The sequence below is a fragment of the Cherax quadricarinatus genome, chromosome 55, assembly GCF_038502225.1.
Source record: "Cherax quadricarinatus isolate ZL_2023a chromosome 55, ASM3850222v1, whole genome shotgun sequence".
Classification (NCBI taxonomy): domain Eukaryota; kingdom Metazoa; phylum Arthropoda; class Malacostraca; order Decapoda; family Parastacidae; genus Cherax; species Cherax quadricarinatus.
The window spans coordinates 26026088-26141087 of record NC_091346.1 but is presented as its reverse complement, the minus strand read 5'-3'; the positions used below and the strand labels follow the sequence as shown (position 1 = coordinate 26141087).

Below are 115000 nucleotides of genomic sequence, written 5' to 3'. Positions count from 1 at the left end.
GGGAGAGATTAGATTTTGTCGCCGAAGTGGCTAGTTTATTGTGCATCTCATATCCATCCTGTGGAGGGTAGCACAAGAGCATATGGATACACAAAAAACCTAGGAACTGGGTCCCAAAAGGATTAACAGGAGTACATCTGGATTTATATCTACAGTTTACTTATCTGTTACAAGCAAATTTAAGAAATGTATTAAGCAAATTTAAGAAATTTGCTTAATACAAATGGTTAGGGAAAGGGGAGAAGGGGAAGGGAGGAATGGTCTTAGGAAAGAAGAGGGGAGGAAGGAAAAATAGATAACCTGGGTAACTGGGTAAAGAGGGAGATGAACAGGGCAAGAGTACCGAGTACCTTCATCATGTTCCTCAATCTCACCCTGCGAGTTGTAGTTGAAAAGTTGAAGACACACGTTATGGGTTGATGAGCTGTGATTCTAGTATAGGGGGCGCAGGAAGAATTATTTTGAGCTTGGGGGGACCAGGAATTATGTTTTAAACATAGGGGTGCAGGAATAATATTTAAGCATGGGAGTGCAGAAACTGTTTTGAGTTTATGGAACAGGAACTGTCACGAGCAGGGGGGTGGGGGTGGGGGGGTTGCAACCATATTTTTAGCATGAGGATGGGGGAGGGGGTCGTTGGAACCATGTTTTGAACATTGGAACGCGCAAAAGTAGTTGTTCAAACGAGCAAAACAAAATAATAATAATTTGAATAAATGGTTTAGAAAAAAACTCATCATCATCATCTTCTGTTTATCTATACTGGACTGAAGAAACCACTGGCGGGCGAAACGTTTCCAGAACAAAGATTCACAGGTGTTGCACGAGTGTCTTATACATCATCACAATTACCATGCATCTGGGTGTTGACACGAGAGTCTTGACAAAGGTTGTGTGGTTGTGTCCACACAACCAGTACACCCAACCATCTCAACCTCATTAATCCACCACAACAGATTTTTGTTATGTATTCAACACAGAGTTGAGAGTTGACTGGGCAGTACCAGTCTTTGTGCACTTACAAGAAGGGTGTTTTGATCCTAGCAACTGGCGCTCCCTTTCTCTCCCTCCTTCTTCGCATTAATTAAAACCGTCTGCCTTCTATTCCCCATTCGTTGTATGATTCTCGAGTATTTATTGCTTCCCCGTGAGCAAAACAACAACAACAACAACAACAACAATAATAATAATAATAATAATAATAATAATAATAATAATAATAATAATAATAATAATAATAATAATAATAATTCACTCTGAGTAAAAATATTGACATACAGCTTCAGCCTTAATACCTGATAAGCCTTTATCTGTTGCAACATTCAGGTGTACCTGATGCGTTCTTATCTGTTGCAACATTCAGGTGTACCTGATGCGTTCTTATCTGTTGCAACATTCAGGTGTACCTGATGCGTTCTTATCTGTTGCAACATTCACGTGTATCTGATGCGTTCTTATCTGTTGCAACATTCAGGTGTACCTGATGCGTTCTTATCTGTTGCATCATTCACGTGTACCTGATGCGTTCTTATCTATTGCAACATTCAGGGGTACCTGATGCGTTCTTATGTGTTGCAACATTCAGGGTTGTTGTAACGCATTCACATTGTTCATTATTGATCCTTTACATTTATATAAAATGTTACTAATGAAAGCTATAATGTACATGAGCGTTCATTATTGGTGTTATTTGTACACCAGAACTCCAAATACCTTCATTGTTTTAGTGTGGAAAACTGTGCGAACGATTTATATATTACATTATAAAATTGCTTCAGATCTCTTACAACTTGAAAACGTGATTTATTTTGAGTTTCCCACGACTTATACTGCTGATATTCTCAACATCCCACGACACTAGGCTAATAACAGGACAAGAACACCTACAAGAAGTGACTCTTCGATATTTCTTGATTTTTCTCGATCTCAGGAAAAAATGTACAGTATATATATATTCAAATACATTAATGATTCTCCCTCTCCCCTCAGAAAATTAAATTGGTCACAGTTTTGATTTTTTAGTGCATGTCTTGTCTTCTAAATTTATTATATCCTATTACTAAGTGGTAAACAAATGATAAATGAATGTTGATTCAAGTAGCATTTGAAGAATTTAATCTTGTTAATCCACACTATTGTTATAACAAAAGCATTCTGTATGAAGCAAGTGGAGCTTCCGATCTTACCGAGCATGCCAGCCCATTTGTTCCTTTATAGAGTTTATGCGAAAGGATCGGCGCAGTGAGAGCTCAGTAGCTAGTTGGAACACCACACAACGGTAAGCAAGTGACTGCAGCAGAAGCTCAGCGTGACCCAAGTCTCGAGAGAAGACCAATAAAGTAATCATAAGAGCTTCATAACAGTGGCCAGCAACAGGTTCTCTCCCCAGTGTGAGTCCCGGCCCCGGGCAGACGCAGCGCCCCTTCCTCCTCGCCGCGAGTGTTCGCTGTGTTCCAGCGAGAGTGTGAGCATGAGGCTCCTCCCTGCACTCTCTGTGTGTCTGGCCGCAGTCTTAGGCAGGTGAGAAACTATGTGTTTATCAGCTGGTCAAGACGTGGGCGGCCTGAGTGGTGTAGTGGTTGGGGGCCTCCAGGGGTCTATATATTGCCATATAGGCTCCAACCCCTTGAGTTTGTTTTCGTTGCACGCGTTTTCTATCATATTGCATTTCAACACTGTGCAAGAGTTGAGTGTATATATGTTTGATTTTTGCAAACGGGGGGGGGGGGGGGACTGCTGTGGGGCTAGCGCAGTGTGAAAGGTGGGGCGCAGTCATAGGGTTGTGTGGACATGTGTGGCCGGTGTGGAGGGGCCGGTTGCAGGGCAGGCTGACACACACACACACACACAAGGCCACAACTGTGCCTGACTGCTGTGAGATACGCAGTGCCACTCGGTGGATCCCTTCCCCCCCACCCCTAATCCCTCCCACGCCAAGAGGTTGCCAACTACACTTACAAGTGCCAGCAAACATAACACGATTCCAGCAAACGTATTTCTCTTCAATTAACGTGTAAGATCTTCCAGCGTAACAACGAAAATTTTGCTAAAAAACAAAGATAAAAAGTGAAATACCCAGAAAATGCAATATTTCTTAACACTACTCTAATAAACTGATAGACATTTAAACATGTAATCAATTTTATTATGATCTGAAAGCCAGAAAAAAAAATGCAGGATATTAGACTGTCAAGGAAGACTAATAAATTTGTGAGGGCAGCTTGGTGGCAGTGGCACTGAGACTGCCAGAGGCTCCAATATCCTTCCTCAGGTCGAGCTTAATGTTTGTTTGTTCTTTGCTTCTTACAAGCCAAACAAACAGCCGAAAACTAGGATACAGACACTGGAAAATGAGACATCAGCTTAAGCTAGCAGGAACAGAGCTACTTCCAGCAATATCTTGGTGCTAGTCCGTCGTGGCTCTGCGAATTAACTAGTCTCCATTGGCTATTTCCGTTTTGTTGCTAAAGTGAAATTACCTAATTCTAGTCAAGAGGGTATGCAGACCCCACGGATTTCACACACACGTCAACACTCAAAATTAACGCCGACGTATACAAAACAATTTTTTTTTTACTAAGAAACGTGGTGGGTGGTAGTGGTGTTTGACGCAAGGTTCTCAAGAACGTCAAGCCTGGGCACTTCAGCCAATAAAACTCGGGTACAACTACTGCACACAGGCCAGCTCAAATAGTCCCTCACTAATGCACTTGGGATGGTTGTTCAGATGCGGGCGGGTTCTGTCTTCTCAAACGACGTGTTCAGGTGACGGTTCTGATATTCCTTCCTCTCATCCAAGACCTGTCTGATAATAAAAAAAATTTGGTTAGACCCGAGAGTCGACTTGATTAAGCAGCGGCATTCACCTTGGGAGAGAACTTTCAGAAATGAAGATAGTACATTAAGTTGAAATAGTTCACTGCAATTTATTTTTATTTATAGGTTAGTACAATTGCATGCCGTTGGCGATATCAGCTGCATCCTTGGTTGCTGCAGCAGTCAGGTATCACTGCATTTACAAATTGCTTTTTCTTAAAGTTGCAGCAAATCTTGCGCGTTCATTTGATTTCAATCAGGGGGAAAGTGACGGCAGTAGAGCGCCTGGGAAATGGGAGGCATTCGGTTTGACCCTCAAAGACCCCATCACCAGCATCAAGGGGTCATCATCAAGGGGGTCCATCAAGAGGTCTCCCTTGAGGGGTCTTCCTTGAGAAGTATTGAGTTATTCACATTCGTATAATACTACGAGTCTTAGTTACAACGTGCTCATAGTTTCCATAAATATTAATAGTAATAAATACACATATATCTCTACACATTCACACATTCCACCTTTCTCATCATTCACTTTTCATCTAACACAAATCCCCTGTATTGTTGTACAGAGTCGACGACCTTCCTGACGTGTATCTCTCCCTGAGCTAACCATCCGGATTTTTAAGTTGTATTTTCTTGGAAATTTCTTGAAATGTTTTGCGTTTAAATCTATTTTCCGTGTTTCGATGTTAGTATCAGATGGTGTCCATTACATTTTTACTGATATTATACTTCAAGTATTTTTTTTTTTTACGTTCTCTGCAGTACTGCCAGAGATAAACGGATTTAAGACAAATAATGCGAAAGATGACTATGAGAATACAACTAAGGCAAGTACTTTTTTTTTTTTTTTTTTTTACAAAATCAGTAGCTAATTTAAGTGCAGCAAGTCAGGTCCGGATGGACGATGCCAAATCCTACACTTTTTTTTCTAGACATTCCAGGTTGTCTTATAAACTTTTAGTTACGCATTACACTTAACGCTGATTCAATAGCCTCATCCTCAGAATCTCATTTTTCATTATCGTGTCCATGGAAGAATGCTAAACTCTTCGTAAGGGTTACACAGAAATTTCCAATGATGAATATCTGGCGGAGATCTCCAGGTTCCTGGAGGAGATACTGTCCAGGCGTTCACCTGCTTTCATATGCTGCTATGTATGATAATCTATGTAACTGTATTTGTGTATACCTAAATAAACTTACTTACCTGACTAGAACTCCTGTTGGGTTTATGGCCTCTACCACCTCTCCCCGTCTCCCACTGAGAGCTTCTCGTGTGTAGCAAAGTTCGCTGTGCAGTTCGTAATGACTTACGCCTTTAGCAGTTATATTTTTACAATTTCATCCTTGATACTAAAGATTTTTGCCTGGTACTCATTAACAATTTAACAGCAAAAAAAAATAAAGAAAAATGGTGTTTTATTGTTGTACTGTGTCATGAAGGATGGTAAACTCAGCCTCAGAATGATACTTGAGTTACAAATTATGACAGTTCGAGGGACGCTCAGATTTTTCCTCTCCTTGATTTTTGAACCTGCCCAAGTCTTGAATTTTGATTTATCAAAATTTTAGAGTATATTCCCAGAATATACTTAAATATTCGCAGAATATACTCACCTTGACATGGAGTATATTCGTGGAATATATTAGAAACATTCTCAGAATATAGTGAAAATATTCGGAGAATATACTCACTTTGATTTAGAGTATATTCACAGAATATATAACAAAGCTATTAATTTTTCACTTCCTGTACCATGACTTATTTTCTTCGTTTCCTCTTAACTGATTTCCTTTCTTATATAGATCCTTAGTTACTCATGGTATAGTTAAGGACTGGCCATTATATTTCAACTTTCTCTCTACTCCTTTTAACATATGATATACTCTGTACACCTGACTATAATAGTTTCTCTCTTGCTTATATATTGTGCTACGACCAGGTAGGATATATCAGATTGTAATAATGTTGGTAGAATTACCCACAATATGTTAGGTAAAGGGACACAAGTGCAACTAATGTGACATTTTATTGTGGCAACGTTTCGCTCTCCAGGAGCTTTGTCAAGCTGTTACAAACAATACAGGGACACAGAGGGTATATATAGGTATAGAGTGAGGTGTAAAGCTTGCTGCACAGGCGAAACGTTGCCTGAGTAAAGTTCCCAACTGATTCTTCTGTCTTTATCTTTTATAACATGTAATGTTGTCTTCGTTTTCACTACTGATATATAATTTCCGCTTTAATTTAATTTACATCAAGATATTTTAGAGCTTCCTCTAAATTTTTATACACATTACCTCAGGTGGAGGCTCCTTGTTGAAGCTGTGATGGATCTGATATACATCGTAGATAAGATTATGAATGATTTATTTTAGGTTGAGGAACCATGTTGCCGATCTTAGTTTAATCTACTCAGAGCGTGTACATTATCAAGGCTAATATGCGCTTCCAGTTACATTCTTCGTATTAGGCCAACCACTAGGTTCTACTTCGTTTATAACGGTTTTCTTTAACGACACCTGCTTTCCCTATTCACCTAGCAGTAAATAGGTACCTGGGTGTTAGCCGACGGTGTCGGCTAGTGTGACTAGCGGTGCCTCACCAAGTTCCTTTCTGAGACTGGTATTGTTTACCTTCTGTGAAAAAATGTGTTTACATGCTTTTTCGCGGTCGGTGTAGAGCTAACGACAACAAAAAATGCAGGAAAGAAAGGGAAACATTACACGAAGACTTAGATAAATTAAACAAACGTAGGTATTGGACTTCAAACCCAGCAAGTGAAAAGTTATGAAAATCAGGGAATAATAATAACAATAATAATAATAATAATAACAATAATAATAATAATAATAATAATAATAATAATAATAATAATAATAATAATAATAATAATAATAATCTTTATTTGTAAAAGTACATGTACAACGTATACAGACTTATCAGACTTCAATGTATACAGACCTACCTGATATCAATGTATTTACTCTCATTCCAGTCAGTGTATATTTTGTCTCCGCGAATTGATAAAGTTCCTGGTGGACTAAACGTCTTTTTCACAGAAACGTAATAATAAGAGAGGTCGTTAATTTGGTCATGGACTGAAGATAATATAATAATAATATCTTTATTTCTACATGTATACAGTCCTAGCTGACATCAATGACATTCTACTATTATAGAAAGCCGTTTCTTATGCAGAGCATTTCGGGCAAATTAGGTCAGTTTTGCCCCAGGATGCGACCCACACCAGTCCAGTAACACCCAGGATGCCACCCAGACCAGTCCAGTAACACCCAGGTACCCATTTTACTGATGGGTGAACATGGACAACCGGTGTAAGGAAACACGCCCAATGTTTACTAGTTAATATTTCTTTGCTCTTCGAGTATTTCATCCACATTCCTCTAATTATTTTTTTCTTTAAGTACACAAAAAGAACGCTTATCTCCGAAATTATTATTTTTATCATCATGGGGGAACGCTAAACCCGTATAGGTTACACTGTTCCTGCGAGAAGGAGGGGTGGGGGGGAATGGGAAATTGTAGCACAGATCCAGTTCCCTAGATCAAGAGCCCCTCACCAGCATCAAGGAACCTTCCTTGAGGGTCGTCACCGAGAGTCAGCATTTCTTTCGAATATTGGCACCTGTTGTGCCATTTTTTTAAAAAAATCGTCTGCCTTTATTTTTTCTTGTAGTGAAAGCCCAAAGATTTTTAAGAGAGTATAAAGTAGTTTTTAAATTTTAGTGGTGTGTGGTTGATTTAAATCCGAGAAAACCTAGTATTCCCGCTTTTGTAAACGTTTTGAAATTTCATATTTAGCATCTCACGTTTTTTGCTTCAATTTTTGTGATTTTTTTTCGTTTATCTTCGCCCTTCAATCTTTGTCTGGGGTCTTTCACAGTTTAATTTTTCACAAACCTGAGCAAGAGATTTGGTTCTGCCTTTTGCTCTATTTTCAGTTTCTTTCGTTCTGTCGTCTTACTTTCGTAAATTCGTTCTGGCTTTATTAAATCTCTGATAACTCTCTGGGTATGGACGTTCCATATGCTGGCTCTCAAACTTTTTTTTTTATTTGTCGTGCCGTTCCAAAACTTTTTGGTAAATATTAATTATACTACTACTACTACTACTACTGCAACAACTACTACTGTGGAAAATTTTGGATTTTCGTAAATTCAACATGTGTAATTTTGAATAATACAATAATTTCATAATAAAGTGTGATGTTAATTTGACTCTTTCGAGAAATTTCGAGTGAGAGGGGAGGTAGAACAGCTGCTGAGTGACACGGAGGGGAAGACGCCATAATGAATTTAATATGTGGACACTGGACTGAAATGTTGAATGTAATCAGGCGTTCTCTAATACCATTTGGTGTATATTGGCCAGAATCGTAATTTAGAAATTTCTGACACGTTCCTGCTGAAGAATTGGGATAAATAGTGTGAAAAACACTTACAATTCAGCGACAAGGATGGAAAAATGGAGGACTCCAATCCTTCCTAGGAGCACACCTTAGCTAGGTAAGGCTTACCCATAATGTACAGTAGTTTTGCATTGGCCATGGTAAATTCTAAATGTAGTGGTAGTGTTAGGGTGTGTTTCCAAAAAATAATAATTGTAATCCAGTAATTAAATGGTAAGTGATAATACTAATTTCCTTTCTAATAACACTATTATAGTTTACGTGCAATAATTATACTCTGTGCGCCCAGCAAGCCTAATCATATACAGTCCACATAACTTTAATTTACTAGAGTAGATGGTTTCAATATTGTAATTATTAATTTAATGTTAGGTCTAGCTTTTTGTGAGAGTAGTAGGGAATGACAATTTGGCGACCTGCTGTGACTAAGTCCCACTGATCTCACCCAAATTACTTGAACGTAATAATTCAGGTAATACCCTGGAAACCTTGTGCAGGTAATTGCTCACATAATAATAATTTAAAACTGCTGCTGCTACTACTACTACTACTACTACTACTACTACTACTACTACTACTACTACTACTACTACTACTACTACTACTACTACTAATTGAAAAACAATAAAGTATACTTCAGGGAAGTGAGGATTCGGTTTAATTCCCTGGTTGTGTGCTTGATCAGTTTCTCGGCGAACATTGCTCGTAGTTCCTCGTCTATCCTGCCAATTTATTTAACTTTCCCAAGTTCTGTTATTTTATGCCTTCATAAGTCTTTTATCTTTATTTTGGACTTCTGCCACTTTAATTTTATTACATGCGCTTTAAATTTGTAATTTTGTAGATGGAAGTACTTTTTGGCCAAAATTATTAGGCCTCTATTTTTTTTTTTTACTTTCTCTTCGCCACACTGAGCAGTTTCCCATAAAAGCTGCAACATTATGACTGTGATATGTTTTGAATCTGGTTTCATATATGGATAATTACATATATTGTAATTTTTATTTCTATTATATCACTATGTATATGTGTTTACCTGGAGAGAGTTCACCTGGAGAGAGTTTCGGGGGTCAACGCCCCCGCGGCCCGGTCTGTGACCAGGCCTCCTGGTGGATCAGCGCCTGATCAACCAGGCTGTTGCTGCTGGCTGCACGCAAACCAACGTACGAGCCACAGCCCGGCTGATCAGGAACTGACTTTAGGTGCTTGTCCAGTGCCAGCTTGAAGACTGCCAGGGGTCTGTTGGTAATCCCCCTTATGTGTGCTGGGAGGCAGTTGAACAGTCTCGGGCCCCTGACACTTATTGTATGGTCTCTTAACGTGCTAGTGACACCCCTGCTTTTCATTGGGGGGATGGTGCATCGTCTGCCAAGTCTTTTGCTTTCGTAGTGAGTGATTTTCGTGTGCAAGTTCGGTACTAGTCCCTCTAGGATTTTCCAGGTGTATATAATCATGTATCTCTCCCTCCTGCGTTCCAGGGAATACAGGTTTAGAAACCTCAAGCGCTCCCAGTAATTGAGGTGTTTTATCTCCGTTATGCGCGCCGTGAAAGTTCTCTGTACATTTTCTAGGTCGGCAATTTCACCTGCCTTGAAAGGTGCTGTTAGAGTGCAGCAATATTCCAGCCAGTACGACATATATATGTCGTACCGAATAGGTAAAACTTGCGAATTTGGCTTAAATAGCAATGCTCTTCTTGCCGAATAAGGCAAGCGAAAATTTGTGTACGAAATAATTTCGCAAAAATCATTTGAACCTAAATGAGATTAGTGTTTGTGATTATTTCGCCTGTTCTACGAATTCTCAACATTGTAAAAGCTCTCGTCGATCGCTGCATCCAGGGGATGAGATGAAAAGCTTAAAGCCACCTGCCTGAAGGCTGGCTGGCTGCCTTAGACCAAAACGTCTAGCGATAGCTAGGCGCCAAAGTGTTAGACCAGTGTGGTACGGTGGTAGAGCACTGCGTACCTTGTTCCAAGGCTGGTAGGGTCGAGTCGTCTTCGACCAGATTTTAGCGTTTGTGAATATTTTGCCTGTTCTGCGAATTTTAAACACACACACACACACACACACACACACACACACACACACACACACACACACACACACACACACACACACACACACACATATATATATATATATATATATATATATATATATATATATATATATATATATATATATATATGAGAATGTATAGTGAATGTATAGGAGCCTTTGAACCAAGTGAGAGAGTAATTGTGGTAGGGGATCTGAATGCTAAAGCAGGAGAAACTTTTAGAGAGGGTGTGGTAGGTAAGTTTGGGGTGCCAGGTGTAAATGATAATGGGAGCCCTTTGATTGAACTTTGTATAGAAAGGGGTTTAGTTATAGGTAATACATATTTTAAGAAAAAGAGGATAAATAAGTATACAAGATATTATGTAGGGCGAAATGACAGTAGTTTGTTGGATTATGTATTGGTAGATAAAAGACTGTTGAGTAGACTTCAGGATGTACATGTTTATAGAGGGGCCACAGATATGTCAGATCACTTTCTAGTTGTAGCTACACTGAGAGTAAAAGGTAGATGGGATACAAGGAGAAAAAAAGCATCAGGGAAGAGAGAGGTGAAGGTTTATAAACTAAAAGAGGAGGCACTTAGGGTAAGATATAAACAGCTATTGGAGGATAGATGGGCTAATGAGAGCATAGGCAATGGGGTCGAAGAGGTATGGGGTAGGTTTAAAAATGTAGTGTTAGTGTTCAGCAGAAGTTTGTGGTTACAGGAAAGTGGGTGCGAGAGGGAAGAGGAGCGATTGGTGGAATGATGATGTAAAGAGAGTAGTAAGGGAGAAAAAGTTAGCATATGAGAAATTTTTACAAAGTAGAAGTGATGCAAGGAGGGAAGAGTATATGGAGAAAGAGAGAGGTTAAGAGAGTGGTGAAGCAATGTAAAAAGAGAGCAAATGAGAGAGTGGGTGAGATGTTATCAACAAATTTTGTTGAAAATAAGAAAAAGTTTTGGAATGAGATTAACAAGTTAAGGAAGCCTAGAGAACAAATGGATTTGTCAGTTAAAAATAGGAGAGGAGAGTTATTAAATGGAGAGTTAGAGGTATTGGGAAGATGGAGGGAATATTTTGAGGAATTGTTAAATGTTGATGAAGATAGGGAAGCTGTGATTTCGTGTATAGGGCAAGGAGGAATAACATCTTGTAGGAGTGAGGAAGAGCCAGTTGTGAGTGTGGGGGAAGTTCGTGAGGCAGTAGGTAAAATGAAAGGGGGTAAGGCAGCCGGGATTGATGGGATAAAGATAGAAATGTTAAAAGCAGGTGGGGATATAGTTTTGGAGTGGTTGGTGCAATTATTTAATAAATGTATGGAAGAGGGTAAGGTGCCTAGGGATTGGCAGAGAGCATGCATAGTTCCTTTGTATAAAGGCAAAGGGGACAAAAGAGAGTGCAAAAATTATAGGGGGATAAGTCTGTTGAGTATACCTGGTAAAGTGTATGGTAGAGTTATTATTGAAAGAATTAAGAGTAAGACGGAGAATAGGATAGCAGATGAACAAGGAGGCTTTAGGAAAGGTAGGGGGTGTGTGGACCAGGTGTTTCCAGTGAAACATATAAGTGAACAGTAGTATTTAGATAAGGCTAAAGAGGTCTTTGTGGCATTTATGGATTTGGAAAAGGCGTATGACAGGGTGGATAGGGGGGCAATGTGGCAGAGGTTGCAGGTGTATGGTGTAGGAGGTAGGTTACTGAAAGCAGTGAAGAGTTGTTACGAGGATAGTGAGGCTCAAGTTAGAGTATGTAGGAAAGAGGGAAATTATTTCCCAGTAAAAGTAGGCCTTAAACAAGGATGTGTGATGTCACCGTGGTTGTTTAATATATTTATAGATGGGGTTGTAAGGGAAGTAAATGCGAGGGTCTTGGCAAGAGGCATGGAGTTAAAAGATAAAGAATCAAACTTAAAGTGGGAGTTGTCACAGTTGCTTTTTGCTGATGACACTGTGCTCTTGGGAGATTCTGAAGAGAAGTTGCAGAGATTGGTGGATGAATTTGGTAGGGTGTGCAAGAGAAGAAAATTAAAAGTGAATACAGGAAAGAGTAAGGTTATGAGGATATCAAAAAGATTAGGTGATGAAAGATTGGATATCAGATTGGAGGGAGAGAGTATGGAGGAGGTGAATGTATTCAGATATTTGGGAGTGGACGTGTCAGCGGATGGGTCTATGAAAGATGAGGTGAATCATAGAATTGATGAGGGGAAAAGGGTGAGTGGTGCACTTAGGAGTCTGTGGAGACAAAGAACTTTGTCCTTGGAGGCAAAGAGGGGAATGTATGAGAGTACAGTTTTACCAACGCTCTTATATGGGTGTGAAGCATGGGTGATGAATGTTGCAGCGAGAAGAAGGCTGGAGGCAGTGGAGATGTCATGTCTGAGGGCAATGTGTGGTGTGAATATAATGCAGAGAATTCGTAGTTTGGAAGTTAGGAGGAGGTGCGGGATTACCAAAACTGTTGTCCAGAGGGGTGAGGAAGGGTTGTTGAGGTGGTTCGGACATGTAGAGAGAATGGAGCGAAACAGAGTGACTTCAAGAGTGTATCAGTCTGTAGTGGAAGGAAGGCGGGGTAGGGGTCAGCCTAGGAAAGGTTGGAGGGGGGTAAAGGAGGTTTTGTGTGCGAAGGGCTTGGACTTCCAGCAGGCATGCGTGAGAGTGTTTGATAGGAGTGAATGGAGACAAATGGTTTTTAATACTTGACGTGCTGTTGGAGTGTGAGCAGAGTAACATTTATGAAGGGGTTCAGGGAAACCGGCAGGCCAGACTTGAGTCCTGGAGATGGGAAGTACAGTGCCTGCACTCTGAAGGAGGGGTGTTAATGTTGCAGTTTAAAAACTGTAGTGTAAAGCACCCTTCTGGCAAGACAGTGATGGAGTGAATGATGGTGAAAGTTTTTCTTTTTCGGGCCACCCTGCCTTGGTGGGAATCGGCCAGTGTGATAATAAAAAAAAATATATATAACAACACTGCAACTAGTATAATGAGATTATTTGGTGAGCTGGTAGCGGGGTTGAATGATATGTCTTCGGAGGCCTCTTACTTTATTTGCAAAGTCGTGGTGGGTACACAGGCTAGTGTGTTTGTCCCCATGGCCCGGGAGGGCCATGCCCACGAGGGAGAGAGGGAGTAGACTTGTTGACTGCTTCTAGGCTGCTGTGTGAGTGAGCGTGAATGGGACCAGCGTCCCACTGACCTCGGCAGGCCTAGAGGGCAGCACCTGAGTGCTGCAAAATATGAACTAAGCTGGCAGACAGCATAGACTGTCTGTGCAGACAGTACAGGCTGTCTACATTTGCTCAGCCACCTACCTCGCGTCGCAATACTGGTAATAAAAAAAACTCGGTCTCTCTCTCGTAGGAACAGGGCATCGAACACATAATAAAAAACACGTATATACATATGGACATGGAAAAAACTTCCTACAGGGAGGGAAGAAAAAAAAATGTGGGGTGTGCTAAACAACGTGGTCAAAGGCAGTGAGCGTCGAAGGGCATCACTGCACGCCTTCCTGTGTCTGGACAGATACTGCAACACAGGAGACATTGCTGTGGCTGAGCTGTGACGTAACGGGGTACGGTCTCCTCTAGAATGGTGAAGCAGTCATTGTAGGAGTCACTGCAGGTTTCACTCAACCTGGGGCACGACATGCTGGTGCCCTCGAGTGAGGCGTCGCCAAAACTCGGCAACTGGGCAGCAGGACTTCTGGCAAGCAACTCAGGAGGATACTTCTCGACTGGTACTGTCGCTGAGCTGTCACTGCTGGCGAGCATGGAGTAAGTCATGGAGCGAGTCGTGGCAAAGTGACATCATCTTTGTGCAGGAGCTCACTGAAGCTTGTGACATGAGGATGACACAGCGCTTTCCGGCTGGGCTAACTGTGGCTTGATGAGTGTCATTCTCTCAGCAGTTGGAGTTATAGCAGAGGTTAGTCTAAACATCCCCAGACTTGTTTCTGTACATATAACTGCACTCTGAAGGTCTGGAGGTGAAGTGAAACAAATCTTGATGGGAATTGTAGCAGGTATGATTCTACAGGGCATCTATGAGCGACGAGCATAAGAGCTTTCTGTACAAGGGGCTCATATGCTCAGGGCTGACTAATATCAGCTTTCAAACTCCTTGGTCACACCGGGTGACTAAGTAACACAGTGGTGCTACTCTGGGGTCTGGGCTCAAGACCACACAGGACACATGGAAAGCTTTACACACACCCACGGTACATGCAGTACAACATGACTTAAACTAGCAAATGATGCTTTTCTGTGCACAAAATTGACACTAAGCTATACATGAACATGTGAGAACACTGGCTGAGAGGAATTAATTAATGCACAACATATATCTTCTCTCAATCTTCTCGACAATACTGACATGATTAATGAAACACTCGATGTGACATCATGTGATGTCAGGCATGACGTCGCAAGGTGACGTCAGCAGCACTGATGGCAGCAGACATCTCGAAGCGACGTCAGGTAGACATCGTGACGTCATGAAGTCGGGCAGCAGCAGACCACAGCATGTGACCTGGGACGTCTGGCTAGGTAACTCACGTGGCTCGTAGATCTGCGTGGCGTCGTCCACACCCCACGTGGCATCAGGATCCACGTGGCGTCGTGATCTACATGGCATGCTGATCCACGTAGCTTCAAGTGGCCTCGGGCACTCGGATACACAGCTCTGGCAATGAATTCACATGGAAAACAGCAGCCAACACAGCAGAGCGAGTGAGCACATAGTGGTGGAATGTGGGTGAGGTGTGAGTGAGACAAGAACCCAGCCACTTCCTCCTTTTCTCCCACAAACACATGGAGAAACTCACTCTGGAAGCAGAAATCACCACAAAACTCACCTCTGGCTTGCTGAAATAGCTGTGCTGAGCTGAAAAACAACAGCAACATACAAGTGATGCTGAGCACGTGACTTGAAAACAGCATGGGACGCTGTGGCATGGAGTCACGGGGATGCCACTTACAATACTCGAAGAAATTCGGCAAATTTCAGCTAGATCCTGCTTGTACCTGTGTCTGGATGCTGAAACATGCAGACACGACATCAAGATAATTCGTTGAGAAACGGATGTTTCTAGTGTAGGGTGATGAAGTGAACACAACTTCATTCTATTTCCTTCCTCTCTCCGGGCAAACACAACTTGCTGCGACCACCGCTTCCCACCATTTATAACGAGATTATTTGGTGAGCTGGTAGCGGGTGAGTGAATGATACATCTTCGGAGGCTTCTTACTTTATTTGCAAAGTCGTGGTGGGTACACAGGCTTGTGTGTTTGTACCCATGGCCCAGGAGGGCCATGCCCACGAGGGACAGAGGGAGTAGGCTTGTTGTCTGAGTCTAGGCCGCTGAGTAAGTGCGAGTGGGACCAGCGTCCCACTGCCCTGGGCAGGCCTAGAGGGCAGCACCTGAGTGCCGCAAAATATGAACTAAGCTGGCAGACAGCATAGGCTGTCTGTGCAGACAGTACAGGCTGTCTACGCTAGCCAACGACCCGAACCCATGTCAGTTTGCCCCGCCTCATGGGGAGCGAAAATCACGTGATGCTCTAACCCACAGGACCACCAAATCCTACATAAATTAGGCACCTAGAAGAGTTAGGTGTTTTACCTTGATCTGAGGACATACGGTGGTGTGGACGCCTCTGAGCTAATTTCATTCTACTCCCTGTTTGGTGTACTACCCTCCACAAGCAGTATTTTATATTATTGTAACCACGAACAAGTGGTATTTAATCAATAACAACACTGCAACTAGCCAAGGACTCGAACCCATGTCGTTTTGGCCCGCCTTATCGTAGGATTTAGTGGACCTGTGGGTTAGAGCATCATGTGATTTTTGCTCACCATGAGGCGGGCCAAAAAGACACAGGCTGGAGTCCTTGGCTAGTCGCAGTGTTGTTATTGATTAAATACCACTTGTTCGTGGTTACAATAATATAAAATACTGCTTGTGGAGGGTAGTACACCAAACAGGGAGTAGAATGAAATTAGCTCAGAGGCGTCCACACCACTCGTTCACGTATTTAATCAATAAACTACTGTCATTACGCCCCATATCATATCTTGTATACTCATTTATCCTCTTTTTTCTTAAAACTATTTATTACCTATAACCAAACCACTTTCTGTACAAAGTTCAGTCAAAGGCTCCTCATTATCATTTACACCTGGCACCCCAAACTTACCTACCACACCCTCTATAACCCAAAATCTCTCTCTTTCTTCTACACTTCTCTCTTCTCCAGGTGCATACACACTTATTATGTCCAGCTTCTCGCATCCTACCCTTATTTTACTCCACATAATCCTTGAATTTATACATTTATATTCCCCCTTCTCCTTCCATGACTTATCCTTCAACATTATTGCTACCCCTTCCTAAGCTCTAATTCTCTCAGATACTCCTGACTTAATCCCATTTATTTCTGTCCACTGAAACTCTCCTACCCCCTTTAGCTTTGTTTCGCTTATAGCTAGGACATCCAACTTCTTTTCATTCATAACATTAGCAATCATTTCTTTCTCATCATCTGCACCACATTCATGCACATTCAAACATCCCAGTTTTATAAAGCTTTTCTTCTTCTCGTTTTTAATAATTTATACAGGAGAAGGGGTTACTAGCCCACTGCTCCCAGCATTTTAGTCGCCTCCTATGACACCCATGGCTTACAGAGGAAAGATTCTTTTCCACTTCCCCATGGAGAATAAGGAAAATAGAGAAGAACAAGAACTATAAGAAAGAAGAAAAACCTAGATATGTGTATGTATAAATATGTATGTGCATGCCTGTGTAGTGTGACCTAAATGTAAGTAGAAGTAGCAAGATATACCTGTTATCCAGCGTGTTTATGAGACAGAAAAAGGAAACCAGCAATCCTACCATCATGTAAAACAGTTACAGGTTTCTGTTTCACACTCACTTTGCAGGACAGTAGTATCTCGCGAACCTACGAACCTTGGAACAAGGTACGCAGTGCTTTACCATTCTCACCACACTGGACCAATACCTTGGCGTCCAGCTTGCGCTAGACGTTGATCCAAGGCAGCCAGCTTTCAGGGAGAAGGCTTACAGCTTTTCATTCTCATCCCCTGCATGCATCAGCCTTACTAGAGATTTTAACAATGCATGGAATTCGCAAGAACAGGCGAAATGTACAGGGGATGAGATGAAAAGCTGTAAGCCTTCTCCCTGAAAGCTGGCTGCCTTGGATCAACGTCTAGCGTGAGCTAGGCGCCAAGGTATTGTCCAATGTGGTGAGAATGGTAAAGCACTGCGTACCTTGTTCCAAGGTTCGTAGGTTCGAGTCTCCTTCGGCCAGAGATCAGTGTTTGTGTATATTTTGCCTGCTCTTGCGAATTCCTTGCATTGTTAAAATCTCTAGTTGGTCGATGCATGCAGGGGATGAGATGAAAAGCTGAAAGCTGGCTGCCTTGGATCAACGTCTAGCGTGAGCTTGGCGCCAAGGTATTGGTCCAGTGTGGTGAGAATGGTAAAGCACTGCGTACCTTGTTCCAAGGTTCGTAGGTTCGAGCCTCCTTCGGCCAGAGATCAGTGTTTTATATATATATATATATATATATATATATATATATATATATATATATATATATATATATATATATATATATATATGTCGTGCCGAATAGGCAGAACTTGCCATCTTGGCTTAAATAGCAACGTTTATCTTGCCATATAGGACCAGCGAAAATTTGTGTATGGAATAATTTCGCCAAAATCATTCTGAACCTAACGAAAAAATCTATTTCACTGTGTTTGTTTAGTAATAAATTATTGTAAACAAATCTAATATATATTTAGTTGGGTTAGGCTAAAATAAATTGTTCTTGTTATAATAAGGTTAGGTAAGTTTTCTAAGATTCTTTTGGTGCAAAATTAAAATTTTTTACATTAATATTAATGAAAGAAATATATCGTTAAACGTATAAGAAATTTTTTTAGAAAGGACTTAATTTTAAATGAGTTCTTGCTAATTGACCAGTTTTACATACATATTCGGCACGACACACACACACACATATATATATATATATATATATATATATATATATATATATATATATATATATATATATATATATATATATATATATATATATATATGTCGTGCCGAATATGTAAAACTGGTCAATTAGCAAGAACTCACTTAGAATTACGTCCTCTCTAAAATTTTCTCTTACACGTTTAAAGATATATTTTTTTCATTAATGTTAATGTAAAAATTTTTAATTTTGCACCAAAAGAATCTTAGAAAACTTACCTAACCTTATTATAACAAGAACAATATATTTTAGCCTAACCTAACTAAATATATTTTAGATTTGTTTACAATAATTTAATACTAAATAAACACAGTGAAATATATTTTTTTCGTTAGGTTCAGAATGATTTTGGCGAAATTATTGCATACACAAATTTTCACTTGTCCTATATGGCAAGATGAACGTTGCTATTTAAGCCAAGATCGCAAGTTCTGCCTATTCGGCACGACATATATATATATATATATATATATATATATATATATATATATATATATATATATATATATATATATATATATATATATATATATATATATATATATATATATATATAATGTCATTATCATTATTTACAGTGTGAGTTGCCTCTCCTGCCTGCCTTGCCGTGAGGTCACTTGTGAGATGCCAGCAGTGGTCAACCAGTGCTCCTGGGGCCTCGTCCTGGACATGTGTGGCTGCTGCTACGTCTGCGGAAAGGTGTGTGAATGTCAACATTCATACTGTAAAAAAAAAAAGGTTATGACAAAAAACAAGAAGTTTAGGAACCAGTAAGAGGTATTTCACAGGTATAAGAAGGTACTTGATTTATAAGTTACTGGGTACGCAAGAAGAGTGCAGCTGTTTACAGAGTTTACAGTATAAATGTTGACATAAGAAGTTACTGGTAGACAAGATGGGCCATTGTGCACATAAATTATCTTGTAATATCTGTTTTATATTCTCTGATTCTGAGTATTGGCAAAGAATAATTGTTTTCATTAAAGTAAAACTTTTGGTTAGATTTTTCGGTTGAAGAAACTGATATTTTGGTATCCCCAAAAAGGGATACCTAATATATTGTTGCTTGAGAGAGCTTTCTCTTACTCGAAGGGTTCTAGGCCGTAACTTGAGAAAGCTTCCTCTAGTTACCTGGTACTGCTCGTCAGACTGGTATTCCAAACGGGAGCAGAATGAAACTGGTTCCAATAGTTATCCACAGCTATAAATGTGCTTGTGTCAGAAGTGGCATGCCCTGTGTATTTAATGGACACCTGAAGGTTTGTAGCATGGTGGACTAGGGTGTTGCTAAATTCACCTAGCGTCCCGGGAGGCTGGTTTAATATCTCGGGTTCGATCTCCGGCTAGTCTCAGTATTGTTATTTGCTTTAGAACCTCTTGTTTCGGGGATGGATTAATATACATACATACATATATGTATATATATATATATATATATATATATATATATATATATATATATATATTTCAATAACAACACTGCGCTAGCCAAGGATTCGAACCCATGTTGTACTGGCCTGCCTCATGGTAAGCGAGAACCACAGGACCACCCAACCCTACAAGAATGGCGCAGCCAGCACACAGCTAAGTGTTGGGCCTCCATCCGAGGGCATACGGAGGTATGGGAGCTTCTAAGCTAATTTCATTCTCATCCCTGTTTGGGGTACTAGCCTCACGAGCAGCATTTATATATTATTGTAACCACGAACGAGTGGTATTGATCAATAACAACACTGCGGTAGCCAAGGATTCGAACCCATGTTGTACTGGCCTGCTTCATGGTAAGCGAGAACCACATAACTCTTAAACCACAGGACCACCCAACTACTAATGAGGCTAGTACAACAAACAGGGATGAGAATGAAATTAACTTAGAAGCTCCCACACCTCCGTATGCCCTCGGATGGCGGCCCAACAGCTAGCATTGCTGGCTGTGCCATTCTTGTAGGGTTGGGTGGTCCTGTGGTTTAATTAAAGCATCACGTGGTTCTCGCTTACCACGACACAACACTTTGACATTCCGGACAACACCTTGTGCATCTGGGTACAATGTCAATACTTTGCCCAGAGGCCACAATGTTCGATGCTGTTCAGTATCAATTAACACAATGTCACCTGGTTGAATGCTCTGCCGATTTTCTGCCTCTGTCGCACCATAAAAGTGTTCACGTAATGTATGAAGATATTCTTTACGCCACACATTGGACCAATGATCAATTACTTTATTTAACATCTTAAATTTATCACACAACACTGCCGCATCATTGTAATCTTCATCACTTTCTTCAGGATTATTTCTATAGACAGGGGCAGCTTCCAGTTTCCTTCCACATATTAGGTGAGAAGGTGTTAATACATCTGCATCAGGTGTATCACTCATGTACTTTACGGAGACACCTCTTCACTGTGCTTATCAGTCTTTCGTACAGCCCTTCCCTGCCAAGGGGCTCTAGGAGTAATAAATTTCCAGGTACACCCTCGTTGGGTTAACGGAGATTGAACATCATTACTCTTATATAATTCTATCAAGTGTTGAGCACCCGCTACAAAATTTGTGGCATTATCCGAAATCATCAATCTCGGACAGGATCTCCTAGCTGCAAACTTTCGAAACAGCTGTATAAACTGTTCTGCAGACAAGTCATAAGCCACTTCTAAATGAACTGCCCTAGTAGCAGTACGAGTGAACAAGCATACAAACACTTTCAGTGGAACACCATCTGAAGAACCTGTTAAAATGATTGGACCACTATAGTCTACACCTGTTACATCAAATGGTTTCACTATTTGTACACGCTCCTTTGGCAATGGTGGAGGACCTGGGTACATATAGGATCTGGCATCCACACGGCGACATATTACACAAGATTTAATAACTCTTTTTACACTTTGCCATCCTTGTGGAATCCAGAAAGTTTCTCTAATACAATTTAAGGTATCTTGTACCCCACCAAACATTACATTTTTATGGGTATATAAAACAATCAGAATTGTTAGATGATGAGTTTTGGTCAGTGAGATAGGGTATTTAGCATTATCACCCAATTCAGCATTTTGTAACCTACCTCTGCACCTAATTATAGTATTCTCTAAATACAGTCTCAATTTCTCTATTATGGAACCTTTCACAATTTTTCTTCCCATCATTAATTTAATCTTATCTTCATGCATTGTCTGCATCGCTCTTGGGCTGTGTAGACCCCCTTGCCTGACGCTCCTCAGTAACCTGACAGCAGTGGTACGAGGAGGTGGTGTTGTGTCTCTGTTGACACCGCTGGGAAATTACTGGTGTTGAGATGGCGGTTTGTTATCGCAGACGCGTTAACACTATTGGTATTGAACTGCTTCGAGGTGCGATTACACCTAGTTCAGCTCAAATACTCTTACCCAAGATAATCAGGGAGACATACGGCATACAAGATAGTGAATTGTATGGGGTAGCGCTGAACGGAGCGCATAGAGTATTTGTGAAACTGCTTGCTGCGACAGTTTATGAATCGGTGGTTACGCGCTTTCAAGATGTGTGTTTTGACGTTACTCCTGCTGTGCGTGTGAGACTGGTGGACGTGTCTCGATATTATACCTGGATAAAATTGAGGAATGTCCCCTTCGAGGCAAACGAAGCTGACATCAGAAACGTATTTGAGAAATATGGAACTGTGCATTCTGCCCAGCAGGGTAAGTGGATAATGGGTGCCTACACAGGTATGCCGGAAGGTACATTCAGCCTTAAGATGACGTTGCGCCAACCCATACCGTCATATGTGTATCTTCAAGATTTTAGGACACAGGTAATGGTTTTATATCCTGGACAGCGGCGTACGTGTCGCATTTGTGGAGAGTATGACCACATAGCGGCGGCATGTGAAAAGAACAGACGCGTGACCAAACCTGTGCAAGAAGACGTAGCCCCAGTCACACCTGATGAAGGTGAGCATCGTTCGTCAGAGGAAGGGCGTGGTCGTTTGTGGAGTGAGATGGTGGAACAGGTTTTTCGAAATGAGAGTGAGTCCTTCCCTCCGCTGCCTGCACCTGAGTCGTTGCCGATACCATCTACTGGATTGGTACCCCGGCATGACGTGTTGAGTATTGGTCGAGAGACGAATGTCGGTGAGGATTTAGACGAAGTCTTAAGGACCTTGTCACCGCAAGTGGTGGAAGCTCCGTCTTCGGAAGACGTAGCTGGAGACTTTCTGAGTCCGGATTGTCAACAATACGAGACTCCGCAGAAGGACGACGAGACTGGGACATCGGGAGACTTCATACCTCATTGTGAGGTGGATGTTGAGGTACACCGTGAGGCTTCCTCTGATCTTGACATGGAGGATGAGAACGTTACCAGGAAACGGGCAGCTACGTCAGATTCGGATGACGTACTGACGCCAGCACAGAGGACTGGGAAAAAAACTGAGAGGATGGGTGAGGGGAGGGGTGGGGAGGGGGGGGGTCATGAGGGACGCCATCGCAAGAAGGGAGGCGAATGGGAAGGTACTGTAAAGAAGACACATAGACGTAACAAATCAAGTGGTGAACCACGGGAGGAGAAGAGGAAAGGGTGGAAAATATAACAGGCCTTAGGTGTATGACTGCTAATGTTAACGGTTTGTGTACTAGATTAAAGAGAGATTGGTTGAGTAGTTTTCTTAGCAAACATAGAATTGATGTTCTCTTCCTTCAAGAACACAATTTCAAAGAAGGAGAAGTGTTGCAGGTTGCAGGTTATACAGTACTGACCCTGCCAACTAGTCGTTTGAAAGGTGGTGTGGGTCTTTTAATAAAAGAGACGAGCCCGTTTGTGTTGCAGAGATGTGAGGGGGGTGGGGGGAGGGTGTTGCGAGTGGATGGAACTTGGATGGGAAAGCGTGTATCCTTGGTAAGTGTCTATGCCCCTGCGGAGAATGACACGAAGGTTCGAACGGATTTTGTGTGTGAGGACCTTGTTTATTTTTTGCGTGGTCTTCCGGAAGTAGCGATAGTGGGGGGTGACTGGAACTGTGTCATAAGGGCGGCTGACGTCGAACCCAAAGGGGCTGGGCATGTGTCTGCACCTCTCAGAGATTTGTTGAGGGATGTTAAGTTAAGAGATGTGTTTGGGGGAGGGGTGTGGGAAACAGAACATACTTTTATCAGAAGGGGATATGCTGCAAGGTTAGACAGAGTGTATATTTCGCAGGGAGTAGTTGTAAAGTCTTTTAATACGGTGGAGACGGTCTTGTCAGATCATAGGGCAGTTGTAGTGGAGGTAGGGTGGGAGGAAATGGCCGAAATTTATAGGAATTATTGGAAATTAAATATTAGTGTGTTAAGTGATGAGGAAGGGTTGGAGGGTTTTTCTATGCTGTGGAATGAGCTTTCAAGGGAAGCTCAGGAGGTGGAAGACATTGTAACGTGGTGGGACTCGGTGGCAAAGGAAAGGATAAAGTCCTTTTATGTGAGGGAGGGTAGGCGTATAAACACTTTAAAATATGGGCTAGCGAATTATTTAGAGGATCGATTACGAAGTTGTTATGGGCAGGGATCGGTTAGTGGTGTTTACCCCATGGACGAGATTGTAGACATAAAAGAGAGCTTGCGAACGTTGCATAATGAGCGGTTTCAAGCGGTGCGGGTGCAAGCAGGATTAGAAGAAGTTTTGTGGGGAGATAGGCCATCCGCGTGTGTGTTGAGACAACAAAAGCAAAAGCAGGCGCTCACGGCAATCCCGAGCTTGGAGGTAAACGAGACGATGGGAATCCATAGAGCAGGTCAAGTGATACGAAACACAAAAGCTATGAGTGCATATGCGGATACATGGTATAAAAAACACTGGACTAGTAGTGGCGTGGATGAAGTGGAATTAAGTAAGGTGTGCACGTATGCTGAGTGCATTTTGGGTCACAGTGATAGGAAGGCATTGGGTGGGGTTATTACTGAGGAGGAAATTGAAATTGCTTTACACGGAATGAGGAAGGGTAAGTCCCCGGGTATTGATGGTTTACCGGTGGAATTTTATTTGCAGCATTGGGAGTTGATTGGGAAGTTCATGGTAAGATTATTAAATTGTATGAAGGAGAAGGGTACGTTAGGGGATAAGCAGAATACGGCAGTTGTGGTGTTGGTCCCGAAAGGCAAAGGGCAGCCAAACCTTGGGAAGTATAGGGCGATATCGTTGCTCTGTGCAGACTATAAGGTTTTCGCAAAAATTTTGGGTAATAGGGTAAAATGCGTGGTGGGGAGGGTCGTTTCGCCATCGCAGTATGGGTTGCCGGGCAGGTCGATGTTAGAAGGTCACGGGCTTATAAGAAGTTTTGTGGAGTCAAAGGGGGGAGGGGAGGGGGCGGCTTTACTGGCCTTGGACTGGCGAGCCGCCTATGATAGAGTGGAAAGAGGTGCACTGCAGAGTATTCTTCGGAGACAGGGTTATGGAGAAGAAATAGTTGGGTGGGTAAACACTCTGTATAAGGGGGCAAGGATGAGGGTACAAATAAATGGGTGTATGGGGACGGACTTTGAGATGGGTAGAGGTTTAAGACAAGGGTGCCCTATGTCACAGATCTTATTTGCATGTTTTCAGGATCCCTTTTACAGGATGGTTGAGAGCACAGTTAGTTCCCGGGGTGGGGGTGGGGTAGGGGAAGGGGTTTGTTGGCCGGCATTAATAGGTTATGTGGATGATACGACTGTTTTGGTGTGTGAACGAATGTCTATGAAAGGGTTGGAAGATGTTGTGCGTGTGTTTGAACGTGCCACGGGTATGAAGGTAAATAGTGAAAAGTCGATGATCATGGGGTTGGGTACCTGGAAAGGGGGTGGAATGGAGAGCTGTAACGTGGTTAACACAACTGCGATGTCATTAAAGATTTGCGGTATTATTTATAGAGACGATTTGGATGTGGCGCGGGAGGAAAATTCAGTAAGGACGTTGGAAAAGGTCATTGGTCGTCTGGGTGTTTTGAGGCCCCAACATCTCTCTCTGGCCCAACGTGTGATTGTTGTTAACGTTTTATTGTATAGTAAGGTGTGGCACGTTGCGGCTGTATTCCCAATTACAGGAACAGCGATCAATGGAATATTGAGAAGAGTATTTACCTTTCTGTGGGGATCGAGGTGTGATTGGTTAAAACGTGAGGTTGTTATGTTACCTGTACGTCGAGGAGGTTTAGGATTGTTGGACTTAAAGCGTAGGGTGAAATGTGTTTTTCTAAAGTGGGAGGTTTGGCGTGTGGGTGTGATGGCGGGAAATATAGACCAAGTATATACGAGGGTGAAAAAGTGGTATAGGGGAATGGAGTTAAGGGAATGTGAGATTGTACTACGAGCTTTGTTGATGGTAAAGGAACGGAGGAACATTCGCATAAGGGTTTTAAGTAGGTTACTAGGGGGCACGTGCGCAGCTCCAGTAGAAGGTTTGTTCCCCATGTACTCGTGGGAAAATATATGGCTCCGATTTAGCAAGTTGAAATTACGGCCTAGGGTGCGTGAAGTCATGTTTCGTTTTTTACATGGTATATTGCCGTCAGGGGCAATACTACGATCCAGAAGAGTCGTGGTGGGAGGCGGGTGTGGGTTTTGTGGTGGGGAAGACACGGCTTTTCACGTTGTCTATTTTTGCGAAGGTTTAGAAGATGTCAGGAGTTGGTTGGGTAGGGTGGTACAGAGGGTGGGAGGCAGAGGAGTGCAGGTCCTGCGTGCGTTAAGTCTCGACATCGGTGGATTAGACCAGGACGTTGAACGGGCTTTAGATTATATTATCGTGGATTACATTTATATTTCGTGGGTAATGCGGGGAAAAGGGGTCAGTGAGGTAAGAAGGCGTGTCCTTGCAATAACGTTTTATCGTACAATGTGTAGGAATAGGGAATTGTATGGGAGGAGGTGGGATAAGGGTTTTTCGGACGGTTATAAAAGGCTCACTCTTGAAACCCTTGTGAATCTGTGATAAATATACGGGGATGCCGAATAAGTTGTCGTGTAGGTCAGTGGGCAATAGCTGGCTCGTCTCTTGGGGGGAAGGATGTGAGTTGCGTGAATATGAGTTGGGGCATGAATGTTTTTTAGTTGTTATGGATGTGTGGTTGTAGATTCAGGGATTAGGGTTACTTATTGTACCTTTTGTGTACAAAATGACTGGGGTGCCTTTATATATTTGTTATATTTTTGATGCTTCCTTTGTGTAAAGACTCGTTGTATTCTTGAGTCACTAGTTTTCTTATTTTGTTTTTGACTGTGTTATGGAGGTTCAGATATTTGGGCATATGAACGTGCATATATATGTGTATATGTATATGTGTGTATGTGTATGTGTGTGTATGTGTATGTATATGTATGTGTATGTGTGTATGTATATATATATATATATATATATATATATATATATATATATATGTATATATATATATGTGTATATATGCATATGTATGTATATGTGTGTGTATATATGCATGTTTTATCCCTTCCCTGTTACTGTTCAATTAGTCTGTGAGTCACCAAAGTATTAAAGGGATATAATACGTGTACATTACCCTGAGTTATAAAAAAAAAAAAAAAAAAAAAAAAAAAAAAAATCTTATCTTCATAGATTTCCTCCTGTACCCTCTGTATACAATATTCAAGAGGATGTGAAAAATTATATGAGATATTCATTTTGTTTAGAAATTTAAACACCAACTTAGTTACATTGATTAGTTTGGGTAAAGAAGAATACCTATTTACATCAATGGCTAAGGAAGGACAAACTATTGGAGCGGTGGTCAGTAATTTCAACAGGAGCAATATACGCCTTTTGTACAGGCTAATTAGCTTTATTTACCAACCAGCTCAGTCCTTTAAGCCATGATACAGCATTTACAAATTTAGCATAAGGTAAACGTCGAGACAAGAAATCAGCTGGATTCTCCTCACCAGGTATATGATTAAATGTTAACCATTGCTGACCCAAACTATTATATTTCTCTTGCATCTGATTAATTTCAGCGACTCTGTTTTGTACGTACACAATTTTACTGTTTCCATTGTGAATCCATTGTAAGGATACCTCATTATCAGACCAAATTACAGTGTCACTAATATTTATCTCCTGCAACCTATTTCTTATATAATTAGCTAATTTGACACCTACATAAATGGCTGTTAATTCCAACTGAGGTAAGGTACGTGATTTAATTGGAGACACTTTAGCCTTAGACATAACAAGAGAAATAACACTATTACATTGAAGATAAGCAACTGCTCCATATGCCAATTTTGAAGCATCACAAAAAGTGTGGAGTATATTTTTCCCATTTGGATTGGCCACCTGGCGTGGGAACTCCAACACTGGATTTTTTTCATAATCACCAATTAATTCATCCCACCTGTTAATGAATTCCTCAGGTAGAGTTTCATCCCAAGCACATTTAAGCTTCCATGCTTCTTGTATTAACAATTTCCCTCTTATAGTAAGGGGTGACACTAAGCCTAGTGGATCAAAACATTTGGAAACTTCAGCAACCAAGACTCTCTTGGTTAATTTATTGGGCATACTGTAATTATTAGGTTTTAACAATAACAAATCTCTCTAAGTATCCCAAGTTAATCCCAGTACATTACTACATTTTGGCACTTCATCTCCAGGGTAATATTTACTTATTTTGTCGTTTAATTTGGACGAATTACTATTCCATTCCCTCAGAGGCATATTTGCACTTTGCATTATTTTATTAGCCTCTCCATAAGCCATGAACAGTTCCTCTTCAGTTGACGTCACACCCAGGAAATTGTCCACATAAAATTGCTTGCTCATTACTTTACTCAATGGACTTCCCATACGTTTAAGGTGTGCATTTATCGTCGCTTGAAGTAGGAACGGACTGGATGTAGCACCAAATAATACACTCCTAAAGCGAAAGGTTTTCAGAGGGCTAAGTGGGTCAATAGGATTCTCAGGCCATAAGAAGCGGGTACAATCCCGGTCAGCCTCTTGTAAACCCACTCTTAGAAAAGCTTTACTTATGTCAGTCGTAAAGGCATAATTCTTCACCCTGAAATTTAATAAGATATCTCCTAGTTTTTCCGTCAACGACGGACCTGTCATCAGACAGTCATTTAAACTTGCTCATGAGGTACCTCCTCTTTAAATTTATTATTTAATTGTTCAGTAATTATATCATTATAGGCAGTCAACAATTCTGGTGTCTTACTCAGTTCGCCTTTAATTGTCCATATGCCATCCTGTAATTAATGGGCAATTCTGGATGGTTCAGTCTCCATGGAAGTCGTACCCAGTATTGTCTAGATTCAAATTTTACATCTCTCAGGTATTGTTCCTGAGTAAAAGAATCGTCTGGACTTTCTTCATTTACATGTATTCCAATGCTGTCTAATTCCCACAATTTACGCACTGGCTCAACACCATCCTCTATGGAAGAATTATACTGGGGCACGATTTCATGAGTAAGACACAGTGATGGTACTTTTAGTTTCCTCTAGTCATGCATTATTAGTACGAGGATGCCTACCATACATTACATGACCTCCTGCAGTCTTCAAAAGGGTGACACCACATTTCTTTACCATACCCTTTACAAAGGAGGCATAATAATCACTACCTATCAGAATATTTATTGGGCTACAGGATCATCATTTACACCAGAAGGTGCTAAATTTACATTATGTGAGAGCCTTTCAGTAGCTTGACTAAGCCCTATTGCAGATATTTTCTCTGGGAGCCTATCTACAATTACTGCATTAATACGTGTTTTCTCATTGCCCAAACTGACAGTTACATAAACAGTGTCATACAATTGAGCCCTTTTATCTGAGAGAAAACCAGATAATTTTAAAGTTGTAGGATCTACCATTTTTACCTTCATTCCATTAAGACATTTACGTTTTATGAAAGTACGCTGTGATCCCTGGTCTAATAATGCAGTTACATTTTTTGATTTATGCCTTTTATCATCAATTTTTACTTCTAACACAGGTAAGGCTACTTCAGCGAAACCGTCATTATTAACATTACCAGCAATCTCTACATTAGCTACTGTTGTATCAGGGTTGTCAACATTATCATTATTGTCAACATTATCATATAGACTCTTACACATGACTATATGGTGCCTTCCTTTGTGACATTGATAACAGTTGTTTATTAATTTGGCATGACAGTCCTTTACATTGTGATTACCTAGACATCTGATACATCTGTCAAATTCATCCAATCTCTCAACTTTATCATCCCATGAATTGTATGCATTGCAATTCTTAGAAAAATGAGTACCCTTGTAGAAGAGACAATCTCTCTTTTCTTTGACTGGTTTCTTATTAATTGGGCTACTCTTAGGAGTGTACTTATTCTTCTTACTTTGATGTGGAGAGTCACTATTTCTGATTCCTGCTACTTGATATGTGCCTATGCAACTCTTTTTAGGAGATGAATTTTGATTATTACTATTGGGATAATTTTTCCCTTTGTGAAACTTGACAGATACCTCAGAGTTATTATGTGTTGTATTTTTAAAATGATTTAGTTGTCTGGTCTGCAACTGAACAGTTAATTCTTGTAGACCTAGTCTTATTTCCTCTAGACAAAAATAACTGTTTTACAGTTTAATTTATTCTGTACAATGGCACTCAATAAGCAGTCTGATTCATTCAAATTATATTTATTACTTAAAGTTTTGAGAGAACTCTCCAGTTTAACTCTAAACTGGTGTAAACCTTTGTAAGTGTGATCTGGAGTTTTTAAATTAACAATTGTAGCCACTAGATCCAACTTACCTTGTTCTATATTGCTATAAGTGACCTTCAACAAGTCAACTGCTTTCTTGTAAGAATCATCTACATTGGGAAAGGCTTGTATGAGCATGTGAGCATCTGTTCTTATCTGCCCTTTGAGGTAAAATAATTTAGTAAGATGCTATATCATTCCTAACATGCACAGCTGCTTTAAAAATTGACCAAAACTCCTCCCAATTTTCTCCAGGATTAAATACAGGTAAACATAATTCAGAGAGTTTTGGCGGACACCTTATTTACTTGAATAGGTTGACTAACTGCCTGGTTTACATCTTTTAATTAATTCAAAGCCTGGCTTTTACAAGAAAGAATTTTCTCTTATAATTCATAATACTGGTTAATCATAAGATCCATTTCTGTCTCATCTACACAATTTACTAACAAATCTCCTTCATATTTTTTTTGTAATATGATTTGTATGAATCATATCTATTCCCTGAAGCACCTAAATACAATTTTAAATCATCAGTATTCACAGTTTCCTAATTCATTAATTCTAAAAATTTATTGTAAGCCTTTGTTACATGGCCCTTTCTAGCCTGTAATGATGCTTTCTTGGCTCTAAATTCCATGGGCTTGTCATCTACATTAATTTCCTCATTTTCACCCATGGTGCAATATATTAAATTCAACTTTATTAATTACACTGATTATGTACTTAATTATGCACTCTATACAGGTAAATATTACAACTTACTTTTGAATAAATCCTAGCTAGACTTGGCTTAGCAAAATTAATATTGTACACACTAATATAAATCCTAGCCAGACTTAGCTAAGCAAAATTAATATTGTATACACTAATATAAATCTTAGCCAGGCTTGGCTTAGCAAAATTAATATTGTACACACTAATACAAACAAATACACTAATGTAGATCCTAGCCAAACTTGGCTTAGCAAAATTAATATTGTACATACTAATATAAATCCTAATCAGACTTGGTTTAGCAAAATTAATATTGTACACACTAATATAAACAAATACACTAATATAAATCCTAGCCAGACTTGGCTTAGCAAAATCAATATTGTAGTAATTGTAATCCACCACACGTTAAGTAAATTTGTGGACCTAACATCCACCTCCTTCTGTCATGTCACTTATAATTATTAAGTAATTAATTCACTAATTAATGACATCACTAATTACATCCAGTTCGAAGGGCCAGCGGGCAACTGTGGAAAATTAAAGTTACCTGGATGAACCTCATAAGATACATATCAGTAATTGGTAATAAGATAATTATTTCTTGTCAGTTGATAAATTTGTAGATGAATAGTTCAGAGAACCGACATGTTGATAAATTAAATTTATCAACATGTCGGTTCTCTGAACCATTCATCTACATTCTTGTCAGTTGCAGAGACATGTAGGAATTTTAGGACATCCTAGGTCGCAGAAAATGTCCCCCTTAGAATACCTACTACTCTCATATTTCCACAAGTCACTCTGGACCTATATTAATTCCAAATGAAATACGTCACCAGTAATTCTGGTAAGCTATTAATATAAATTATATGGACTGTGTGTTAAATTGAGTTAATGAATACATATACATTTATATATCAGAAGGAGAATTTATATTAATAACACTCACCAATTTGTCTGGAGATTACTTGGTGTGTCATACGCAACCCCCTGCCTAAAATATGAAGAAACTACTGGCCAGAAATTTTAACATATAAAGACATTACTTATCTGGGGGATGGTGTTTTTATTATCTCTTCCCATCTAATTTCGGAGTCCTGTCCAATTGTTGGTTTCTCACATTCTGCAGGACTGTACCTACAACAATTTCTGCTCCTATTTGAGAGGTTTCAAACACAATTTAACCTCCAAAGCAACGAAAATTCTTCCGATTTTCACTAACGTCTTGCCCAGTTCAAAACATGGCGTCTCTCCCAAGCGACGTTACACTATCGCTGGTTCTTTTTTTATTTACAAATTAATTTTTATTAACTACAATGTATTTCAAAATACACTGTATTTTTGGAAAATATACAATATTTTCCACAATATATATATATGTCATGCCAAACAGATGAAACTGGTCAATTAGCATGAACTTCAATTCAATTCAATTCAAATTCAAAGTTTATTCTCTATAAGGATTACAATGCTGAGTTTACAGAAATTTGGTTATTGTGTGGTTTACATGTAGTAAAATTGTGATTACAGAGTGTACCACTAGAATGCTTAGCATGGCTAGGCATTTCGGGCAGACTTAGTTTTATTCTTAATTGTAAAATATTACAAATTATGAGGTAAGTTGGTATTATGGCTAAGTGACTAAATACTAGTTTGTGAGTTTAGCAATGTGAATGCTTCTGTTTTGGCACAGTACATAGTTTCAGTATTGGAGTATAACAGGATTCATTATTTTAAGATTGAGGTTAATATTTCTGTTTATGGTCAAATGAGTGAGTGAGTGTAAGTGTGAACCACCAGGTGGTATTCGTGTAGTTAGTTGATGGGGTGTATCAGGGAGATAAGATGTTTTCTAATGGTAGTTTTGAAACTGATGAATGTGTCTGCAGTTCTAGAGCTCTCAGGTAGGGTATTCCAGATTTTAGGGCCTTTGACATACATTGAATTTTTGTAGAGGTTTAGTCGGACATGGGGAATGTCGTAGAGATGTTTGTGTCTGGTGTTATGCCTGTGGGTTCTGTCACAACTATCAAGAAAGCATTTTAGGTCAAGGTTGATATTAGAGTTTAAGGCCCTGTAGATGTAGATTGCACAGTAGTAAGTGTGGATGGACTGAACTGGGAGTAAGTTTAGGTCTATGAAGAGTGGGGGGGTGTGTTGCCAGGGAAGGGATTTAGTGATTATTCTTACTGCAGCTTTTTGTTGGGTTATTATTGGCTTTAGGTGTGTTGCTGCAGTTGATCCCCAAGCACAAATAGCATAGGTGAGGTATGGATAAATAAGTGAGTGGTATAGTGTGAGAAGGGCATTTTGCGGCACGTAGTATCGTATCTTGGAGAGGATCCCAACCGTTTTGGATACTTGTTTGGTTATATGCTGGATATGGGTGCTGAAATTCAGGTTGTTGTCAAGGTATAAGCCTAGGAATTTGCCCCCATTATTTCTGGTAATTAGAGTGTTGTCAATCTTAATGTTAATTTGTGCATCTCCTGCTCTGCTACCAAACATAATATAGTAGGTTTTGTCAGTGTTAAGCGTAAGATTATTGGCTGTCATCCAAGTCGATATTTTAATCAGCTCCTCATTCACAATGGTGTTGAGGGTGGCAAGATTAGGGTGAGAGATGACATAAGTCGTGTCGTCAGCAAAGAGAATGGGTTTCAGGTGTTGGGATACGTTTGGAAGGTCATTGATGTATATGAGGAAGAGCAGGGGACCAAGGACACTTCCCTGCGGAACTCCAGTATCAAGTGGCCATGTTGCTGATGCTGTGTCTTTAATGGTGACGTACTGATACCTATTAGTAATGTAAGATTTGAAATAAGCAAGCGCATGGCCTCTTATACCGTAATGATCAAGTTTGTGGAGTAGGATGTCGTGGTCTACTGTGTCAAAAGCTTTTCTTAGGTCAATAAAAATTCCTAGTGGATATTCCTTATTTTCCAATGCTGTGTAAAGCAGATCTAGCATTTTTATGATTGCATCATTAGTGCTTTTATTTTTCCTGAATCCAAATTGGCAGGGGTTGAGTATGTTTTGAGCCGTTATAAATGAATACAGTCTCCTGTGCACGAGTTTCTCAAAGATTTTGGATAGCAATGGTAAGTTAGATATTGGCCTATAGTTGTTTAAGTCTGTAGGGTCACCACCTTTATGTATTGGTGTAACCCTTGCCATCTTGAGTAGTTTCGGGAAGGTGCTAGTCTCTAGTGACTTGTTAAAAAGTAATGAAATAGCATGCGAAAGGACATGGGCTGCTCGCTTGTACAGTAGTGGTGGGACATGAGACAGATCCCCCGAGTTATTTTTAAGTGACTTTGTAATCTCAGTGACTTCCGTGGGCTCAGTTGGTGCAAGATAGAAGGAATTAGGGAAATTCCCATCTAGGTAGTCCCAGGCATGGGCATTGGTATGTGGGATTTTACTGGCGAGATTAGATCCTATGGTTGAGAAGAAGTCGTTTATCTTGTTAGCTGTGTCAGTGGGATGTAGTGGTGTTTCATTAGGTTTAGTTAGGACAATATTCTTGGTTTTTCTCAGTTTGTGGGTCCTTAGAATCTAAGAGAGTGTTTTCCAGGTCTTTTTTATATCTCCTCTAGTGTCTGTGAATCTGCTGGAGTAGTTTAGTTGTTTGGCTTTCTTTATTACTTTGGTGAGAGCTGATGAATAGTGTTTAAGAATATCTTTGTGTATTAAGCCCTGTCTATATTGCTTTTCATATTGGTGTTTCTTGTCAATGGATTTCAGAATGGTGCTGGTTAGCCATGGGCAACCAAGCCGTTTGTTTGTGATCTGTTTTGTTTTTATAGGACAATGTTTGTTGTATAGTCTAAGTAATTTGTTAAGAAAAATGTCTGTCCAGTCATCAATACCATTGGCCTTGGAGAATTCTGTAGGCCAATCAACAGTCTCTAGGTCAGCTGTGAACTTCCTTACTGAGGCCTCGTCATGGAGTCTAAATGAGACTTTGTTGTATTCGAGTGGTGGTTTACTAATGTTTGTCAGGAGGAAGGTAGGGTAGTGGTCTGTAGTGCTATCTGTGATTATCCCTGATTTAAGGGGGGCTAGTATATTGGTCCATATGTGGTCTATTATGGTTGCACTTGTCTCAGTGAGCCTGGTTGGTTTAGTTATTGTTGGTATGAGAAGTGTGTTGTTCATATTGTTGATGAAATCAGTTACAGACTGATCATCTAGTAAGCCAAGGTTGATGTTGAAGTCTCCAGCTAAGAGAAGGTGGTGCTTATTCATTTGTCTGTTTGTTATTAGTGACTTTAATTTCTCACTGAAATTTGGGATGTTTGTGTGAGGTATCAGGTAAATGGCACCGATTGTTATAGGCGTCTTAAGGTTTTTTACAGTAAAATTAGCAAAAATGTATTCCCCATATTCATCACTAAAGCAAGTGGTGCTAAGACAAGATAATTGGTTAGAGTAATAGATTGCAATACCACCCCCAACTTGGTTTGTTCTGCAGTTGTGAATTGCTGTGTATCCTGGTAGAGGGTAGATATCTATTATGTCCTGCTTAAGCCAGGTCTCAGTAAGAATAATGCAGGATAAGGGTGTCTTTAGTGATTCAAGGAGTGCTAGGAGGTCATCATAGTGTTTGCTTAAGGACCTGATGTTGTAGTTAAGTACTGATAGACTTTTAGCATTGTTTAGGATAGTGGTGGCTTGTGATGCTGTGTAATAAAGGCAGTTACTTTCCAATAGGTTTTGATTGGGTGTCAGATTATGGAGGTTTAGATCAGGGTCAACGTGATCAATCATCTTCTAGGTTTAAATTATGGTTATTTATATCCTGAGTTGTGTGTTGAGTTCTAGTACTGATATCTGTAGTGGTAGGAAGTTTGGACAAGTATATAGCTAGAGTATTTTGGTCATGTAGGGTATAGTCACTACTACACATAATGAAGTTGATGTTGTCTATGTGTTGTGCTGGAATGAACTAAAGTACAACTAGGTATAAACTAGTAATATAAAAATACAAATTAAAAATAGAGCAAGACTCTCACTTGTAATTGCACTAAGGTCTAATAATGACTTTTGTGGAGTCTATGTTTTGAGCTAGAATGAGCTATAGTACAATAGGTTTAATCTAATAATATAAAAATACAAATTAAAAATAGCACTAGTCTCTCACTAGTAATTGCACTATGGTCTAATATAGTGAATTTGGTATTGACTATGTATTGAGCTAGAAAGAGCTATAGTACAACTAGGTTTAGTCTAATAATATAAAAATACAAATTACAAATAGCACCAGTCTCTCACTAGTAATTGCACTATGGTCTAGTATAGTGAATTTGGTATTGACTATGTATTGAGCTAGAATGAGCTAGAGTAAAACTTAAGTCCTTAAGTCCTTTCTAAAATTTTCTCTTATATGTTTAAAAATATAATTGTTTTCATTTATGTTAATGTAAAAATTAATAATTTTGTACCAAAAGAACCTCAGAAAACTTGCCTAACCTTATTAAAACATGCGCAATTTAATTTAGCCTAAATTACTGTAATCTTATCTAATATTTATTTAGATGTATTAGGCTAAATTAAATTGTGCTTGCTATAATGAGGTTAGGTAATTTTTCTAATTTTTTTTGGTACAAAATTATTAATTTTTACATTAACATAAATGAAAAAAATGTATCTTTAAACGTATAAAATAAAATTTTAGAAAGGATTTAATTTTCAATAAGTTCTTGCTAACTGACCAATTTTCCCTATTCGGCATGTTATATATATATATATATATATATATATATATATATATATATATATATATATATATATATATATATATATATATATATATATATAAATATATATATACATATATCAACACTGCACTAGCAAAGGACTCGAGCCCATGCTGTTTTGGCCCGCTTTATGGTGAGAGAAAACGTATGATGCTTTAGACCACTAGACCACACAAGCCTTAACAATGGTGCATCCAGCCAAGCTAGATGTTGTACTTGCCATCGAAGGACATACGGTAGTGTGGACGCCTCTGAGCTAATTTCATTCTACTCCCTGTTTATGTACTGGCTCAATAAGCAGTATAATATATTATTGTACCCACGGAACAAGTGGTATTAAGGCGTCCACACCACCATATGTCCTTCCATGGTGAGTACAACATATAGCTGGGCTGGACGCACCATTGTTAAGGATTGTGTGGTCTAGTGATGTAAAGCGTCATGCGTTTTCTCTCACCATCAGGTGGGCCAAAACAGCATGGATTCGACTCCTTGGCTAGTGCAGTGTTGTTATTGATATATATATATATATATATATATATATATATATATATATATATATATATATATATATATATATATTATTTTATTTTATTATCACACTGGCCGATTCCCACCAAGGCAGGGTGGCCCGAAAAAGAAAAACTTTCATCATCATTCACTCCATCACTGTCTTGCCAAAAGGGTGCTTTACACTACAGTTTTGAAACTGCAACATTAACACCCCTCCTTCAGAGTGCAGGCACTGTACTTCCCATCTCCAGGACTCAAGTCCGGCCTGCCGGTTTCCCTGAATCCCTTCATAAATGTTACTTTGCTCACACTCCAACAGCACGTCAAGTATTAAAAACCATTTGTCTCCATTCACTCCTATCAAACACGCTCACGCATGCCTGCTGGAAGTCCAAGCCCCTCGCACACAAAACCTCCTTTACCCCCTCCCTCCAACCCTTCCTAGGCCGACCTCTACCCCGCCTTCCTTCCACTACAGACTGATACACTCTTGAAGTCATTCTGTTTCGCTCCATTCTCTCTACATGTCCGAACCACCTCAACAACCCTTCCTCAGCCCTCTGGACAACAGTTTTGGTAATCCCGCACCTCCTCCTAACTTCCAAACTACGAATTCTCTGCATTATATTCACACCACACATTGCCCTCAGACATGACATCTCCACTGCCTCCAGCCTTCTCCTCGCTGCAACATTCATCACCCACGCTTCACACCCATATAAGAGCGTTGGTAAAACTATACTCTCATACATTCCCCTCTTTGCCTCCAAGGACAAAGTTCTTTGTCTCCACAGACTCCTAAGTGCACCACTCACTCTTTTTCCCTCATCAATTCTATGATTCACCTCATCTTTCATAGACCCATCCGCTGACATGTCCACTCCCAAATATCTGAATACATTCACCTCCTCCATACTCTCTCCCTCCAATCTGATATTCAATCTTTCATCACCTAATCTTTTTGTTATCCTCATAACCTTACTCTTTCCTGTATTCACCTTTAATTTTCTTCTTTTGCACACCCTACCAAATTCATCCACCAATCTCTGCAGCTTCTCTTCAGAATCTCCCAAGAGCACAGTGTCATCAGCAAAGAGCAGCTGTGACAACTCCCACTTTGTGTGTGATTCTTTATCTTTTAACTCCACGCCTCTTGCCAAGACCCTCGCATTTACTTCTCTTACAACCCCATCTATAAATATATTAAACAACCACGGTGACATCACACATCCTTGTCTAAGGCCTACTTTTACTGGGAAAAAATTTCCCTCTTTCCTACATACTCTAACTTGAGCCTCACTATCCTCGTAAAAACTCTTCACTGCTTTCAGTAACCTACCTCCTACACCATACACTTGCAACATCTGCCACATTGCCCCCCTATCCACCCTGTCATACGCCTTTTCCAAATCCATAAATGCCACAAAGACCTCTTTAGCCTTATCTAAATACTGTTCACTTATATGTTTCACTGTAAACACCTGGTCCACACACCCCCTACCTTTCCTAAAGCCTCCTTGTTCATCTGCTATCCTATTCTCCGTCTTACTCTTAATTCTTTCAATTATAACTCTACCATACACTTTACCAGGTACACTCAACAGACTTATCCCCCTATAATTTTTGCACTCTCTTTTGTCCCCTTTGCCTTTATACAAAGGAACTATGCATGCTCTATGCCAATCCCTAGGTACCTTACCCTCTTCCATACATTTATTAAATAATAGCACCAACCACTCCAAAACTATATCCCCACCTGCTTTTAACATTTCTATCTTTATCCCATCAATCCCAGCTGCCTTACCCCCTTTCATTTTACCTACTGCCTCACGAACTTCCTCCAAACTCACAACTGGCTCTTCCTCACTCCTACAAGATGTTATTCCTCCTTGCCCTATACACGAAATCACAGCTTCCCTATCTTCATCAACATTTAACAATTCCTCAAAATATTCCCTCCATCTTCCCAATACCTCTAACTCTCCATTTAATAACTCTCCTCTCCTATTTTTAACTGACAAATCCATTTGTTCTCTAGGTTTCCTTAACTTGTTAATCTCACTCCAAAACTTTTTCTTATTTTCAACAAAATTTGTTGATAACATCTCACCCACTCTCTCATTTGCTCTCTTTTTACATTGCTTCACCACTCTCTTAACCTCTTTCTTTTTCTCCATATACTCTTCCCTCCTTGCATCACTTCTACTTTGTAAAAACCTCTCATATGCTAACTTTTTCTCCCTTACTACTCTCTTTACATCATCATTCCACCAATCGCTCCTCTTCCCTCCCGCACCCACTTTCCTGTAACCACAAACTTCTGCTGAACACACTAACACTACATTTTTAAACCTACCCCATACCTCTTCGACCCCATTGCCTATTCTCTCATTAGCCCATCTATCCTCCAATAGCTGTTTATATCTTACCCTAAGTGCCTCCTCTTTTAGCTTATAAACCTTCACCTGTCTCTTCCCTGATGCTTCTATTCTCCTTGTATCCCATCTACCTTTTACTCTCAGTGTAGCTACAACTAAAAAGTGATCTGATATATCTGTGGCCCCTCTATAAACATGTACATCCTGAAGTCTACTCAACAGTCTTTTATCTACTAATACATAATCCAACAAACTACTGTCATTTCGCCCTACATCATATCTTGTATACTTATTTATCCTCTTTTTCTTAAAATATGTATTACCTATAACTAAACCCCTTTCTATACAAAGTTCAATCAAAGGGCTCCCATTATCATTTACACCTGGCACCCCAAACTTACCTACCACACCCTCTCTAAAAGTTTCTCCTACTTTAGCATTAAGATCCCCTACCACAATTACCCTCTCACTTGGTTCAAAGGCTCCTATACATTCACTTAACATCTCCCAAAATCTCTCTCTCTCTCCTCTACATTCCTCTCCTCCAGGTGCATACACGCTTATTATGACGCACTTTTATCATCCAACCTTTACTTTAATCCACATAATCCTTGAATTTACACATTCATATTCTCTTTTCTCCTTCCATAACTGATCCTTCAACATTACTGCTACCCCTTCCTTAGCTCTAACTCTTTCAGACTCTCCAGATTTAATCCCATTTATTTCCCTCCACCAAAACTCTCCTACCCCCTTCAGCTTTGTTTCGCTTAGGGCCAGGACATCCAACTTCTTTTCATTCATAACATCAGCAATCATCTGTTTCTTGTCATCCGCACTACATCCTCGCACATTCAAGCATCCCAGTTTTAAAAATTTTTTTTTCTTGTCTTTTTTAGTAAATGTTTACAGGAGAAGGGGTTACTAGCCCATTGCTCCCGGCATTTTAGTCGCCTCATACGACACGCATGGCTTACGGAGGAAAGATTCTTTTCCACTTCCCCATGGACAATAGAAGAAATAAAAAAGAACAAGAGCTATTTAGAAAAAGGACAAAAACCTAGATGTATGTATATATATATATGCATGTGCGTGTCTGTGAAGTGTGACCAAAGTGTAAGTAGTAGTAGCAAGATATCCCTATTATCTAGCGTGTTTATGAGACAGAAAAAGACACCAGCAATATATATATATATATATATATATATATATATATATATATATATATATATATATATATATATATATATATATATATATATATATATATATGTAACAAATTGTGGCTAGCCAGGGGATCGAACCCATGTTGTTTTAACCTGTCTCGTGGGAAGAGAGCAAAAATTCACGGCGGCCTAAACCAGTGAACCATACAATCGTACAAATGACATGAGCCTAGCGAACTAGGCTTGTTTCATGTTGCGATGACATACGATGGAGTGGTTGCCTCAGAGTTCAATGCTTTAGAGCGTCGTGAATTTTCGCTCTATTCCCACGAGGCAGACTAAAATACATGGGTTCGATCCCCTGGCTAGCCGCAGTTTCTTATTGATTAAATACCGCTCGTTCGTGGTTATAATAATATATACACTGCTTGTGGAGGCTAGAACATCAAATGGGGATTAGAATGAAATTACCTCTGAGGCACCCACATCACTGTATGTCCTCGGACCACGGTAAAACACCTAGCTCTGCTGGGTGTGTGATTCCTGTAGGACTGAATGGGCCTGTGGATTAGAGCGTCATGTGATTTTCGGGCCAAAACGACATAGGCTCGAGTCCTCGGATAGTCGCAGTGTTGTTATTGATTTAATATCACTCGTTCGTGGTTATAATAATATATATATATATATATATATATATATATATATATATATATATATATATATATATATATATATATATTGTGCAAAACAACCACTGTGAAAGAATAGAGAAATTCCAAGCGCTTTCGTGACTACTCACATTATCAAGGAACAATGTTCCTTGATAATGAGTAGTCACGAAAGCACTTGGAATTTCTCTACTCTTTCACAGTGGTTGTTTTGCATATTCTGAAATCACCTGTTTACTGTGATCTTATTGCATGCATATATATATATATATATATATATATATATATATATATATATATATATATATATATATATATATATATATATATATATATATATATATATATATATATATATATATATATATATATATATATATATATATATATATATATATATATATATATATATATATATATATATATATATATATATATATATATATATATATATGTATATATATATAGCAATGAAATCACGAAACAAGTGATTTTAAATCATTTACCAAATTGCGGCATGCCAAGACTCGACCCTGCGAACCTTGTACCGCGTCCAGAGACAGCACAATGCACGCATCACGGATCAGTGGCGTAGTGGTAAGGTGATTTGCATATTGTGCTGTCTCTGGAGGCGGTACAAGGTTCGCAGGGTCGAGTCTTGGCCTGCCGCAGTTTGGTAAATGATTCAAAATCACGGGTGTCGTGATTTCATTGATATATATATATATATATATATATATATATATATATATATATATATATATATATATATATATATATATAAGTAGTGCTGAAAGCGGCTGAGTGACTCCTGCGGCTGAGTGCCGTATGCGGCTGAGCGCCGTATGCGGCTGAGCGCCGTATGCGGCTGAGCGCCGTATGCGGTTGAGCGCTGTATTCCTGAGCTCTGTATTCCTGAATGGCTTCTCGCCGCGCCTGCGCGCCCGCCCGAGCGCCAGCCCGTCCGCGCCGACCCGTGACCTTGACCTCACCCTCGACCACCTCACCCTCGACCACCTCACCCTCGAGCACCTCACCCTAAACACCCCACCCACGCCCCCCACTCACGCCCCCCACCCACGCCCCCCACCCTCACCCAGCGTGCCCGCCCGCCCACGCTGACCCGCGCCCGCCCTTGCGCCCGCCCGCGCCTTCTGCAGCGCCTTCTGCAGCGTCGTCCGGATCGCCCCCGCTCCCCGAATTTTTTCCGATTTTTTTCAATTTTTTTTTTAATTTCTTGTGCTCTTCATCTCCTCGGATCAAGTTTTGAGGTTCCCCCTCCCACTTTCACCCCATCCCAAATTTTTTCGATTTTTTTTTTAATTTCATTTTCTTATGATCTCCTCGGATCAACACCCTTCCCCCACACCACCCCCATCCCAAAATTTCTGCTCCAACTCCTTGGATCAAGTTTTTCTCGATATCAATAATACAAAGACTCCATCTCCTTGGATCAAGTTTTTTGGGTTCCCCCCTATGGGGGTATGCATTCAAAATAGACTCCCACTTGCATCCCAAATTCTCTGCTCCAGTTCCTCGGATCAACACCCTCCCCCACACCTCCCACCATCTACTTCTACCCTCTATGTCCAAGTATTTCTACTCCATCTCCTTGGATCAAGTTTTTCTCGATATCAACAATACCAAGACTCCATCTCCTTGGATCAAGTTTTTTTGGATTCCCCCTCTGGAGGTAAGCATTCAAATGAACTCCCCCAATGGGGCATGGTACTTTCTCTTACTACAGGTCTAAACAAGTGTGACTTCCCCCCCTATGTCAGTGACGTCACATGACGTCACACACAGGCTGAATCTTGTCGAGGAGACATTAACTTAAAATGCAGGATAACACTAATACACAATATTTTCATTTATTTATTTATTATACAACCAATGCATTTCTGGTAATACAACCAAAAAAATACAAATTCATTGATAAAAGGTACAATTCATCGAGTAAAATCTACATATTTTTCTCTTGAAGAAATTCTGTGCATTTTGTTCTGGATCATCTTCGTCGTCACCATCTCACTCCATACACACATCACAATAACAGGTCACTCTGTGTCCCCTTATTAACTTAAAATTAACTTAAATGAAGTAACGTAGGATAACACTAATATTTTCCATTTTAAAGTATTACATTTTCTTCATTACATGAATTCTCAGTATTATGCATTTCATATACAACATAGGGAAAAACATTACACATTTTCACTCTTAACCCGGGATAACCCAAATAATTCCACATTTTTTCGTTAATACCCACAACAATCCACAATTTCTTTACAAAAGATTCACTCTCCTCAAGTCTAGAAATTTTTTTCTCGTTTTAACTATTTCATCAGAAAAAGTCTGGCGAATCTTATCTGACCGATCTCAGATAACATCTCAGGTCACTCCCCACGAAGTAACCTTCTCCCCACCCTCCCAAACCCTCACTCTCCCACCAACATCTCACAATTTTCACTCATAACCCACAATTCACCACAACACTTACAACTTATAATCACTTTTCGATAAATTCACTAGTCACAATTTTACATATTACGAAGTTAATACACACACACACACACACACACACACACACACACACACACACACACACACACACACACACACACACACACACACACACACTTTTTCTCAATATCTCTTAAGAAATAGTCTCTCATCGGTAACCTTTATCATCTCACTACAGAACAACACCCAGATTACTTCGAACACTCTCATAAATCATTGAATACTCACAAAAATACCTTTGAACATTTCCAAACAACACTGAAACATTTCCAAGACAACATTTTGAATACTCCCAAATAAGATTTGACATCTCTAATTTATCTACACTTACATATTTCATTAAATTACATCTCATCCACCAAACTCCTCCCTCATTCTCCAGACTTTACAACATTATCACAAAAACTAACCCAAACACTTATAACATGAGACATTTTACCAAATCTAACACAAACACACCCATGCACACCACACTTTACTTTGAACAACACCAAAAAACACCATCAATTACCATTGAATACTCCAAAAACATCATTCGAACACCGGCAAATCACCACTGAATACTCCCAGAACTCCTTCATAAATACTCTTGCACATCATTTGAACACCTTCAAAAACATCATCAAACACCATTTGAGTACTCCCAAATACACCACTGAATACTACTAAAACACCACGGAATACAGTCAAAACACCACCAAAATCACCATAAACTAAGATCAACATCAGAGACTAACACCCATTTTCACACAAAATCCCCTCAAATCACTAAACAAAACGATTACCAATTTCTATGAGTACACTCACCTCCAACTAAGATATAACATGAGTGCAAAAAAACATGAACACAATCCAAACACACACGAACACTTACAACAGAATCACCTCTTTTTCAGTATCTCTAGTTCGACAACAACGCCCACAACCCACAATACCCACATCCCACAACACCCACAACCCACATCACCCACAACCCACAACACACACAACAACATCAACCCACAACTTATAACCACTTTTTCGGCATCACTAGTTCGACAACAACACCCACAACCCACAACACCCCACTTATAACATCTTTTTTGGTATCTCTAGTTCGACAACAATACCCACAACCCTCATCACTTACCAATTTATTCACAATTTTTCTTCTTTCGATACAATTTTTTCCCATTCTTTTTACTGAATTTTAAATGTAATACATATTCCTCCCTACATTACTAAAATTTTAAAAAAATCCTCTCCATACCCATCTCCTTGTATCCACATAAATTGATATTATACTCAGAAGAACTAATCATCTCACTACCCAACTATTGCGACATGTTTCTACACCCTCCATTCTTTTCCAATATATCATAACTTTTCACTTCTATAATTTCTTTTAAAATATTCACACATTACCTTTATTTTCAGTAAAATCCCCCATATTTCATTAAATTTCTAATACAACCCTCCCCATACCCCTCTCCATCTCACCCACATTTCTTCACACCCACTCACCCGTCTCCCAACACGCCTCTTCAGAACAAACACAAAAATCACATTATCACATCCACAAATGCATCTCATCACCCATCTCAAATCCACTAAAATCACTGTATCCAAGATATTCACAAAAATTCTATGACCACCTAACACACACAGACACCTCACTTTACTTTGAACACCTTCAAAACACCCTCATACATCATCATTTGAGACCACCTTTTTCTCAATATCTCTTAAGAAATATTCTCTCATCCACAACCTTTATCATCTCACTACAGAACAACCCCAAGATTACTTCGAACACTCTCATAAATCATTTGAATACTCACATAAACACCTTTGAACATTTCCAAACAACACTGAAGCACTTCCAAAATATCATTTTGATTACTCCCAAATAAGATTTATCATCTCTAATTTATCTACACTTACACATTTCATTAACTGAAATTACAACACATCCACCATACTACTCCCTCAGTCTCCAGACTTTACAACATTAACACAAAAACTAACTCAGACACTTATGACATGAGACATTTTACCAAAAGTAACACAAACACACCCACACACACCACACTTTACTTTGTACAACACCAAAAGCAACATCAGTTACCTTTGATTACTCCAAAAACATCATTTGAACGCATTCAAAAACATCAACAAACTCCTTTGAATACTCCCAAAACACCACCGAATGATACCAAAACAGCACCGAATACTGCCCAAACAACACTAAAAATCACCAGAAACTAAGATCAACACCACCAACTAACACCCATTTTATAGAAATCCCCTCAAATCACTATTACCAAGAAGATCCCACTCACCTCAGACTATTATATAACATGAGCGCAAAAAAAAAATTCTCATAAATCATTTGAATACTCACAAAAAACACCTTTGAACATTTCCAAACAACGCCGAAACACTTACAACAGGATCACCACCAACTGAAAACATAACATGTACACACACACACACACACACACAAACACACAAAAAAAAACAGACATCCATCAACTATCATCAATGACCACTCACCTCAAAACCACTAAGATCGCAGAAAACACTCATTTTTATAAACATTCACACAAAAAATCACAATCACCACCTCCATACAATATCTAATACATTCCCCTCACTACCACCAACACATACCAGCACAGATAGGGTTACCTCCCATGACATCACACTCCATCCTGTGTTTACTTGGCGATCAGCGACATCACACCCAAACACCTTGTTTCAACCTGTTATATCTCCAATATCTAAGATCACCACAGTCAAGACGTTTACCAAATTCTATAACCCCACCACTAAGATCACACATTTTTGTACACATTCTCTTAAAACATCATCATAACGAAGATCACTAAAACTATCTATACTTTTACTAAGATCACATAACATTTTGTCTTCTCTAACTCACCCACCAATTTACATTCTCATTCACACTTACACATTTCATTAACCGAAATTACATCTCATCCACCAAACTCCTCCCTCATTCTCCAGACTTTACAACATTAGCACAAAAAAAACTAACTCATACACTTATGACATGAAACATTACCATAACTAATACACTAACTAACTTTGAACCAACTCTGAACAACACCAAAATACCACTGAACATCTTTAAAAAATACTCTGCACATCATTTGAACACCTCCAAAAACACCATCAAACACCTCTGAATACTCCCAAAACACTACTGATTACTACCAAATCACCACTGAATACTACCAAAACACCGTCAAAATCACCAGAAACTAAGTTTAGCATCACCAGCTAACACCCATTTATAGAAATCCCCTCAAATCACTATAACCAAGAACTCCCTCCCCATGAGCGCAAAAAAAAAAAAAAAATGAACACAAACCTAATACACAAACACTTAGTACATGATCACCATCAACTGAAAACATGTCTTGTACACACAGAAATCTAAGACAACCACCAACAACAAACACCCATATTCACTTACCTCAAAATCCACTAATATCATAGAAAACACTCATTTTTTATAAACATTCACACAAAAAATCATATTTGACAATATCTAAGCGCACTCGCCTCACTACCACAAACACACGATGTCACACCCCACAGGACAGGCGAGGTCACCTCCAGTGACGTCACACTCCCATCTGTGTTTACTTGGTGGTCAGTAACATCACACCCAACCCACTTTGTTTCAACCTGTTGTACCCACAATATCTAAGAACACTATAACCAAGACGATTACCAGATTTTATGACCCCACCACTAAGATCACAGAAAAACACTCATTTTTATAAACATTCACACAAAAATCACGATCAGCAATTCCATATCATGTTTACCATCATCAATCAACACTCACCACCAAGATCACCAAAAATCTAAGATCATGCATCTCAAAACTACTATGATCACTGAAAACACTTATTTTTTAAACATTCGCACAAAAATAAGACATACACAAAAATACCACGACACTTCCACCAACATCTATAAATATAACATGAGCACTATAACATATCACCATCACCAAAAAAAAAAAAAAATGATACACAAACACCCACAACTTATACATTTCAATCACAAATTTAAGACATGATACATACACACCAAATTTAAGACATTCACCTCCAACTAAGACATACACATCTTAACTAAGACATACACCAAAACCTATATTTGACATATTGACAATAAATGTAAGACATATGCACAAAAAATTTTTACCATGTCATGAGACATTACTAGAACTAAGTCACACACCTCCAACTAATATACAATCACTTTACTAAGTTCATGTTAACTATTCACCAACAAAAAATATTAATACAATTTACCCACCAAATTTATGTTATAATCATTAAAACATAAAATTGTTTTACACATTTTTTTCTCAAACTAAATATTCATAACACATTTATCATTTCTCTCACCTATGTTACATATCACATTTCTCATCCGCATCATCCCTGAAACATCCTTTCTTATTCATCCGTATATCTCCTAGAGATATTTTATCCCGACGACCCATCACGACGTAGGAGCCAGAGCAACCATCACCACTCCAACACCACCTACTACACTCTGGCTCCTAGTGTCATGATGGGTCGTCGGGGTTAAAACATCTCTAGGAGATATACGGGTGAATAAGGAAGGATATTTCAGGGATGATGAGGGTGAGAAATGTGATACGTAACATAGATGAGAAATGATAAATGTGGTATGAATATTTAGTTTGAGAAAAAATGTGTAAAACAGTTTTATGTTTTGATGATTATAACATAAATTTGGTGGGTAAATTGTATTAACATTTTTTGTTGGTGAACAGTTAACATGAACTTAGTAAAGTGATTGTGTATTAGGTTTGTGTTCATGTTTTTTTTTTTTTTGCGCTCATGGGGAGGGAGTTCTTGGTTATAGTGATTTGAGGGGATTTCTATAAATGGGTGTTAGCTGGTGATGCTAAACTTAGTTTCTGGTGATTTTGACGGTGTTTTGGTAGTATTCAGTGGTGATTTGGTAGTAATCAGTAGTGTTTTGGGAGTATTTGGAGGTGTTTGATGGTGTTTTTGAAGGTGTTCAAATGATGTGCAGAGTGTTTTTTGAAGATGTTCAGTGGTATTTTGGTGTTGTTCTGAGTTGGTTCAAAGTTAGTTAGTGTATTAGTTATGGTAATGTTTCATGTCATAAGTGTATGAGTTAGTTTTTTTGTGCTAATGCTGTAAAGTCTGGAGAATGAGGGAGGAGTTTGGTGGATGAGATGTAATTTCGGTTAATGAAATGTGTAAGTGTGAATGAGAATGTAAATTGGTGGGTGAGTTAGAAAAGACAAAATGTTATGTGATCTTAGTAAAAGTATAGATAGTTTTAGTGATCTTCGTTATGATGATTTTTTAAGAGAATGTGTACAAAAATGTGTGATCTTAGTGGTGGGGTTATAGAATTTGGTAAACGTCTTGACTGTGGTGATCTTAGATATTGGAGATATAACAGGTTGAAACAAGGTGTTTGGGTGTGATGTCGCTGATCGCCAAGTAAACACAGGATGGAGTGTGATGTCATGGGAGGTAACCCTATCTGTGCTGGTATGTGTTGGTGGTAGTGAGGGGAATGTATTAGATATTGTATGGAGGTGGTGATTGTGATTTTTTGTGTGAATGTTTATAAAAATGAGTGTTTTCTGCGATCTTAGTGGTTTTGAGGTGAGTGGTCATTGATGATAGTTGATGGATATCTGTTTTTTTTTTTTTTTTTTTTTTTTTATTTGTGTGTGTCTGTGTGTGCGTGTGTGTGTGTGTGTGTGTGTGTGTGTGTGTGTACATGTTATGTTTCCAGTTGGTGGTGATCCTGTTGTAAGTGTTTCGGTGTTGTTTGGAAATGTTCAAAGGTGTTTTTTGTGAGTATTCAAATGATTTATGAGAATTTGTAGATGAATGGTTCAGAGAACCGACATGTTGATAAATTAGACACATGTGCAACTCTTGGGTATCTTTATTGAGGAAACGTTTCGCCACACAGTGGCTTCATCAGTCCATACAAAGGAGAATCTTGAAGAACAGGAGGAGAATGAGGTAATCAGTCCCTCAACCTTGAGTCGATGTGGTCAGTCCATCAATCTTGAATAGAATACGGCATACGTGCTGAGAAGGAGCTTATAAACCGTTGGCAGGAGAGGTGCAGAAGTCATAGGTCGTGTAACATTTGTTCAATGTTGAAGTAGGTCGTGCCGAAGAATTAGGCAAGCGAAGAATTCCCAAGTATTAAGATCCCAAGAAGTTGCAGTGTCTGACAGGTTTGTAGATGAATGGTTCAGAGAACCGACATGTTTATAAATTAGACACATGTGCAACTCTTGGGTATCTTTATTGAGGAAACGTTTCGCCACACAGTGGCTTCATCAGTCCATACAAAGGAGAATCTTGAAGAACAGGAGGAGAATGAGGTAATCAGTCCCTCAACCTTGAGTCGATGTGGTCAGTCCATCAATCTTGAATAGAATACGGCATACGTGCTGAGAAGGAGCTTATAAACCGTTGGCAGGAGAGGTGCAGAAGTCATAGGTCGTGTAACATTTGTTCAATGTTGAAGTAGGTCGTGCCCAAGAATTAGGCAAGCGAAGAATTCCCAAGTATTAAGATCCCAAGAAGTTGCAGTGTCTGACAGGTTTGTAGATGAATGGTCGGTTCTCTGAACCATTCATCTACATGTTCGAATGATGTTTTTGGAGTATTCAATGGTAATTGATGGTGTTTTTTGGTGTTGCTCAAAGTAAATTGTGGTGTGTATGGGTGTGTTTGTGTTAGATTTGGTAAAATGTCTCATGTTATAAGTGTTTTGGTTAGTTTTTGTGATAATGTTGTAAAGTCTGGAGAATGAGGGAGGAGTTTAATGGAAGAGATGTAATTTAATGAAATATGTAAGTGTAGATAAATTAGAGATGTCAAATTTTATTTGGGAGTATTCAAAATGTTGTCTTGGAAATGTTTCAGTGTTGTTTGGAAATGTTCAAAGGTATTTTTGTGAGTATTCAATGATTTATGAGAGTGTTCGAAGTAATCTGGGGGTTGTTCTGTAGTGAGATGATAAAGGTTGCCGATGAGAGAATATTTCTTTAGAGATATTGAGAAAAAGTGTGTGTGTGTGTGTGTGTGTGTGTGTGTGTGTGTGTGTGTGTGTGTGTGTGTGTGTGTGTGTGTGTGTGTGTGTGTGTGTGTATTAACTTTGTAATATGTAAAATTTTGACTAGTGAATTTATCGAAAAGTGATTATAAGTTGTAAGTGTTGTGGTGAATTGTGGGTTATGAGTGAAAATTGTGAGATGTTGGTGGGAGAGTGAGGGTTTGGGAGGGTGGGGAGAAGGTTACTTCGTGGGGAGTGACCTGAGATGTTATCTGAGATCGGTCAGATAAGATTCGCCAGACTTTTTCTGATGAAATAGTTAAAACGAGAAAAAAATATCTAGACTTGAGGAGAGTGAATCTTTTGTGAAGAAATTGTGGATTGTTGTGGGTATTAACGAAAAAATGTGGAATTATTTGGGTTATCCCGGGTTAAGAGTGAAAATGTGTAATGTTTTTCCCTATGTTGTATATGAAATGTGTAATACTGAGAATTAATGTAATGAAGAAAATGTAATACTTTAAAATGGAAAATATTAGTGTTATCCTACGTTACTTCATTTAAGTTAATTTTAAGTTAATAAGGAGACACAAAGTGACCTGGTATTGTGATGTGTGTATGGAGTGAGATGGTGACGACGAAGAAGATCCACAACAAAATGCACAGAATTTCTTCAAGTGAAAAATATGTTGATTTTAGTCGATGAATTGTACCTTTTTTCAATGAATTTGTATTTTTTTTTTGTATTACCAAAAATGCATTGGTTGTATAATAAATAAATGAAAATATTGTGTATTAGTGTTATCCTGCATTTTAAGTTAATGTCTGCTCGAAAAGATTCAGCCTGTGTGTGTGAGGTCATCACGTGACGTCACTGACATAGGGGGGGAAGTCACACTTGTTTAGACCTGTAGTAAGAGAAAGTACCATGCCCCATAGGGGGAGTTCATTTGAATGCTTACCTCCAGAGGGGGGAATCCAAAAAAAACTTGATCCAAGGAGATGGAGTCTTGGTATTGTTGATATCGAGGAAAACTTGATCCAAGGAGATGGAGTAGAAATACTTGGACATAGAGGGTAGAAGTGGATGGTGGGTGGTGTGGGGAGGGTGTTGATCCGAGGAATTGGAGCAGAGAATTTGGGATGCAAGTGGGAGTCTATTTTGAATGCATACCCCCAGAGGGGGGAATCCAGTGGGAGTCCATTTTGAATGCTTACCCCCATAGGGGGGAACCCAAAAAACTTGATCCAAGGAGATGGAGTCTTTGTATTATTGATATCGAGAAAAACTTGATCCAAGGAGTTGGAGCAGAAATTTTGGGATGGGGGTGGTGTGGGGGGAGGGTGTTGATCCGAGGAGATCATAAGAAAATGAAATTAAAAAAAATCGAAAAAATTTGGGATGGGGTGAAAGTGGGAGGGGGAACCTCAAAACTTGATCCGAGGAGATGGCGAGCACAAGAAATTAAAAAAAAATTGAAAAAATCGGAAAAAATTCGGGGAGCGGGGGCGATCCGGACGACGCTGCAGAAGGCGCTGCAAAAGGCACGGGCGGGCGCAAGGGTGGGTGCGGGTCGGCGCGGGCGGGCGTGCGGGGCGCGGGTGGGGGGCGTGGGTGGGGGGTTGAGGGCGAGGTGGTCGAGGGTGAGGTGGTCGAGGGTGAGGTCAAGGTCGCGGGTCGGTGCAGACGGGCTGGCGCTCGGGCGAGCGCGCGGGCGCGGCGAGAAGCCATTCAGCAGTACAGCGCTCAGCCGCAGGAGTCGCTCAGCGGCTTTCAGCACTACTTATATATGTATATATATATATATATATATATATATATATATATATATATATATATATATATATATATATATATATGTATATGTCGTGCCGAATATGTAAAACTGGTCAATTAGCAAGAACTCATTTAAAATTAAGTCCTTTCTAAAATTTTCTCTTATACGTTTAAAGATATATTTTTTTCATTAATGTTGATGTAAAAATTTATAATTTTGCACCAAAAGGAACTTAGAAAACTTACTTAACCTTATTATAACAAGTGCAATTTATTTTACCCTAGCCCAACTAAATATATTTTAGATTTGTTTACAATTATTTAATATTAAACAAACACAGTGAAATATATTTTTTTCGTTAGGTTCAGAATGATATTGGCGAAATTATTGCATACACAAATTTTCGCTTGTCCTATATGGCAAGATGAGCGTTGCTATTTAAGCCAAGATCGCAAGTTCTGCCTATTCGGCACGACATATATATATATATATATATATATATATATATATATATATATATATATATATATATATATATATATATATATATATATATATATATATATATATATATATATATATATTTATATATATGTATAGTGAAGGAATCTTCTCTGCTGTTTCAAGTAGCTTCAGCTGTTAAAGGTACTTCATCTGTTACAAATACTTCAGCTGTTAAAAAAACCATACCACGGGCGGGATTTGAACCCGCGGTCAGAGAGTCTCATTTCAGCTATTATAAGTATTTCAGCTGTTACGTCACTAGCACTGGTTCTGTGTAAACTATATACTAGCACTTAACACTATATCCCGAGAACTGGGACCAAAGTAAACTCTACTGAGGGACATAAAATTCTACAGTATACCTGACGGTCTTACACCTCTCGGTATATGGACACTGAGGGATTTTTGGGTATATGAATATACATACACCACTCAGTGTATAGACTAGCGTTTACTTGACAGCTGTGTTGTGGCGTCGTCTGAGTGACCTGCTTCTCTTACCACCATCCACCAGACAACTGTGTAGTTGACCCGCATGGCTGACCCGCCTGCCATACTCATTTTAATGGAGCCAATTTGATTTCACCTAATAAAGAATCATGGAGTTTCAATCCTATCGACTACACGAGGGTCATTAAGGCTGCATGACGCCTTTTCACCAGCAGTCAAGAATACTTTAACCCCTAAAATAATAATTAAACTTTCAATGTATATACAGTAAGTCCTCATTTAACATCGTTTCGTTATAATGTTCGTGACAACAAAAACTATTCCCTGCCAGGGCCACTGTCTATGTGGAGTTTGCTGGTTCGTTTTTGAACTGGTAGTAGGTGGCGCTCCTTACAATTTTCACTTCGAAAACATTTATTCATTGATTCAGCTCTGTTGCAACGAGTGCTAACGGTGCACTGTGCACCCCTGATGTTTATATCAATTAGACTATGGTAAAATTGATTTCGTTGTAGTTGTTTTGCTTAAAGTCGCAGTTTCCAAGAACCTATCGACGTTAAGTGAGGACTTTCTGTACAACAAACAAAGTACCCCTCACGGTGTATATATCATCTACGTTATGTCTTTATGATGTTATAAATTACACTGTCATATTATCAATTTTGTCAACCCAAATAACTGAATACCATCATGGCTTCCGGCAGTCATTCAAGGATGTAATTTGACCTTTCCGTTCATGTGTTAAGGTTACTTGATGAAAACCTCTAAGTAACCTGTTATTTTCTTATTAAAATTATCATTTATAGTTCACTATTACAAAGACACCCTCAGACTTCTAGTATTTTTCAATTTAGATTCCTAGATCTCAAGTTAACCTTGATGCCTAAGCCTCTTAATCAAAGCTAAGTTTATTTAGGTACAGGTACACCTAAGTACAATTATCATACATAGTTTTACATGTGTAAATTACTTAGGATACAAAGTTGTTGTAAGTATGTTGGACAGATGGGACAAATGTTCCAAGCTAGTTACAGTGGTGTGGGACAAATGTCCCAGGCTAGTTACAGCGGTGTGGGACAAATGTTCCAGGCTAGTTACAGTGGTGTGGGACAAATGTTCCAGGCTAGTTACAGCGGTGTGGGACAAATGTTCCAGGCTAGTTACAGCGGTGTGGGACAAATGTTCCAGGCTAGTTACAGCGGTGTGGGACAAATGTTCCAGGCTAGTTACAGCGGTGTGGGACAAATGTTCCAGGCTAGTTACAGCGGTGTGGGACAAATGTTCCAGGCTAGTTACAGTGTTGTGGGGCAAATGTCCCAGGCTAGTTACAGTGGTGTGGGACAAATGTTCCAGGCTAGTTACAGTGGTGTGTGACAAATGTTCCAGGCTAGTTACAGTGGTGTGGGACAAATGTTCCAGGCTAGTTACAGCGGTGTGGGACAAATGTTCCAGGCTAGTTACAGTGGTGTGGGACAAATGTTCCAGGCTAGTTACAGTGTTGTGGGGCAAATGTCCCAGGCTAGTTACAGTGGTGTGGGACAAATGTTCCAGGCTAGTTACAGCGGTGTGGGACAAATGTTCCAGGCTAGTTACAGTGGTGTGGAACAAATGTCCCAGGCTAGTTACAGCGGTCTGGGACAAATGTTCCAGGCTAGTTACAGTGGTGTGGGACAAATGTCCCAGGCTAGTTACAGCGGTCTGGGACAAATGTTCCAGGCTAGTTACAGTGGTGTGGGACAAGTGTTCCAGGCTAGTTACAGTGGTGTGGGACAAATGTTCCAAGCTAGTTACAGTGGTGTGGGACAAATGTTCCAGGCTAGTTACATTGGTGTGGGACAAATGTTCCAGGCTAGTTACAGTGGTGTGGGACAAATATTCCAAGCTAGTTACAGTGGTGTGGGACAAATGTTCCAAGCTAGTTACAGTGGTGTGGGACAAATGTTCCAGGCTAGTTACAGTGGTGTGGGACAAATGCTCCAGGCTAGTTACAGTGATGTGGGACAAATGTTCCAGGCTAGTTACAGTGATGTGGGACAAATGTTCCAGGCTAGTTACAGTGGTGTGGGACAAATGTTCCAGGCTAGTTACATTGGTGTGGGACAAGTGTTCCAGGCTAGTTACAGTGGAGTGGGACAAATGTTCCAGGCTAGTTACAGTGGTGTGGGACAAGTGTTCCAGGCTAGTTACAGTGGTGTGGGACAAATGTTCCAGGCTAGTTACAGTGGTGTGGGACAAGTGTTCCAGGCTAGTTACAGTGGTGTGGGACAAGTGTTCCAGGCTAGTTACAGTGGTGTGGGACAAGTGTTCCAGGCTAGTTACAGTGGTGTGGGACAAGTGTTCCAGGCTAGTTACAGTGGTGTGGGACAAGTGTTCCAGGCTAGTTACAGTGGTGTGGGACAAGTGTTCCAGGCTAGTTACAGTGGTGTGGGACAAGTGTTCCAGGCTAGTTACAGTGGTGTGGGACAAGTGTTCCAGGCTAGTTACAGCGGTGTGGGACAAGTGTTCCAGGCTAGTTACAGTGGTGTGGAATAAGTGTTCCAGGCTAGTTACAGTGGTGTGGGACAAGTGTTCCAGGCTAGTTACAGTGGTGTGGGACAAGTGTTCCAGGCTAGTTACAGTGGTGTGGGACAAGTGTTCCAGGCTAGTTACAGTGGTGTGGGACAAGTGTTCCAGGCTAGTTACAGCGGTGTGGGACAAGTGTTCCAGGCTAGTTACAGTGGTGTGGAACAAGTGTTCCAGGCTAGTTACAGTGGTGTGGGACAAGTGTTCCAGGCTAGTTACAGTGGTGTGGGACAAGTGTTCCAGGCTAGTTACAGTGGTGTGGGACAAGTGTTCCAGGCTAGTTACAGTGGTGTGGGACAAGTGTTCCAGGCTAGTTACAGTGGTGTGGGACAAGTGTTCCAGGCTAGTTACAGTGGTGTGGGACAAGTGTTCCAGGCTAGTTACAGTGGTGTGGGACAAGTGTTCCAGGCTAGTTACAGTGGTGTGGGACAAGTGTTCCAGGCTAGTTACAGCGGTGTGGGACAAGTGTTCCAGGCTAGTTACAGTGGTGTGGAACAAGTGTTCCAGGCTAGTTACAGTGGTGTGGGACAAGTGTTCCAGGCTAGTTACAGTGGTGTGGGACAAGTGTTCCAGGCTAGTTACAGTGGTGTGGGACAAGTGTTCCAGGCTAGTTACAGTGGTGTGGGACAAGTGTTCCAGGCTAGTTACAGTGGTGTGGGACAAGTGTTCCAGGCTAGTTACATTGGTGTGGGACAAGTGTTCCAGGCTAGTTACAGTGGTGTGGGACAAGTGTTCCAGGCTAGTTACAGTGGTGTGGGACAAGTGTTCCAGGCTAGTTACAGCGGTGTGGGACAAGTGTTCCAGGCTAGTTACAGCGGTGTGGGACAAGTGTTCCAGGCTAGTTACAGCGGTGTGGGACAAGTGTTCCAGGCTAGTTACAGTGGTGTGGGACAAGTGTTCCAGGCTAGTTACAGTGGTGTGGGACAAATGTTCCAGGCTAGTTACAGTGGTGTGGGACAAGTGTTCCAGGCTAGTTACAGTGGTGTGGGACAAGTGTTCCAGGCTAGTTACAGTGGTGTGGGACAAGTGTTCCAGGCTAGTTACAGTGGTGTGGGACAAGTGTTCCAGGCTAGTTACAGTGGTGTGGGACAAGTGTTCCAGGCTAGTTACAGTGGTGTGGGACAAGTGTTCCAGGCTAGTTACAGTGGTGTGGGACAAGTGTTCCAGGCTAGTTACAGCGGAGTGGGACAAATTCTCACAAGTTACATACATAAGAAAACATAAGATAATTCGCTGACAAACTACACGCTTCCAGGGCTGTGCTTTGACATTAGTAAAAGGCTCTTGATCCAAGGAATTGACTCCGCTCTCACTTCCGTGGATCAAAAATGATAACTTTACATTCCTATGGCCCTTATGGGTTTAATAATAAAAATACTCTTGATCCAGGGGACTGAAGCTACACTCGCTTTCTTCTAATGAATCCTCATTAATAATAATAATAATAATAATAATAATTATTATTATTATTATTATTAACAACAACAACAATACTACTAATAATAACAGTTATTATTTTATAATTATAGTATCAATAACAGTAGTATGGAGAGAGTATAGAGGAGGTGAATGTATTCAGATATTTGGGAGTGGACGTGTCAGCGGATGGGTCTATGAAAGATGAGGTGAATCATAGAATTGATGAGGGGAAAAGAGTGAGTGGTGCACTTAGGAGTCTGTGGAGACAAAGAACTTTGTCCTTGGAGGCAAAGAGGGGAATGTATGAGAGTATAGTTTTACCAACGCTCTTATATGGGTGTGAAGCATGGGTGATGAATGTTGCAGCGAGAAGAAGGCTGGAGGCAGTGGAGATGTCATGTCTGAGGGCAATGTGTGGTGTGAATATAATGCAGAGAATTCGTAGTTTGGAAGTTAGGAGGAGGTGCGGGATTACCAAAACTGTTGTTCAGAGGGCTGAGGAAGGGTTGTTGAGGTGGTTCGGACATGTAGAGAGAATGGAGCGAAACAGAATGACTTCAAGAGTGTATCAGTCTGTAGTGGAAGGAAGGCGGGGTAGGGGTCGGCCTAGGAAAGGTTGGAGAGAGGGGGTAAAGGAGGTTTTGTGTGCGAGGGGCTTGGACTTCCAGCAGGCATGCGTGAGCGTGTTTGATAGGAGTGAATGGAGACAAATGGTTTTTAATACTTGACGTGCTGTTGGAGTGTGAGCAAAGTAACATTTATGAAGGGGTTCAGGGAAACCGGCAGGCCGGACTTGAGTCCTGGAGATGGGAAGTACAGTGCCTGCACTCTGAAGGAGGGGTGTTAATGTTGCAGTTTAAAAACTGTAGTGTAAAGCACCCTTCTGGCAAGACAGTGATGGAGTGAATGATGGTGAAAGTTTTTCTTTTTCGGGCCACCCTGCCTTGGTGGGAATCGGCCAGTGTGATAAAAAAAAAAATAATAATAATAATAATAATAATAATAATAATAATAATAATAATAATATTTACCACTCATATATTTGCTTCGTAAATATTTGAATGGTAAGTTTTAAGCATTAATCTAAATGCTATTTCTTGTGTCTCACAGGGCCCTGGACAAACATGTGGCGGGCAGTGGGCATGGCACGGGCGGTGTGGGCGTGGCCTCGAGTGCCGTCACGCCGTTATCAGCAAAAGCAGCAACATGGAGGGAGGCAACGCACTAGCCCTGCTATCCATGGACGAGCCTGCACGTTGTCACTGGAGGAACGACACCGTGGCAGACAAGATCACCACTTTCTTCTTCTGGATCTCCTCTCTCTTCCAGAACGCTATTATGGATGACTAGAATCTCCTCCTTCTCTTCCTTAAAATTGTTATGTCTTAGTGTGCTATGACCTTTGTATGATAGGGAAGTCAAAATGGTCAAATAAATACGTCTCTCTGAAGAAGAGATGTATTTCTTTCTCATTTCTCTAATGTCTTTGTATCACAGGGAAGTCAAATGGTCAAATAAATACGTTTCTCTGAAGAAGAAACGTATTTCTTTCTCATTTCTCTAATGTCTTTGTATCACAGGGAAGTCAATGGTTAAATAAATACGTCTCTTTGAAGAAGAGACGTATTTGTTTCTCAGTTCTCGATTGTTATACCTTTGTATCATAGGCAGGTCAAAGGCCAACTAAATACGTCTCTTTGAAGAAGAGACGTATTTGTTTCTATTTCTCTCTAACCGTTGTATCATATGGCAGTTCAATGCGCGCCTTTGGAGAGCAGAATGCTACAATACCGCGACTGGAACGACTTGCAACTAGATAAGACACATACTGCAACAATTAGGTATCGTTATTCCTAAACGTTTCGTCTACACAGTAGGCTTCTTCAGTCGAATACAAGGTACAGAGGTTGCCAGTCTGGAGGGAGCAGAAGTAGTGTTCTTAAAGAAATCTTCAGGTTCATATTATTATTATTATAATCAAAAAGAAGCGCTAAGCCACAAGGGCTATACAGCTTCAGGTTCATAGTCTGCCTCTCTCCACTGCTGCTGGTGCCTCTATATTCGTCAACTTGGTATTCGACTGATTTCGCTAACTGTACGGGCAAAACATTGAGGAATAAAGACATTCTTAACTGTTGCTCATATGTCTTACTAATGTATTTGTCAGTATTATATAACATTGTTGCAGCTAACCAGTAATTTTAATTCAGTGAAAAGAGCCGCTGCGAGTGGCTTCATCAGACCTGGTGGAAATAACCTGGCTAGCGGGAATGAGACGAGTCAATCAGGTTTAGTGCCTTGTTTGTTGATATTTCTGTCATCCGGTTCACAGAACACAGTACACAGAATACAATAAACAGTACACAGAACACAATAAACAGTACACAGAACACAGTACACATTTACAAAACCACCCCTGTGGCCTCACTCTCCCCAGACTTACACGGCCAACCCTGTGGCCTCACTCTCCCCAGACTTACACGGCCAACCCTGTGGTTTCTCTCTTTTCCCTGGCTTTTGATATTCTCTTTATTTTTCCTTTTCCTTGCGACTTTATGATGGTTTAGGTCAGATCGAAACATCGTCTAGTTTTTAGCCTCAGTCTGCTAGTTATGAACTTCGCCACAACCGTACCCTAGTACTGCAACTTATATTTTTGTACGCAACTGCTGCAACACATACCCCAATACTATGCAGTTTGCACCTTTGGAGTTAAATTTGTTTTGTTCCTTTGTAATGTAAGTTCCTGGTTACTTTCTTCCTGTATCACGTATATACCTTAGCGCTATAATAGTTTTAAGTCAGCACTGGAACAATTGTACATGACACTTGTCCCTTACTGCTGTATGCCACTGATACTGTAATTCTGCATCATAATAGTACCTTTATACCATGTTTATCGTAGCTCTGTTTTACAATTGTGTTTCACCTGTACAACTCATTTGTACCTTAAGAATATAGCAGATCTGTACGTTGATTACAACACCGCGATGTTACAACGTCACCGCAATTGGCGAAGAACTCTTGTGTCTTCCTACGGACAATAATGTGTCAATTTCATTTTTTTTCACCTCTGGAATATGAATTAGTATTCTTGCTGTCTGTGAATGAATCTGATTGTAACGTTCTTTTTTTTTTTTAAAGACATGCATAGTACATAAAAGTAAACGACAAATTACATAGCGAAAACGGTGGTAAAAAAAAAAATCAATGCACACCTCAATTACAACAATAAGTCTTACAATATATATTGCAAAATTCTGCATAGTACATGTACTTTCCAATTAATATGTTACATCTGAAAGACACAAATCTGTACAGTAAAAAATGACCATTCCAATCCTTGGAGTAATGACATTATGTCTGGAACACTAAATCTAACCTAAAGACCCCTTGGCAAGTACATCTAATTCCTGATTGTACATCCTGCCACGGAATGTACACCTTACATTGTACATCCTGCCACGGAATGTACACCTTACATTGTACATCCTGCCACGGAATGTACACCTTACATTGTACATCCTGCCACGGAATGTACACCTTACATTCTGAAAACACTTCCCCCCCCCTCTCTTTTGCGCGTCAATCCACCTGACACGTAACAATCTTTATATTTAACTGTATATTGTATGAAATGCTTGCATTATTCCATACTGAACAACATGATACGTTCAGTATAACTCAGTATATTGAGATAATATAAATATAAATCAATTCTACATGATTCATGTACAACGTATATCTACTAGACACCCAAATATATCACCTTCCAGAGGAAGGTATAAATATATACATATGAAGCATACACTTTACAACACAACCAGTGAAACAAACAAAAACCTAATCCCATGTCATCCATCAAATACCATACAATATATGTCATCTCAAAGGTAACCTAAACCTACGGGCTCTATAGAGCTCCCATGAAAAAAAATATGTAATAAAAAACACAAGATGAGTCAAGCTTTACTAAAAATAATTCAACCATTCATTAACACCACTACTAAGATGTAATTCATTTTACATAATACATAACAGTGCATGACCTTCACACTTCAATAAATACTGATGCCTTCCTACCACACTCAATACCTCATGTTTATATATAGATTTTACATTCACACAGTGCACCCACATTGTCATTTCATTACACACATACCAATAATTCCGTTTCATGTATATAATATTCCTTCACACTACATCTGTCGTCCTTTGTCAATTGCATAATTAATAATTAAATTGAAGAACTTGTATCGTTCACAACACACAACCCGCTCATCACACAGTCAAAGGCACTTATGTCTCAGTCCTATATTCATTCTCTTCCACACTAAACCCTTTCACACTATCCTTATCGGGAAGCCAGCCCGCCGCAACCCCTTACATTGCACGTAAATCCCATAAATCCCTCAACCTAAAACTCCGATAACCTTCAGTAAAAGTCTCCCAACTCCCTCCGTAAATTTCCCTATTACGACACTTAGTTTTGTAAAATGTCGCAGCTAACACCTTTATCCTTTCATCCACGCCCACCTCCCTCATGGCCAATGACGTATAAATAAAATCCGTGACCAAATACGCCACTGCATTCTCCACCATCTTACTCACCCCACTTATATCCAAACTTAAAGCCCGCAACACCTGCAACCCTTCCCCACCCACTAACCTAAACACCTTTCCTAACCAGACCCGCACAACTTCTATACATTCACAAAAATATACCGCATGAAAAATTGTCTCCATGCTTCCACACGCTCTACATTCCCCTCCCTCCCGTATCCTCCTATTGAATAGGACAACCCCAAACGGCAAAATCCCATGTAAAAATCTAAACATTACCTCCCGAACACCCGGTTTTACACGTAATTGTTTTAGACGCGTCCATATTTCGCTCCACGCATACATAGGGTATGCCCCTTCTACAGCAGCCACCACTGACCTACCTTCCACTCCTTCGAGGACCCGCAATTTAACACACGAAGGGTCCCTCACTGTCATTAAAAACCTCAACATGGCCTCACCAACTATTAAATCCCTACCCCCCCACCATCGTTGCATATCCTTACGTACTCTCACAAGTCCACCTCCCCTCCCGCCCCCCTCCCTTATTAAACTTCGTTTTAGGTACACGCTCATCATCCTTTTTTCCAGAGGTATAAGCCCCAGCCCTCCCCTACTGACCGGAAGTGTTAACACCGCTCTACTTAACCATTCCCAACCCGATCCCCATATAAACCTAAAAAACCCATGTTGTAAACGTTTTACCTCACGTCGCATCAGCGGGTACATGACAACCACTTGCCATAACTTGCTGTACAATAGCACGTTCGTCACTATTGCTCTTTGATGCAGTGTTAGTTGCACCGCCCTCAAACCACCAAGTCTTTTCAATACTCCATCCACTATTCGCACCGAATTCACCTCTTGAGCCTCCCGTGTATCACATAAACTATCCCACATATCAATAGTTGATCCACTACATTCCACCCACCCCCTACCACCTCATCCCCATGTGTACTATCCCTTAGGTCTAGAAACTTAGTCTTCTCAACATTAATTTTCATCCCTGAAGCCTTCCCAAACACATCCACTACCTTACCCACCCTAAGCAAGTCCCTATTACCTCTCACCAAAACAGTCGTGTCATCCACATAACCTACGATACCAGCCCCCCCTCCCCCCGGTCATTTCCCTCCCCACCTCCCGCAACACACCTCCGAATAGCCCTATAAAATGGATCCTGTATACACGCAAACAATATTTGCGATAGTGGGCAACCTTGGCGCAGTCCCCGTCACATCTGTATTTTAACTCCTAGCCTCCCATTAACCAGCACCCTCATCGACGCCCCCTGATACAATAATTTTGCCCAAGATATTATTTCTTTCCCAAAACCTTGCCAACGCATGAACATCCATAATGCTTCCCTTTCCACACTATCATAAGCAGCCTTCCAATCTAACGCCAATACACCTCCATCACCCAACTCCCCCCGTTTCCCTATAAATTCTCGAATCATGCCATGCCCTTCATACATTGACCTTCCTGGCACCCCATATTGTCCCCTATCAGTTACCTTGGCTATCACCCTCTTAATTCTGTTCTCTAATATTCTCGTGAACAACTTATAATCTCCACACATAAGCGAAAGTGCCCGATAATCCATTACCGTTGACTGCTCCCTTTTCAGTACCAACACCACAACGGCCATCCATTGCTGCTCTCCCATTACCACAGCCACCTTAAGTATGTTAAACAACCTTACTAAAAACCCCCTCAGAACTCCCCAATTCTTTACATAAAAATCATTTGGCAGCCCATCTATACCTGGCGCCTTTCCCAAGCTCACTCCTGACAATGCCTGCCAAATCTCACACTCCGTAATCGGCCCACCTAATGCCTCCCGATCTTGACCATCAAGCTCACACTGCACATACCCTCCCATTTCCCCCAATGCCACTTCACGGATGCCTACGCTTTGCGTACATGACTTAAACCAAGCGTCTACATATTCACTCATACCCTCCATCGTTACCAATGCTTGACCCACTCTGTACCCTTCCATCCCTACATGTACATTTAACCCCATCATCTCTGTCGTCACTCTCCTCTTTCTCTGGCCCCTTAACACGCAAGCCGACGGCCGATCACCCCATAGCACTTCTTCCAATCCTCCCATAATTCACGCACCATCAAAACGCTCATTTTGCAATACCCTAATACTCTCCGTTAAACCCTCAATGTCCTGTACTGGATAACTTGCTCCTCCTCGTGCATAACAGTCATGCAGCTGCCCTTCAAGATATCTTTGAAACCCATACTTTAACCGATTATATTCCCTCCCACGACAAATATAATATTCTCTGATGCGAGTTTTAGCCACCGAATCCCACCAACTTACCAGAGCATCATCTCCCGTCGCCTCATCCACCAACCGTTCCCACAATTGCACAAAAGACTGACGACATTCCTCACCCTGCAACAGCTTCACATTTAACTTCCAATAACCTTGACCCCTTCTAGGCAATCCCTCCCATTCTAGGTCCACCAGTACTCTGTGATCCGAAAAAACCGCGTCCACCACACGCACTCTGCTCACTATTACTGTTCGGGGCACATACAAGCGATCGAGCCTAGCCGCATATCCACGTCTAACAAAAGTATGTTCTGCAACCCCATCCCCCAACGTCCATTAACCCCACCCCATTTAATAATTCCCCCAAAATCCCCAAACAATACCCTGCCCCTCTAGTTTCCACGTCCTTATGCCTTATCACACAATTCCAATCACCACCAATTACAGCTACACCCGGCAAAGCATGCAAATAATATACTAGGACATCCTTCACAAATTTATTCTTAATACGCACATCTCCCTCTGCCGGACCATACACACACACCAAACTCATCTGTGCCCTACCCCACCACCCATCCACACAAATCACCCTCCCCTCCCCACCTTCACAATGCCTCACTACAAACGGGCTAGTTTCCCTTACCAGGATGGCAACTCCTCCTTTCAACCTTATCGCATGCTCCACATACACATTATACCCATTCACCTTCAACTCATAGCCTGGTCTGTAGTTGTGTTCCTGCACGAACACCACATCAACACTATTACGCACCAAATATTCACTAAACCTTACACACTTTCTCTCTGATCGCAATCCATTAATGTTCAGTGTCATGCACTTGAAGCTTACAGAGTGGTTTTTCTTCTTGACCCTGGTGCTGTCTTGCCACCAGATAGTTTCGTGACACCTCGATCCCTCTCCCCCCCTTTAGGAATGCTCTTAACCAACTCCTGCCCCTTAGGGCCGCTGTGTCCTCTCTGTGTAACTTCCGCCCAGGACTTTTTCCCAGTGTGCTGAGCAGGCGTGAGCACGTCCTCGGAGTCAGATAGCGCAGCAGCGCGCTTCCGTGATTCTCCCACTGCTTGCATCATGTCGTCTGTTACAATGTCCTGGTGGACCTCCACCTCCACCGTTTCCATCGTCAAGACATTCATATCACACTGCGCCGACCGCTTGTCCTGTTCCACGCCCTGATCCACAGCAGGCCCAAGAACTAGGTCTGGGCTCCCAACCTGCCCAATACTCTTGTAATCCAATAACACATTTAAAGCCTTGGCTAATGTGTCTTCCACGTCGCTATCACTCGCATTCGGGGTGTTCTCTTCCAACACCTGAGCTACGTTCACTGAAGGTGTGGCGTCCCCCCTCGTCACACCTGCTGACTCCATCTCCTCCGCTCTCTCGACCTTCTCACTCCAGGACCCACCTTGTGTAGGCAGAGTCACATAAGGCAAATTTTTGCTCCTCACCCTTCTCTTCTGCTTCATGTCGTTGCCATTGTTCCATGTTGCCACGTCTCCTTCCACACAGAGCCACTAGGTGGCTCCATAGAAGTAGCAGCTCCATAGAAGTTCCTGTCACAGCCCCACGGATAAGCTCAACACAGACTGTATTGATGTGCCTCCAGCTGGCCTGCGCCATGCTGTGAAAATATAAATGCCACCAATCAACGCTAGGGGCAGCAGCAGCGCACGTCCTCACTACTCAAAGGTTGAGAGACGAATCGGGACACTCAGTGTGTGAGGCGAGTGTGTTACCTACTAGGCTATGGGACACTATGGATGTACACGGTATATCAGGAGGGGATGTACACAGTATATTTGGCTCCTGGGCATTTAGCCGACCGACACTTCGCCGATGGACATTTCTCCGAAGGACATTTGACCGAACGGATGTATCACCGAATGGGCATATGCCTGAACTGGCATTCATCACTTAACCTAACTATCCAATCTGTTTATTGTCCGTACAACTAAATGGCTGTCGGCGCAATGTTCATTCGACCAATTGTCCTTCGGGCAAATGTCTGTCGGCCAATTGACCGTCGGTCATCTGGGGGGCTGTACAGTGTACATGTGACTTTTCAGCAACTGTATATCATACAGTTGCTGATTATTATTATTATTATAATCAAGGGGGAAGCGCTAAACCCAGAGGATTATACAGCGCCTGGGGGGGGGATGTGGAAGGCATTCAGGCTTAATTTGGGAAACTGGAGCACAGATCCAATTCCCTAAATCAAGAGCCCCTCACCAACATCAAGGAACCTTCCTTGAGGGGAGAGACATAAATTGAGATTGATGGGAGGAAGAACAGTTGCCAGACTACAAGTGATTAATCTTCTCTTCCCTCTCTGATTCTGGCTCTCGTTCCTCTCCTCTCCTCTTTCCCCTCGCCGCTTTCTCGCCACTTTTCTGTCCACTACCCATGATTACATTATCTCCCCAGCTTTTATCATTCTTTTATTTATTTTAGTCCCACCTGATCATCCTTTTAGAAAATGTAATAGTAAACAACAGCCATTAAATTACGACTTTATTGAGTAAATTTAGATCAGCTTGTCTGTCAGGATACTTGAGGTGTTAGCCTGGAGCTGGTGGTGCTGGGCGGGTGCTGGTGGTGCTAGCCGGGTGCTGGTGGTGCTAGCCGGGTGCTGGTGGTGTTAGCCGGGTGCTGGTGGTACTAGCCGGATACTGTGCACTGTCCTAACTCCAAAGTTGGTTTATGTACTAGATTATCTTAAGACCATATCCTTACATACGCTGGTTAGGTTAGGTTAATTAATCAAACTAAAGTAATTATACAATATAATAACGTCAATGAATGCACAGGTACATGAAGGCTAGATCTCCAGGGGGTAGTGGAGAAGAATCCTTCCTCCGTAAGCCATGCGTGTCGTAAGAGGCGACTAAAATGCCGGGAGCAAGGGGCTAATAACCCCTTCTCCTGTATAAATTACTAAATTTAAAAAGAGAAACTTTCGTGTTTCTTTTCAGGTCACACTGCCTCGGTGGGATACATCTTGTGTGTTAATTTTAGTGTTATTTTTCCATGGTCTTGAGTCACGGAAAATAATCAGTGTTTGTTTAGTAAGGACGAGCGTATACACTGAGAGGTGTGTACGTCTCTAGGGGTATATACAATGTAAGGGTACTGTAATCTCTTTTTTTAAGGGATTAAAGTCTTTTTGACTGGTTTTGGGCAGATTGTTAAGTAGCCTTAATGACCCTCGTGTAGTCGATAGGTTTTAAACTGCATTAACCAAGCAACTAATTGTAGGATGGAGTGTGGGTAGCCACCAGTAGCAAGACTTGCTGTGGGTTCCTACACTTTAAATGAGTTGTTTTTTTGACACAATTCAATTTACAAGTCATGAACAAATATCCTACCTCAGGTCATTTCACAACCCAGACATTGTCTAAGTAATCCTTTAATTTTTTAATATACTACCCTGGCTTAGCAGCCGGGTATATTTATACTGCTAGGCGAACAGTGGTAGACTCTATAAAGGGACTTGTCCGTAAGGTTTATCCCAACTGATAATCGAAACCGGTTTCTTTTGGTTGTAACCCAAGCGCTGTCATGGAGCTGCGTCGATTACACTAACACCAAGAATACTTCAAACCCTAAAATTGGGATTTAAATACTTTTAGTGTATATACAAAGAGATATATACACCTTTCTGCTTATACACACTGTTGAAGGTTGTTATTCCTCTCATTTTGGTATATATAGTTACATGCTAACACTGTAAATGTTAGTTATTCAATGTATTTATAAACATTGTCTTTAAGTATTTTTTTAATTATAATAATTATAAATCATTATCATCACATATCATTAGGTTAATTTCAGCTACTTCAGCATTTTGTATTTTAGTATTGTGGTGATGTCCTGACTGTATAAGACTTCCAGGAGGTGAGTGTTGGCGTCCTGGAGAGGCTGCTCATTGTATCTCTTAGTCTTGACAGTGTTACTTGAGGCAGAGTAGACAGTGTAATATAAAAGTTTGGAATAAATACAATGCAGCTGCAAGAGTGTTGATGTTTGATTAGATCCATTATACTGTGAAGGAAGGTGACGAGCATGCGCACTCTCTCGTACACACACACATATATACACGCATACACACAAATATATAAATACACGCATACACACAAATACACATAATACACACACACACACACACAAATATGCATACATAGACATATATAAATACATACATACAAATACACAGACGTGTGTGTGTATGTAATGTGTGTAGGTGGGTTGAGTAAGGAAAGTTAAGAGTGAAGATCTGAAGGTAGGAAATCGCTTCTCTGTTCTTCAGGATGAATGTACTTCAGTGGCCAGTGAAGGTAAGGGTACTACTGCCCCTGCTAATGGAGGTAAGCGCATTCTTGTGGTTGGTGACTCTCAGGTAAGATATATTGACCGTGCTTTTTGTAATAGGAATAAGAAGATGAGAGACAGAGTGTGCTTCCCTGGAGCTGGTGTTGGGGACATTGTCAACAGGCTGGATAATATCACGTCAGGTAATGGGAACAAGCCCATTATCTGTCTCAGTGCTGGTGGAAATGATATTGGGAAGGGTAGGAGAGAAGAGCTGCTAGATAAGTACAGGTCAGCTATAGATTTCATTAAGTCTAAGGGAGGGATCCCAATCATATGTAGCATCTTGCCTAGAAGGGGAGTAGGAAATGAATGGTTGTCTAGGGCAATTGGTGTAAATTGCTGGCTAGACAGATACTGCAAGGAACTTGCAATCCCATTCATTGACAACTGGAACAACTTTTATGGCAAACATGATATGTATGCAAGGGATGGGGTACATCTCTCTGGGGCTGGGGTGGTAGCACTTGCAGACTCGATTGAGAAGGCCATTGGTGAAATGCCTATGATTTTAAACTGATGGAAGATAGAGGTATGGGTGTGTGTGGGAAACAAGCAGGTTGCAACACTTGGGTTGGAAACAGTAAATGTATAAAAGGCATTCAGCATGAAGTTATAAATAAAGACAATAGATCAGGTCAGCAAACAAAGGGGGACAGCAGAGGGCAGCAAGGGACTAGCTCCCTTAAGGTTTACTATACTAATAGCAGGAGTGTAAGAAATAAGATAGATGAGCTAAGATTAATTGCAAGTGCAGGAAACATAGATATTATTGCTATAACAGAGACCTGGCTTAATCTGAAAGATAGAGAGATGCCCTCTGAATGTCACATACAAGGCTATAAATTATTCCACACTGACAGGGTCAACAGGAAAGGTGGTGGAGTAGCGATGTATGTCAGAGACAATTTAAATTGTTGTGTTAGACAAGATATTAAATTAGAGGCGTCAGCCACTGAATCTGTTTGGTTACAGCTTCTCGAGGGCCGAGAAAAACTAATTTTGGGTGTGATTTACAGGGCCCCAAATCTTGATAGGGAGTGCAGTAAACTTCTATGGGACGAAATTCGTAAGGCATCTACATACGAAAATGTTGTGCTAATGGGAGATTTCAACTATAGACAGATTGACTGGAGCAATTTGACAGGAAATTTAGAGTCAGGTGACTTTCTTGATACGATCCAGGATTGTTTTTTAAAACAGTTTGTGACAGAGCCAACTAGGGGAAATAACCTCCTTGACTTGGTTCTTGCCAGTAGGGAAACACTAATTAATAATCTTGAGGTTAATGATGAGCTTGGGGAAAGTGATCACAAATCACTCAGTTTTAATATATCATGGAATTCCCCTAATAATGGCAATCAAGTCTCCGTCCCTGACTTTCGCTTGGCTGATTTCATAGGACTGAAAAATTACTTAGGTGGGCTGAACTGGAATGACCTGACTAAGGGTCAGGTAGGTGGTGATGGTTGCCGATATGATGCTTTCCAGGGCATAGTTCTAGCTGCTCAGTCAAATTATGTTCCAAATAGGGAAATCAGATCAAACAAAAATGATCCTAAATGGATGAACAATAGATTAAAATATCTGATTGGTCAAAAGAGAGGCATATATAGGCAAATCAAAAGAGGAGAGGGGCAATTGAGAAATCGATATATTCAGTTAAAGAGAGAAATAAAAAAGGGAATTAGAAAAGCAAAAAGAGATTATGAGGTTAAAGTTGCAAGAGAATCGAAGACTAACCCAAAAGGATTCTTTCAGGTATACAGAAGTAAGATCAGGGACAAGATAGGCCCACTCAAAAGTTCCTCGGGTCAGCTCACTGACAGTGATAAGGAAATGTGTAGAATTTTTAACACATACTTCCTCTCAGTTTTTACACAGGAGGATACCAGCGATATTCCAGTAATGATAAATTATGTAGAACAGGACGATAATAAACTGTGCACTATTAGGGTCACAAGTGACATGGTCCTTAGGCAAATAGATAAATTAAAACCTAACAAATCCCCAGGCCCTGATGAACTGTATGCAAGGGTTCTAAAGGAATGTAAAGAGGAGCTTAGCACACCTTTGGCTAATCTTTTCAACATATCACTACAAACTGGCATGGTGCCAGATAAGTGGAAAATGGCAAATGTGATACCTATTTTCAAAACAGGTGACAGGTCCTTAGCTTCGAACTATAGACCAATAAGCCTAACCTCCATCGTGGGAAAATTTATGGAATCAATAATTGCCGAGGCAGTTCGTAGCCACCTTGAAAAGCATAAATTAATCAACGAATCTCAGCATGGTTTTACAAAGGGGCGTTCCTGCCTTACGAATTTATTAACTTTTTTCACTAAGGTATTTGAGGAGGTAGATCATGGTAATGAATATGATATTGTGTATATGGACTTCAGTAAGGCTTTTGACAGGGTCCCACATCAGAGACTATTGAGGAAAATTAAAGCACATGGAATAGGAGGAGAAATTTTTTCCTGGATAGAGGCATGGTTGACAAATAGGCAGCAGAGAGTTTGCATAAATGGGGAGAAATCAGAGTGGGGAAGCGTCACGAGCGGTGTTCCACAGGGGTCAGTGTTGGGCCCCCTGCTGTTCACAATCTACATAAACGACATAGATGAGGGCATAAAGAGCGACATCGGCAAGTTTGCCGATGACACCAAAATAGGCCGTCGAATTCATTCTGACGAGGACATTCGAGCACTCCAGGAAGATTTGAATAGACTGATGCAGTGGTCGGAGAAGTGGCAGATGCAGTTTAATATAGACAAATGCAAAGTTCTAAATGTTGGACAGGACAATAACCATGCCACATATAAACTAAATAATGTAGATCTTAATATTACGGATTGCGAAAAAGATTTAGGAGTTCTGGTTAGCAGTAATCTGAAACCAAGACAACAGTGCATAAGTGTTCGCAATAAAGCTAATAGAATCCTTGGCTTCATATCAAGAAGCATAAATAATAGGAGTCCTCAGGTTGTTCTTCAACTCTATACATCCTTGGTTAGGCCTCATTTAGATTATGCTGCACAGTTTTGGTCACCGTATTACAGAATGGATATAAATTCTCTGGAAAATGTACAAAGGAGGATGACAAAGTTGATCCCATGTATCAGAAACCTTCCCTATGAGGATAGACTAAGGGCCCTGAAACTGCACTCTCTAGAAAGACGTAGAATTAGGGGGGATATGATTGAGGTGTATAAATGGAAGACAGGAATAAATAAAGGGGATGTAAATAGTGTGCTGAAAATATCTAGCCTAGACAGGACTCGCAGCAATGGTTTTAAGTTGGAAAAATTCAGATTCAGGAAGGATATAGGAAAGTACTGGTTTGGTAATAGAGTTGTGGATGAGTGGAACAAACTCCCAAATACCGTTATAGAGGCCAGAACGTTGTGTAGCTTTAAAAATAGGTTGGATAAATACATGAGTAGATGTGGGTGGGTGTGAGTTAGACCTGATAGCTTGTGCTACCAGGTCGGTTGCCGTGTTCCTCCCTTAAGTCAATGTGACCTGACCTGACTAGGTTGGGTGCATTGGCTTAAGCCGGTAGGAGACTTGGACCTGCCTTGCATGGGCCAGTAGGCCTTCTGCAGTGTTCCTTCGTTCTTATGTTCTTATGTTCTTATAACTATGTACTGGTTGTGTGTACATATACATATTCGAGTTACGGGTTGGATGCGGCTTATTTATATGTATATGTATATGCAATAAGATCACAATAAACAGGTGATATCACATTATGCAGAACAACCACTGTGAAAAAATAGTGAAAATCCAAGGACTTCTCACATTATTAAGTAACTGTAAAAATAAAAGATCAATCGAAAGGTATGTAAGGACGAGATTACACCTGGCAGTTACCTTACAACACCTGACCTTTTTATATAGGTACGTAGTCAAGAACCTATCAAACCCAGCTTATATTCTACCCAATCTTTAAGATTTTAACTTGCATAATGTATCTTAAAATCTTCCCAAATTATATTATTTCTAAATGAATCCAATTTGTATTATCCAAAAGCAATATTATATTCATATTAATTTCAAAACTAATTCTTTATGAATCTTAATTCTATTATATTTCTGTTGACCATCTGCCTACTTCATATAACTTTCTCGGTCTTTTGAAAATTAATAAACAGCATTAGAATCTTTTCCAAATCTAATGCTATATTTATGCTGAAGAATGAGACACTTTCGTAGCATATGGGAATAAACGTTCCCATATGTTACATAAGTGTTTTATTCTTCAACTTGCTGATTTTCTAAATCATATATATTTATGTTGTTTTAATCTTAGTTCAAGACTTTTCCAAGTTTAACTGTAATAAACTTTATTACATATTTTACAAGGAATCATGTAAACACAACCATCAACATTTTTTGAGATTTTTTTTTCTGATTTTTTTACGGTATCAAGAATTTTAACTACAACTTTGATATTAAAATTCTTAAGTAGAGAAGGTATATCAAGAAAGTTTTCATGGTAAGGGAGAACCAACATATGTTTAGTTCATTAAGGCATCCAATGTCTGCTAGTGATGAACAAGCAGACATTGCAGGGATAGGATCTGCACTCAAGGGAGTCTGAGCATCCTCAGACACCTGAGGCAACTGAACACTATCTTGCATGTCTGAAGGTGTAGGTGGAACACAGATGGGAGTGACAGAATTACCAGGTAGTTTGTCGTTTTTTGAGTTGTAAAAAGTATTTTTAGCAATTTTAGAAGATTTATCATTTAAGTATTTTGGGTATTTTAGATCATTAGCTATTTCAAAAATCTTAAAGTGGAGCAGAAGTTAGCCTTTCTTTTAGAGTTCGGAGTGCTCTTTCTTGATGGAAGGTCCAAATGAAAGGAGCATCTTAAGCAACTCAGTTAGAGGAGCTGCTATGGAAGAAAAATAGGCAATGAAACATCTATAAAAACTTGCTAAGCCCACAAAGGATCTTACGGCATCAGAAATTTTGGGAGATGGAAAATTTAGTACTGCAGTTACTTTACTCTGGTCAGCCGTAATCCCTCTAGGAGTGACTACATGACCAAGAAACTTGATTTCTGATCTGAAAAATTGACATTTAGACAGTTTGATCTTTAAATTGGCTTCTCCAAGTTTGCCAAGTACTACATCAAGTCTTTTCAAGTGTGTATTCACATCTTCAAACATGACGATTACATCATCTAAGTACACCATAAGTGCATTACCTATGAAACTTCTAAAGATGTTGGTCATTAGCCTCGAGAATGTGATAGGAGAAGATCGTAATCCAAAGGCCATACGGAGGAAGTGATAATGACCTGTAAAGGTGGAGAATGTGGTTAGCTCTTGGCTGTCCTCATGAAGAGGAACTTGCCTAAACCCTTGCAACAAGTCCAGGATTGAATAGACTGTTATCTCCGATGTTGCATAAAAAATCACCAAGTACAGGAAGTGGGATTTAACTTCCTAAAGTCAATCACTGGGCGCCAAGTACTGTCCTTCTTAGGTACTATGATCAAGGGTGCATTCCAGGGTGAATTGCTATGTGCAATAACTCCATCATCAAGCATTTGATTGATCAATTCTTCTGCGACAGCAACTTGTGAATGAACCATTCTGTACGCAGGTATATAGATAGGTCTAGTACCAGGTTCAAGTGGGATATGATAGGACAACAAGTTCGTTATTCCCATCTTCTCACCTGGTAAGGCAATGGCTTTACGACGTTTATTCAACAGTCAACAAGCGCTTGACCTCGTCTGGGAAGTCGGTGGGAGCTAAGTCTTTCTCCTCAACTGGTGGAATGGATTGATCCAGTGAAGTGCATGAGGTCTCCCCGGTAGAAATAGCACTGACCCACTGGTCAGGTGACAACTCATCCTCTATCTGAACAGGGTAAGGATAATGAACAAGGTCAACAAGATTAGTAATTGCTCTGAGACGAACACTGTGACCAGAAGTGTTAGCAAGGAATATATGGATCTTACTATCTTTTACAACATGTAAGGATGGCTCAACAAATAAACCCTTTACTTTGCAGGAATCACTGTCAACTACGATGTTATCACCATCTGGAACACTAGGAACAACAACAGACACTCTAGTGAGGGCACTAGCCACGACAGAAACATCTTTCTGCAGACGGCATGTGACATCAACATGAGATGGCATTACTAGTTTCAAGTAATCGTTGTCCGACAAGGTGTCCAATGTCTCCTAGTGATGAACTAGCAGACACTACAGGGATAGGCTGTGCACTCAAGGCAGTCTGAGCATCCTCGGACACCTGAGGCAACTGAACACTATCTTGCATGTCTGAAGGTGTAGGTGGAACACAGGTGGGAGTGACAGAATTACCAGTGCCTGATCGCTTGGGTACGCTATTGGAAAATGCACTGGCCTGGAAGGACTTGACCCGAACTTCATACTCTGCGGTAGTATGGCAGATCTTGGATCCAAGTTGATAACCCCAAAATGGCACAATCAAGTCATCAGTTTGGGCATGCCATCGGTAAGGGTCGAGTACAATACATAAGTCTCTCATGGAAGCAAAGCCCAGTAGAAGATAACCAGGGAAACTAAACCGGTCGACAACGAGGAAGGAAGCAGTAAAGTCTCGACCTTGGATAGAAAAGGTGAGAGAAGTCTGACCTCGTACAAGGAGGAGGGAACCAGCTACTCCACTAAGGGAGGTTACAGTAGTTGGTTCTACGAGGAGAACACATCGTAACCGCTTATCCTTAAACACACTAGACCTGATGACATTAACTTGTGCACCGGAGTCCATGAACACATGAACGGGCTTCTGATGAACTTAGGCTTGCACTAAAGGACCTATCGTTGCAGTGGAAGTAATATGCAAACAAGAGGGAGAGTGGTCCTCAGAGAAGCTTTGTTCTACGTCATCCCCAAAATTACCGTCGTCAGAGACGGTTGAAACAACATTTAAAGGATCGGGGGTCTCAAGGCTACTTAAGGCATTAAAGGAATTATTAACAGGGACGGGATACTCATTATCACCTACTGTCACCACGGGACGGGTTGACTGGGGCGCCCGGAATTGGAAGAATGAACCTGGTTCTGGTTAGTTTGAGAACTGCGACCCCTGTTTCCTCTCCTGGTTCTGAAGGTTGTAGAGAGCATTGCACTCAGATGTGTCATGACCATGGAATCTGTGATAAGTACAGTACGGCAGATCGGACTGGTACGCATCATCATTACGACGCCTCTTAGGGTGGCTATCAGGACAGTTTACTGCGATATGGCCACGGTAACCACAATTATAGCAGGTTTTTTGACTATGGTTACTGTATGTACTACGAGCACTACGGGAATGATGACTCTCGACACTAGCCTTGGACGATGGTCGTGAGTGATTACAACTTATGTAGATCAGTAACTACGCTGACACCACCACTACCACCACCACTACCACCACCACAACCACAACCACTACCACCACCACTACCACCATCACCACTACCACCACCACTACCACCACCACTACCACCGCCACCACTACCACTACCACCATCACCACTACCACCACCACTACCACCATCACCACTACCACCACCACTATCACCACTACCACCACCATCACCTCTACCACCACCACTACCACCACCACTACCACCACTACCACCACCACTACCACCATCACCACTACCACTACTGCCACCACCACCACTACCACAATCACCACTACCACCACCACTACCATCACCACTACCACCACCACTACCACCGCCATCACTACCACCACCACTACCACCACCACTACCACCATCACCACTACCACTACCATCACCACCACCACTACCATCACTACACCACTACCATCACTACACCACTACCACCACCACCACTACTACCACCACCACTATCACCACCACTACCACCGCCACTACCACCACCACCACTACCACTACCACCACCACCACCATCACCACTACCACTACCATCACCACTACCACTACTGCCGCCACCACCACCACTACCACCACCACTACCATCACCACCACCACTACCATCACTACCACCACCACACCGCCACCACTACCACCACCACCACTGCCACCACCACCACTACCACCACCACTACTACCACCACCACTGCCACCACAACCACTACCACCACCACTACCACCACCACTACCACCACCACTACCATCACCACTACCACTACCATCACTACACCACTACCACTACCATCACTACACCACTACCATCACTACACCACTACCACCACCACCACTACTACCACCACTACCACCACCGCTACCACCACCACTACCACCACCACCACCACTGCCACCACCACCACTACCACCACCACTACCACCACCACCACCACTACCACCACCACTACCACCACTACCACTACCACCACTACCACCACCACTACCACCACCGCTACCACCACCACTACCACCACTACCACCACCACCACCACCACTACCACCACCACTACCACCACCACCACCACTACCACCACCACCACTACCACCACTACCACCACCACTACCACCACCACTACCACCACTACCACCACCACTACCACCACCGCTACCACCACCATTATCACCACCACTACCACTACCCCCACCACTACCACCACCACTACAACTACCACCACCATCACCAATAGTTCAGCTGCAGGTGGCTGGTTAATTCAGAAGGCATTTCCTCAAAGAGTTTCCATGAAAGACTGACTAACACTGCTCACCTTTGTAGATGAATGGTTCAGAGAACCGACACGTTGATAAATTAGACACATGTGCAACACTTGGGTATCTTTATTGAGGAAACGTTTCGCCACACAGTGACTTCATCAGTCCATGCAATCGTGAAGAACAGGAGGAAAATGAGGTAATCAGTCCCTCAACCTTGAGTCGATGTAATCAGTCCATCAATCTTGAATAGAATACAGCATATGTGCGGAGAAGTAGCTTATATACCGTAGGCAGGAGAGGTGCAGCAGTCGTAGGTGGTGTCACATTTGTCCAGTGTGGAAGTAGGTCGTGCCCAAGAGTTAGGCAAGCGAAGAATTCCCAAGTACCGTATTAAGATCCCAAAAAGTTAGTGCCTGACAGGATTGTAGATGAATGGTTCAGAGAAGCGACTTCTCCGCACATTTGCTGTATTTTATTCAAGATTGATGGACTTACCATATTGACTCTAAGTTGAGGGACTGATTATCTCATTCTTCTCCTGTTCTTCACCATTCTCCTTTGTATGGACTGATGAAGCCACTGTGTGGCGAAACGTTTCCTCAATAAAGATACCCAAGAGTTGCACATGTGTCTAATTTATCACTGCTCATCTTGCTGAAGCAGCAATATATGACACCCAACACCACTACAACAACGATAACCACAACACCATTACAACAACAACCACAACACCATTACAAACCATAACACAATTACAGTAAGCACCAAACACCATTACAACAACCACAACACCACTACAACAACCACAGCACCATTACAACAACCACAACACCATTTCAACAACCACAACACCATTACAACAAACACCACAATATCACTACAACAATCACACCACTACAACAACAATAACCACAACATCATAACAACAATCACCACAACACCATTACAACAACCAAGACAACACCATTACAACAACCACCGCAACACTATAAGGACAACCACAGCACCATAACAACCACAATACCATTACAAAAACCACCACAACACCATTACAAAACAACCACAACACCATGAGAACAACCACAACACCATTACAACAGCCACCACAACACCATTACAAAACAACCACAACACCATGAGAACCAAAACACCATTACAACAACTACCACACCAAAATTACAAAACAACCACAACACCATTAGAAAAACTACAACACCATTACAAAAACCACCACAACATCATTAAACAACCACCACAACACAATTACAACTACCACAAAACCATAACCACAACACCATTACAACCACAACACCATTACAACAACTATCACAAAACCATAACAGCCACAACACCATTACAACTACCACAAAACCATGAGAACCACAACACCATTACAACAACCACCACAACACCATTACAACAACCACAACAACACCATTACGACAACCACAACATCATTACAACAACCACAACAATACCATTACAACCACCACAACACCATTACAACACCCACCACAATATCATTACAACAACCACCACAACATCATTACAACAACAACCACAACACCATTACAACAACCACCACTACACGATTACAGCAACTACCACAATAGCATTACATCCACCACCACAATACAATTACAAAAACCACCACAACACAATTACAACAACCACAACAATATCATTACAACAACCACCACAACACCATTACAACATGCACCACAATACCATTACAACAACCACCACAACACCATTACAACAACCACAACAACACGATTACAACAATCACCAACCACAACAACCACAACACCATTACATCCACCACGACAATACCATTACAACAACTACCACAAAACCATAACAACCACTATACCATTACAACAACTTGCACAACACCATTACAACAACCACCACAACACCATTACAACATTCACCACAACACCATTATAAAACAACCACAACACCATAACAACAATCACATCACCATTACAACCACCACAACACCATTACAACAACCACCACAACACCATTACAACCACCCCAACACCATTACAACAACCACAACACCATTACAACAACAACCACAACACCATTACAACCAACATAACACCATAAGAAAACAACCACAACACCATAACAACAACCACAACACCATTACAACAACCACCACGACACATTATAACACCCACCACAACTCCATTACAACAACCTCCACAACACCATTAGAGGAGCAACCACAACCCCATTACAACGCCCACCCCAACACCATTACAACAACAACCACAACACCATTACAACAACAACCACAACATTATTACAACAACAACCACAACACCATTACAACAACTACCATAACAAAATTACAAAACCACAACACCATTACAACAATCACCACAACACCATTACAACATGCACCGCAATGCCATTACAACAATCACAACACCATTACACCAACCACAACACCATTACAACACCCACCCCAACACCATTACAACACCCACCACAACACCCTTACAACAACCACAACACCATTACAACAACAACCACAACACCATTACAACAACCACAACACCATTACAACAACCACCATAACACCATTACAAAACAACCACAACACCATTACAACAACCACAACACCATTTCAACAACCACCATAACACCATTACAAAATAACCAAAACACCATTACAACAACCACCACAACACCATTACAACAACTATCACAAAACCATAACAACCACAACATCATTACAACCACCACAATACCATTACAATAACCACCACAACACCATTGCAACAACCACCGCAACACCATTACAACACTCACCACAACACCATTACAACAACCACAACACCATTACAACAATCACCGCAACACCATTACAACAACAACCACAACACCATTACAACAACCACCGCAACACAATTACAACAACCATAACACCATTACAACAACCACAACACCATTACAACAACCACCATAACAAAACAACCACAACACCATTACAATCACCACAACACCATTACAAAACAACCACAACACCATAACAACCACAGCACCACTACAACAACCACCACAACAGCATTACAACAACTGCCACAACACCATTACAACAACAACCACAACACCATTACAACAACCACCATAACACCGTTACAAAACAACCACAACACCATTACAACAACCACCATAACACCATTACTAAACAACCACAACACAACTACAACGGCCACCATAACACCATTACAAAACACCTGCAACTCCATAACCACAACACCATTATCAACTACCGCAACACCATTAACTACCACAAAAAATGTGACTACCACCACCACTAAAACAAAACTACTACTATTATTTCATCACTATTACCATCACAACTACTACCACTTCATCACTATTACCATCACAACTACTACCATTTCATCACTATTACCATCACAACTACTACCATTTCATCACTATTACCATCACAATTACTACCATTTCATCACTATTACCATTACAACTACTACCACTTCATCACTATTACCATCACAACTACTACCACTTCATCACTATTACCATCACAACTACTACCACTTCATCACTATTACCATCACAACTACTACCACTTCATCACTATTACCATCACAACTACTACCACTTCATCACTATTACCATCACAACTACTACCACTTCATCACTATTACCATCACAACTACTACCACTTCATCACTATTACCATCACAACTACTACCACTTCATCACTATTACCATCACAACTACTACCACTTCATCACTATTACCATCATAGCTCATAACTCATTTTGTTATATTTAAAGAAAATCACACGAAGGCACAAAAAAAAATCGTATGTTTACAGTATGTCTGTAAAGGTTTATTCATGGCATAAAATACTGAAAGTTGTGTAGCCAGATCTGTAACAGGATTTATGGAATATATAAAACTCACTCACCAGTATTTGCAACAAGAAAGTTTATTATAAATTTTTGCACACTGAGTCAAGAAATCGTAATTGCAAACCAATTACAGAACAGGTGGGGTTGAATTGAGGATTCGCCTACCACGGGTTTGAACCCGATTTATTTTAAGATTTTCACACTGCTTTGAGTGGCACGGAATTCCACACTGATGGCTGACCCACGGGTGTAGAGCAACACCTGCAAGGGTGGCAGAAGGTCCTTTACTGCTGCTTCACAGCCTGACTCCCTCTGTACGGGTAGAAATGAGTTGCGAGGAATCTCATATTGCACACACCCTTGGCGTCAGGGTCTCCCTGGGAAATGATGCATGTCAAACCTGGACCACAGACGCCAAATTCCAGTGAACGTCCACCACATTCTTCTCCTGGACCCTGTGGAACACAAGAATGGAATTAACAGACTGTGAGGAGAATGATAAGTTCTGCTGACAGATGAGAGAAACTTAAATAACAAACTAGATAATACACTCAAATCTACTTTTCAAGTTTGATTAAAATAATAAATGTGATAGATAATTTCCAAACATATAACCGTCCGTTCATTCCTAGGCCTACCAATGATCTTAGTAGTGTTACGAAATTGGCAATAAAATTTATGTTCTCCTGGGAGTGACGACAGTGAAGCTCAGGCATAGTAAGTAAGTAAGTAAGTAAGTAAGTTTATTCAGGTATACACAAATACAGTTACATAAATGTTTTATTAATTTGTATTTATGTAGATAGTGATAGTGTCGAGGTATTGTTAGTGTTGCTGTTGTGGAATTGTGTTGCAAAGCAGAATAAATTTATAAGGATGATTTAACACTTATATAGAAGACATATGCAATGTATAGGGGACTTATATTAAGATGTTTCGCTTACCAGGAGCTTCTTCGATCCACTACAGAGTACATAAAATCAGAGAATGTACAGTCAAAGGCGGTGAGATGTGGTAAAGTCAGATGTAACATGTATCAGCTCACCGGATATCAGCGCCCTCTAAAATGAACCTGGCCAGACTTTTGGGCATGCATAACTTCCGGTCTTCTACACAATTCAGAATTACTAAACACCATAAAAAAGTAATTGAGGTTTTGGCAGTAAAGACTGAGAACTAAAACCCAGTCATTATGGAAGTATACAAGCCACCGGATGCCACTTATCAACAATTTAAGGAACAGTTTCTGAAAATTCACTTCCTGGAAAATCTTCCATCCCCAGCTTGGTGACTGCTGGTGCTGGATGATTTCAACTTAAGACTTCTAAAATGGAAGAATGGGGCAAAAAAATTTTTATAGCGCAGATAACAACAACAATAATAATAATAATAATAATAATAATAATAATAATAATAATAATAATAATAATAATAATAATATTATTTCTACAAGTACATGTACAAGGTTTACAGACCATAGCTGACATCAATGACATACTACTATATAGAAAGCCTCTTGTTATGCTGAGCATTTCGAGCAAATTAGGTCATTTTTGTCCTAGTATGTGACCCACACCAGTCGACTAACACCCAGGTACCCAATTTTACTGACAGGTGAACATGAACAGGTGTTTACCTGGAGTTTACCTGGAGAGAGTTCCGGGGGTCAACGCCCCCGCGGCCCGGTCTGTGACCAGGCCTCCTGGTGGATCAGAGCCTGATCAACCAGGCTGTTACTGCTGGCTGCACGCAAACCAACGTACGAGCCACAGCCCGGCTGGTCAGGAACCGACTTTAGGTGCGTGTAAGGAAACACGCCCAATGTTTCCATCCTTTGTCGGGACTTGAGCTCGAACCCTAAGCGTGTGAAGCAAAAGCTTTTGCCACCAGGCCACGGGCTACCGTGGAGGCAGCTCAGATGAAAATTCTCACACAGATGAGCTATTGAATGTGTGCAACAAATTCACCTTAAGCTAGCAAACAGTGGAGCCGAAAAAACTGGAAAATACACTTGACCTTATTTTCGCTCATAATAAAGATCTGGCACGAAATATAACAATACCAAAGGTAATACATTTGCATCACGACCTATTCGAAGTTCGGACTTGTATGCGTATGGCTCCTGACTAGCAAAATGATATCAATTATGAGGGCGTCTTCACCAAATACAACTTTAATAACTAAAACATCCAGTGGGATCAAATTAACTATGTTCTAAATGAAATATGCTGGGAAGATATTCTAAACAACAGGGATCCGAACTTTTGACTAGAAAAAATTGTCTCTGTGGCACTTTAGGTATGGTCAAATCTGTTTCGCTTTACACACATGCATTCCCAATTTAAACTTCGAAGTAGAAGGGCTGCTGTCCATTAGATTTTCTTCTCTTATTCTTTATCCCTTAAGTTCTTTCAGTCTTTCTCTCCTTCCTTGACTTTCTTCCACTACCCTTGCTTATCATTTACTATAGTGATTAATCCTTGAATCAAATCTGTTCACTTCTGGTAACCAACCTTTTAATCCCTAAAATAGGGATTACAGTAAACTCTCAGCGTAAGTTTATTTAGGTACAAGTACACATAAGAATACAACCTGGGTGTTAGTCGACTGGTGTGGGTCGCATCCTGGGACAAAATTAATCTAAATTGCCCGAAATGCTCTGCATAACAAGTTGTTTTCTATATAATAGTATGTCACTGATGTCAGTTATGGTCTTTATACCTTGTACATGTACTTGTAGAAATTAAATAAAAGCTAAAGAACTATCGTACGTAGTGTAAATTACCTAAGGATAACCCAAAAAAATGTTCACCACCTGTTAAACATATCCTAACCCCCTATAAATAAATTATGTAATTAGGTAGTAAAAAGTTAAATTCTACACAATATATTTTATAAAGCTATTCTAAGAGTTTGAGCTTATATACGAGTCCAATATACCAAGTTACGTACTTATTTTCATACTTAATAGTATCCCATGTAAATAAATTTTCTATGGTGTAATATATACCGAAATACTTCAGAAAACGAAAATTTCATGGTGGACTTTTCTAAAGACAGCAGCAGTAGTACTTCTAAGTAAGATAAGATTTTGTTAGGATTTTTAACCCCGGAGGGTTAGCTTTATCATACCAAAAGGTGTGATAAAATTTATGGAGCAGGGAGAGTGCCTAGTAACGACCAGTGAATAGACGGGGCCAGGAGCTATGAATCGACCCCTGCAGCCACACTTAGGTGAGTCCAGTTACACAAATTATCATACATAGCAGCATATGTGTAGATTACCTAGGATAACCCAAAAGTCAGACAAAGTGACTTATTTCCATTTTATAAAAGCACAGGTACACATAAGTATAATTATCAAAGGTAGTGTAAATTACCTAGGGTAATCCTCTTAAAAAAGTCACAAAAAAGCAACTTATTTCCATTGGAGTCTTCGATTTATTTCTGTTGTATTTACTGCCGAAATTTATAACCCAGCGTTAAAGAAAGCTGCAGATATAAGAAAGAAGAACTCTGCAATTTAAGAACCGAATTGAACTTATCATCCAACTGTGACATATCACTGCCGCTTCTCAACTATTATCAGTACTCCTAACATGGCGATTAAAATATCATATATCTTTATTTCTACAAGTGCATGTACAAGGTATACAAGGTAAATGGGATTTAACAAAAGGGAGTATTAGGGAAAAGGAGTTAGAAAAATTTAACTGCTAGAGACCTAAATTATTACGAGATGTGTTGATTGCAATATGAAAGGCCTAGAGCCACACACACACACACACACACACACACACACACACACACACACACACACACACACACACACACACACACACACACACACACACAAACACACACACACACACATGCGGGGCCAGGAGCTGAGTCTCGAACCCTGCAACAACAATTAGGTGAGTACACACACACACACATCTATCGAAACAGGGAGATTGCCTGAGGCATGGAAGACAACAAATGTAGTCCCAATCTTTAAAAAAGGAGACAGACATGAAGCACTAAACTACAGACCAGTGTCACTGACATGTATAGCATGCAAAGTCATGGAGAAGATTATCAGGAGAAGAGTGGTGGAACACCTAGAAAGGAATGATCTCATCAACAGCAGCCAACATGGTTTCAGGGACGGGAAATCCTGTGTCACAAACCTACTGGAGTTCTATGACATGGTGACAGCAGTAAGATAAGAGAGAGAGGGGTGGGTGCATTGCATTTTCTTGGAATCCAAGAAGGCATTTGACACAGTTCCACACAAGAGATTAGTGCAAAAAATGGAGGACCAAGCAGGGATAACAGGGAAGGCACTACAATGGATCAGAGAATACTTGTCAGGAAGACAGCAGCGAGTCATGGTACGTGGCAAGGTGTCAGAGTGGGCACCTGTGACCAGTGAGGTCCCACAGGGGTCAGTCCTAGGACCAGCGCTGTTTCTGGTATTTGTGAACGACATGACGGAAGGAATAGACTCCGAAGTGTCCCTGTTTACAAAGGGATCCGGACAGGCTGCAGACCTGGTCCAGCAATTGGCTCCTGGAGTTCAACCCCACCAAGTGCAAAGTCATGAAGATTGGGGAAGGGCAAAGAAGCCCGCAGACGGAGTACAGTCTAGGGGGCCAGATACTACAAACCTCACTCAAGGAAAAAGGTCTTGGGGTGAGTATAACACCAGGCACATCTGAATCGCACATCAACCAACTAACTGCTGCAGAATATGGGCGCCTAGCAAACCTCAGAACAGCATTCCGACATCTTAATAAGGAATCGTTCAGGACTCTGTATACCGTGTACGTTAGGCCCATATTGGAGTATGCGGCACCAGTTTGGAACCCACACCTAGCCAAGCACGTAAAGAAACTAGAGAAAGTGCAAAGGTTTGCAACAAGACTAGTTCCAGAGCTAAGAGGTATGTCCTACGAGGAGAGGTTAAGGGAAATCAACCTGACGACACTGGAGGACAGGAGAGATATGGGGGACATGATAACGACTACGCAGGCATGAGGAACTTCCTGCAGGAGGTTCAGTGAGAAAGAGAATTGGTAAGAAAAATCAGTTAACAAAATGATAGACTACATAACAACAAAATCCAAGGAGGCAGAGAAAAGGTTTGTTCGGAAGGGCAACAGAAATAATGGGAAGACCACAACGAGCCCTTGGTTTACCCAAAGGTGTAGGGAGGCAAAAACTAAGTGCGCTAGAGAATAAAAAAAAGTACAGAAGACAAAAGACCCAGGAAAATAAAGAGATTAGTCGAAGAGCCAGAAACGAGTATGCATAGATAAGGAGGGAGGCCTAGTGACAGTACGAAAACGACATAGCATCAAAAGTCAAGTCTGACCCGAAGCTGTTGTATAGCCACATTAGGTGGAAGACAACAGTCAAGGACCAGGTGATTAGGCTAAGGAAAGAAGGTGGGGAGCTCACAAGAAACGACCAAGAAATGTGTGAGGAGATCAACATGAGATTTAAGGAAGTATTCACAGTGGAGACAGAAAGGATTCCGGGAAGTCAGAACAGGGAGGGTACACCAATAAGGAATATACCAACAAGCGTTGGATGAAATGCACACAACCGAGGAGGAGGTGAAGAAGCTGCTATGTGACCGTGATACCTCAAAGGCGGGGGGACCAAGCATCTCTCCATGGGTCCTTAGAGAGAGAGCAGAGATACTGTGTGTGCCACTAACAACAATTTTCAACACATCCATTGAATCCGGGCAACTACCTGAGGCATGGAAGACGACAAATGTAGTCCCCATTTTTAAGAAAGGAGACAGACACGAGGCACTAAACTATAGACCAGTGTCACTGACATGCATAATATGCAAAGTCATGGCAAAGATTATCAGGAGAGTGGTGGAGTACCTAGAACGGAACAAGTTTATAAACAACCAGCACGGATCCATGGAAGGAAAATCCTGTGTCACAAGCCTACTTGAGTTTTATGACAAGGTAACGGAAGACACGAAAGGAAGGGGTGGGTGGACTGCATTTTCTTGGACTGCAAGAAGGCCTTCGACACAGTTCCTCACAAGAGATTAGTGCAAAAGCTAGAGGATCAGGCACATATAACAGGAAAGGTACTGCAATGGACCAGAGAATAACTGACAGGGAGGCAAAAACGAGTTATGGTACGTGAAGAGGTGTTAGAGTGGGCGCCTCTAACGAGCGGGGTTCCACAGGGGTCAGTCCAAGGACCAGTGCTATTTTTGGTATATGTGAATGATATAACGGAAGGGATAGACTCAGAAGTGTCCCTGTTTGCAGGTGATGTGAAGTTAATGAGGAGAATTAAATCGGATATTAATCAGGCAGGACTACAAAGAGACCTGAACAGGCTGAATGTTTGGTCCAGCAACTGGCTCCTCGAATTTAACCCCAACAAATGCAAAGTCATGAAGATCGGGGAAGGGAAAATAAGACCGCAATCAGAATGTAGGCTAGGTGGCCAAAGACTGCAAACCTCACTCAAGGAAAAGGATCTTGGGGTGAGTATAATACCGAGAAAAATAGCGTTCTAATACCTCAATAAGGAATCGTTCAAGACTCTGTGCACCGTGTACGTCAGGCCCATACTGGAGTATGAAGCACCAGTTTGGAACCCACACCTGGTCAAACACGTCAAGAAATTAGAGAAAGTGCAAAGGTTTGCAACAAAGCTGGTTCCAGAGCTAAAGGGAATGTCCTAGGAAGAAAGGTTAAGGGAAATCGGTCTGACGACACTGGAGGACAGGAGGGTCAGGGGAGACATGATAACGAGATATAAAATACTGCGTGAAATTGACAAGGTAGACAGAGACAGGATGTTCTAGAGATGGGACACAGAAACAAGGGGTCGCAATTGGAAGTTGAAGACTCAGATGAGTCAAAGAGATGTTAGGAAATATTTCTTTAGTCACAGAGTTGTCAGGAAGTGGAACAGTCTGGCAAGTTTTAAGACGAGGTATGATAAAGCTCATGGAGCAGGGAGAGAGAGGACCTAGTAGCGATCAGTGAAGAGGCCAAGAGCTATGAATCGACCCCTGCAACCACAAACAGGTAAGTACACACACACACACACACACACACACATATAAAAACATAAGAACATAAGAAAGGAGAAGCACTGCAGGAGGCCTGTTGGCCCATACTAGGCAGGACCATTACAATTCATCCCATATATATATATATATATATATATATATATATATATATATATATATATATATATATATATATATATATATATATATATATATATATATATATATATATATATATATATATATATATATATATATATATATATTTATATTTATATTTATATATATACTGCGATTGTTTAGGCCTTTCATGTTGCTATCAACATCATCAGGAGCTTGCAATGTTGTAAAAATGACTAAGAAGTCCAAGCAGTTTCGTTGAGGGGAATAATTCCAGCTAGAATCTTTCCTCTGAACGAAACTACTCGGGCTTCCTACTCATTTGCAACACTGCAAACTCCTGATAATGTGTTGATTGCAATACGAAAGGCCAAGAGCTATCACTGAACTCCCCCTGTTGTTGTTTTGCATCTTGCATCACTTGTTCGCGATTATTTTATATACAGGCGCTTGTAAGCTTAAGAGATGTTAACCTTCTAGTAACCCTTGAAGGTTAACCTTCTAGATGTTAACCTTCTAACAATCCTAGAAGGTTAATCTTCTAGATGCTAACCTTCCAGTAACCCTAGAAGGTTTAACCTTCCAGTAACCCTAGAAGGTTTAACCTTCCAGTAACCCTAGAAGGTTTAAACTTCTACAAGTTAACCTTCTAGTAACCCTAGAAGGTTAACATCTAATAATAACACGAGAAAGTCAAGCAAAGTTGCGTATTTCCGTTTACCCTTTCCTTGGCACAGTGACTGACATCTACCTTGGCACAGTGACTGACACCTACCTTGGCACAGTGACTGACACCTACCTTGGCACAGTGACTGACACCTACCTTGGCACAGTGACTGACACCTACCTTGGCACAGTGACTGACACCTACCTTGGCACAGTGACTGACACCTACCTTGGCACAGTGACTGACATCTACCTTGGCACAGTGACTGACACCTACCTTGGCACAGTGACTGACACCTACCTTGGCACAGTGACTGACACCTACCTTGGCACAGTGACTGACACCTACCTTGGCACAGTGACTGACACCTACCTTGGCACAGTGACTGACACCTACCTTGGCACAGTGACTGACACCTACCTTGGCACAGTGACTGACACCTACCTTGGCACAGTGACTGACACCTACCTTGGCACAGTGACTGACACCTACCTTGGCACAGTGACTGACACCTACCTTGGCACAGTGACTGACACCTACCTTGGCACAGACGTGGCAGCATAAGCATGGGTCCTTCAGCATGCCCCAGATGCAGCTCTTGGGAGCCAGGGTCGGACACTCGTCGTCATCACACGGTGAACATTCCTGGGGCGTCACACTGGAAAAACCACCTCATGTCAGTTACAGCAGGAAATAAGAAAAAAAAAATTATCTGAATATTGAGTGATGCTGGGTGAAGAGGAGGCAAACGTAATGAACGAGCAATAGGAGAAGGATGAAGAGAAAGAGGCAGAGGAAGTGGAAAAGAAGGAGGAGGAGGAGGACGAGGAGAAGGAGGAAGAGTTGGTATCTGACGTGAAAGTAACGGAACTGATAATGCCAGCGTTAGTGAAATTAAATACGAACAATAATAATAGCAACATTTACAACGTTTCACTGTAAAGTTTCAGGAATTAAAGCTCTGGTAAGGAATGTAAACATACGAAGCAATACACACGAGCTGTCTGAGTACTAAGAAACAGTAACGCGCTGTCTGAGTACTAAGAAACAGTAACGCGCTGTCTGAGTACTAAGAAGCAGTAACGCACTGTCTGAGTACTAAGAAACAGTAACGCACTGTCTGAGTACTAAGAAACAGTAATGCACTGTCTGAGTACTAAGAAGCAGTAACGCACTGTCTGAGTACTAAGAAACAGTAACGCACTGTCTGAGTACTAAGAAACAGTAACGCGCTGTCTGAGTACTAAGAAACAGTAACGCGCTGTCTGAGTACTAAGAAGCAGTAACGCACTGTCTGAGTACTAAGAAACAGTAACGCACTGTCTGAGTACTAAGAAACAGTAATGCACTGTCTGAGTACTAAGAAGCAGTAACGCACTGTCTGAGTACTAAGAAACAGTAACGCACTGTCTGAGTACTAAGAAACAGTAACGCACTGTCTGAGTACTAAGAAGCAGTAACGCACTGTCTGAGTACTAAGAAACAGTAACGCACTGTCTGAGTACTAAGAAACAGTAACGCACTGTCTGAGTACTAAGAAACAGTAACGCACTGTCTGAGTACTAAGAAACAGTAACGCACTGTCTGAGTACTAAGAAGCAGTAACGCGCTGTCTGAGTACTAAGAAACAGTAACGCACTGTCTGAGTACTAAGAAACAGTAACGCACTGTCTGAGTACTAAGAAACAGTAACGCACTGTCTGAGTACTAAGAAGCAGTAACGCACTGTCTGAGTACTAAGAAGCAGTAACGCACTGTCTGAGTACTAAGAAACAGTAACGCACTGTCTGAGTACTAAGAAGCAGTAACGCACTGTCTGAGTACTAAGAAACAGTAACGCACTGTCTGAGTACTAAGAAGCAGTAACGCACTGTCTGAGTACTAAGAAACAGTAACGCACTGTCTGAGTACTAAGAAACAGTAACGCACTGTCTGAGTACTAAGAAACAGTAACGCACTGTCTGAGTACTAAGAAACAGTAACGCACTGTCTGAGTACTAAGAAGCAGTAACGCGCTGTCTGAGTACTAAGAAACAGTAACGCACTGTCTGAGTACTAAGAAACAGTAACGCACTGTCTGAGTACTAAGAAACAGTAATGCACTGTCTGAGTACTAAGAAGCAGTAACGCACTGTCTGAGTACTAAGAAGCAGTAACGCACTGTCTGAGTACTAAGAAACAGTAACGCACTGTCTGAGTACTAAGAAGCAGTAACGCACTGTCTGAGTACTAAGAAACAGTAACGCGCTGTCTGAGTACTAAGAAGCAGTAACGCACTGTCTGAGTACTAAGAAGCAGTAACGCACTGTCTGAGTACTAAGAAGCAGTAACGCACTGTCTGAGTACTAAGAAGCAGTAACGCGCTGTCTGAGTACTAAGAAGCAGTAACGCGCTGTCTGAGTACTAAGAAGCAGTAACGCACTGTCTGAGTACTAAGAAACAGTAACGCACTGTCTGAGTACTAAGAAACAGTAACGCACTGTCTGAGTACTAAGAAACAGTAACGCACTGTCTGAGTACTAAGAAACAGTAACGCACTGTCTGAGTACTAAGAAACAGTAACGCACTGTCTTAGTTCTAAGAAACAGTAACGCACTGTCTTAGTTCTAAGAAACAGTAACGCACTGTCTGAGTACTAAGAAACAGTAACGCACTGTCTTAGTTCTAAGAAACAGTAACGCACTGTCTTAGTTCTAAGAAACAGTAACGCACTGTCTGAGTACTAAGAAACAGTAACGCACTGTCTTAGTTCTAAGAAACAGTAACGCACTGTCTGAGTACTAAGAAACAGTAACGCACTGTCTGAGTACTAAGAAACAGTAACGCACTGTCTTAGTTCTAAGAAACAGTAACGCACTGTCTGAGTACTAAGAAACAGTAACGCACTGTCTTAGTTCTAAGAAACAGTACCGCACTGTCTGAGTACTAAGAAACAGTAACGCACTGTCTTAGTTCTAAGAAACAGTAACGCACTGTCTGAGTACTAAGAAACAGTAACGCACTGTCTTAGTTCTAAGAAACAGTAACGCACTGTCTGAGTACTAAGAAACAGTAACGCACTGTCTGAGTACTAAGAAACAGTAACGCACTGTCTTAGTTCTAAGAAACAGTAACGCACTGTCTTAGTTCTAAGAAACAGTAACGCACTGTCTTAGTTCTAAGAAACAGTAACGCACTGTCTTAGTTCTAAGAAACAGTAACGCACTGTCTTAGTTCTAAGAAACAGTAACGCACTGTCTGAGTACTAAGAAACAATAACACACTGCCTGAGTACTAAGAAACAGTAACGAACTGCCTGAGTACTAAGAAACAGTAACGCACTGCCTGAGTACTAAGAAACAGTAACGCACTGCCTGAGTACTAAGAAACAGTAACGCACTGCCTTAGTACTAAGAAACAGTAACGCACTGTCTGAGTACTAAGAAACAGTAACGCACTGTCTGAGTACTAAGAAGCAGTAACGCACTGAGTACTAAGAAGCAGTAACGCACTGTCTGAGTACTAAAAAACAATAACGCACTGCCTGAGTACTAAGAAACAGTAACGAACTGCCTGAGTACTAAGAAACAGTAACGCACTGCCTGAGTACTAAGAAACAGTAACGCACTGCCTGAGTACTAAGAAACAGTAACGCACTGCCTTAGTACTAAGAAACAGTAACGCACTGTCTGAGTACTAAGAAACAGTAACGCACTGCCTGAGCACTAAGAAGCAGTAACGCACTGTCTGAGTACTAAGAAGCAGTAACGCACTGTCTGAGTACTAAGAAACAATAACGCACTGCCTGAGTACTAAGAAACAGTAACGAACTGCCTGAGTACTAAGAAACAGTAACGCACTGCCTGAGTACTAAGAAACAGTAACGCACTGCCTGAGTACTAAGAAACAGTAACGCACTGCCTTAGTACTAAGAAACAGTAACGCACTGTCTGAGTACTAAGAAACAGTAACGCACTGTCTGAGTACTAAGAAACAATAACGAACTGCCTTAGTACTAAGAAACAGTAACGCACTGCCTGAGTACTAAGAAACAGTAACGCACTGTCTGAGTACTAAGAAACAGTAACGAACTGCCTTAGTACTAAGAAACAGTAACGCACTGCCTGAGTACTAAGAAACAGTAACGAACTGCCTTAGTACTAAGAAACAGTAACGCACTGCCTGAGTGCTAAGAAACAGTAACGCACTGCCTGAGTACTAAGAAACAGTAACGCACTGTCTGAGTACTAAGAAACAGTAACGCACTGCCTTAGTACTAAGAAACAGTAACGCACTGTCTGAGTACTAAGAAACAGTAACGCACTGTCTGAGTACTAAGAAACAGTAACGAACTGCCTGAGTACTAAGAAACAGTAACGAACTGCCTTAGTACTAAGAAACAGTAACGCACTGCCTGAGTACTAAGAAACAGTAACGAACTGCCTTAGTACTAAGAAACAGCAACGCACTGCCTGAGTACTAAGAAACAGTAACGCACTGCCTGAGTACTAAGAAACAGTAACGCACTGCCTGAGTACTAAGAAACAGTAACGCACTGCCTGAGTACTAAGAAACAGTAACGCACTGCCTGAGTACTAAGAAACAGTAACGAACTGCCTTAGTACTAAGAAACAGTAACGCACTGCCTGAGTACTAAGAAACAGTAACGAACTGCCTTAGTACTAAGAAACAGTAACGCACTGCCTGAGTACTAAGAAACAATAACGCACTGCCTGAGTACTAAGAAACAGTAACGAACTGCCTGAGTACTAAGAAACAGTAACGCACTGCCTGAGTACTAAGAAACAGTAACGCACTGCCTGAGTACTAAGAAACAGTAACGCACTGCCTTAGTACTAAGAAACAGTAACGCACTGTCTGAGTACTAAGAAACAGTAACGCACTGCCTGAGTACTAAGAAACAGTAACGAACTGCCTTAGTACTAAGAAACAGTAACGCACTGCCTGAGTACTAAGAAACAGTAACGCACTGCCTGAGTACTAAGAAACAATAACGCACTGCCTGAGTACTAAGAAACAGTAACGAACTGCCTGAGTACTAAGAAACAGTAACGCACTGACTGAGTACTAAGAAACAGTAACGCACTGCCTTAGTACTAAGAAACAGTAACGCACTGCCTTAGTACTAAGAAACAGTAACGCACTGTCTGAGTACTAAGAAACAGTAACGCACTGCCTGAGTACTAAGAAACAGTAACGCACTGCCTGAGTACTAAGAAACAGTAACGCACTGCCTGAGTACTAAGAAACAGCAACGCACTGCCTGAGTACTAAGAAACAGTAACGAACTGCCTTAGTACTAAGAAACAGTAACGCACTGCCTGAGTACTAAGAAACAGTAACGAACTGCCTTAGTACTAAGAAACAGTAACGCACTGCCTGAGTACTAAGAAACAGTAACGCACTGCCTGAGTACTAAGAAACAGTAACGCACTGCCTGAGTACTAAGAAACAGTAACGCACTGCCTTAGTACTAAGAAACAGTAACGCGCTGTCTGAGTACTAAGAAACAGTAACGCACTGAGTACTAAGAAACAGTAACGAACTGCCTGAGTACTAAGAAACAGTAACGAACTGCCTTAGTACTAAGAAACAGTAACGCACTGCCTGAGTACTAAGAAACAGTAACGAACTGCCTTAGTACTAAGAAACAGTAACGCACTGCCTGAGTACTAAGAAACAGTAACGCACTGCCTGAGTACTAAGAAACAGTAACGCACTGCCTGAGTACTAAGAAACAGTAACGCACTGCCTGAGTACTAAGAAACAGTAACGCACTGCCTGAGTACTAAGAAACAGTAACGCACTGCCTGAGTACTAAGAAACAGTAACGCACTGTCTGAGTACTAAGAAACAGTAACGCACTGCCTGAGTACTAAGAAACAGTAACGCACTGTCTGAGTACTAAGAAACAGTAACGCACTGCCTGAGTACTAAGAAACAGTAACGTACTGCCTGAGTACTAAGAAACAGTAACGCACTGCCTGAGTACTAAGAAACAGTAACGCACTGCCTGAGTACTAAGAAACAGTAACGCACTGTCTGAGTACTAAGAAACAGTAACGCACTGCCTGAGTACTAAGAAACAATAACGCAATGTCTGAGTACTAAGAAACAGTAACGCACTGTCTGAGTACTAAGAAGCAGTAACGCACTGCCTGAGTACTAAGAAACAGTAACGCACTGTCTGAGTACTAAGAAACAGTAACGCACTGCCTGAGTACTAAGAAACAATAACGCAATGTCTGAGTACTAAGAAACAGTAACGCACTGTCTGAGTACTAAGAAACAGTAACGCACTGTCTGAGTACTAAGAAACAGTAACGCACTGTCTGAGTACTAAGAAGCAGTAACGCACTGCCTGAGTACTAAGAAACAGTAACGCACTGTCTGAGTACTAAGAAGCAGTAACGCACTGCCTGAGTACTAAGAAACAGTAACGCACTGTCTGAGTACTAAGAAACAGTAACGCACTGCCTGAGTACTAAGAAACAGTAACGCACTGTCTGAGTACTAAGAAACAGTAACGCACTGCCTGAGTACTAAGAAACAATAACGCAATGTCTGAGTACTAAGAAACAGTAACGCACTGTCTGAGTACTAAGAAACAGTAACGCACTGTCTGAGTACTAAGAAACAGTAACGCACTGTCTGAGTACTAAGAAGCAGTAACGCACTGCCTGAGTACTAAGAAACAGTAACGCACTGTCTGAGTACTAAGAAGCAGTAACGCACTGCCTGAGTACTAAGAAACAGTAACGCACTGTCTGAGTACTAAGAAACAGTAACGCACTGCCTGAGTACTAAGAAACAGTAACGCAATGTCTGAGTACTAAGAAACAGTAACGCACTGCCTGAGTACTAAGACACACTAAACTGTTTTCCATCATCTTAGGGTTTACTAAGGTCCAACACATTATCTTACTGTCTGCCCTGAGTCTCGGTCCTCGGCACCTGTAATAATGAACCTGAAAAGAAGCTCGTGTTCTGAAGAATTGGAGTTAACCCTCCCTTTCCTAGGATCAAACCCGAATACCTCTCATTTAGCAGGCTCTATGTGATCCATACTGGTTTAGCGTTTTTTCATAATAATAATAATAATAATAATAATAATAATAATAATAATAATAATAATAATAATAATAATAATAATAATAATAATAATAATTGTTAAGTTCCGTGCAGTAGACGGGAAAGTACAGATATACTCGTACCACGTCCTCTGATTCGTCTTGATAGTTTCGTTTGCTATATTATAGCAGTCGTTCAGTGACTGGGAGGGACACACACTCATACACAGATTCACACACACATACACACGTCATACTCAATATACACACACGTCCTAATCACCCCCACACACACACCCACACACACAGTAGCGACCAGTGAAGAGCGGGCCCAGGAGCTGTGAATATACCCCTGCTACCACACAGGTGAGTACACATAGGCGAGTACACAGACTCAAAGACACAGACGCACATACGCTAATCTTGTAATCACAAACACACTAATACAAATATGTAATCGCATCTACACGAACCTGGAAACCATCCATCACGTTAAAAGGAGCTTCATAGATGAGAGAGAATGGGAAAGAGCCTCATGGATGAGAAAGTGTGAGGAGGAGAGACAGCGTAGGAGATAAAGACGAGAGACAATGTAAGGGGCTAAGGAGATGAGACAGTGTAAGGAGCTAAAGAGAAAGTACATGACCTCGTGAATAAATCAACACCAGAACATGACACTCACCCTACTCTCATTACTCCCAAATCGGAAGATTTCGTAAGAGTGCACAGAGTGCATGGAATTTCATTGGCGTTGATGAAAAACATGTATCTAGATAACAGTAGAATAATTACAATCTAGCTTTTTTAACTTCTTTATAGACCGTTGAGGTTAGCATTGTATAGCAGAAGGTTCTCTCCCCACACTCGCGACACTCCGAGTATAAAATAATGAGTGTATAAAATTATGAAGAACAAAAAAGGAACAATACCGAGATTGGAACAATACACAAATAACCCAAACATAGGACAAACTTGTAACGACTTTTCGGTCCGACTTGGATCATTAACTAGTCCAAGTCGGACCGAAAGATTGTTTCTCTGATGTGCGGGTTATTTGTGCACTGTACAAAATTAACATTAGCATGACGAAAGGCGAGTACGAAAAATTATTAAGACACGTGGAAACAAAGTTTTGATATCAAGGTTGTAACTACTACTGCTGGCACTACTACTGCTGGCACTACCACTGCTGGCACTACCACTGCTGGCACTACCACTGCTGGCACTACCACTGCTGGCACTACCACTGCTGGCACTACCACTGTTGGCACTACCACTGCTGGCACTACCACTGCTGGCACTACCACTGCTGGTACTACCACTGCTGGTACTACCACTGCTGGTACTACCACTGCTGGTACTACCACTGCTGGTACTACCACTGCTGGTACTACCACTGCTGGCACTACCACTGCTGGCACTACCACTGCTGGTACTACCACTGCTGGTACTACCACTGCTGGCACTACCACTGCTGGCACTACCACTGCTGGTACTACCACTGCTGGCACTACCACTGCTGGCACTACTACTGCTGGCACTACCACTGCTGGCACTACCACTGCTGGTACTACCACTGCTGGTACTACCACTGCTGGCACTACCACTGCTGGCACTACCACTGCTGGTACTACCACTGCTGGCACTACCACTGCTGGCACTACCACTGCTGGCACTACCACTGCTGGTACTACCACTGCTGGCACTACCACTGCTGGCACTACCACTGCTGGCACTACCACTGCTGGCACTACCACTGCTGGCACTACCACTGCTGGTACTACCACTGCTGGCACTACCACTGCTGGCACTACTACCACTGCTGGTACTACTGCTGGCACTACCACTGCTGGCACTACCACTGCTGGCACTACCACTGCTGGCACTACCACTGCTGGCACTACCACTGCTGGCACTACCACTGCTGGCACTACCACTGCTGGCACTACCACTGCTGGCACTACCACTGCTGGCACTACCACTGCTGGCACTACCACTGCTGGCATTACCACTGCTGGCACTACCACTGCTGGCACTACCACTGCTGGCACTACCACTGCTGGCACTACCACTACTGGTACTACCACTGCTGGCACTACCACTGCTGGCACTACCACTGCTGGTACTACCACTGCTGGCATTACCACTGCGGGCACTACCACTTCTGGCACTACCACTGCTGGCACTACCACTGCTGGTACTACCACTGCTGGCACTACCACTGCTGGTACTACCACTGCTGGCATTACCACTGCTGGCACTACCACTGCTGGCACTACCACTGCTGGCACTACCACTGCTGGCTGTACCACTGCTGGTACTACCACTGCTGGCATTACCACTGCTGGCACTACCACTGTTGGCACTACCACTGCTGGTACTACCACTACTGGCACTACCACTGCTGGCACTACCACTGCTTATATTACCACTCTTCCTGTTTATACTAGACTACTACTGTGTCCTGGGTTCTCCATCATGGACACTAAGTGCTTAATTATGCACCTGAGAAATATATCAAGGCTTCGTAGAATTAAGCAAATATCCCAGATTTGCTTGTAGCGAGTGATATAATCATTAATATTATTACAATAATGAGTAAGCGCTAAACCCACTAGGTTCATACAACAGCAGGTGAAATATGAATCGTAAATTTATATCAAGATGTGTTCTTGCTAACCCCTTTTGGGAGGCCTAGTTTCTAGGCCTTTTGTTTATACATCAATTCTTGCTTTACCACCCCACAGGATGGTAGGATAAAAAAAAAAACAGCATTAACAGTAAAAATAATGTTGAAAGATCAGTGAGAGGACTGCCGTAAATTTAACGTAGAGGAATGTATGGTACGCGAGGCATCGTGGTCGAGCCCTGACTTTCCATACCTTGATGGGATGACCTTGATGATCGTCAGCTGCAGTGAGATGAATGTTAATCAAGGAAAGATGGAAGATACACACAGATATATATATATATATATATATATATATATATATATATATATATATATATATATATATATATATATATATTCCATATAAATCGTAACAGACTGGTATTTATTAGGTTCTTCCTATTAAGAACTACGAGGCTTTTAATAGGAAGATTTCGGAAGCAGTTACCGGGGCTGGTAGGTGAATGGTAAAGTGGGGACGTTGCTCTCAGCATGATCAGATGAGGCGAGGAAACATTAATAAATGGATACAAAATTTCACAACTTGATACAAGCACCAATAAACGTTCTTAGTCACCAACGGGAAGGTGTTTTCTTACCTGACCACAGTATACTAGGCAACGTTCCTGTTATGATGCAAAATACCATCAAATAGACACCAGCACAAGGGAAGGATCTTCTTTAGTAACCTAGGTTACGTCAGGAAACAGGACAAGTGTTTCCTTTCCCGGATCTGAGTCAAATAACCGCAGCCGGAGCTTTTAGTAATCTGACAGAGGCCTTCCGCTGGCCAAATTGCACACGAAAAACAGTCTCACAAAATCAAACACGTTCACAGTTCCCATGAAAAGAGACTGCCTTACTTGGCTACCAACAGAAAAATTTAGTATTACCTCGCCACTAGCGTAAGAACCAAACACACAAACAGCAAACGCCCGCTGGTCATCCTCCTTCCACAGTCAGCTTGAGACTGGACCTCGGTGGTCCTGGAAGAACAAAACCCGTTCTCTCCAGCTCTCATAAATTCCGAGAACGTGTTTACCTGCCATGAAGATCCTGCCCTTCCCGGAGGTCCACAAGATCCATATTTGTACTTTAATACAAACAACAATAGCCTTGCTGCACCCAGCGTTAAGGAGCATGTACACCCAATTAAATTACTAGGCGTTTTTTCTCGGGAAATACCCGAATGACGCAGAGGTAAGATGGATGTTAAAACAACAGTGACGTTGCCTTATCTAAGAGCTTTCTCATTAGTGTTATTCTCAAAAAGATATTTCCGTAAATACTCAGAAATGATGGAAGGTTTACGCCAGCGATGCGTATGTATGATATACACGACCTCTCAGAGTTTAACTAGTCTGGTCAGGGTTGGATTACTATGGTTCACATATTTATTAATTAATTGTTAATAACAACGATCTTACAGAGCTTACTTGTGTGACACCTGTACTACCTGACACCTGTATTGCATGACACTTATACTGCATGACACTTGTGCCGCATGACACTTGCACGGCATGACATCTGCACTACCCAACACCAACACTAAAAACAGTTCTAGCGTGAACAACGTTGCTCAGCTAGAGGACGTAACGAACCAATCTTCTATCACCTGTTCGTACTCACGCATATGTACTCAAATGTTTGTTGTTTCAGAGGTCGAGTCTCAGCTCCAGGCCCTGCCACTCTTCAGATTCACACCCTCTTAGCCTCGTGAGCCCTATCGTACCTGTTCTTAAAACTAAAGTACTGGTTTTCTAACAGAGTTGTAGATGCGTGGAACAGTCTTCCCAGTGGGGTGATAGAGGCTAGGACCTTGGGTAGCTTTAAGAAGAGACTGGACAAATATGTGAGTGGGAGGGGCTGGGTTTGATTGGTGTCATGGGGTACGGGAGTTGTTTCTTGGGTAGCTTTAGGTAGAGGTCGTTTTGATAAGGACCTGCCTCGTATGGGCCAGTAGGCCTTCTGCAGTGTTCCTACATTCTTATGTTCTAAGAACATAAGAACATAAGAATGTAGGAACACTGCAGAAGGCCTACTGGCCCATACGAGGCAGGTCCTTATCAAAACGACATCTACCTAAAGCTACTCAAGAAACAACTCCCGCACCCCCCAACACCAATCAAACCCAGCCCCTCCCACTCATATATTTGTCCAGTCTCTTCTTAAAGCTACCCAAGGTCCTAGCCTCTATCACCCCACTGGGAAGACTGTTCCACGCATCTACAACTCTGTTAGAAAACCAGTACTTACCTATGTCCTTTCTAAATCTAAATTTATCCAACTTAAATCCATTATTCCTGGTTCTTACCTGGTTCGACACCCTCAGTACTTTATTAATGTCTCCCTTGTTTATGCCCGTCATCCACTTATACACTTCAATGATATCTCCCCTTATTCTACGCCTCTCCAGAGAGTGGAGATTTAAGGCTTTAAGTCTATCTTCATACGGGAGGTTCCTTACACAGTAAATCATTTTAGTCATTCTTCTCTGTATGTTCTCTAATGAGTCTATGTCCATCCTGTAGTAAGGGGACCAAAACTGAGCAGCATAATCTAAATGAGGCCTCACTAGTGATGTATAGAGCTGTAAAATAACTTTTGGACTTCTGTTACTTATACTTCTTGAGATAAATCCAAGTAATCTGTTGGCCTTGTTGCGCACACTGAGGCACTGCTGTCTTGGCTTTAGATTTCTGCTTACCATGACTCCCAAGTCTTTTTCACATTCTGTATGACCAAGCTCTACTTCACCTAGATTATAGCTTCGAGGGTTATTTTCATTACCAAGGGCAAGTACCTTACACTTATCCACATTAAACTTCATCTGCCATTTCTCAGACCAAGACATTAATTTGTTCAAATCGTCCTGGAGTTCATTGATATCCTCCTCAGAGTGAATTATACGGCCTCAAAGTGAATTATACGGCCTAACTATGTATGAAGTCTGCCTCCACCACTTTCTCACTAAGATCATTCCACTTGCCGACCACTTCCTAACATCCTTGTGGCTCATCCGTGACTCTAACTTCCAGCGGTGTACCCTAGTTCCAGTTTCTCGCCTGTCATACAGGCTATCCCTGTCTTATCAGTTCACCCTGAATATTTTGTATGTTGTTGTCATGTCTCCCCCTAGTTCTTCCGTCCTCTAATGTCGTTAGGTGCATTTTCGTTAGCCTCTCCCATAGCTCACGCACTTCATTTCAGATGTGAGCTCCATACTGGTGCTGCATACTCCAATATGGGCCTGACGTACACGGTGTAGGGTAGTGAAATTAGCCGCTGTCACATTTTTAAATGTTTTAATGAGTTTCTTAGATAATCAACATTGAAGATTGAGACACTTATGCAGCATATGCGAATCTTTATTCAGGAAACTTTTCACCACACAGTGGCTTCATCAGTCCAATACAAAGAGGAAGGCTTAAGGAGAGGAGGAGTATGAGGTTATCAGTCCCTCAGCCTGGAGTCGATGTGTTCAGTCCATCAATCTCGTAGGGACTGATAACCTCATACTCCTCCTCTCCTTAAGCCTTCCTCTTTGTATTGGACTGATGAAGCCACTGTGTGGTGAAACGTTTCCTGATAAAGATTCGCATATGCTGCATAAGTGTCTCAATCTTCAACTTGTCGGTTTTTCAAACCATTCATCACAATCAACATTGATGAGGCAGCTTAAGTGAGAGAATAAGGTATGGTTTCCACATTGGATCTCATGATGATTGTAACAGAATCTTCAAGTTTGCAAAAGAAATGTGAAAGCCTAAATATAAATAATTAAGTTTTTATGAAAAAATGATCTAATCACTGTTAGCAATGAGATCATTTTATTAAAAGTTCTAAAATGTATTTACAAACGCAGCTGGATAAAATTAAATGAACTATTTTAAACTTCCATATTAAACTTCTGTTTCTAACCTCTACTTTAAACTTCTATTTTAAATCTCTATTTTAAACCTCCACATTAAACCTCTATTTTAAACCTCCATATTAAACCTCCATTTTAGACCTCCATATTGAAGATTGAGACACTTATGCAGCATATGAGAATCTTTATTCAGGAAACGTTTCGCCACACAGTGGCTTCATCAGTCCAATACAAAGAGGAAGGCGTAAGGAGAGGAGGAGTATGAGGTAATCAGTCCCTCAGCCTGGAGTCGATGTGTTCAGTCCATCAATCTTGTAGAATGTACAGCATAGGGCCGTAGACGTGGCTTATATACTGTAGTGAGGTGAGGTGAAGCAGGCGGAGGCGGGGTCATAGTGGTACCATCCACTAGTCGAAGTAGGTCTTCGTCCAAAGGTTGAACAAGTGTTGAAGAATTCTTTGTAACAAGATCCCATGATGCTGCAGTGTCTGACAGTTGTGATGAATGGTTTGAAAAGTTGAAGATTGAGACACCACTATGACCCCGCCTCCGCCTGCTTCACCTCACCTCACTACAGTATATAAGCCACGTTTTCGGCCATATGCTGTACATTCTACAAGATTGATGGACTGAACACATCGACTCCAGGCTGAGGGACTGATTACCTCATTCTCCTCCTCTCCTTACGCCTTCCTCTTTGTATTGGACTGATGAAGCCACTGAGTGGCGAAACGTTTCCTGAATAAAGATTCTCATATGCTGCATAAGTGTCTCAATCTTCAACTTGTCGGTTTTTCAAACCATTCATCACAAACCTCCATATTAAATCTCCATTTTGAACCTCCATATTAAACCTTTATTTTTAAACCTCTATTTCAAACCTCTTTTAAAACTTTTTAACCTCTACAATCAAATGATATGGAACCTATTTAAGAAAGGTAATAAACTAACTAAATTAATATTGCATATTCATAAAGAAATACTAGGTAAGTTACCCTCCTGTGTTTTGATGGAATTTGGAGATAAATTCAACCACCGACTCAATAATTTTTGTATATCTGTTTACAATACATGGGAGAGGAAAGACCTCGTCTGGTCTCACTAATCAGAGTTTTGGTCGAAATACTGGTTAAAATATTAAGAGAAAATGGATACTGGTACTGTATATAAATAATGGAGAAGTGCTGGACCCGTAAGGGATCGTAATAATTCTGGGGATCTGGATGTAATCAAATTTTTTTTTTCAAAGGGAAGGGTATAAGGGTATTTCCAGTTACTCGGATCAAGGGTCATCAGCGTCAAACCACCAGTGAGTTAAGATACGTGGATGTGACTGGCAGCCATGACACTCTCAACAGCCTTGTTAGACAACAGGACCAAGACAGAAAATATAAATACCACATATAAATTTGTAAAAAAAATGTAAGTAGCTAGAAAGGGAAAATTTCTTTGCACTTACAATAAGGAGAATAAAAGATAATTTTTTTTAACTTTGAAACAGTGCAGGAAGGTTATTGTAAAATATTTACAAATCGAGTATCAACAGTTATAATAAGAACTGAGAGAAAATAAAAAAAATATTTGAAATTTTATATAAATTGCGACATATTTATTAAAAAAAAAGGGGTATTCCAGCAGTTGTAAGTAAGTAATCACAACTAGTAAATTACACCCACACGAGATATTTTTAACGCTGATATTAAGAGAGGAAACAACTCAGGACCTCTCCAAGTATTACAGAAACTAGACGAAAATATTTTCCTAGTAACTATAGTCACAGATATTTTTACTGGGATTTTCCGTCTTGGCAAAAGAAACTCTTGGGATGGGGAAGGAAGGTGACAACGTATATAACAGGTTACAAGAAAAGCTGCGTCAGTACTTGCTTAGCGGGGAAGCGATCACTACCACAGACTTAAGAAGCATCAGTGTGAGTGAGGAATTACTAGCTAGAGGACGTGACCATGAACACCGTCATACTCCTGTGTCTACTGTCTCTTGCAGTCACCAGGTGAGACATTTTTTATCTTTGTTGTGTTCGCTAGCGGATGTATTTTTCAGTGTTTCTCTTTAAGATTTAGTGAGACAGTGTTACATGATATAATTTTTTGTTACCGCTGAGTTACCTTCCCTTGAGAGCTACTTTGTACACAGATACCTCGGTATCAGTCCATCAGACCGTCGGTGACCCAACCTTGACACTAAAATGTATATGTGATTACTTCACAGAAAAGTTTAGTCCATTCATTGAGTCTCGGTTTTCTGGTCACTTTTCAATAAATATATCACATTTATGGCTTAATTTACACATTTGTGCTATTATATGTTACAATTATTGTATATGTTTTTAATTATACACTAAAGTAACCTAAATAAATCTAACCTAAATGGCGTATATTGGGAATTTTTTTCAGAAAATCGCGTATAATATTAACATTTATGTTAGTATAACAAATTAGTTTTGTTACTTGAACCATTCTCTTTTCCCATAAAAATAGAAAGCAAGTGTTGTCATTACTTAAGCTTACATTTATTGTTATATGTAAATACAACCTTTGTGAATTCAACTGGAGTATAATCTAAACTGCTGGAAAAGCTCACCATTTTATAATAGAGTGGAATTTGTCAGCAAGCAACACAATAACACACCTGTTATATATTCCTCAGTTGTTTGGGACTGTCTTGTCTACCCTGTGATAAAAGTCTCCATTGTCGTGACCCCAACACCCTGGAGTGTCCCTGGGGCATCGTGACGGACCTCTGTAACTGCTGTCCCGTCTGTGGAAAGGTGCGAGGGGGTCTTGTTTTTCTGAGGCAATTAATGTGTATATGTCCTCGTTATTGTGTAAGCATTTATGTAATTTTGTTTGCCAAAGTATTTACGATGGTTTGTATGTGAATATATGTTCGTGTACCGACTTATATATGGTTGCATGGTTCGATTCACAGCTCCTGTGTGTGTGTGTGTACTCACCTAGTTGTACTCACCTAGTTGAGGTTGCGGGGGTCGAGTCCGAGCTCCTGGCCCTGCCTCTTCACTGATCGCTACTAGGTCACTCTCCCTGAGCCGTGAGCTTTATCATACCTCTGCTTAAAGCTATGTATGGATCCTGCCTCCACTACATCGCTTCCCAAACTATTCCACTTACTGACTACTCTGTGGCTGAAGAAATACTTCCTAACATCCCTGTGATTCATCTGTGTCTTCAGCTTCCAACTGTGTCCCCTTGTTACTGTGTCCAATCTCTGGAACATCCTGTCTTTGTCCACCTTGTCAATTCCTCTCAGTATTTTGTATGTCGTTATCATGTCCCCCCTATCTCTCCTGTCCTCCAGTGTCGTCAGGTTGATTTCCCTTAACCTCTCCTCGTAGGACATACCTCTTAGCTCTGGGACTAGTCTTGTTGCAAACCTTTGCACTTTCTCTAGTTTCTTCACGTGCTTGGCTAGGTGTGGGTTCCAAACTGGTGTGTGTGTGTGTGTGTGTGTGTGTGTGTGTGTGTGTGTGTGTGTGTGTGTCAGGGATGAGTTGGAAGACCTAGTTTATTATGTTAGTGTAATTAACAGTATGGTGTATACATACAGGGCCCAGGAAAAATGTGTGGAGGGCCGTGGAACATCAACGGGAAGTGTGGTCGTTGCCTCGTCTGCAAACAGAAAAACAACGATGAAGGAATCTGTGTCTCGGACAAATCAAAGTGTTAAAGCCAGATGGTCTTCCACTACCGTCTGTCGTTGTCCTCTACAGCTGCCTTATGGAGCTTGTTGTCAAGACCACACGTGAACTAGGGAGCCATCGTGATCACCTCCATACTGAGTTGTGTCATCATTTTAACAAGACTAACTGTTGGGCAGTGGAAATTGTTCTGGTTGATCAGGCACTGATCTATCGGGAGGCCAGGTCAGGGACCGGGCCGCGGGGGCGATGACCCCCTGGAACACCCTTCAGGTAGAGTTAGGTTCACCAAAAACTCGCACTTAGGCGAGGAACCTGAGGATGACGTTTCAATCCATCCTGGAGCATTTGACAATGGTCCAGGATAGACAGAAACGTCGTAGTAACGTTCCTAAACTAAGTGCGGGTTTAGTAAATTGTTTTAGCCACGGTATTGCGCTAGCAATCAGGCTACGGGACTTATTTTCTTTTCTAATAGATGTACCAAATAATGTAACTTCATCTACTGAAACTTAAGTTACTCTTAGTGTTCTTAAAAGCTGACTGATGTTTGCACAGAGGACTTGCACACTAATCTATGCTGAATTTCAGGAGTTTCATTCATGTGGGTCATAAGTTTAGTGCAACAAAAACTACTGAACAAGATTCAGTCATGCTGAACTTCATAAAGAAATTTCAGAAAACAAATCTGAGTGAGTGTTTCCAAATGCAGACATTACCTTGCATATATTTTTAACATTAATTGTCACAAATTACACAGCTGAGAATTATTTTTTTTTTAGATGAAGTAAATTAAAAATCCCAAGAGAAGAATTATGCACCGAGACGGTCTGGATGTCTTGTCTCTGCTAAATACAGGAACAGATTTATGTCAGATTGATTCTGAGGAATTGATCAAAGAATTTGTGATTAAAAAAAGTAGGAGGGAACTTTTTTAAATAATAAAGTTATAAACAGGCAACAATCAGCACTACTTTATGTCGTTTGATAGATGTGTGTTGACATGTGTGTTGACATGTGTGTTGACATGTGTGTTGACATGTGTGTTGACATGTGTGTTGACATGTGTGTTGACATGTGTGTTGACATGTGTGTTGACATGTGTGTTGACATGTGTGTTGACATGTGTGTTGACATGTGTGTTGACATGTGTGTTGACATGTGTGTTGACATGTGTGTTGACATGTGTGTTGACATGTGTGTTGACATGTGTATTGACATGTGTGTTGACATGTGTGTTGACATGTGTGTTGACATGTGTGTTGACATGTGTGTTGACATGTGTGTTGACATGTGTGTTGACATGTGTGTTGACATGTGTGTTGACATGTGTGTTGACATGTGTGTTGACATGTGTGTTGACATGTGTGTTGACATGTGTGTTGACATGTGTATTGACATGTGTGTTGACATGTGTGTTGACATGTGTGTTGACATGTGTGTTGACATGTGTATTGACATGTGTGTTGACATGTGTGTTGACATGTGTGTTGACATGTGTGTTGACATGTGTGTTGACATGTGTGTTGACATGTGTATTGACATGTGTGTTGACATGCTGTATATCTTCAGTGTTGGGAACGTAATGTAATGAAGATTTGTCAAGGAAGGGGAAGGGCAGCTCCAGTTACTGGAATCAAGAGTGATGATGGTGAAGGCGCTACATAAGACACATGGATGTGACTGGCAGCCATGACACTCTCAACAACCTTGTTAGACAACACGACCAAGACAGGAAATAAAATATTACATATAAATTCGTGAAAAGAAAGATGTAAGCAAGTAGAAAAGGAAAGTTTCTTTATACACACAATAGGGAGAATAAAAGACCTTTTTTTTTTTAACTGTAAATGAAACGGTGCAGAAAGATTATTGTAAAATATTTACAAATCGAGTATCAGCAGTTATAACAAGAACTTAAGAGAAAGTCCAACAAATACTTGAAAATTGATTAAAATTACGGCATATTTAAAAAAAAAGTATTCCAGCAGCTGTGAATAAGGGTGGAAATAAATGGTATAAAATACCGACACAATGGAAATATAAACACAAATGCAGTATAATGTGATCCTTTATTGACTACGTTTCGCCCACACAGTGGGCTTTTTCAATTCACAAACAGAACTCTTTTGTTTGTGACTTGAAAAAGCCCACTGTGTGGGCGAAACGTAGTCAATAAAGGATCACATTATACTGCATTTGTGTTTATATTTCCAGCTGTGAATAAGCAATTATAAATAGTAAATTACACGCACGTGAGATTTTTTTTTACGTTAACATGAAGAGAGTCGATGTTTTTTTTTTTTTAAAAATTCGGAACATATTTTCCCAGTATTAAAGAAGCAAAGTTAAAAATATTTGCGGAGTGACTACTACGACAATTATTTTTACTGTGTTTTTTTCGTCTTAATAAGTGAAACTTGGGACTGGGAGGGAGACTACGTATATATCCGGGTTAAAAGTAACGTCTGTATGGCTATAACTATGACCATTATTTTTAAGGGGGTGGAGGGGTAAGCCAGTGGAAGGCCTCGGTCAGATGACCAAAAGCTCCAGCTGTGGGTCATCATCTGACTTAGACCCGCTTCAGGAAACACTTGTCCTGTTTCCTGACGAACCTTACCTAACCTAACCAAAAGCAGCGTCAGTACTTGCTTGACGGGGAAGCGACTACTACCACAGACTAAGAAGCATCAGGGTGAGTGAGGACTTACTAGCCAGAGGACGTGGCCATGAACACCGTCATACTCGTCTGGTGTCCTCGCGGTCACCAGGTTAGACAGTTTTGTTTACTTTATTGTGTTGGCTACCTGTTTCTTTTTAACGTTTAGTGAGACAATGTCACATGATTTAATTTTTTCCGCTAAGTTACCTTCCCTTGAAAACTACTCGCCACATATAATTTATCAGTCCATCTTCCTAAACAACTACCGTTTTTACGTAGAGTGAAGACCATCGGTGAAGCAAAGTTGACACTAAAATGTAAATGTGATTATTTCAGGGTGAATTTTTCATCTTTTCTACTCCTATTAAATACCAGATCTGTCAGTCACTTTCAGTTTACTCTGAGTGGTGTTGGATAAGAGTCCTTGAAGCTTAACACATGATGGACGTGCAGCTCAGTCGTCACTCTTTCTTGCTTCACTTCTGTCCTGTAGAATTTTTCCCTTCCCAGGGAGCCTCATATCATAGCTCAGTCAGACACTTGTATAATATTTAAGTATGTTTATTCTGGAAGATTTCGCCAGCCAGTGACTTCTTCAGTCCAATGCAGAGAAAGTTGGAAGATGAGAAAGAGATAGAGATAATCAGTCCCTCAGCCTGGAGTCGATGTGTTCATTCCATCAACCTTAACAAAGGTGCAGCATATTCGCGGAGTGTCCCGTAGCTCGACTGCTAGAGCACTCATCTCACACACTGAGGTCCGGGGGTCGATCTCCGGTACAGTTGGAAAATATTAGGACGTGTTTCCATAAGACACCTGCTGTCCATATTCACTCATCAGTAAAATAGATACGTAGGTGTTAGTCGACTGGTGTGGGCTGCATCCTGGGACAAAATTAACCTAATTTGCCCGAAATGCTCAGCATAACAAACAGTTAAGTCTGTGTACCTAGTACATGTACTTGTAGAAATAAAGATATTATTATTATTATTAGATGGGACTTATATTCTGCTGACAGATGAGGTGAAGCAGTGGAGGTGAAGCAATGGAGGTGAAGCAATGGAGGTGAAGCAGTGGAGGTGAAGCAGTGGAGTGGAGGTGAAGCAGTGGAGGTGAAGCAATGGAGGTGAAGCAATGGAGGTGAAGCAATGGAGGTGAAGCAGTGGAGGTGAAGCAGTGGAGTGGAGGTGAAGCAGTGGAGTGGAGGTGAAGCAGTGGAGGTGAAGCAATGGAGGTGAAGCAATGGAGGTGAAGCAGTGGAGGTGAAGCAGTGGAGTGGAGGTGAAGCAGTGGAGTGGAGGTGAAGCAGTGGAGTGGAGGTGAAGCAGTGGAGTCACCAGAAGAAACACCTCACTAGTGGAAGTAGGTCGTGTGTATAGGTTAGACAAGTTATGAAGAATTCCCTGCATCGGATCCTAAGATGTTGCACTTCTGTCAAGACTGATGGACTGAACACATCGACTCCAGGCTGGGGGACTGATTACCTCAAACTCATTTTCCACCTTTCTCTGCATTGGAAGCCACTGGTTGGCGAAACATTTTCAGAATGTAGATACTCAGATATTGCACAAGTGTTTCATTTATCAACTTGTCGGTTTTCTAAATCATTTATTCAAAATGTGTTTATTTAGGTTAAGTAGGTTCGTCAAGAAACAGGAGAAGTGTTTCCTGACGCGGGTCTGTTATATGATGACCTGCAGCTGGAGCTTTTGGTCATCTGACCGAAGCCTTCCACTGGCTTACCCCTCTACCCCATCAACTTGTAAAGTAAAAGGACACAAGTGTAGCTAATGTGACATTTTATTGTGGCAACGTTTCACTCTCCAGGAGCTTTGTCAAGCCGTTACAAACAGTACATGGACACAGAGAGTATATATAGGCTCAGTGTGAGGTGCAATACTAGTGGTAGTAGCAGCAGTAGTAGTAGTAGTAGTAGTAGTAGTAGTAGTAGTAGTAGTAGTAGTAGTAGCAGTAGTAGTAGTAGTAGTAGTAGTAGTAGTAGTAGTAGTAGTAGCAGTAGTAGTAGTAGTAGTAGTGATATAAGTTGTAGTAGTAGTAATACAATAAGGTAGAACAATTAACTTGCACATGAGTAAAAGGATATCAAAGCTCCTGGAGAGCGAAACGTTGCCACAATAATAATGTCACATTAGTTGCACTTATGTCCTTTTACTTTACATATTGTCGGTAATTCTACCAGCATATAAACACCCCATCAACTGTACACTAACATTAAGAATATTTTGATCCATACAATAAGGATTAAAGTTATGAATATATACAGAGTTATTTATACACTTGTTTGTACAAATATAATATAAAGCATCTTAGTGTTAAAACCATTGTCTTTTTTTTGTGTTATCCCAGGAAAGTTTTCCCCGTGTTTCAGAAATACAAACATTAAAAGACAATGTTGTGTTTCTGCTGGAATTTGCACCCATGCGGATGATAATCTAGTTAGAGGAAATGAGTGGGCGTCGAGTGTACTGGTGTTGTGCATGTGGTCTGTGAGGTGGAATGGAGAATGTCACTACGTACCTGGCAAGAGACAGACGCTGTTAGACCACGGAAGCAGAGCCGAGTGAAGTGACGACTTACCCTGCCAGCGGACGTAACCTGTTAGTCCTCCTGGCGCTCCACTGCCTACACACCATGCACACCTTCACTCTCCTGTGTGCCTTCACTCTCACCGTCGCCAGGTTAGACGTTCCTGCTGTAACAGAGTGAAAAGTTGGGACGTATTTATTAGTGAATTTTGTCTCTTAAAGATTGACACGTTTCTCTCCATCTTACTTCTGTTAATACAACCGTGCTTGACAAGAATGTTTTAATATCCCTGTAAGATCTTTGGATACTGTAATATATGCTCTATTTCATTATCTGAAAAGTTTTTCTGTATTAAAAGAAAGTCTAGTCACTTTGTTTATATAAAGTAGCACCTGTGTATTATAGAAAGTGTTGAAACAAACATTGGTCGCCATGATGTGTGTCCTTTTACCGTACAATTTGAAGAGCCAGTAAGAAACACAATAACACACCTCTTATATATTCCTCAGTTGTTCGGGGCTGAGTTGTATACCTTGTGAGGAAAGGAAGTGTCGTGACCCCAGCACCCTGGACTGTCCCTGGGGCACTGTCAAGGATATCTGTAACTGCTGTGACGTCTGTGGCAAGGTGGGTGCTTTCTTCTTACCAGGAGCCATTTGCACTCTAATAATAGTGATAATAATGATAATACTATATATATATATATATATATATATATATATATATATATATATATATATATATATATATATATATATATATATATATATATATATATATATATATATATATATATATATATATATATATATATATATATATATATATATATTAGAAGAGAGAAGTGTAGAGGAGAGAGAGAGAGATTTTGGGAAATGTTGAGTGAATGCGTGGGGAGTTTTGAACCAAGTGTGAGAGTACTTGTGGTTGGGGATTTCAATGCTAAAGCGAGTAAAAATGTTGTGGAGGGAGTAGTAGGTAAATTTGGGGTGCCAGGGGTAAATGAAAATGGGGAGCCTTTAATTGAGCTATGTGTAGAAAGAGGTTTGGTAATAAGTAATACATTTTTATGAAAAAGAGGATAAATAAATATACAAGGTATTATATAGCAGGTAATGAAAGTAGTTTGTTAGATTAAGTATTGGTGGATAAAAGGTTGATGGGTAGGCTCCAGGATGTACACGCTTATAGAGGGGCAACTGATATATCGGATCATTATTTAGTTGTAGCTACAGTTAAAGTAAGAGGTAGATGGGACAAGAGGAAAATGGTAACAACAAGTAAGAGGGAGGTGAGAGTGTATAAACTAAGGGAGGAGGACGTTCGGGTGAAATATAAGCAACTATTGGCAGAAAGGTGGGCTAGTGCAAGTATGAGTAGTGGGAGGGTTGAAGAGGGTTGGAATAGTTTTAAAAATGCAGTATTAGAATGTGGGGCAGAAGTTTGTGGTTATAGGAGGGTGGGTGCAGGAGGAAAGAAGAGTGATTGGTGGAATGATGAAGTAAAGGGTGTGATAAAAGAGAAAAAGTTAGCTTATGAGAGTTTTTTACAAAGCAGAAGCGTTATAAGAAGAGTAGAGTATATGGAGAGTAAAAGAAAGATGAAGAGAGTGGTGAGAGAGTGCAAAAGGAGAGCAGATGATAGAGTAGGAGAGGCACTGTCAAGAAATTTTAATGAAAATAAGAAAAATTTTTGGAGTGAGTTAAACAAGTTAAGAAAGCCTAGAGAACGAATGGATTTGTCAGTTAAAAACAGGAAAACTGTACGGTAGGGTTATAATTGAAAGAATTTGAGGTAAGACACAATGTAGGATTGCGGATGAGCAAGGAGGTTTCAGAGTGGGCAGGGGATGTGTAGATCAAGTGTTTACATTGAAGCATATATGTGAACAGTATTTAGATAAAGGTAGGGAAGTTTTTATTGCATTTATGGATTTAGAAAAGGCATATGATAGAGTGGATAGGGGAGCAATGTGGCAGATGTTGCAAGTATATGGAATAGGTGGTAAGTTACTAAATGCTGTAAAGAGGTTTTATGAGGATAGTGAGGCTCAGGTTAGGGTGTGTAGAAGAGAGGGAGAATACTTCCCGGTAAAAGTAGGTCTTAGACAGGGATGTGTAATGTCACCATGGTTGTTTAATATATTTATAGATGGGGTTGTAAAAGAAGTAAATGCTAGGGTGTTCGGGAGAGGGGTGGGATTAAATTATGGGGAATCAAATACAAAATGGGAATTGACACAGTTACTTTTTGCTGATGATACTGTGCTTATGGGAGATTCTAAAGAAAAATTGCAAAGGTTAGTAGACGAGTTTGGGAGTGTGTGTAATGGTAGAAAGTTGAAAGTGAACATAGAAAAGAGTAAGGTGATAAGGGTATCAAATGATTTAGATAAAGAAAAATTGGATATCAAATTGGGGAGGAGGAGTATGGAAAAAGTGAATGTTTTCAGATACTTGGGAGTTGACATGTCAGCGGATGGATTTATGAAGGATGAGATTAATCATAGAATTGATGAAGGAAAAAAGGCGAGTGGTGCGTTGAGGCATATGTGGAGAAAAAAAAACGTTATCTGTGGAGGCAAAGAAGGGATTGTATGAAAGTATAGCAATACCAACAGTATTATATGGGTGTGAAGCTTGGGTTGTAAATGCTGCACCGAGGAGGCGGTTGGAGATGTTCTGTCTAAGGGCAATGTGTGGTGTGAATATTATGCAGAAATTTTGGAGTGTGGAAATTAGGAAAAGGTGTGGAGTTAATAAAAGTATTAGTCAGAGGGATGAAGAGGGGTTGTTGAGGTGGTTTGGTCATTTAGAGAGAATGCATTAAAGTAGAATGACATGGAGAGCGTATAAATCTGTAGGGGAAGGAAGGCGGGGTAGGGGTCGTCCTCGAAAAAGTTGGTGGGAGGGGGTAAAGGAGGTTTTGTGGGCGAGGGGCTTGGACTTCCACCAAGCGTGCGTGAGCGTGTTAGATAGGAGTGAATGGAGACGAATGCTATTTGGGACCTGACGAGCTGTTGGAGTGTGAGCAGGGTAATATTTAGTGAAGGGATTCAAGGAAACCGGTTATTTTTATATAGCCGGACTTGAGTCCTGGAAATGGGAAGTACAATGGAGGGGTTTGGGATATTGGCAGTTTGGAGGGATATGTTGTGTATCTTTATACGTATATGCTCCTGAACTGTTGTATTCTGAACACCTCTGCAAAAACAGTGATTA

General features: G+C 40.9%; 2 protein-coding genes, 1 long non-coding RNA gene and 1 other non-coding gene across 9 annotated transcripts in view; 2 read left to right on the top strand and 2 right to left on the bottom strand.

Moving 5' to 3' along the window:
- Positions 1 to 2854, bottom strand: part of LOC128698961 (uncharacterized) — a 54305-nt gene extending 51451 nt beyond the window's left edge. For both annotated transcript variants that reach the window (XR_011393549.1, XR_008408527.2), the window contains exon 1: positions 2187 to 2854. This is a non-coding gene — a long non-coding RNA (uncharacterized lncRNA). The remainder of the gene's footprint in view (positions 1 to 2186) is intronic.
- Positions 2855 to 21577: 18723 nt separating this feature from the next.
- Positions 21578 to 68520, top strand: LOC138854346 (uncharacterized). The gene is made up of 2 exons (XM_070096958.1): positions 21578 to 22667; positions 58734 to 68520. Exons 1-2 carry the CDS (start codon positions 21675 to 21677, stop codon positions 58971 to 58973), a joined length of 1233 nt encoding a protein of 410 aa, XP_069953059.1. The 5' UTR covers positions 21578 to 21674; the 3' UTR covers positions 58974 to 68520.
- Positions 68521 to 81506: 12986 nt separating this feature from the next.
- LOC128698960 (single insulin-like growth factor-binding domain protein-2) lies at positions 81507 to 100055 on the bottom strand. The gene is made up of 3 exons (XM_053791417.1): positions 99913 to 100055; positions 89819 to 89936; positions 81507 to 81904 (listed from the first exon to the last, which is right to left on the bottom strand). The coding sequence occupies exons 1-3, from the start codon at positions 100038 to 100040 to the stop codon at positions 81734 to 81736; spliced, it is 417 nt and encodes a 138-aa protein (XP_053647392.1). The 5' UTR covers positions 100041 to 100055; the 3' UTR covers positions 81507 to 81733.
- A 7912-nt stretch (positions 100056 to 107967) lies between these two features.
- LOC128698900 (uncharacterized) overlaps positions 107968 to 115000 on the top strand; it is a 38108-nt gene continuing 31075 nt past the window's right edge. Inside the window, exons 1-3 of one of the 5 annotated variants that reach the window (XR_011393545.1) lie at positions 107968 to 110311; positions 110345 to 111931; positions 112289 to 112406. This is a non-coding gene — a transcript (uncharacterized protein). Of the gene's footprint in view, positions 111932 to 112288; positions 112407 to 115000 lie in introns of all 5 variants that reach the window. The other 4 variants (XR_011393547.1, XR_011393546.1, XR_011393548.1 and 1 more) reach the window with 4 other exon arrangements.

Bases quoted from the DNA above. Each gene is read 5' to 3' on its own strand.
- LOC138854346 (XM_070096958.1), top strand. From the start codon at position 21,675: ATGGCGGTTTGTTATCGCAGACGCGTTAACACTATTGGTATTGAACTG. The intron at 22,668-58,733 runs GTACACCGTGAG...TGTGTCTCACAG, and splicing joins ATTGTGAGGTGGATGTTGAG to GGCCCTGGACAAACATGTGG.
- LOC128698960 (XM_053791417.1), bottom strand. From the start codon at position 100,040: ATGAGAGCTGGAGAGAACGGGTTTTGTTCTTCCAGGACCACCGAGGTC. The intron at 89,937-99,912 runs GTAATACTAAAT...TGGTTTTTCCAG, and splicing joins GTTCTTACGCTAGTGGCGAG to TGTGACGCCCCAGGAATGTT. The intron at 81,905-89,818 runs GTAGGTGTCAGT...TGTGTTCCACAG, and splicing joins GCTGCCACGTCTGTGCCAAG to GGTCCAGGAGAAGAATGTGG.